Here is a 138,831-nt window from a genome sequence, read left to right as displayed (position 1 = left end):
CTCTTGTCTGATGATCAGTTTGGGTGCAGGGGTGGGAGCTGAGGCTGGGAAGTGAAATGTGGCTGAAATGGGCAAATTCCAGGATATGAGTGCTGGAAAAACGTGTTCCAAGAGATTTTAGAGACAGCAGCTCTTCAAAACTCGATTCAAAACTTGATTCTTGCCATTCTGTGATCTCACCCCGCCTGGTAAAACCTGGCTTTAGCTTTCACTGGTGTTGAGGAGTGTTTGTGAGATAACTTGGCTTATTTGGGCTCTTTAATTCAAAAGGTCAAAGAGTTTCTTTGTGAAGGAGCTTCTGAAGTGTTTTTTCTCAGACAGTCCTGAAACTGGGATCAAAGGTTTTGCCCTGACAGAAACTCTCCCTGTTCTCTATCTAGGCCATAATTGAGGCTTATTTAATCCAAGTCCTTTGCTGCTCTGATTTTAAAACACGCATTAAAATAACATGTGGCTGTCAGAAACTTGCTAATTCCATAAGCCCCAGATATTTGTGCTAATCAAGGGCAGACTAACAAGAGCTCTGAGCACTGGGAGCCATTTCTCCCTGGGAAGGAGGCATCCCCAAAATGGAATTTGCACTGAATTAACACCTGCTGGCCAGGCCACACATCAAGCTGCAAAATCAATCCAGCTCCTAAAACAAAAAACCCTGGGCAATGATGAAGTTTTAGCCACCAAGGAAAAGAAATGTTCATCTTTAGAACTGGCAAATATGGATAAACCTGTAGGGTGTTCCTGGCATGTATTGGGTAGGAACTGCTTTGAGTGGGAGGTGAATTTTCAGCTGTCCAGAATTGAAAGGCTCATTAAAATAAGAGCTTTGAAGAGATGAAGCTTTTGTGTAGCTGAGAGGTGGCTTTTCACCAATAAATGAGTTTTCTGCTGATTTTCCCTCCTTTCTGGGAGCTGCCACTGCAGCCTGAGAGGTTTCTTTGGAATGGAGTGAGGGTCAGAGAGATGGGTCTGGTCTCCAGAACCCTCCTTTGAGGGAAATGGATTTGTGGAGAATTCCCAAAGGCTCACACAGCCTTGTGCATCTCTGTGCAAACTCTGAGATAAAAAATGCTGAATTAGAAATGCCATGGGATGGGACAGACATTGCTGAGAGAGGAATGGAGCTGGAAACACGTTTCAAATTATGACCTTGCAAATAGACAGATATTTTGGAGAAATAGATCTATGAAAGATGCATTGTAGTAGGATCTATGTGGGATATTTTAATAGAAGCACTAGCAGCACTGTGTGGCAAAAGCTGATAGGCCAAGAAATGCTTATAATGGATTGTAATTAGGAAATAATTTGGCTTCTGATTGTGGTGGTGTGAATTGTAACATCTGTACTGCCTCACCCTTCTCTTGAGGCTGAAAATGGAATAAAATCCTTTAAAACACCTCTCAGGAGCCCATCTCTGGGTCAGAAAAAGGGATTTGCCAACACTCTCTATGGAATAGGGTGAGAGAAATCCTGAGGAAGGGCAGGGATTTGTGTCTGCACGGGTGAGAAAAGGGGCAGGAGGTGCTTTATTGCAGCTCCTTCTGCCCCCTTCCGCCAGCAGTGGGTTCCTGTGAACCAGCAGAATGCACTGGGAGTGCTGGAATCTATTTCAATAAATCCAGGAAGGCTCCCAGTCTCCTCAGAGTTTTATCTTGTTGCTCACATGGGGATGAAGGAAGCACAAAGGGAAGTCCTGGTGGGGCACATCCCCCTCCAAGGATTTCTCTCCTGGTGGCTGGCTCCTTGAGAAGGGTTTTTTATGAAGTAGTTAATTAGTCCTTGCTCAGAGAAAGCAGGCAGCACGCTGGCTCGTCAGGAAGGTGATGGCTGAAGAGCTCAGGTAATAAAATAACTGTATTTTCAACCAGAAACACTGATTAAATGGCACTGAGGGTCACAGTCAGATAAGGGCTGTGCTATTGATAGAAAAATTAAACCAGGTGTAAACTGACTGTTCTGACCCCCAGAAATAAGCTGGATTTTGTCTGAAATGGATTAATTTGGAGTGGTATTAGAATGCAGCAGGACAGCAGCAACTCAGAGCTGAAAGGGTTTGCATTTGGCATATTCCTTGTTGGAATTTGCCCCTTTTTTGGTTACTTAAGAACATTGTGCCAGCTGCCGTGGCCTTGGGCTGCTCCAGAGCAGGCAGTGAGGCTCAGAGAGCTCCTTTTCTCAAAACCCAGGAATCTGTGGTGGAGCTGCTCTCCCCTCTCCATCCATCCTCCCCTGTAAGTCCTGAGCTGAGTGTTCCCTGTAAATTCAGCCAGAAATCCTGGGCTGTTCTCTCAGACTCCCCAGGCTATCTGCATTGTTTTCAGAGTTATAAATTGGGAAAATTCCAAAGGCTCGACATAACAATCCATTCCTGGGTGTGTGATAAGCTCCAGCCCTGGCTTTTCAGTTTGGAGCTGGAATACAGATCAGCCAGAGCTTTATATGGAGTTTTAATGAAGTCCTGAGCCTTTGGAGAACTTGAGAGACAAGCTGAATGGAATTTTTGGCTCCCTTTGTGGCTGGAAATATAACAAATATCTAAAGGTCTTTACAGACCAGAATGAAGGTTGAAGAGGGAAGGATGCAGATGCTGGATCATAGGCAAACACCCAGAATCATCTGTCACACACACAAGATTGTGAATATTCCATATTTGGGGCTCACACAGCTGTGGAAGCTCCTTCTGGGGAGGGAAACACACAGAGGACACTTTCAGAAGGCTCAGAACAAGATTTCACAGGAATCCCTTAATTTTATTTTATTTTATTGACCTTTCAAATGCCCCTCAAGACTCAGGTACTTGATCCTAAAAAGCAGATTTTGGTTGGAATCCTCAAAGCAAGAGTAAAGAATAATCTGTTCATATTTCAGGGCAGCAGCTGGGACTGGAGCTGGGATGGATGCTGTGGCATTTATTGACACGTTTTCATTGCCTCGTGAAGGGCAGGATTATAGGTGCAAACCAACTTTTTCCTCCTTCAGGGCAGCTGGCAACGAATGCACAGAGCTCTGGAGGCTTCCTACCTAAAACAGCGGCGGTCTGAGTAAATGCAGAGTGAATTTTGTTCTTCTGTGGGCAGAAATTGAGTGCTGGGCTGCATTTATGGAGTAGCACAACCCCCGTGATGGAGAATGAGAACGCTGGAGAGCTCCGGGGAGGCTCACTGAGTGAGAGCCAGGGGGAATGGGCTTGCCAGGAAGGAGAATTAAGAGTCTGGTATTGTGTGAGTTACAAAATGCTTCTCAGGTGGGAAAACCTCAGCCAGCTGAAGTTATGGGAAAGGGGTGTAAAAAAGGCGTTTAAAGTGATTGTTGGCTTTTATTTCTCCTTTGACTTAGAACAAGGGGAAGCCTCTTTGTTTGTAGGTACTTGGAGGAGGCTTTACTTATCCTTTAGAGAGCTGGGGGTTTGTTCTGCCTGTAAAGATCCTGACCACAGCCAGTTCTCCTGAAGAGAAGCCCAGGCACTTCCCTCCAGTGGGAAATCCAGGCTGTTTCAAGACTTGTAAATTCTGTAGTCAGCTGGGAGGGAGAGTTATTTTATTCTTTATTAACTATTAATCTTTATTTTAAAGTGATTAATCTTTATTTTGCCTGATAAATTCATACTGTGTAGGCACAATTTGGATTTGTACACGTTTATCTGTGTCTGATTTCTTTTGCACTGGTTTGATAATATTGAAGAGTTTGAGCCTTGCCTCAGTTTGGTGATGCAGAATTTGGTGTCTCCACGGGCTCTGATAATCTGCAGGGCTTTTGATCGAGGTGCCTTGACTGATGGGAGGAATATAATTCACAGAAATTCAGTGTTTGACATGAAATACATCAGAAAATGCACCCAGTGTCCTCTTGCTGCAGAAGGAAATCACAGCCTGAATAAACTCATCTGGTTTTTCCCTGAGAAAAAGGAGAAACTTGGAGATTTGAGCTGGCAGTGAAAGCACCTCAAGGGAGGAATGATCCCGTGTAGAATAAGAGGCAGAGAGTGAAGATGGATCCATCAGCTTCTGCTGAAATGGAGGAGTTTGCTGCTTGTTATTTGATGGGGACATAAAAAAATGAACCACACCGAGATTCCCCACGCTGCCATTGAGACCCTGGGAATTTATCACCACTTGTCACCTAAAATGGTGAATTAAGTGCAGAAGGTGAGAGGTGTTTTTTCTCTTTTTCCCCAGCGTTCCCAAGCTTCATTTAAATCAGGAATCTAAGGGTGGCTATTTACAAATGCCAATTTTCCCTGCCTGGTGAGAGAAACAAACTCCTTCAGGGAATGATTTGCATCAGCCCTGACTTAGCTCCAGCCTCTGCTGCACTTTGCAGGAATTGGCTTCCTTGGCTGAAATTAGCCCTGAGTGCTCCCAGAGGTGCCAGGTCCATCACATTCCTGAAGAACACCGAGATCCTGGGCAGGATCCTGCTGGAAAATGAATATTCCTCTGTCCTAAAGCTGTTGGTGCAGCTGTGTCTGAGGGGAAAGCACTGGGTGAGCATAAAGTGGGTTTTCCATGCTGGAAAAATTGCAGCTCTCCCTGTTTATAAAATATATTGATTCTGTTTATAAAATGAATTGATCCTGTTTATAAAATGAATTGATCCTGTTTATAAAATGTATCAGTTGCCCATAATCCCGAGCTGTGCCTTGTCTCAACTGGAAGCTGCTGGAGCAATCCAGGGAATTACTGGAGCTCAGGCAGAGGCAGGAGTCGCCACCTGAGCTGACAAGGGGCTGATCCAGAGCTTTATGTGGATGTGTGGGGGTGACTGAGCACCACGGGCTCCAACCAGGGCCGCTGCATTTGAGTTTTGCGTGTATTTCACCTACAACACACAAATTCTTCATTATCAGAGTGGATTTGCCACTGAGGAGAAGCAATTTTTTTATCCCTGGGAGTGGAATGCTGATGGGGCTGGAAGAAGAAACGGTGAATGTGCCTTGCTGCAACTCTGAGGGTGTTTTGGGCAGGGATTTGTGTTTTCATGTGCTTTAATAGTGCCAAAACACTTGTGGATCTCGGGCTCATCATCTTGGTTTGTTACTTATGGGAGAAAATTAAAGCAGGAAGGTTTCTGGGCTCAATTATCTACTTTTGGCCCTTAAAAAAAAAAAAAACCAAACAAAACAAAAACCCCATTGGAGAAGGAGTCGTTGTTGTAGCAGGAGCTGTCGGTGGTGCTGAAATCAGAGCTCGGGAGCTGAGGGGATTGTGGAGCGTGTTCCCGCAGCTTTATCCGCTGCGGGAGCTGGGACAGCCCGCCAGGAACGCCGCAGGAATTCCTGCCTGGAACATGCTGGGACATCAGGGTGATGGGAAGCCTTGGAGCGGCCACCTGGTGTGGCCGCTGAAATGTTGTTTCCTGATGTTCCTGAAGCCTGAGAGTTTGCAGGGGCTGCTCCCACTGCCCTGACCTCGGTGTAAATTAAATGCTCACAGATTAACAAACCTGGACTGCTGCATCCCGGACATCCCCACTGGCAGCCTGCAGCTTTATTCCCAGGATTTATGGGGGCTGGGAAGCTGGATGGGGACCCAGTGCTGCTGTGGCTGTCCCTGTTGGATCTAGATTTCCACACAGCTGGGAGATGTTCCTGGAGCTTTTATTGCAACATCAGCCTCAGCACAGGGTGAGACAATAAACAGCTCACGTCTTGCCAACAGCAGGCAGAGTTCTCTGTTTGACAAGGCCTTTGAAAAGTTTTCTAGCCAATAGCAAATTGTTAAGAGCGTACAGACATCTGCATAAACCAATCATTAAAGCTACACGTACACCTTATGTCTAACAATGGGTGCTTGTTTTGTTTTTCTTGCTATTCAGAAATTTTAAGACTCTTCTATAAACAAAGCACAGAGCCTCATTATTAAACTTTTGTATTATCTTGCTTGACATATTTTTCTACATGCCAAGGCCTGCCTCTACACACAGAAACACAGTTTTATTATTTCATGTCCTTGTTCCTGTATCTTTCTATCTCTAGGGCTGCATCTACACAGCTCTGAGAGTTTTCTGCTTTTTGTGTTTCCCACAGTCCTGAGCAGGCTCTGATGTCAGGCTGAGGTGGGTGGAGAGGCTAAAAGGAAATATCTCCTCTAGCTGGAATAAAGCAATCACGTTAAAAGTGAACAGGAGTCATCAGCACTGCCTTCCTGCTGCACTTTAATTGCTTTCTACAAACAGCCCATAATTTCCAATGTCTGTTTTCCTACTTGGCTTCTTTGTCTTCCAGCTCCTTTTTTGTCTCTTTTTATGGAGCTATAATGTGCTGTGATAGTTCACATCCCTTCTCCTGACCTCAGCTCATGACAGATAAATTCTTACAAGGATTTGCAGGAGATGAAACCAGACAGAAATTACATTCCTCTGTGTTAACATGGCCCCTCCGTAATTGAAATTAATTTGTGGTTAAGGCTACAAGAGAATTAAAATTTTCTGGAAGTAACATGAAGGGATAGACAGCTTTGGATGAACAGAGCCTGCAATAATTATGTGTGAATGTCACAGAAGGCTTGGAGAACTTTTCTCTGCATGACTTCAGTGATTTTCACATGGCCTCTGCTGGAGGATCTCAACATCAAAAGGGAGGAAAAAAACAGTGAAGATTTCACCATTTTTGAGGGCATGTCCATTTTCTGCTGTGCTGGAGCACTAAAAATTTCTATTTCTATTCTATTTCTTTTCTATTTCTATTCTTGAATGTATTACTTTCAGATCTGAAAGAATTAATTGATGGATAATTACTGGGCTAGGGAGTGAAACACCTGAACACACTGGAATGCCTCCCAGGACATTCCCAAGAACAAACTCTGGCAGTCAGGCTCCTTGTTAGCTCGGTCAAGTGACCACAAGGAGATTCCAGACGTGAACAAAACCCCGCAGATGCTCCACCTTCATTATTATTCACACAAACCTGCGTTTCCTTCTGCTCCTTCAGCATTTCATGGTCCAATAAGCAGGACAGCACATCCTGGAAGGGAGCAGAGCCAGCCCAGCCCTCCATCCTTTCTGCTCGGCTGGAATTCCTATAAATAGACAGAGCAGGGGCTCTGGCTCCCTCGTTAGCATTTGGGGTTTTCATCAGAGCTGCCTGATGTGCTCCTTGGACCTTGAAGGGTTTCTCTCATGCTGCCCGTGAGGTGTGGATGTGCATTAAACTCACGGAATTATCCCAGGGAAAAATCAGCCAAAGGTCTGTGGGTGTCCCTGCCCTGCACAGCAGGGCAATTAGGAGTGAAAAACAAAGTGCCCTAAATCAAAAAATAACCAAAGGAAAAGCATGAAGTTAAATCAGGTGTCATATTTTATTTTGTTTGCCTTCAGCAATGCAACCTTACCCGCCAATCAACCAAAGACCAATGTCTGGGGATCAGTAGTGCTGTAAAATTCCTTTGCTAGATGATAATTTAAGAGAAATATGGGGCTCAATTGAATGTTATGCTTATGGTGTTTTTTTGGTTTTTTTTTTGTTTTTTTTTTTTTTTGTTTTGTTTTGTTTTGTTTTGTTTTTTGTGGGTTTTTTTGGGGGTTTTTTGGGGGTTTTTTTTGGGGGTTTTTTTTTGGTTTTTTGGGTTTTTTTCTTGATTGTTTTTAGTAATTTGCTTGTTTTTAGTAGGACAAATTTGCCAGTTAGACAACCTAAAACAAATGTCTGTGTGGTTTTATTTAATGCATCAGGTTTAGATTCCGTCTGTCTGTCCAATACAGCCCCAGAAATGACACTTCCCCCTGTTTATTAGCATGGCAGTAGAGGCTTGGCCAATTCAGAAGGAATGACAGAACCATTCAAGGTACACTCACAGGATCATCCTCACGGGATCTTTGGTCCCCAGTAGACGCATGGGACTGGTGGATTTCTCATCTTCCCAAGGCATCTTTTGAACCTAAAGGATTGGACATCTTTGGTTCTGTAAACATGATTTTTTCCATGTCACATTTAACTATACAGGAAAAGATCAATCTTTAGTTAAAGCTATTTCTCCCTACCACTCTACATACAAAATCAGATTAATTGGATGTTTTGGGGTACAATGGATGATTCCTCTCCAGCCTCTCAGTTTTAGGGGTGATGGAGAGCCCTGGCAGAGCTCAGGACAGGGGTGGCACAGCTCTGCTGTGCAGCCAAAAGAGCAAAGAACAAAGATGAGCTGAAGCTCCTGTGGTTGATCTGTTCCTGTGGAGGGGGAAGGATTGTTCAGTGCTGGCAGCAGTGCAGAAGCACGAGGATGGATTAACCTGAGCACTGAACCGTGCTGATCTTCATGCAAGGATCATAAAACATGCAGAGGTGAGCTGGCAATGTGGGTGTTTATGGCCAGCTGAGGAAGCCAGGGTGATGTTGTACCCTTGGGTCTGGGGGGAAAAAAACCTGATGGTATTCCTTGGTTTGGAGGCAGTGTCAGGACTGGCCTACTGGGTAAGAATGATTTGGTTTCAAGTTTCTGCTGTTGGACAAAAAATACTTTGGTAAAATAAAATAATGCCTCAGATGAGGGCTGGCTGGAGGTGTCCACTTGTAAGGTTTGTTTTAGGAGCTGAGGGCCTGGTGAAAAGGTAAATCCCTTCTGTTCCCTCCTCAAATGATGCACAACCTCCTCCCACACTGATCTCTGTGCCAATCCATGCTATAAATCACTGTGTTCTAAAGCTATTTACTGGAGATGACAGGTGACCTGTGTGCTCCAAACTTCCTCCTTGGATTGGGAAACACTCAAACCTCCCAGCTTTTAGCCAGGAAAGGATTCATTCAGCTTCAAGTGCCTCTGACAGGCAGACAAGGGCTCAGTGCTTTTATATCAGCTTATGGACAACTTTCTGTGCCATTCAGCTGCTGGAAGGGCTCAGAGCTCTCTAGAATTGCATTTTTCTCGAGCTGATAAAGCAGTAACGCCTTTGAGGGGAATAGCTGCCCACAAACAAGCAGAGAGCAGCAAACCAGGCTGTTGGAGGAGCAGAACTCTGCTGCCTTCCCCCAGGATGAGCCCCTGGCAGGGTGAAAATGCTTTCCTGCCCCTCTGGCCTTGCTGTCCAGCTGCTGCATTTGAGAATGTAAGAGCCTGGACAAGAGATGTGGCACTCCCAATAAAACTCTTGTTTATTGCATAAATGAAATTACAGCAATCTTGGGTCGTGGGTAAGAAGAGCCAGCCTAAAGTTGCCAGTCACAACTGAAAGCATGATTGAGAGACACTTAAGTACAATACATTATATGTTTTTCTCTCCTGAATATGCTCATTTATGACATCCAACCACTAAAAGACACAAATCCTATAGAATCTACATTCGGCCTATTAGAAGGCCTTCATTACCATACTGTGTTACATTTTAAACCCTAAAAATTACTTTCTAGATCCTTTTTTTCTTCTCTGCCAAACTGGCAGGGTCTCCCTGACCCTTGAACCCTTCAGCTTGCAGAAGGATCCCTTCTCTTTGCCAAGGACATTGTTCAATCCACAGGGACCTTCCCTTCAGCCCCACTCAGCCATTGTCTGTCCAGTTGTTCAGCCACTGACTGGCTTGGAATCTTCTACATCAAAACTTTCTTTCATTTCTATTTCACTTACAGGTTTCATATTCTCAGATTCTTTTGCCAAGCAATCATATTTACAAGACTTTCCTGTTTCATCTTCCCCAACACAGAAAAGAGGCAAAACGCTGCTGGTTCTCTCGCCGCACCTTCCTGTCCTCCCTCGGAAGCGAAACAGCTGGGAGGAAGCTCCCTCTGAGCTGTTCCACGGCGTTCCCATGGAAACTCCCAGCTCTGCAAAGGGCACAAGCTGTGGATGCCTGGCAGGAATTATGTTCACATCTTCCTGAGCGCCATTCCCGGGCACCGGCGCATCCCTGCCAGCGGTTGCCTTGGCGATGGCGTTTTCCGCCTTGTGGGCAGCCACGGGCAGGATTGCAGTGCCAGGATGAGATTTCTGCACCCCTTGGGGCATCTGCTGAAATCCTGGGGCCACGGGTTCCCCTCTGAGCTGTTTCCTGCCTGATGGAAGTGCTCAGTGCCTGCAGAATGTGTTGAAAGATTCTCTTTCTGAAGGATGACGCCGTTTAAAGGGTTACTCTATGTCCTCAAAAATGAGACACCTGATGGGACATTTGGTGTGGGTTGATTTCAGTTTCTCTGCTGTCTTAAAAGGGTTAAGCCCTTGTCTGAGTACCTGAAACCTTATTTTGTCATTACATGTCAAAAGTAGTGGCAGATACCCATCTTCCCTTGATATGCAACAAATCTCTTCTCTTTTTATTCAATAAATTGCTTTTAGCCTGTTGGCTTTCCTCTGCTGGAGCTGTCGTGAGTTGTGTGGCTTTATGGCCCCATAACAACAAAAAGCACCAGCAAAGACTTTTGCAGTTCACAGGGAGCCTGATATAAACTCTGCTGTATTTGTAGGCTTTCTATATAAAGTGTAACATCCAGTAAAATAAAAATAAATGGATGCTTGCTGTGAGTGCACTGGAGGGGAGGGGGAGAAGGGAAAAGGACATTTCTTTCCACTGAAACTGCAGCAATAATTTAGGGAGGCAGAGAGCATTGCTCAAGGTTTTTTGAGTTGGCGTCTTCATTTTAATGGCTAAGGGCAGTCTGGTGTTCCTTATTCCATTTTTTTCAGTGTGTTTGAGGGTGATGCCACTTCCTCACTAGAACATCCTCTCGTTCCACACTGAGTTCTCTGGGGAAGGAAAAGTGGGAGAGAGGGAGAAAACAAAATCATGCACAAAATCATAAACCCCAGGTGGTCTTCAGAGCTTTTTGGGCTGTTTTATTTGTGGGCATCTCCAGGTGACAGAGCTCCCGTGGCTGCTCTAAGACAGCACTGAGCATTTTGAGGCAGGAGTGAAAGGAGTGAAAGTTTGTCTTTACAAACTGTGGGTCTGCTGGGAGATAAAACCAGCACTGAGAGATAAAAGAAACAATGGGAAGGATCCCAGTGATCGATGAAAGGAACGAGAGAGATTTGTCTTTACAAACTGTGGGTCTGCTGGTAAATAAAATTGGATACTGAGAGATGAAAGAAACAATGGGAAGAGCCATAAATTCCATGGGAATTCCATTGAGAAAATCAGAGCCTGACTTTGAGTTTACTCTTGGTGCCTTCAGTTTTAGCTGTTGTGTTTTCCAGATATGGAAAATTTTCCAGCTGCAGCTTTGCAGGGCCCAAAAAGTGCAAACAACAGAGAATGGAAGGGAGCAATCTGGGAGGATGGGACTGCATCACCTGGAGCTGTAATTGGACAATTAAATCCAATATAGAAGTGGACCAAAACTCATAAAAGTGTGAAAATTCATGACCCCTGGTCCATCTTGGGTGTAGCCCTGGCCAGGCTCTTGTACTACCCAAGGTGTGTCCTTTAAAAACCTTTTAATAAATCCCTACTTTATTCCTTTAACTCTGCCCAGCCTCTGCTCCAGGCAGCCTCTCAAGTCACCAATCCAACAAGACCCATGTCAATCCAGCCCTTGACTTCCTTGTGCGGCAGCTATTCCTCCTTTTCATGGGTAAATAACCATAGGAGGGGGTGTAAAATCCAGGCCAGGGAAAGGCAGGTTTGTTGGTTTTTTACAGGACTCTCACATGCAGGGAGGACTTTCTCCTTCTGCCTTTTCCTGGCTCTGAGAAAGCTCAGCACTGGCAGGCCCCATTAATTTTTAATTTAGTCCTCTCTGTGCTGCACTGCTATTGTGGTTTATGAGGATATTATGCTGGAACAGAGGCCTGTAAAACAGGATTTTAAAGTTTGGGAAAGGAATGGTTGTCATACATAATATGCACGCTGTAGTAGAAATGAGTGGGTATTTATAGCACAGCTAATATTAATTATTTTTATTGTGATGTCAGCCCTGCAGGTCAACTGAAGAGTAAGTTGCTGTGGAAGCCAGAAATCTCCAGGCATTAAATTATATTAATATGAAATGTTGAAAAGCGGTTAATTTGTGCTGCTGGTTTTGTTTAAAATGTTTTCCTGTATAAAGCCGTATCTCCAGTGTGATAGATTATTGTTAGGAGGGAAATAATTCAGTCCCACTACAGGGGAAGCCCATGTGCTTCATGAAACCCAGAGCTGGGAGTCCAGCTCTGCCTAAAATGAAGAACTACAGCAAAAGAACCCTTTTTGAATGGCAAATTGCTGTTTTTTAATTGCTAACCACATCTCTCTGTCACTTGTTCTTTGTTGAGGTTATTGGCAATATGGAAATCTTCCTGTTGCCTCCAAACTTTCACAGATTCCTCCAAGGGATGTTTGATTCCCCCTGCTTTGTGAAAAGCCCCCTGTGAGATGAAGCTGACAGCAAAACACTCGCTGTGATTCTGTGAAGCTTTGGGAGGAAAGCTTGGGAGGATCAGGGAAAAGCCCTGCAGTGCTTGGGGAGCTGTTTGTACCCATCGTGTGCTGGATCCTGCAGGGTGTGTGAGATGGGCACTTTTGAAGGTGTCTGTTACATTTCAGAGGGAGAAATTGCTTCCCCTAAAATCTCCTCCTGAGCTGATAATTTCCTAAAATCTCAAATTCTGGCATTGCCCTTCAATGGACCCCTCAGCTGTCCTGGATGTTTCAGCAGAGCTGTGCCTCAGCTGACTGTGTGGAAATAGAGACTCGACTGATCTTTAAATAATCAGGAAATGATTCAGCTTGGATCTGCTGAAGAGGAGAGTTCATGGATGAAGGTTTTCAAAATACCTGTGTCCTGTGTGCCTCAAAACTCACAAGGTGGAAATCTCCCAGCTCTGGAGCCAGGGGCTTTTGCAGCCTCCTGAGCAGAACGTGCAAGGTGAGGAGCGGCTGCTGCAGAATCCTGACCTGGTCTGGAGATCCTCAGTTTGGATCAGAGGGAGGACAAGGCCGGGGTTGTTTCCACTGCCTCAGCATGAGAAAACACTCAAATGTGGAAATGAGGAGCACCAGGAACACTTTAGAGCTGGCTTGTTTGTTTGTGGGCACAATGAAGAACCAAGAACTTGAGGCAAGGCTTGGTCTGTGCTGAGCATTGCCTGGAGAGCCTCAGGACCAGCTGATTGCTCTTGAAAAGGCTGCTGCCAGAGAGGGTGACTGATTCGAGAGGCTCATGCAGCCTGAAAATTGCAGCATCTTAAACCCCTGAAGCCTCCCTCCCTGCAAAAACACAGAAAGATAATGAAAACTTGATGAAGCGCAGGAGGAAGTTCCTCGTCAGCACACTGCAGCGGTGGGGAATCGGATTTTCACAGCTCACTAACCCCTTAAGTGTTTAATAAATCCAAGAGATCTGCTCCAAGGATAAGGTGGCCCTGGTATCTGAGCAGACAGACTCTACCTGCTGTCATCTTTCTTAGAGCTGACCCTGCTCAGCAGGACCAATTACCCAGCTAACAAAGTGGAGACAAGTGTCTCCTTCCGTGCCACCCCGTCCCCGGAGCTGCGGCGTTGTGGTTTCCATGGCAATATTGCTTGAGATTCCCCAGAACGGCGGTGGATGAGATAAAGAAACCGGGAATAAGGGATGGAGGCTTTCCTCCTGCTTGTTTGGGATGGATTTTCCTGGTTATCTGTGGCCACTTGCTGCGGTAAATTGGCCCATTGGGAGCGTGGTGGGTGCTGAGGACAGGTTGGTGAATGAATTTCTGTGTTGCTGACTGTGAATATCCACAGGAAAAGGCTCCTCTGTGCAAGGAAACCATTCCCAGGCTTTCCCAAAAATCACTTTCGAAGCTGTCGTGCCTTGTGCAGGTGACACTTGTGTGTGTCAGGTTAAGAATTCCTGTCTCTCACCCTCAGCTGCTCCTTGAGGAATTCCTGCTGGCCGTGGATTGCAGACCTCAATGAGGATTTCAAAGCTGAGACCCTTCCCAGGAGAGGGTGGCTGATGGGACCAGGCCATCCATGTCCCAATCAGCTGCTGGTGGCAGGAGGCCCAGCTGGCACCTCAGAACTGATTTTTGGGATGAGCTGCCTTTCTCTCCACCCAGAAAAAAACCCTCTGTGGAATGTGTGCATTCATGCTCTGTTTTTTGCAGAATTTTCCTGTTTCAAGTTCTGAGCAAGGCTTCAGCTTTTGAAAACTCGGAGACATTCTTCAGTGTTTGAAAAATATTGATCAAAAAGGGCAACTCTAAAGTTTTCCCCTTGTTTTTACAGCCTGGCTGTCTGCACAGAATTATGAAAAGTCTGAACTTATTTTCTGACAGGCTGACTTGCATCTTTGAGCAACCCAACAAAATTTGAGACAAGTGGAACCAGCTTTGATGCAGGAGGTCCAGGACTGGCAGTCAGCCTGATTTATTGATATTAGTGTTTAAGGATCTTAGGGAAATTGTGTCTGACCTCCTTGCCTTGGTTTTCTTAGTCAATATTAAAAGTACTGACTGACCTTGACTCATTTAAATCTGGTTAACATAGGGAAGATGAAAAATTCCATGTCCTGATGTTGCACATAAGCAGATTGTCCCAAACCAAGGTGATTTTCTCTGCACAGAACAGGCATGTTTTGTGCAGTTTTATTCTTTTTTTGAATTGATTGATGACCATCCCTGTTCAGGCCTGGCTTTCCTAGGGCTCAGCTCTTACAGCTGCACTTGTGGGTCAGAGCAATCCAACCTGGCCCAAATAATTGCTGATCAAACTGGCTCAATCCTAAAAACAGGCTCTGGTTCTGTAGAACTGGGCTCCAAGTGGTTTATTTAACAAATTCTGTAAGAAATAAAGCATCTGTGCCCTTTGGGGGTGTGAGATGTTGCCGTGTGAGGGCACGGGCCTGGAATGGCAGCAGCAAGGCATTGATCTGCATACAGAAGGCAAATCCTTTACACAGTGCAGATAATGCACATTGTAAAACAGTTACAATAACATTCACCGCAGCCATGAAAACAATTTTACAGCAGATTAAACACACTTAGAAGAAGGGGAAAGATGAGTGAGAAGGCAATGCTGACACTAAATTAGACTTGAGTCAGCAGCAGCGAGAGAACAGAGGAGAAAATGAGGAAATGTTCAACTGTCCTGCTGTGCTGGGTTTTTTTTCTCCCCCAGGCCAACTCCATTCTGTGCTCACCTATTTTGTTGAATTGGGAAGCTCTGGTGCTCTCTGAGATCGTGGTAATTAGTGGAAAATGCTGGGACTGAGGTGAGTTTTGTCTGGAATAGTGCTCAGAGGGCAAGTCAGTGCACAAAGCGTGGTTTAGTGGGTTTGCTCTTCCTTCTCTGTCACGTTAAAAAACCTGTGAGTGCTTGAGAGCATTGGAGTCGTGTTCCAGCGCCTCACGGAGCCAGTGGTCAGCACTGTGTGGTGCATTTAAGGTGCATTATCGAGGGTGTGTTTTCCCTGCATCCCATCACCTGGGATGTCTGCCAGGTGAATTGTTTGGGTGAGGCACAGAATCTCCGGCAAATGCTGAATTTTGGTCCACACAGGGTCTTGAAAAGATGATCTTTGTGCCATTGTAAACCTATGTTTACAAAAAAACCACAAATCTGGATTTCTGGATGATCCTTTAAGTGCTGTTTTTTGCCTCCAGGCTCTGGATCACACAGACAGAGGGGTCCTACGATGCAGAGGAACCAGGAGGTGCAGGAGCCCTGGCACTGCTGCAGGTTCGGATTAAATTTGGGAGGTCAAACACATTTGCTGCAGCTGCTGGGCTGTGTCTATAGAATTTTCATTAATGAGCCGTTGCTTCTTGACTTTACATGTGTGTGTGATGGTTGATTATGCAGGATTATCTTCTCGCAGGCACCTGCTAAAGAGGGAATAATCTTGTTAGGAGCCAAATCTCATCTGATCGTTAAACACGGCGCGCTTACAACCCACTTGTCAGCTCTGCTTAATTCAGCATGCAGGGCTCTGTCACAACGGCTATTGATTCATGGGGATTGCTTGGCATCTCTGGAGATAATGATCTCGGTGTCTGACAAGCTGCAGAGCAGAGCTGGTCGGAAATGCCACGGGCTGTGGTGTCCCGGCCCCTGCGAGCCTTCCTGAGCTGCTCCTCTGTGAGAAACGAGAGATTTGGGACTCCAGGCAGCTCCGTTCCAAAGTGCTGTTTATTATAAATGCCAATTTTATTCCAATTAATAAAATAGAATTTCATTAATTGAAGAATTACAAGGCAGAAATTAAGGCAAAACCCACAATTGGAAGTACAGTGCCGATGCCCGGGATCGGTGCTGGGTGAGGCAGTCACAGCCCCCAGAGTGCTGTAACCCCCTGTTCACCAATTGATCTATTTTGGGGTCCTTGTTTTATACAGTTTATTTGTCCCACAGCGGAGGATTTCCCCACAGTTCTTTGTTTTCCAGGTGGTTTTTTTTTAAATTCATCTCCTCCGTTTGGAGCACGTTTGCTTCCTGCCTCGCTCATTTCTCATGGCAGATCTCTAGAAAACGTCGTGTACATCCTCCCAAACAGGGAATTTGAAAATATTCTTATGGTGATGCCTTGAGAGGCTGCCTGGAGCAGAGGCTGGGCAGTGTTAAAGAAATAAAGTAGGGATTTATTAAAAGTCTTTAAAAAGGACACACCTTGGGTAGTACAAAAGCCTGGCCAGGGCTACACCCAAGATGGGTCACGAGTTTTCACACTTTTGTGAGTTTTGCCCCATTTCCATTTTGGGGTGAATTTTCCAATTACAGCTCCAGGTGATGCAGTCCCATCCTCCCAGATTGCCCCCCTCAATTCCCTGTTGTTTGCTCTGAAGTGCCTCCCTTGGGGACATGGAAGGATGCATTCCCTGTTGTCCCCACACTCAGGGTACAGCTTGTCACTGCTCCTGTGTGACAAGGCTCCCTGTCTTTACACTGGCACGGGTTTGTTCTGATGGAAGTTCGCAGAAGTTCTTCCTCCTGAAGGATGAGAGCAGGTTAAATGAAAGTCGAGAAGTTGATTCTATCAAGATCATCTGGGATTTTCCATCCTGGCAGATTCATTACTTCCAGAAATGATAACTGATTGTATCTGAAGAGGTGAGGGGGAGAGTGATTTACATCGTGTCCATTACCTGTCAGCAAATAATGCTGTGTGCAGCTGTGAGGAGTGAAAGGAGTGAATCTGACACTGCTGTAGCCTCTCCTGTTTGACTTTTCAATGAGAGCTGCTATTTGTACTATTTTTTTTTCCTTTTTACACATCTGTGCCCCATGGAAATTTCAATTATCACAACTGGAGGGAGAGGTACCTGTGGAATGTGTACAGCGAGTGCTCCTGGATAAGGGAGGCAAGTGGAACAATTTGTTACACATTAAATCTTGCAATCACTGAAAAACCTGGCCTGATGCAATATTCTGATCTGTTAATCACATTTCTACATGGCAAACAGCTTTCTGGAGTGGTGTTTGCTCTCTATCTCAAAGCAAATATGTATTTTTGATTTGAGAATAATTCCAGGTTTAAGTAACTTCTGCTTCCCTGTTAACCAAAGTCATTGCTGTTAATTAGTCATGGGCAGAGATGAAATATTTATTTGAGGGGATGTTTGCTCTAATTTCACTTCTTGCCGTGTCCTTGCGTGGGTGTTTAGGGCTGAGGCTGGAGGAGAGGTGTAGTTCCTGTAATCTGTAATCAAGGCAGAAAAAACGTGGCAGAAAGAGCCACCAAAGCCCCTGGAATTCCCAGTGGAATGTGTTTGCCAGGCTGTCCAGGAACCCCGGAATGGCTCTGGGTTGGTAACAGGAAATTCAGTGCCTCCACTGAGTTGTTCAGCTGGGGAGTGTCCCTGGTGTTACAGCAGAGGCCACTTGACTTCTCTGCAGTTTATTTGATTTTTTAACGTGCTCTCCTAGTCCCTGTCCAGCCTTTTTGATCCTCCAGGGTTTAGGAATTTAATTGGATTGGGATTAGACCGTTAATTTTCACCTGTTAAACATGCACACAGCTCCATGTAGGACATGGTGAAAGCCCTTCCTGGCCTGGGAGGAGCTCCCAGGAGCTCAGATTCCATCCTGAAACCTGCCTGTTATCCTGAAAATGCCATCCTGAAAATTCCATCCTGAAAATTCCACCCTGACCCCTGCCTGTTATCCTGCATATTCCATCCTGAGACCTGCCTGCCATCCTGCAAATTCCATCCTAAAAATTCCATCCTGAAAATTCCATCTTGAGCCCTGCCTGCCCTCCTGAAAATTTCATTCTGAAAATCTAATCCTGAAAATTTCATCCTGAAAATTCCATCCTGAGAATTCCATCCTGAAAATTCCATCCTGAAAATTCCATCTTGAACCCTGCCTGCCCTCCTGAAAATTTCATTCTGAAAATCTGATCCTGAAAATTTCATCCTGAAAATTCCATCCTGAACCCTGCCTTCCATCCTGAAAATTCCATCCTGAAAATTCCATCCTGAAAATTCCATCCTGAAGCCTTCCTGCCATCCTGCAGGACTTCTGGGACCTGCCTTGGAGCTGATAAATCCCATTTATCCATCTGTTCCAGCTCCTGTGTGTGAAACCTGCTCTCTCCCGAGTTAAACTCCTGTGGTGGTGCTGTGAGGCTCATTAAGAAGTAGGGCTTGGAATATGTTCCAAGACTTTTATGGGAACGGCTCTCAGCAGTGTGGAGAGGTCGTATTTTGGTTGATTTCCTTGTGAAATAAAATGCAAAGTAGCTTGTGCTCAGTATTTTGGGGGTGTAAAACTTGTTTACAATGTGTGAAGTTTATATGCAGTTTACTTTTAGGGTTTTTTGGGCTGAATATTAATAGAGTAATAGCTTTAAATTCTAGGTAGTGGAGTAAAAACATTGTTAAATTTTGGGAGAGAGACAATTTTTTGCAGAGGGTTCTATTTTCTGCCAGCCTAAAATACCCAGAATTTGGGGTAGAGACTCTCTCAGTGCAGTTAGCAGAATTTTTCACTTCAATCATAGCAGTCTCCTATAAAATGAACCCCCTGGCAATCCAGAACTTCCACTGGATTTAAGAACCTGGCAGCTGTTTAATTAAATGGGATTGCTGGGAACAACACATGAAAATGTGAAGGGTGACAGATTTGTAAAACCTACAAAGCAGAAATACTGACAGACACGGCAGCAACAGGTAGGACAAAGTCCTGCTGTGAGGTTTTGAGGAGAATTTAGTTCATTTTTTGTGGGGTGGAAGTTTCTTGGCAGGAGGGAACGGGGAATTCTAAACTCAGGGCTCCTCTGCAGTGGCTGGGCTGCTTCCCTGGGAGCAGAGTCGCTGTCTCTGCTGCTGTTTTGCTCCATTTATGACAATTCCCCTGGCAGGAGTGGGGGCTCTGCCCTGGGCTCAGGGATGGAAGCGATTCCTGGGGAGGAGAGGGCTCCATCTGCTCAGGAGAGCTGTGCTGAGCTCACACACCAGGCTCCCTCCCCTTCCCTGCCCGGAATACAAAACTCTCCTCACTCCATGGTTTATTGAGTTTGGAGGGGTGGGGACAGGGAGGAGGGGAGGATAAAAAGGGGATTGTCCTGCTCTGCACGGCAGTGCTCACACCCTCCAGGGGACACCGTGACCTCCTGGGGAAAGCCCTGTTAGCATTTCTAACTTGAGATGCTGAAAATTCAGTCTCTGAAAAACCGGAGAATATCCCCTGGGTTTACAAAGCAGCGTGCTGTAGTGACAAGGAGAAGGTGCTGCCAGGAGCTTGTTCCTCTGGGCTCCTTAAACTGATTTTGATGTTCACTGGCCACACTCACCAGCTTTATCCAAACTGACACACAGAGGGCGTGTTTATAGCCAGACAAATAACAATTATAAAACCCCCCAAACACACCAGTCATTATCCTTTCTGATTTTTTTCGGTGCAAAGGTACCAAGATGCCAAATATCACAAAATTTGGGCTGGAATTTTGGGTTAAGGGGGTACAGAAAAGGCATTTTATGCACGGAGGAAAAACCATCATCCTCTGGCCACAGATGGCTGGAAAACCTCTTTCCCCTCGACATGGCACAGCTTTGTGGCAGTTAGTGAACCTGAGATGTTTGGCAGGGCTGAGGGGGATTTATTTAAGTGCAATTTTATTTTCAGACTCCTTTTGGCTGTTTTGACACTTCCTGGCAGTTTTCCTAAGTGCTTAAACTGCACATTAGAGTGAGGAATGTTTTTAAGCAGCTCCACATTGAAATTGGGCGAGGCTTATTTACTGTTTGACTTCTGCCTCTGACAGCATTCATTTCTCCCAACGATTTCTGCTAAATGAGTTATTTTTCAGTTGGATTGAGCAGGTTCCCACACTTGCATCTCCTCTTTCTATTTGCATTTCCTTTCTTTCCTGGCGGTGCCAATCACAGAGCTCCCTGGGTAAATGAGGATTTCAGGAGCCAAATGTTGCCTGATGCGATTTGTGCAGCAGAAGGGGCAGGAAAGCAAAGGGGGCTGAGGAGGACCTTGAAGCTTTTAGCTCTTGACTGACACAGGCAGCCGGATGAGAACAACGGCTTTATTTCATTTTAATCCTTGTTTTCCAACAAGAATGCGTTGATGAAGCAGAGGAGAGAGACACAAACCCAAATAATGGTATTTCTGCAAAGAGGTTTTGTGTTGCCTGGATTAAGAGCTCTGAAAGGCTTTGGGATCTTTATTTCCCATATCCATTTTCCATGAGAAAAATGGAGTGGACAGAGATGCTCAGGCTTCATCTGAGGGGCAGGATTTAATGGCCGAGGAGAGAGGGAAGTTATTTCAGACTGGTTCTCCTCCAGGACTTTAAAAAACCCCTGATTTGAGCTTGTTTTGCCCTAGATGTTACCTGAGCAGAGGGAGCTGAGTGTGTTTTTATCCTTGATTTAGATTTTTGGTGCTTTTAGAGCTCAGAGTTTAATTCTTTAGCAAGCATTCAAATAGGAGGGTGATTAATACAACACAGATAATCCACAGTGGCCTTTCCCTTTGCCTGCCAGCCTCAGGTATTGCTCTTGTGAGGAAGAGAAGGAAGATACCAGTGCTGAAATTAAGAATTTTCAATTCTTGGGCAATATTTTTGTTCTCTTTCTGCCTTGACTTTGGCTGTTGGACAAAAAAAATCACTTTGGTTCTTTAGGTGTGGTGTCTGTCTCTTGTTCACCTGACGAGTTTGTGCTTCTGCCACAGAACTGCTGCAATTCTGTGTTGATGATCTACATCTGTAGAATTTCTTTGCCTTTGCCAAAAGGAATCTGTCTTTATTTATATTTGTGCCTGTCAATTGAAATACAGATGAAAAACCAGAGGATTTTGGGGCTGTTCCATCATTTGTGCTACAGCTGTGACTCTAAAAGAGCTTCTGCTTCTTTAAGCCTGCTGTGTTTAGCAGAAGAATTTTTCAAGTTTTGACCGAGGAAAATTCTGTTGGTAATTGGAAGTTTGCCTCCAAACAATCAATAACAAATGTCATAAAGCACCAATCTATTCAGGAAATTAATTGGAGATACTTAGGAGAAATTAATAATGAATGTTCAAGCGATCTTTCCTTTTTAACCTTGCAACATTATCAAGACAAAGTAAACATCAGAGGAATTATAGTAAAGCAGACAAACTGTGGGGGAAATTAAGTATGCAAACGAGAGAACTGCATAAATCTCCATGTTATTAATTGGGGGAGAGTTCCTGAAATTATCATCTGGGCTGAATATTAAGTATGATAAATAAAAATGAAATGCAGAGGTGCTCTGTGGGGGGAAATGGGAGGAAACGTTGCAGGCATCCCTCAAAGGACTGCAGCTTTTCCTGCTGGTGGATAATGAACTTGATGGGCTCGATGCTTTAAACGGATCCTGTTTCCTGTGTATGCAAAAAAAGGAATGATCAAAGCCTGGAACAACCACAGCGAGGAACTTTTCATTAGAAACCTCTCTAATTGCACAGCCATTGTGTTTTACCTCCTACAGCCCCGGGCTTTTCTTGAGGAATTTTAGCTCAGAAGAAAGCAGGCAATTCACATTCTGGCTGCCTTCAGAAAATGGCTTCAGGACTAAATGTTCTTCGTGCTGAAATTTCAGGAGTGTTTCAGGTACCTAAAGCACTTCGACAAAATTCTCTGAATAAGAAAACATTTATTCAACCATCTCCCTAATTGAGCTCGTGTGAAGTGCACATTTTAACGAGGATTTCCACTTAGAAATCCCACTAAATAAAGGTCTGGAGAATGTTTTAGCTGATCCTGGTGAAGCAGTTTACAGCTGTTATTTTTACTATTCACAGCTTCACCTCCTCTGAGAGAGTTCAGATGCCTTAAACACAAACTATGTTCTAAAACCTTCATATATGCAACTAATCTCTTCCCTGATGTCATCAGGTACCCTGGAAATATGGGAGAACACGGTTTAGTAGCTGGTAAAACTCCTGAGATTGAGAGTTTAGCTGAATGGCTCCAAAGTGAGTCGTAAAATTGCTGTGAGTTGTTACTGCAGTGAAGTTTTTGGGACCTTCATCAGCACAGCTGAGGAGTTGGCTAAAAAGCCACCAGTGGCAGCTCAGGAGCTGTTTCTGAATCTCCTCTTCGTATATCTCTTCTCTTTCTCCCTCTTTAAGGCATAAAAACGTTTGCTGAAAAGCCCATTTATTTCATTTTGTGCTGAAGCTGCATAATTCATGAGGCAGCACATCCCAATTTATCACTCCCAAACAACGCTCTGCAGATTCTCATTGCGAGTGTCCAATAATGCCCCTCCCGTGCTCAGAATCATTTCCAGCTGGTAAAAGTCTGGAATTGGTCCTACCTTAACTCGTGAGTGCTGTAGTTAGGCGAGGGTTTAGTCTCAGCTCTGAAAATTCAACTGGAGCGATCTGTGCTCATAAATCAGAGTGAGGAGGTGAGTGGAGATTTTCAGGACTACTCTGAACTCGTATTTCCCTTGAAATAAGTTTTCAGTTTGAATATCACCTGATGTCTGTGATGCCTCACCACTGCTATTAAATCTCCACACAATTTGCATTTTGTTTCTCTTTTCCAGTTAAGATTGAGGCATCACTGCCGTTCTTCCCAAGCAGTTACTGAAGAACTGAACCTGCCAAATGTCTGGCTCAGACTGTTTGGGGACATCTTTCTGGCTTTATGCATTTCCCTGGGGGGAAAAAAAAAGCTTTTGTGAGGAGTATTATAATTGATTAAACAGGAAATTAATGTGAGGATTTGCCATTGTAAGTGTGAAGAGATTAAATTTCTGCTGTTTCACATTATTGAAAAATGAGGGTGTTGAGATCTTGAGGGAAGTGACAGCAGGGAGGGTGGGGATGGAGCTGGGAGGGAATTCAGGAGGGATCCTCTGCTCAGCACCCCTCAGATGTGAACCAGTTCCCATCCTTTTCCAGTGATTTCCAACTTCCCTTGGACACAGCCCCTCATTTCCTCCCACTGCAATGAGGAAAAAGGGAAATAACTCAGCGGGTTATTGGCTAAACCTCACCCGTTGTTTTGCACTTCAAAATTGTGTCACAATATTGGTTTGTTTCTGCTTTGATACGAACAGTTCAGAGTGGAAATTCTGTTTATTTCTTCATCTGCTCGGGGAGGCCAAACAGCTTTGGAGTGGCATTAAAGTTCAGGTTAAAAAGGGTCAAGTTTCTAACTGAGCTCCTTGAATGATTCCTCTTGGAGGAAAACCCCAGGAAAGAAGCTGGAATACCTTTTAAAATATCCCAAAAACTTCCCCCCATGGCTTCAGGATGATCTATAAAATGTAGACTCTGTGGAATCTTCATTTTTCTTCCAATTCCAGGCATTAAAAATAAGGAGAAGATGATGCAGCAGGAGCTGAGCTCTGATGGTGCTGGCAACACCTTGGAGTTGACACCTCTTAATTTTCCTTTATGTCCATGGAGCTGGAGCCTTCCTGAGGGGATGGAGGATTGGATATTCCTGCAGAACAAAAGCTTTTGAAGTTGAAATGTAAGAGGTAAAATGTTAATTTTACTATGGATTTATGAATTGAGCATTGGCAGCTCAGGTGCTCTGTCTTCATGTGCCCTAATTTTTGTCCAGTGGCAAGAAAAGCAGTCGAGAGGTTTTTGCTTTGTTTTCTTTTTTCAGCAGTGATCATTTCCTACGGCTCAGAGAACTGGGTAATTAACAGTCTCAGGATTGTGCCTGAACACCTGATACAGCCAGAACTGTACAGCTGCAACTCTTAACAGTTCCTTTGGTTTCCCCCAAGAAAATCTGTTTCCATCGTGGGGAATTATTTCCTTACTTGTTTTTGTAAGGGATGAGATCCCCTGCTACCATTTTTGGGATAATTGGCTTCTCCTGTGACTCCTTTGACACTGAGTGGTTATGGCAAGGCTGAACCTTTCTGTCTCAGCTCCAAAAGTGCTATTTCCTGCATGGTTTATTTGCCTAATATCCTTTTTTTGCTCTTGGATTTAGTAGAGACGTTGAATGTCAGCTGAACCCTTCAGAGTCCAGCTCATTTGAGATCTGGCCTCTGGTTTATGCTGGGTCTGAAGGAAGTTTTTAATGTAAAGTTGACTGGGTTTGGTTTTTTCCCTACTAAAAATTGAAACACCATCCAAAGCAGCACAAAAACGCCTCAGGGAAACACGACAGAGAGATGGGAGACTTGGGGCATTGAAATGGTTGCAGTTCCTTTATTTTTGCTGGATTTGTAGCCTGCTGTTTTGTTTCCATCAGAGACTCACGTCACAGATGAAGCTGCCCTGACAAGTGGCATCGTTTCTGCTCAGTGACTGCAGCTCCAGACCTTCAGGAGGGGCCCAATTCCCCTGGGGAGGGGCTGAGGCAGAGAAGGCAGCCTGGATTCACCCTGAATCCTCACCACGAGTGGATGTTGGATCCGAGAGTGAGGCCCAGATCCCCAAACCCTGAGCACTCATTCACTCCCTCTGAGAGCGATTTGTGCTCGACTCCAGACCCTGCTCCATCCTGGTTTTTCCCTAGAAAAGCCCAGATTTTACACAGATTTGTGTAAAACTGTGTCCCGTGAAAGAAATCCCATGGCATAGCAAAAGAGACTCTTCCTCCTAAGCAAATTAAAGAAAGATCTGAAAAAGTGGCAAATTGACTAAAAATCCCATTTTTTGTCTCCCTGCGCTGTCGGTGGGAAAGAAGGAAGGGCTGGGGTGGAGGGAAAGGTGTTCTAAAGGTTTATTTTAATTATCATTATCCTCTTTTAATTCTGTTAATAATTTTTTTTCTTCATACCTTTTAAAGTTTTGAGCCCGTTTTGCCCTCAAAGTGTTTTTTCTCCAAATCCTTATCTCACCCCATGGGTTTTCTTTCCCTCTCCTCTGCTTAACTATAGCAGAGGAAAATGAATAAATGATTTTTGTGGGTGCACTGGTGTTTGGCCAGTGTCAGCCTGATGCCTTGGGAAGGCTGAGCTGGAATGGACTGGACAGAGCTGGAGAATAAAGCAGGGATTTATTGAAAGGGCTTTAGGGCACACCTTGGGCAGGACAGGGACTGGCCAGGGCTACACCCAAGGTGGACCCAAAATGGTCACAAAATGGACCCAAAGTGGTCACAAAATGGACAAATGGTCACAAGGTCTCACACTTTGATAAGTTTTGGTCCATTTGCACATTGGGGTTTAATTGTCCAGTTCCAGCTCCAGGCTGTGAGGTCCCATCCTTCTTGTTCCTCCCTCCAGCCCCCCTTGTTTGTGCTTTTGGGCTGAAAGTTGTCCTTGGTGTGCAGCAGGAGAAGGATTTGTTTTGTGTCCCTGCTGTGTGCAGAGCTGAGTGACCCTGACTGTGAGCTCAGAGCTGCACCCTGGGCAGCGCAGGGTCTGAAATACATGAAAACTCAAATTTAAGGCATCACCCCATCACAAAGTGCTCAGGACTGGAGCTCTGCAGTGCAGAGATGCAGCCTAGAGCAGATCACTCTCGAGTTCTCCCTTCCTGCTGCACTGGAATGCCCCCATGGAACAGAAAACAAAAATCCTCCCATTTCAGAGCCTTCTCCCCAGCTCTTCTCCCAGTCCCTTCACTGGAGGTGCTGCCCTGTGTAATCCATCCCCGAACTGCCTTGCAGAGGTGAAAGAAGGGAACAAAAATCATTTTAACTGCTCCACCTCCATCCTCTGCTCCCCTGTGACCCAGCAGCGGCACCTCCGTGTGTTTGCAAGGACAGAGGTGACCCGGGGGCTTTATTAATGTCCCTGTGGGCTGGAAAATCAGGCACAAAGTGCTGCCTGTCTAATGAACTCTTTCAAATGAGCTCCAATTAAAGCATTAAGCTCTTCCCCCCTTAGGTTTGGGGGTTTTTTTTCGGTGGTGGTGGTTGTTAAATTGAAGGTTGCCACAAGAGCAGAGCCATTAGCAGGGCTCTGGCGTTGCTCCTGAGAAGGATGAAGGGGAAGGGTGGGGTTGGAGGAGCAGGGAGAGATGTCACAATTTCACACTTCATTGGACTGCTCGGCGTTAGCTGGAAATGGTTCACAATCCTTTAAAAACACCAACATCAACAACAAAAAGCTCGGTCACAGGTAGTTTTTGCTTGATTTTTCACTGGGGGTGAAAAACACACTTAAAAATAAAAATGTGACTCTGAATTGTTGAACCCCACCTAAAAAAGAGCCGTCAAAAAACCAGCGGGGACCAACCCAGCAGGCACAGAACAACCAAATTCCTGCCAGTGCTGGAGTTCCCCTGAGGAGCCTTTGTGCTGCTTTATTGACCTTGCAGGTGCTTTGAGCCTTCACCTGCAGCGGGGAGGGGAGGAGGGCTGTGTGTCCTTGGTCCCCAGCTGAGGTGACATCTCTGGATGAGCCATTTCCCTGGCACGGCTCAGTCCTTGCTGCCCTTGCAGCAAAGCTGTGACAAACACAGAAACCTGTGCCAAAAACCCAGGGATGCTCGTCTGGTGTCACTTGGTTCTTGGTTTACTCCGATTTTTTAGTGCTTTCTGTTGGATTCATTTTCAGAGGGAATGCTGGACGGTGAGGAAGGAAAGAGAAGCTGCCTGGTGTCGTTCAAGTTTTGTTGCAATCAGAATTCCTTGCAGTGTAAAATGGAATGAAAAGCACACAGATTTTTCCAGGTACTGCCTAAACCCTGATGTGTGGTGTGTGTGGGTGGTTTCTCCCTGTGCCTCTGTACAGGTATAAATAAATCCGTAATAAATTTATTTACACCCTCTGTGCGAGTGTAAATAAATCCCCTAAATATCGCCGTGCTCCTGTGTTCACTTCCAAAAATGTGGAATTTTCAGGGGTATTTCACCCTATCTTGGAAAATCAGGCATCTGAGGCAATGCACATTGCCGGCAGGAAATATTGGGAAAATCTGCTTGTGGTCAGAAGTTCAGCAGTGAGAGTGTGAAGTTGTTCTAACGCATGGAAATTGAGCAGGAACCCTTAATTCCAAAAAAACTTCCTTTGTGAACTCTTGGAAAGGCTTGGCAGGGCCAGGAGTTGTTGTAAAACCGGTTTTGTTTCTCTTCCATCCATTTCTTGTGTGAGACTGATTGTTTTACTGGGTGTTTTTGGTCCTGCAGCTGCCTCTACCACGATGTTTATTTGGAAAAAAAAAACAAACCCAACCCAACAACTTACAAATATGCATTTGCATAGAGCAAGTATTTGTGGATAGATACCAGACCCCAGCTTGTTTTTCCTCTGCTGACACAATATCTCAGAAATAATGGCCTGAATAAATGCTATCAAAGCAGAGTGCTTAGCTCAGGCCTTTGCTGTGCAGGAATTGATTATTGTAATGGTTTGTTTTGGGGATTATATTCTGTTCTACCTCCTTTAGTCTCTCTTGGCTGGTTACTGGTCCATTTCTAGTTGGTTTTGGAAGCTGTTTAAATTCCAGCTTTGCTCTGGGTGCTTGTATTTTCTCTGTTTTCTCTTATGTTTCTGTGTTGCTGTACAAAACCTTTCATTCATCAGAAAATGACTTTGCTGGGGTTTTTCCAGCAATGGTGAGAAGAGTCTTCTTCCCAGCAGATATTTATTTACTGTTTCCCTTGGCTTCTGAGGGGTCTGGAAATTCCTGTCTGGAGTCTGATCTGGAGCCATCCTGAGCAAGGATTTATTCTGAAATACGGGTGCTGAAAGCCCAGTGGGAGGGTTTGGACTCCAGGCTGCAACACGGAGAAGTTTAAGGGAGTGGGAGGGAAATTCTGATTGAATAATTCTGAAGAATTATTCCCCCTCCCCAGCCAGGTTGCCTTGATATTTTCCCCTCCTCCTGTCGTGTAAATCAGATTGTTGAGCCCATGGACAAGTTCCTCTGCTCTGGATCTGCGTGAAGGAATATAATTTTAGGGATATTCTCATTCTTTCTCCCTCAGCCTCCAGGATTATCCTTGCAGTGAGCTCAGCACTGAAGTGCAAATGTGCAGGTGTTGAAGTGTTGGCACTCGGAGTTGATCTGGGATTTTTCCTGTGCCTTCCCACCCAAGGAGGGCAAGAATTCATCAATATCTTTAATTCCCCCCTTAAAGAAGGACTCCAAGGTTAAATTTCCCTAAGTTACACTGCTATACAACAACCCCATGTGTTTTATTCTATATCAGCCAAAACGCAGAGCACTCCCCAAATGCAGAATTTAAAATTCCCTTGCTGCTCTTCTTTCCCCAACCACTGTGTTCTTTTCATGATTAATATTGGTTCTCATTGTCTTAAAGCCAGATGGGTTTCCACACCTGCTGTGCCATCCCGAAAATAAAGCACCTTTCTCCTGAACTTGCATTGCTCCCAGTTTGGTGGGAGCTGGAGCCGTAATTTCCCTGTTCTGAGGTTACTTGCAGCTGAAATGGCTTTGGAGCTGGTGGCACACGTCTTGGTGCTCAAACGCAGAGATTGAAGAAGGAAATGAAAGCCCAGAATGGGGGAGAAAATGAAACCCCCTGCTTGGAAAATGATTCTCTTGTACTCCTCATGAATACGACTCGTTCTCTCCGGGTCTTTCCCTGCCAAGATTTCCCAGCCCCAGCTCTCAAACTGGTGCTTTTCTGCCTTTGTCTCTCTGAGCTGACAATTAAGCTGCAGTTCAATTTCCTGAAGGGTCTCCAGCCCTGACCTTGCCATGATTGCAGTGTCAAAAGGGAGGCAGAATATGAAAACGAGCGCTGGGATTGCTGTGGCAGCTCTGGACCAAGGACCAGGACAGCTCTGCAAACTGGCACTGGGAAAGCACTTCCCACTCGTTCCAGCATCTAACATTTCATCCACTTCTGATTTTACAGGTGTCTGTGGTACCGCTAATACAGCTTTTGAGAAAATAACCTGTGTCTGTGAATTACTGCAAAAATCACCTGATTTTCTGTTTATTTCACTTTTTTAGCATCTTTTCCTCCAAGTATCCACTGCTGATGCAGTGCCCTGATGGTGCTGGTGGCAGAGCTGTGGCTCCTGGGTGTGTTTTTCTTGTTCCAGCTGGCAGTGCCCCTCGGGGGCTGCTGGGGCTGTAATCCAAGGATCAAACTGGGGAAACCTGGGGTCAAGGCCGAGCTGGTTTCCACAACAAAAGCCACAGCAGCTGCTGGTGGAGCAAAGCGTTTTGGTCCTGGTCTCATGATATGAAATCTCTGATTAATTATTTGAGAAGGTGTCATAGGCTGCAATGGAAGATGGAACCAGCAGTTTGTGTTCTGTCACCAGCTGTTCAAACCAGCTGGGGCAGGGTTCTTTATCCCTTCCAGGACCCATCCTCCCTCCAGGGGATCTCTGCTGTCCAGGGGCCATCGAGGCTCCCTGCAGGGCTGATCCAATTCCATCACCCATGGGAGATGCTGCACCCAGGGGAGGAGCCCAGCATTCCCACCTGGATAAACCCTGGGATTCAGAGCCCAGCACAGCCTGTGTGCTCTGCATTCCCACCTGGATAAACCCTGGCATTCAGAGCCCAGCACAGCCTGTGTGCTCTGCATTCCCACCTGGATAAACCCTGGCATTCAGAGCCCAGCACAGCCTGTGTGCTCTGCATTCCCACCTGGATAAACCCTGGCATTCAGAGCCCAGCACAGCCTGTGTGCTCTGCATTCCCAGCTGGATAAACCCTGGCATTCAGAGCCCAGCACAGCCTGTGTGCTCTGCATTCCCAGAGGAAGAACAGACCCATCTCACCCCACTGCACCTTCAGAGGAAACTGCCCCTGCTCCAGGATCATTGCTGCAACAGAGCCACATCTGTCACTGCAGGAGGGCTGGGCTGGGCTGCTGCAGCACCCTGAACAACAGCGGGTCAGGCTGTGTGCTGACTCTGTGTTCTCTTTTTGTTTGTTTGCTTTTTTGTACTACTACATTTTTATTTTAATTTTCCTAGTAAAGAGCTGTTATTCCTATTCCCATATCTTTGCCCGAGAGCCCCTGAATTTCAAAACTCTAATAATTCAGGGGGAGGGGGTTGACATTCTCCATTCCAAGGGAGGCTCCTGCCTTCCTTAGCAGACACCTTTTCACCTTCACCTTTTGGTCTTTCCACACCAGGACAGAGGCTTTGAGCAATGGGAGGGCTCTCAGACAGGGATGGTGCCTGATCTGCCTCATGAAGTGTGGACGAATTTTGCTCTCCTAAATGAGGATGGACCCTGAAGCCAAGGGGTGAGGAGGCGAATCTTTGCTGCCCCTACAGAACGACAAAAACTGTATTGCAAAAATCTGCAGCTGCTGTGAAAGAAGCCCCTGTGTGTCACCCAGCCCAGCTGAGCCTTGGTTTTTACCCGCACAATCCAATCCATTCATGTTAAATTTGAGTTTGGATCCCCCGTGGTGCAGGATGGACACATCCACTGCATCCCAGGAGCAGCAGGATCAGCCCCAGACCCAATTTCAGGAGTGCTGGGTGGGAATTTCTGTGGAATGAATCCCTGGGCCTTCTCCCCAAGGCTCAGCTGGTGAGTGCAGATGTCCCCTAAGAGGGCTGCTGTCCCAAATTTCATATGCAAACAATAATTAAAGCAATAAATGCTCTGAATGCAAATTCTGTTTCGAGCTGGCTTTGAAATTCTCTCTTTTCTGCTGCAATGGGGATGGGAGAACAATGGAAGTGAAAACCATCATTTTCACCAAAAATTCTCTGTGAATATTTTTGTGGCTTTAAAAGAAAACAGAGTACAAAAAACAAATACAAAATGCTTTGATTTTGAAGTGGAATTGACATTCATTTTTTTCAGATGTAAACAAAAAAGTACCAAGAGAAAACAAGTTTCAGTCCTTTTTCTCCCTACCAGAAGCTTTTCACTTGGTGACATTTCACCAAGCAATCTTTTTTTTTCCTTCTTTGAATTTCCAGTAAGAGAATCTAACGTGTGATTGGTATTCTTGGAAATTGGTCAAACAGTCTTTCCAGGCAAGTTGGATGATTTGAAGCGAGCTCAGCTATTAGAGAGTGACATTTCTTCCTCTAAGAGCTCCGTGCAGAACTGTAACCCTTGTGAGGCTTCCAGGGCTCAGATTTCCAGAGAAGTTAAGGTCAAGGGAGAAGTGGTGAGGGAGAAGTCTCATCTGTAACTCTGGGGTTATTTTCATGAAAAATATCTTAATGTAGAGGACTTTAAGTGCTCGATCCTGCCGTTCTTGCTCATGATGAAGAACAAGTAAAATTGGATGCCTGGCTCAGAATAGAGTTGCCAAGAGTTAAGGAAAATTTCCATTTTCTCTTCTGGGTAAGAACAGCTCCAAGTAACCCTGAAGTGTAGGAAATAAATTCATTGCTGCCTTTGTCCAGCAGAAATTATGGTCAACAAATTAAAAGGCGGCTGTGTGATCTCCTAGGAGGGAGATGAGATTCCTGTAAAGTCCTTCTCCAGTTAGAAAAAAACCTCCAAAGTCCTTCTCCTGCCAGAAAAAAACTCCTTAAATTTTTCCAGTTGTGGCAGCTCGGTAGGAAAATGAGACAAAGTGATGGTGGCTGCAAGGAGCAAGGATCAGGGGAAAAATGGAAAGACAGGGATGGCAGTGCTGTAAAGAAGAAGGAGCTGAATGAAGATAAATGAAGATAAATGAGGAGCAGAGACAAAGAAAAAACAACAAGTGTGGGGGAAACTTGTAAATTGGAATTGCAGTAGAACAAGGGAACTAATCTTAGCTGGGGGTTAAACTTTGCCCCAGCACTCAGAGGTACAAAATTAAACACAGATCCTTCACTTTATAAAAATCCCCATGTTTAGTTCACCTGGTAAAAGAGGTGAATTGTTCTAAAAGGTGCCTGGTTCTGTTTTTCTAAGGTGAAACACAGTTTAAAATGGAAAGAAAGCAGATTAGTGAGAAGCAGCTCCTTAGTTCGCACTGTCCAGCAAACCTGAAATGATGAACAGTGAAATCAAAAAGCCTTTTTGCAGCAAAACCTTTTGTCTGGAGCAGTCAGGGAGCTGCCAACCATCCCTCGGCGTGAGGAGCTGTCTGTTTTGTTTAGGAGAAAGTGAAAGCACTGCCTGAAAGCCTTGGAGCAGGGGATGTGCAGTGACAGGAGATGCCAAAGGGCTCGTGTGACACAGCTGCTGTGACACTGCTGACAAGGGGACGCCCTGCTTCAGCACGGGCCTCTGCAGCTCAGCAAATTACCCAACAAGGGCAGAAGCTGCTGCAGAATTAATCTCTACCTGTAAAACAATTTCATGCTAGGCTAAACAGGGATTAAAAAAAAAAACACCCAAAACCTCTCTGGGCTGCTTCACCAGCCAAGCCTTGGGTTTGGAAAGGAATGAAACAGTTCCAGGTGAAATCTCCAGGTGTGCCTGCAAATCTGTCCAGGGTTGGGGTGGCCTGACCCAGGTGAAGATCTACAGGACACTTGGCTACTGATTATAATTATATTATTGATTATAATGATTATAATCAATATTTTATATCAATATTTTATAATTAATATTAATTATAATGATGATATTATAATTATTATTATAATTTTATTAAGCAGTATTTTTGGGGGCATCTACAACTTGAGAGCGTGGAGAAGGAAGGATAATGGGAGAGCATCCAGAGGGGGTGAGTGGGAGGATTTATCAGTCCCTTGCAGGTCAGGGTGTAATCCAGAGTCCAGATGCTCAAAACCAAGTTCAGTGATCCTGCAGAATGTTTGAACGTGGGGCTGGGTGGGTTTCTTTGTGATCTGCACTGACCTGAAGGAGCACATGGAGAAACACCTGAAATGCAGCATTTGTGTGGATTAAATGTTCACTGGGAGTGACCATCAGGGGCTATTCCCAGGTTTGCTGGACAGGAATAACCAACAATCCATCCAAATTTACTGGATGGGAATAACCAACAGCCCATCCAAATTTACTGGATGGGAATAACCAATAATCCATCCAGACTTACTGGATGGGAATAACCAATAATCCATCCAGACTTACTGGATGGGAATAACCAACAGTCCATCCAAATTTACTGGATGGGAATAACCAACAGCCCATCCAAATTTACTGGATGGGAATAACCAACAGTCCATCCAAATTTACTGGATGGGAATAACCAACAATCCATCCAAATTTACTGGATGGGAATAACCAACAATCCATCCAAATTTACTGGATGGGAATAACCAACAATCCATTCAAACCTACTGGCTGTGTGGGAATAGCTGTTCCTGAAGGAGTGAATGGGGAAATGTCTGCTGGAATCTCAGGTTCTGTGGTGAAGCAGCAGCTTGAACTGGGTGCTTGCAGGAAATGTTTTGTTCAGGTGGAGCAGGAGGCTCTTAAATTTGGGAATTCTGGGGCTCTGGTCCCTGCTGTGCTTTAATTTCTTTTTGGCCTTAGGCAAGGCACTAAAAGGAGGGTCTGGAAAAGCTTTTACAGCTGCATCCTAAGGCACTTTTGGAAGGTAACTGGGCATCCAGTGGAGCAGAAACCACTCAATTCCAGGTTGTTTTCCTCTGTTTAAGCCAAATCCAGTCAAACCAGTAGGAAACCTGTCTAATTACAGAGGATATTGCAGGTGCCTGAAGGGTTGGGTGTGTACCTCGGTTAGCACAGAGTAGAACCTCCCAAAAAGCTTTTCCTTCATGGATTTGGATTGAATATGCCTCAGTATCCCAGGTGTAAAACACATTTGGTGCCCTGACTCTCGAGCATTTTCCTGTGGGAAGACACAGGGTGACAGGAGAGAGGTTGTAAATAAATGTAACAGCTCTGAGAATCTGCTGAAATGCTGTGCCCTGCCCTCTGATCTTGATTTTTCCTTCTGTTAAAAAACAAAAAATAAAAAAATAAAAAAATAAAAAATAAAAAATAAAAAATAAAAAGAAGTAAGAAATGTTCAGTTAGAAGAACCAGAGTTTAGAAACTGAGATTTTTTTTGACATGTTTCACTTGGCAGAATTTTGCCACTTTTTAAAGTGTCCTCTCTTTAAATTTCTTCCCTTTTTTCAAGCACGTAAAGTGGATCTTTGAGAAAAAAAAAACTTAAATGAACTTTCAGGCAAAGCTTAAATGAACTCTTTAGTGCTGCTTGCTGAGTGACAGTGACTCACCAGCACAGAAAAAAAACCCCATTCTATGGAGCATGGCCTTTGTTCCAGGGAATAGGTGATTTTAACAATAGCTTTAGAGATTTCTCTGCAGCGAGGGAAGAAGTTTCATCTCTTCAGCCCCGGTGCCTGTGCTAAAATTCCCCCTGGAAATAGGGGTGAGTTCCAGAAAACTCAGCTGACAGAAGATATTGCAGGGGAAAAAGGGATCTGAAAGATTCTTGGAAGAATGGAATCAGCACGACAGGGCCAATCTTTAGGTTTTCAAGTGCTTTTTTCATAATTGCTAAAGCTTCCTGACACTCTTGGAGCAGGTAAAAGTGAGATAAAGAGGCTGTTCAAGTGTTTAAGCTTGGAAATGAGAAATAATGATTTTTGGGCACGCTGTGGAGAATAAATCAGGAATGTGGATTTAACACTTTTTTTTCTCCCTGCTCTTACCAATTCTAGTGGATGCAAGGCACCTGTAATTCAAACTGTACTTGTACAACGCTGGCTCTACAAAAATTCCAGGGATAAATAAACATCCAAGCAGCTTTGTTCAGGGCTGCAAAATGAGTCCAAGCCACAAAACCCTGAAATTGGGATCATATGGGCTTATAAAGACAGCGTTTCCTAGGAGGAATTCAGTTTTAATAAATGCCCTTTAGCTGCAGTTAGGCACTGTGAGAATATTTAACATTTTCAGCTTTCAGATGAATTCCTGGTGGGATCCAGCTGGCCTGAAGTTTTTCCTCCTGGATGGACACGCTGGTTTCATCTCTGCTGTCCTGTTGGGACCACTCACTGCTTTCATCTGGATCTGAGGATGCCACTGGAAACATCTCAGAGTCAGGACTTTGGGATGAGGAGAGGGAGCGATCATTAAGTGCCTCTGATGGGTTATTTGAGCTCCCTCAATATAACACTCGCAGCTTTTGATAAATTACCAGCCTGATGTTTTGAAAGCCTTTTTTCCCCTCTTGTCCAGAGCTCCTTTCAATCGTTTCATCTTCTGTTGCTGGCACTCACTTCAGGCTTTTCCTCTTCCTGGACTCCTGCTCTTAAGCTGCCAGCTTGGCCTTGGAGACTTCTGCCACAGACCAATTTCCCTGCTAAAATCTTCTGCAAGGTCTTGGCACGGCTTAAAAGAGTTACTTCTGCTGCTGCTGCCTGACAGAATTGATCCTGCTTTTCAGAGGATGTAGGAGGCTTTAAACTTTTCTGTCCCCTGCAAGAAGAGGTTTTTTTGAAGGGGCATTTGCCACACTCAAAGCAATGTTTAAACCTGTGGTGGTTATGCTGATGCCTTTGTTTTGCTGCCTACTCCTGTGATTTTATTAATTAGGAAATGAGGCAAATAAATAATGTCAGTGGCGGGGGGCACTTTGAAATTAAAGTGTAATTTTGTTGGAGTCAGCAGCTACCTCTGCTTTTCTGCTGTGGCAGCAGTTTGGTTTGCCAATAAAATGCAGAGCAGGGGCTCTCAAAAGCAGATCTGGTGCTGGTTGGAGCCTTTAAACTTGTGATATTTCTGCACTGTGTGCTAATTTATCAGTGTCTGGAAAGGGTTGGGTTATCTGGACTCCAGTTCTGGGGTGTTGTGAGGGTTTTTTGTGTGTTTTAAGGTTGGACTTGCTGCTCTTTGAGGTCTTTTCTAACCTGAAGGATTTTGTGATTAAATCAAAGGTACAGCATCAAAGCTGCACATTCCTATTTATATTTACAGACTTCAGACCCTGAAGATTACAGGCTTGTGGCCAGCCCTCAGCTGGGAGGAGAAACACCCTGGTTTTCACATTTTTACCCTGCTGCTCCTGCTCCATCCCTGCTCCATTCTTGGATATTCCTATGAAGTGGCCACATTTTCCTGGATTATCTTCTCCTGTACCTGTTCCTAGTCCTGTACAGAAGAGAAGAATTTACAGACATAATCCAGTCCGTGTGAAAACAAAAACAAAAACAACAACAATAACAACAAAAACCAACCAACCAAACAAACAAAAAAAACCCGAAAACAAAACCAAAAAAAACCCAACAACAACAACAAAAAAAAGAATGAAAAAAAGGAGGGAAAGGGAGAGGGAAGCGCAGGAGAGGAGGCTCCACCCTCACCCATCACTGCCATTCCTGTCATTTCATCAAAGGGGTGGCTTGAAGTCGAAATGTCCTTCCTGCTGCTGTACAAGAAGTTTGGATTCAAAATCACAGATCTCTCCTTTCATTTTGAAACCTCTGTGAGCTGTTGGTGCTACTGAAATCTCTATCCATACAAATAAATAATGAAATAATTCCCAGTATGTTTTCCAGCTCCTGCTTTTCCCCAAGCTTTGAGCTGTCTCTGTCCTTTCCCCACTTTACGTTTTCACCTCTGCACTCACTGTGGGTGAAATGAGATGTGCAATTTGGGGCATTTGCATATTTTTCATTTAGGAAAGGGATATTTTATCAGGTTTGATGGCTGAGGAAAATTGCCTGTGTGGAAATGGAAACCAATTTCAGGATGAGTGATTGGAGCTCCCTGCGAGGTTCCAGGTCATTCCTGTCCCTCCCGGTGTGTTCACACCCCAAATTCTTGCTCTGAGGAATTCCTGCCCTTGCAGTGCTGCTGATTCCACACCTGGGAGGTGCCACTGGGGTGAACAGAGTGAGTTTTGGGGGGCTCAAATCAAGAAAAATGGTGAAGGACTCCAAATATTTCAGGGCTGACTGTTTCCTTTAGGACTGACCAAAGAATTCAGGAAGAGTCAGAGCTTCCCAGGGCAGCATCAAGAGGAGAGATGAGTGTGTCAGTGCTGGAAGCTGAGCTATTTGTACCCCAGAGGGATGAATATGCTGATTCCTGGTCATCCTCCAGCACCTGCATGGAGAGGAAGACATTCTTATTTATTTTCCTTGCTGGAGCCACTCTCCCATCCCTGTGGATTGATTTATAATTCAATCCGTGTCCATTTGTTTGCTGACAGAAGAGGATGAAATCAGAGCAGCTTTTCTTTGTAGGCAGGAAGAGAGAGCTCAGTGTGAAGTGCAGGGGTTTGGGGATGTTTGGGATGAATTTTGCTGCTGCTGCTGTGTGGAAGCAAATCCCAAAATCCTGGAGTGGGTCCCAGGTCGCTGCTGCCTCACAGGGCAGTGCCTGAGGAGAAGCAATCAGGGCAGATTTTCCTTGGTGCTGACTGCAGTGGAAGTGGGAAGGTTCCAAACGGGTGTGGATGAAGGAGATCAGGACCTGCTTTGGGAGGTTCTGTGCTGGGAATTGGGAATTCTCAGGGCTGCTGATGTCGCTGTGAGCCTCGCTTGAAAAGACACACAGAGCCCAGAATTTGGGAGGGCAGGAGCAGCAGGGAGAATCTCCCCACCTTCTTTATTACTTCTTATTATATACTTTTAGCAAGGATTGGAGAGTGGCATTCCCACCTCTCAACCACATCGGTCAAAGGGACTGTCACACAATCATTCCTCTCCGAGGATAAGAATGTAAAAATAATGACAATGTTTACAAAATATAACTGCTGTTTTCCTGAAACCAGCGTGAGAGGGTGAGAAACCTTCTACTTAATATGAACACTCAGCAAACAAGGAAATCTCATGGTAACAACTATCCCAGATGAGGATGTGGCATCCAGCAAGTCAGGGCCCCTCAGGGCTCCAGTGCCTGGTCAGAGGAAGGACAAGTCAGCATTTCATCCCTCAAATGAGACCACAATGGAACAGCTGACCCTTCCCCACGCTCCAGTTCGTGCCACAGGATTGAATGTGACCTGTAAATTATCTCTGCATGAATCTGAGAGTTCTGCAGAGCAACAGGAGGGGATTTGACCCCCGAGCTATCTCTGCATAAATCTGAGTGTTCTGGAGTTAACTGGGGAACTGGAAACCAAAGTGAATCAAACCCTCCTCTTATCTCTTCTGCCTCCAATTGCATCTTCCACCTTTTCTGAGCTTTCTGAAGTACAAGGGACAAGCAGGTCGAAAATGAGAAGAAAATGAGAAGCACTTGGCCTGGTGCCTGCCTTTACACTGTGTTGATTAGGTTTTAATTGGCAATCCCCGCCTGTAATATAAGATAATGGCAGAGCTTTTTCAGGAATAGTTGTGCAAAAGGAAGAAAAGACTCATCTGAGTTCTGCTGGAGGAGTTTAATTGAAGACTTTTAAAAGGGGAACAGATGGTGCTTCGCTGGGTGGGAAGAGAGGTGTGAGGCCCCTCTGTGGGTCAGAGTTTCTCCTCCTCCTGTCTGGAAATGTCCTCCCTCACCTGCATGAGAGGACTTGGACAATTCAAGGACAATGCACAATTCACATTTTGGTCCAGATTCTGAAGGTCTTTGTTTGGGAAGTGAAGTCAGGCAGCCCAGGAGTGGAATTCCTCCTGTGTGTGGCAGGGCTGCCCTTCCCAGCTTTTTGCTGTCACTGAATTTGTCCTCAGCTCAATTCCAGGAGTCACCAGACGAGGGGGAATGGCTTCAGACTGGAAGGGAGAGGGTTTAGATGGGATATTGGGGAGAAACTCCTCCCTGGGAGCGTGGGGAGAGGCTGGGATGGAATTCCCAGAGCAGCTGTGGCTGCCCCTGGATCCCTGGAAGTGCCCAAGGCCAGGCTGGAGCACTCTGGGATAGTGGGAACTATCCCTGCTCATGGGACTGATTTTTAATTTCCCTTCCAACCCAAACCATTCTGGGATTCAATGAAAATTGGAAGATCTCCTTCCTCCCCAGTGCCCAGCATCATCGAGGAGTTACCTCGGAAAAGGAAAAATGAGTGGGCAGTGAACATTCCAAGGGAAAATCCTGCTTTAATGAGAGTTCATCCCGGCCTTCAGCTTCCAGCAAAACCCTCAAACTGCAGAACAAACTGCTGGCAAACAGGGAATGCTTCACCTGGAATGTTTCACCCGGGTGTTGAAGGAGAAGAAGGAAAAGAAGGAGAAGAAGGAAAAGAAGGAGAAGAAGGAAAAGAAGGAGAAGAAGGAAAAGAAGGAGAAGAAGGAAAAGAAGGAGAAGAAGGAAAAGAAGGAAAAGAAGGAAAAGAAGACATTTGTGACCTTGCAGGGCCCTTTCCTCGGGGTTGATTATGGGCAGCCAGACAGATTCAATAAATGGTGACAAGTGCACTTCCAGTTTTCCTTGTGTTCATCCCAATTTTCCTTGGGGATGCTCCAAGGGTGTTCATTATCTCCCATTTAAAGGAGTTTTCTCACATTTTAGCCCCAGCAGGGCTGCAGGGAGTCCCCCTGGGAGGAACTCTTTGTCCATCTCCTCTTCCTGCAGCTCGGTTTCCATTTCATTTGGGCTGGGGTGGAAAGTGATTACCTGGAAGGGGTTGGGTTACCCCGAGCCTCAACAAAGGCAGCACCAGGAGCTCAAGAAACATTTCCATCACAAGCTCTGAGCTTTTCTTCTTTTAAGGAGCTGCCCACAAGCTCCCATGGCTCAGGCTTTGGGTTGGCTGGTTTTGTTCTGGAGCCTGAGGAGCTTCCTCAGAGGTGAGTGGGTGACTTTTGTACAAGCAAAGTTCATTTTTGTTTTGTTTTGCTGGGTTTTTTCTTGTGTTTTTGGGGTTTTTTTCTGGATTTTTTTTGTGTGTGTGTGTGTGGTTTTTTTGTTTGTTTGATTTTGTTGTTTTTCTTTTGGTTTTGAGGTTTTTTTTGTTTTGGTTTTGTTTTTAATTGTTGCTGATGCTGTTTCCTTCCCAATTCCAGGCAGCATTAAAGATGGTAAGTTTTAGCTCATTTTGCTCAAAAAGTGTGGCTGCACAATTTTTTAGGAATTAATTTAGGAGAAAAAACAGAACAGGTGGGGGATGAATTTACCAAGAAGCTTTAATTTTCAAAATAGAGAAAAAAAATCATAAAAATGTCAGCGTGCTGTGATAACAGCAATCCCAAGGTGCTTATTTGAGTATGAAACAAAGAGGAAAAATTCCTGGAACTTTCCTTTCCACCCTGCACACTCAGGTTTGGCTCCCTGTGAGGAACTTCCTCTGAAATCCTCATGGTGAAACTCACTTTTAAAAACCAGAGTAATTCACTGGGACAGAGGCATGACAGAATCTAAATCTGACAGTAAGAAATGCAAAAAAGGGAGATAATTAAGTGTTTGTTCAAATTTTTAAGTTCAGCCTTCAAGTGTCTTCCTCTTTGTGAAGAATTTATCACTCATAGAATGTGATGTCAGGAGATTTTTTGAGGAGAGATGGATAAATTTGCCTTTACTGTGTGGACTGAAGAGCTGAAATAGAGAAGAAAAAGCAGTCTTTGGTTGAAATTATGAATTTCTGAAATTACAAAATTACATCCCTTTGTCCCTTGGCTCTTTCCATCTCTGCTGTTTGCAGCTCTCCTGAAAATTGAGCTTTTCAGCTTCCTGGCAAACAAAACAAGACTTTCCTAAAGCTGAGAGAGGCTCCCTGCTGCCTTTTCCACAGGTGAATGGTTTAGTTTGACAAAGCATCTGAAATTGGGGTTTCCCCCAGGATTTTGTGCTTTGAAAATTTACTTTAAAATGTTAAGGGAGCAGATTTGAAACTTTTCTTAATTTTAGCTGTCAACACATCAGGCTGAGTGATAACAGGCAGTGATAGCGCATTGTGGTGTAATAATAAGTGGCTGTTTAGCTTGGAGCCTGGAATACTTGTTAATTGTACCTGAAATTTATTTAATTTATTTTTTCTTTCAGGGGTGTCTTCCCTCTCAGCTGACTGCAGCTTGGACTGCCAGAGCCACTGCCTCATCGACTGCAGGCAGGGGCATTATTACACAGCTGGCAACTGCCTGGAGTGCCCTGCGGGGTTCTAGTAAGTCCCCTGAAAAAAAAAGAGTTAAATACTCGTGGCATTTGGCATTCTGAATATTCTGAGGGTTAGAATGCAGGGCTGGAGGTGAGGCACAAAAAAAAACAAAAAAAAAAAACAAAACAAACAAACAAACAAACAAACCCAAAAAAACAACACCCCAAAAAAAACCAAAAAAAACAAACCAAAACAAAACAAAAACCACAAAAAAACCACCCAAAAAAAAAACCACACAAAAACAAAACACCCCACAAAAACAAAAACAACCACAAAAAAACCACCAAAAAAACCCCCCAAAACCCACAAACAAACAAACAAACAAACAACCACAAAAAAAACCCTCATAATGTCTTTTTGTCTTTTTTTTTTCTATGTGAATAATCAGCTGAGCAGGAAAACCATTATATTTGGGTTAAAATCCATGGTTCTGTGGCCATACCCATCTTTTTTATTATTATTATTTGTGAATAAACAGCTGAATGGGAAAACCATATTATTTGGGTTAAAATCCACGGTTCTGTGGTCAAAACCTTTTTTTTTTTTTTTTTGAGCAATGGGCGAAGGAGGATGTTCCTGTATTTACACTACACCCATACTGGTTGATTGGGGATGCAATTCAAAAGGAATTAAAGAATTTAATTTTATAACTTCATTATTTTTGATCCAGCTGCCCTGGTTAAATGCAGGGCTGGAGGTGAGGCACAAAAAAACCTCAAGAAAACAAAAACAAACAAACAAAGAAACAAATAAAATCACCAAAAAACCCCACCACATATTGTCTTTTTTTCTTTTTCTTTTTCTTTTTCTTTTTCTTTTTCTTTTTCTTTTTCTTTTTCTTTTTCTTTTTCTTTTTCTTTTTCTTTTTCTTTTTCTTTTTCTTTTTCTTTTTCTTTTTCTTTTTCTTTTTTCTATATGTATAATAAGCTGAGCAGGAAAACTACTATATTTGGGTTAAAATCCATGGTTCTGTGGCCAAAACCTTTTTTTTTTTTGAGCAGTGGGCAAAGGGGGATGTCCTTGTATTTACACAACTCCCACGTTGGCTGACTGGGGATGGAATTCAAAAGCAATTAAAGAATTTAATTTTATAACTTCTTTAATTTTGATCCAGCTGCCCTGGTTAAATGCAGGGCTGGAGGTGAGGCACAAAAAAACCCTCAAAAAACCAAAACCAAACAAACAAAATCACCAAAATACCCCACCACATATTGTCTTTTTTTTTTTTTTTTTCTATGTGAATAATCAGCTGAGCAGGAAAACTACAATATTCAGGTTAAAATCCACGGTTCTGTGGCCAAAACCATTTTTTTTTTTTGAGCAGTGGGCAAAGGGGGATGTCCTTGTATTTACACAACTCCCACGTTGGCTGACTGGGGATGGAATTCAAAAGGAATTAAAGAATTTAATTTTATAACTTTGTTAATTTTGATCCAGCTGCCCTGGTTAAATGCAGGGCTGGAGGTGAGGCACAAAAAAACCCTCAAAAAAAACAAAAACAAACAAACAAACAAAATCACCAAAATACCCCACCACATATTGTCTTTTTTTTTTTTTTTCTATGTGAATAATCAGCTGAGCAGGAAAACTACAATATTTGGGTTAAAATCCACGGTTCTGTGGCCAAAACTATTCTTTTTTTGAGCAGTGGGCAAAGGGGGATGTCCTTGTATTTACACAACTCCCATGCTGGCTGACTGGGGATGGAATTCAAAAGCAATTAAAGAATTTAATTTTATAACTTTGTTATTTTTGATCCAGCTGCCCTGGAGGCCGAGCAGCTCCAAGGAAATGCCCGCTGGGCACTGCCAATGAACTGACTGCCCAGGGAAACCTCTCAGCCTGCCAGGTGAGCTGAAGGCAGCGAGCAAAGTCAAGTCCTTTTTGCCTCTTCTCCTGTGTGTTTTTAACCACCTGATCTCAGGCTTCTCCTCAGATTTTTGCCGTTTTCCTGCAAAGTTTCCTGTGTTGAAGTTTTTCAGGAAGTCCCCACACTTTTGGGCTCAGAGATTGCAGGTTGTCCCTCCAGGTATCCAGCAAGGGGCTCTGCCTCGGTGCAGAAAAAGGACCTGTGGGAAATCAGGAGTGTACAAAATGGAAAATCCTCCCTGGCAGCGAGCTGGGCATCCCTGGAGCTGCTGCTTTGCATTATTTGTGTGTAAAACTCCTTTTTTTTGTGGCTGTGCTGCTGTGCCTGCAGGGCTGTCCCCACGGCCACCTCAGCCTGGAGAGCGGGGCCGGCCAGCAGAGCCCTGAGATTTATGGGCTGCTGAAAAGTGGCCAAAAGGAAGGGAAAACACCGGCTCCAGAAGGATGTTTACCAACTCAAACAGCCAGTTCTGCTTGAGGGAGAGCCCACGAGGCTCAGTAGGCGATTACAAGGCACTCTGCCAGTTCAAAGGCAACTCCATCAGCTCTGAAGGAGATAAGGCATCTCCTCTCTGGGAAATCAGAGCAGCCCCATCCACAGGCACTGAACACCACCTCAGCAGAGCAGCTAAAAGCAGGCAGGGAGGGAAAGCAGCACCTCCTGTGCTGTAGGAGCCTCTAGACCAACAAGGAGATCCGTGGTGGGCAAAGCCAACCTGTTCCACGGCTCCTGTGTCCAACCCCAACAGCGAACACGGAGCAGTCACACTAACAGGGGGTGCACGGCTCCTTCCACTCTGCTGGCACCTGAACACCTCAGCAAGGTGCTGGTACCTAAAAACCTCAACAAGCCCTTCCTCCAAGGGCTCCCAAAGGCTGGGGAAGCCAGGGCTGGACCAGAGCTCAGAGCTGGGACCTCCCTTTCCAAGATGCTCAGAACCTCCCTAGCACAGAGCGGATGTTTTGATTGTCCTGGTTTAGGGCAAATTTGGGAGAAAATCTCCAAAGGGGACATCTCTGCCCACCCCTGAAAGCAAACCCATGTGGCCCCTCCTCTTCCTCTGACACAATTTTTAGTACCATTTTTGCATCTGGAAATTGCCATTGGAGAATAGAGTTGAAGCAGTGTGAGGCAGAGAAGAAAGAATGTAGTAATGGAGTTTTTCCTGACCCTGGGATCCTGCTTTTGGGCCCAAATTTGACCTTTTTCTGCTGTGAATTTGTGTTTTTCTCCTCAGCCCTGTCCGGCAGGTCAGCAGCCCGACCCCACCCGCACCCTCTGCATCAGCAGCACTCCTGCTTCCCTCCCAGCTGAGGACTCCAGGCCCTGCCAGCCCTGCCCAGCAGGTAAATATCTCACAGGGTTCTTCTGTGCTCAATAAAACACAGAATTTAAGGAGACTGGAGTGGCATTTTGCTCTGGTAACCCTTCTCTGACTGGGTGGAACCTTATGTAAGGGTAAAACTGGAGATTAAAATTAATTCCTGCTGCTCCAAAGAGCTGACAAAGGGCAGAAAGGAAAGTGAGAGAACACCAAGGATCAGAGCTGGTTTGGAGAGTTTATGGGAGAGGTGCAGCTGATGCAGCCCCGGGATGGAAAGCAGAGTGTGCAAATGTTGCTGAGCAACGCGGGAAGCTCTGGGGTTCTCTGCTCACACAGAAAGCAGAGCTCTCACTCTGATTCTTAACTGATCATCTGTAAAATTGATTTACGTACAGTCAGGGCTCCCTCCACTCCAGGCCTTGATTCACTGGCTATCACAAGCACCATTTGTTGTGAGAGCTGTAGGCATTAGGAGCCAAAGAGGGGAACACTGATTTTCTTACCTAATTTCCCTCTCTGCTCGGCACTCTCAAACAAGCCCATGTTTAGGAAATTGCTGTGTGTTGTTGAGGGTGTCACTGAGATGCAGAATGAGGCAGCAGGGGAATAGACTGAGCAGGTTTTGTTGCAAAACAATTGCCTTTTGAAATTCTGACTATTCAGCAAGAGGGCAGGAGAAACCTTCCAGTGCTGAAAGGCCATGGGCCACAGTTTCCCTATAAAAAGAGAGTTTTCTGCAGGATTAAAATCCTGGCGTGTCCCAGGCAATGTGCATAAGCCCAGTGAGGATTTGGTAGTGCAGGATGAGTTTATTCTTCGTGCTTGTGTTTTGTGAATGATCCCCCCACGTAAATCCTGTCCCACCCTTCCATACAGTCCCTGGCAAGGGAATTTTGGGTCTAAATGGAGCAGCAACATCACCAAACATTCCCTGCACACACCCTCAGCTTCAATCCCCATTCCCCAGCCCACCTGAACCCAGGGGGAAAGGCCTGATGGAGAGTGGGGTGTAGCTGTCAGCCTGTGCAGGGATCAGCAGTTGGGCTGTAGCTGTCAGCTCATGAAGGGATCAGCAGTTGGGGTGTAGCTGTCAGCCTGTACAGGGATCAGCAGTTGGGGTGTAGCTGTCAGCCTGTACAGGGATCAGCAGTTGGGGTGTAGCTGTCAGCCCGTACAGGGATCAGTAGTTGGTGTGTAGCTGTCAGCCTGTACAGGGATCAGCAGTTGGGCTGTAGCTGTCAGCCTGTACAGGGATCAGCAGTTGGGGTGTAGCTGTCAGCCTGTACAGGGATCAGCGGTGTAGCTGTCAGCTCATACAGGGATCAGCAGTTGGGGTGTAGCTGTCAGCCTGTACAGGGATCGGCAGTTGGGGTGTAGCTGTCAGCCTGTACAGGGATCGGCAGTTGGGGTGTAGCTGTCAGCTCATACAGGGATCAGCAGTTGGGGTGTAGCTGTCAGCCTGTACAGGGATCGGCAGTTGGGGTGTAGCTGTCAGCCTGTACAGGGATCGGCAGTTGGGGTGTAGCTGTCAGCTCATACAGGGATCAGCAGTTGGGGTGTAGCTGTCAGCCTGTACAGGGATCAGCAGTTGACAATCTGAGGTCCTTCCATGCTTTTCCCTCTCCTCCAAGCCCGGGGTTGCCACAGGAGATGATTCCATCAGCAGCTCCAGGTGCCTCCTGCAGAGTCACCAAGCTCAGTAACTCGATTCTGACGGCTGTAATTAGAACCTCTCCTATTAAATAATGAATTCCTGTGCTCTGGGTACCTCAGCTGCTGCCCAGAAAAAGGGTGAATGGAAAAGCTGAAGAGATCAGGATTTCAGTAGTTCAGTTATGAGACATGGGGGAGGGAGTAGAAACAAGATTTCTGTTATTTCCAGTACAAACATGGACTATCCCATGCTGGAATTCAGTGTTCTTAAATCCAAGCCCCCCCAGACCAATCCCAAAGCCCTGATGTGATAAGGAGTTGGAATTCCATCACCAGCCTGAGATTCCCTTGTTCTTTTCTGTGCTTTGACTGATTTTAATTACACATAATCTGTGTATTTACTGCATGAGAGAAGTGCACAGCGATGGATTTCAGCATGGCAGTGGCTCAGTTAATCCTGCATGCTTTTTCTTTCTGCTCTTCAAGCATCCATCTGGAGTTTAGGAAACCATTTGCTGATCAGGTTCTGCAAAACCTTAATTGGGAAGAGCAATTAATTCCAGGTGGATGTCAACTGCCAGCAGGATTTTAGGTGAAAGATCATGTATTGAACCGGGGAGAGGAATGTGGTGCTTGGGAAAATATTAGGAACACCTCAGCTGATCTTTAATCTCCATAATCTTGGAGACAGCAGAAGAATTGGAGTAGAAAGAGAGAAAAATTAACTCTAACCATGCTAACAAAACTAATTTAGCCAGAAATTTCACTGATTATTTTGAATTTAAAAACATCATTTTGTGTTAAAGGTTTGAATTTCCTCTGCCAGCTCAGCTTTACACAAGCAAGAAATTTTTAGGCAGGTAGAGCCTGAGCTGCCCAGAATCTGGGAATTTTTTTTTAATTCTCTCCAGGTCACTTCTGTCCTGATGGCCTCGAGGTCCCTCCATGCCCAGCTGGAAGCTTCAAGCCCAGGGAGGGAATTCCCAGAGCCAGCAGCAGCTCCTCGTTCTTACCAGGTCTGTGTCCTAAAATTTTAATTTGCTGAGGTCGGCCAGCAGATCAGTTTGTGATGAAAAACTCGGAAACTTTCTGGTTTAAAACTTATTCAACTGCAGCCTTGCACTGGAGGCACTTTTTTAACACTCTGGGTGAACTTTTCCAGCACAGCCTCATCTCTCAGACTCCTCCCCAAGCTCTCTCCTGAGTGGGAGCAGAGGAACACAATGGAAGCATCCTCCTTTCCTTTGGGGTTCTTTATTCTTTATTTGAATCACTCACAACAGTCCTCAGCCCATTCTTGCATCCAGAGGAAATGAGGTTACAGATCAGGGACAATTTTATATTCTACCAGCCAAAAAAGCCCTGGAATTTCTGCCTTCAGAAGCTGCTGAGGCCCTGCCCTTAAATTTAAAAATGCCAGGCAGATGAAGGAGTCTGTGATGTTTGCAATGTTCCGAGTGCTGCAAGGCAGCAGCACAAGGCTTCCCCAGATTTCCAGCTGTGATGCTTCCTTCTAAATATTTTTGTTTTGCTTTGGATTTCTAAGCCAGTAGAACTTTGTTTTGTACACACAGCACTGAGTCACCCTAATGACTGGGAAACGTGGGGAAAGCGAGGAGATTTGAGTTTAGTTGTGGTGAAATTAAGTTTAAAAGGCAGAATAATAAAGGCTTGTTAGTCTTTTCTGGAATCAAATCTTTGCTTAGGCATGGGAAGGGAGCTCTGACTTTATAATCACAGGTGGTTACAGCTCTCTCTGCCCGGGTTTGAGCATTTCAGAGCATCTCAGTGTCTCTCATAAAGGTATAAAAATCCCTCTCTGTCCTTAAAAATGCTGTACAAATAGAAAAATACTGGGAGGTTCAACGAATTAGCCCAATCCACCAAAGTAAACCTTGGCCCAAGCCCAGAATATCCTACCCAGGGTCACAAATCCCAGGCAGGAGCACAAACCTGGAGCTCAGGTGCTCGGTCTCCCTTTGCATCTCTTGGGTTTTTCCCCTCATGTGCTAAGAAATTAATTATCTCCCTCCAATCAATCCATATCTTTTTCTATCTGATAATTTCTTTTCCAGCAAATGACTCAGCTGCTAAACTGTCTTGACTGTTGAACGATTTTTCTTTGCTCAAAAGGCAAGTCCAGGGAGCTGCTGCCTTCCAGCCACCCCTGGAATTAAAACCAGGGTGTTTATTTATTTATTTATTATTTATTTAAAAAAATAAAACCATTTCCCTGGTGCAGCGATGAGCAAACCTCACATCTCATCAAGGCAGCCAAATTCAACAGACAGGGCCGGTGGCATCTGAAAACAAAATCAGTGTAGGAGCTGCTCAGTAAATTGGAGTTGAAAAACTCTTTGGGTTTAATAATGTAAGCTGTTGTGCTGTGCCTGTGCTGCTTTCTGTAATGATGTTGTCATCTCTCCTAAGGAGCACTTGGCAAAGGCAGGAAAACTCCTGATGCCACAGGATACAGGGACAAACTCTGAGAGGCCACAGGATGTCCCCAACACCCTGCCCTGATGGCCTTGCTGTGCTCACCCCCTGCACTGTTTGTGCCAAGTGTGACAAACTTGTTTTCCAGTGAAATTTGATATTTCACATCACATTTATTGCCCAGCAACAGGTCCAGCCTGGTGCTGCAGACAGATGAAAGCTCAGGTCAGAGATAACACGCTTAGATTGGCCAGAGGAGCTGAGGCTGCCCTGGGAGTGTCCAAGGTCAGGCTGGAGCAGCCCGGGGTGGTGGAAATGTCCCTGCCCATGGCAGGGGTGGGATGGGATGAGCTTTAGGGTCCTTTCCAGCCCAAGCCATGTTGGGATTCCCTGCTGGAAATCTGCTCCCTCACTGATCTCAGATGAAGTGTCCAGGCAGCCACGCTGTTCAATCTGTTCTGAGCTCCACCATCTCCAGAAAGTCAGGCAAGAACTGGGAATTTTCTGCCCCTGTACCCATGTGGCCTGGATTCAGGCTGTGTAAAATCCACCCAGCTGGATTTGCTGGGGGTGCAGATCCACCTCAGGAAGCTTTGTCAGCTTGAGGCTGAGTTTGGAGTGGGTCCCACAGCTCCAGGAGTGCGCAGCCCCCTCAGGTTTGTTGGTTCAGCTCTGCTCAGTGCTGGGGAATTTTATACTCCGGAGAAATTCAGATTTCATCCTGCTGAGGTTTCCCCACCTTGCACTCCTCGGGGCTGTCAGGTGTAAGTGTAAGGAGGAAATACTGAGATTTCTCTGAGGGGTGACAGTGAGCAAGTGGGTGGAAGGCAGAGGGGGAGACAACCCCAGAACTCACTTGGCACCCTGAGGAATCCCAGCCTGGCCCTGTGCCTTCAGTCTGTGGAGGGAGAAGCCTGGATTTTAATGAATCCTGATATTCTGGGGGGTGTAAGGCTCTGTTGCAGCCTGCAGAGGCACACACACACCAGGGCATGACTGAATCTTTACAAACTCAGGTTTGGAGCAGTGTCCAGCCTGGCAGCTCTCCATCCTCAGGCAGCATTTTCTCTTCCCCTGGAATTGCTCTGTTTGCTTTGGGAGGGCCTGGCTCAGGAGGAGAGCAGCCACTCCTGGGCTGAATTTGTGTTTCATTTATTTGGGAAGGTTTTGTAATGAAATTCACTTTCTAAACACGCCAACAGTTGTTGGCTCGTTGTTTTATCACGTTTTGATCTTGCTTTAGGTTGCAACAGGAGCATCTTTTGTTTAACGGGCGGGATTTCAGGGATGATCACAGCTCAGGCTGTGCACTGAGCAGCTTTGCACTGAGTTTATCTCCAGCCTGCAAAACCCTTCATCTCCCTGAATTCGAGCATGGAAAGAGCCTGGTTTTCCTGGAAACCCCAGGCTCTCCCAGCTGAGCCCCAGGCACAGTGATTGTTGTCTGTACCTGCATCAGAGGCTGCGCTCAGGGTTTGTTTGTGTTTTAAAACCTCCCTGCTCATCAGAGCGGCTCAGAGCACAGAGCAGAAGGGTTTAAGTGCTTCCAGGACTGAATTCAGCTAATCCAACACCACCACCTCCTGGCTTTGCAGAACTGTATTCCTGTGATTCCATCACATTTCCTTGCTGCACGTGGAAGCAGAAGTGAAATATTTTGTAGGATGCTCTGCTGGTCATAATCCCTTCCTGACCTTAAATATCTCTCCCTTTAGGAGCTGGCTGGTGTTTGAAGTGCCCTGCTGGGTATTTCTGCCCTGCTGGAGCCACTTTCCCAGTGCCCTGCCAGCCAGGGACACACAACCCTCTGCCAGGACAGGACGAGGCTGCAGACTGCAGAGCCTGCCCAGCAGGCAGGGCTTGCACCCAGGCTGGCCTGGCCCAGCCTGACACAGAGTGCTCAGCAGGGTAAGCCTGGATTATTTTCTGCCCGCTTCACGTCTGTGCAGCCATTTCACCTCCACAGATTTTGCTTTGAGCAGTTTTTTCTGCTTTTTCCTGCTCGCCTTTCCCTCAGCTCACACAGCACGGAGGTGCTGCTGTCTCCTTCCACCAGGAATATTTTTGGAGCCCTCAGAGCTGCTTTCCCTTTGGTGGTGGCCTCCAAAACCTCCTTCAGGCCCTCCTGGTGGATCTGCTCCCAAAGGGAATCACTCTGTGCTCCTGTTTTCCTCCTGTTTCCCTCCTCTTGGGCAGTTTTGTGCTGCTGCTGCCTCCCAGGGTTGTTCTTTGCTGCCAGCAGAGGAGTTCTCAACCCCCCCCAGGCCAACCCAGCCCCCAGGAACCCACAGCAGCCTCAGCCCTCAGAAACCTGGGGAGATTCCTCCCCGTTTCCAGCTGATGGGATGGAGTGAAGAGAGTCAGAGCCACCTGCAAGAGCAGCTGAGAGTGCCCCTGAGAGTGGAACAGTTGGCACAGATTTCAGAAGGGCACCACGAAATCACCCCTCGGGTGCAGGTGGCTTCAAGCCCTGTGCCAAGGTTTCATTGTGGTAAATCAGTGTGGCACAGACTGTCCTGGTGGAAGGTTCCACAAAACAGGTAAAAACAGCCAAGAATGAAGCCAGGCCACACATCCCATGGCTGAATAACCCACTCTTGCTTTAAAATGCCTCACACAACCGCTCCATTTGCAGTTTCATTTTAACTATGTGTTATTTCATTTAACTGTGCATTAAATTTCATTTACCTGTGCATTGTCGGTGCTCAGCCGTGTCACTGGCAGCCACATCAGCTTTTCCCCAGCTGCCTCACCCCCATATTTCTGTGGGACACAGATTTTTCCTCCCCCTGGCACCCCCAGCCCTGTCCCGGGTGCTGTGCTGTGTTCCCAGGTACGTGTGCCCCGCGGGCTCGGCCAGCCCCCGTGCCCCCGGCAATGCCTGTCCTCCTGGAACTGTTGGACACCGCCTGGACCTCTTTGACAAGTCCCAGTGTGAGCCCTGCCCTGCAGGGTTTGTCTGTGCCAGAGGTACGTGGCTTTAGCACAAAAACGAGCTGAATTCTTTGGTCACTGCTGTCACAGAGTGCACCAGGTCAGTGAGGCACCACAGCGATGGGAAATGGGAAAAAAGTCTCCCTTTAGTACCCTCTGTGCCTGCTGGGTGAGGTAATTTTTCTCTGAATTCTCTCTTTGTGCCATCCCTCGCTGCTGTTTTAACTTCCTGACCTCGAGGCAGGCAGTTTTTACATCTTTCCAAGCCTTTTTGCTTTTTTGTGGCCTCTTCGCCTTCATCTCCACACCAGCTTTGGGCAGGGGCACCACGTAGGACACTGGAGATGGTGAAAAATTGCCAATTGTTATATATTGCTATATTACATATATAATTGCTAATAATAATTAGTAAGCAGCACTGGGGTAGAGCAGAGGCAGTAATTATTGTTATCCCATTCGAAACACAAAAGAGAAAATACAAAAAGTGAGGGGGAGATTTAACTCAGGGCTGCTCAAAAAGAGCTGAAACCTCGGGAAATTGGGTGCTGTGACGCCAACACGCCGCCCTTTGTGCTCTTAAATTTCCCTCGGTGTTTCCACAGGAACTGGGGGGCAGCAGAAGCCTCCCAGCCCGTGCCCAGTTGGTCACTACTGCCCACCTGGCACCAGGTACCCGGCCCAGCTCAGGTGTGCCCCGGGCACCTGGAGCAACAGGAGCGGCCTGGCCTCGGCCCAGGAGTGCTCTCCGTGCCCTGCGGGCTGGTTCTGTGTGGCAGGAGCCCGTGTCCCCACGGGGAGATGCAGCTCAGGGCACTATTGCCCTCAAGGTAGGCGGTTTCTCATGGGAGTCAAGGAGATTTAACTATTTTTGGGGAGATTTAATTAATTTTTCCCTTTGTGAACTCAAAGCCACACCCTGGCTTTATCGGTGTATTTTCAGCACCATGGATAGCAGACTGTCCCTTCTGTGTAGTCACTGTTTTATCTTCTTTGACCAGAGCGTGTTTGTCCCATTAGTTTGGTTTTTTTTCCCCCTCCACTTAATTTGCAAAGAATTAAAATGCCCAATCAAGCACCTGGTACAAGCAACCATTTTAAATTAGAATCTTCCTGCAAAGATTCTGCAGGAGATTAGCCAAGTTAGTATAAGTTACCCAAGATTCCATTATCTTCATGCAGGAAAAGCCAGTTATTTATTCCCATCATTTATTTTACACAGTTTTCACAGACCTCCCATTGGCTGATAGTTTTCTTACTGCTCCATTTATTGGTCAGAAGGTGATTTGTGCGTATGTGTATGTGTGCTAAGATTCAAGTTGTTTACATTTTTCTTTTATGTTTATTTTTAATTGCTGCTAAATGCCGATTTTCTTGTTGTTATCAGAGCTGTGTGCAGTGATTTTTTTTTAACATGAATTTTTTTTTAACATGAATTTACATGAAATGTAAATTTAGAATTTACAACTGTAAACCTTGTAAACAATTAACAGCCAACCAAAAAAACCTCAACAACAACAAAAAACAAAACAAAAACCCAAACAAACAAACAAAAAAAAACACAACAAAAAACCCAACAAACAAACAAACAAACAAAAACCAAACCAAAAAACCTTCTTGCTTTTGGTGTGTGAAGCTGTGTTGAGGTTTGGGGTGGTTCTCTGCTCTCTTTCCCTTGCAAAGGCAGCTGGAGCAGCACGCAGTTCCCCTGCCCTGCAGGAACCTACAGCACCAGGCTGGGCAGGGGCCGGCTGGAGGATTGCTCTGCCTGCCCTGCCGGAGCCTTCTGCCCCCCTGGCACCTCCAAACCAGAGCTGTGCCCAGTGTAAGTGCAGGACAGCGCCGTGGGGCTGTGCAGGTACAGGGGAAGGGTTTGTTCGTGGCGTTTTGTGGCTGTTCTGGTGTGGATTGTTGTTTTGTCAGAGGCGCTTTTCATCTCATGTGGTACAGGTGGGCTGGGTAAGTTTTGTCAGCACTGGGTGGGTTTTGCTGCAGGAACAGAATATTTCCTCTAATCAGAGCAGCAGGAATTCAGGATGGAGTGCACTGGTGATGCCTTAGGACTTCAGCTTTTCCATTTTTCATCTGTTTGTAATCCTGCCATTCTTTGGTGTAGAACTCTAAACTCCAGATAGAATGTTAGCTGATGTTCTCCCATTTTGGGCAGACACAACAATTCCTCTCCAGGCCTGGCAGTCAAGGACACCTCACTGCCTCAGGCCTGAGAGATGGAAACAAAAGTGAGTTGGGGCAGCAAACTTGGGGTCAATGACTTCATTACCTGGAGCTGTCATTGGAAGATGAAGCCCCAATCTGCAAATGGCCCAAACTGATCAAAGTGTGCAAACCCGTGACCATTGTCCATTTTGGGTGGGCTTTGTCTGCCCTAAATGTACCTGAAGGCCCTTCCATAAACAGAACTGCTTTTTATTCTCTTAATTTTGTCTGCCCTCTGGTTTTAGGTAAGCCCAAAAAGGCATCACTGTATTTTTTCCTGGCTGCTGTGTGGGAGTGTCTCTGTTGTGTTTTCTCCTCAGGGGATCCTTTCGCTCGGCCCCTGGGGCGGAGGTGGCTGCAGACTGCACCCCCTGTCCTGGGGGACACCACTGCCCCGAGCTGGGCACCGTCACCCCTCGAGCCTGTGGGGCTGGCAACTTCTCAGTACGTAGCCATCCTTTCATCCTTCCTCCCTTCAGCACAAGCCTGGATTTGGCACCAGGGGAGCTCCCCGGGAAGGCTGAGGCTGTGCCCCGAGGGGGGCACTGGGATGAGCCCAACACATCCATGGGAATTTGGGGTGGCTCTGTGCAGAGCTTCAAACATCACTGACCACCTGTGCTGGCTCTCCAAGGGGTTAAACTGCTATTCCAGAGATTGGCAATGCTCCTGCAGCAGGATTGGGGCTGCTCCAGACACGGAAAGCACCCCCAGGGGTGCAGTCCTGCTCCTGCTGCTGTTCCACCCCAGAGGCCATCCCAGCTCACCCCTCCTGAGTCTGCTGGGTGCAAACCTCAGGTTTTCGTGGCACGTTTGGTCCTGGCAGGGAGCAGAGAGCGCTGTTTCCTTCCTGCTCAAAAGGAGGTGTTGGATGGCACTGGGATTAAACTCTCAGGGGGAATTTAATTCCCCTGGGGAGGGAAAGCAGCAGGGTGGAGTCACCAAGGGGGACAGTGATGGCACAACTATTCCCACAAACAGGTGCTAAGGTTCGGTTCATATTTATCTGCCCCAAACCTCTGATTAGTTTTTGTACTGATAATTGCCACTGCTGGTGACAAACTCCTGTTGAAGAACCCTGGCACCTCTGTCCTGACCAAACATCCCTGCAAAAATTTGGGAGCTACCACTGGAACCCTCCACTGAGACTGGAGAGGAGATAAATTCCAAATGGAGATTTACACCTGGCAAATAGACCCAGGTTATTCCTCGTTTGCCCTTGGAGCTGGGTGTAACAGGGAAACATGAGGGAATATTTCTGTATCTCCCCGCTCCTGCTGGCAGAGGGTGTTGGATTCCCTGCTGTGAGTTTGTGTGGATAACCCACAGGTGTGACAGGGAGATTTGTGGAGCACAGGTTTCCTTTTGCAGGGTGCAGACTCTGAGGTGCTGAATTGGTGGAAATGGGAGGGGTTTTGTTGCCAGTGGCACTGCTTGAGCAGGACAGGGAATGTTTTATACAACGGGCTGCTCTCACAGCCCTGCTTTGGGGCTCACCATGGCTGCAGAGGATTGTCCAGCAGTGACACAGGATCCTTTCCCCTTCCAGGAGCCAGGCTCAGCCTCCTGCTGGCCCTGCAGAGTCGGGCACTTCTGTGCCAGTGACAACACCAGCCTGGAGGCGATGCTGCTGGCCATGGTGTGCCCGGCAGGGCTGCTGTGCCCGCGGGGACAGGCAGAGGTCCCAGATGCCACTGCCAACGCCTGCCCACGGGGACACTTCTGTCCCCAGGGGGATGCTGTGAGTGACTCTGCTCTGGGGACTCACCGTTCTCTCTGGCTGGGATCACTGCTATGGAAAAATCTCTCCTAATAATATTTTGTTCCTGATTTCTTCACTCTCTGACTGGGATCATTACAGTGGAAAACCTCTTGTAAAAGTATTTTTTTGCTGATTTCTTCACTTTCTGACTGGGATCATTGCTATGAAAAACCTCTCCTAATAATTTTGTTTCTGATTTCTCCATTCTCTGACTGGGATCATTACTATGAAAAACCTCTCCTAATAATATTTTGTTCCTGATTTCTTCACTCTCTCACTGGGATCATTGCTATGGAAAAACCTTTCCTAACAGTATTTTTTTTTTACTGATTTCTGCACTCTTTGTGTGTTCACAGATCTTGACAGTATTTGCCCCACATAGAACTTTTAATAATATAATGACACATCCTATTATCATAATAATATCATAATAATATCAGGATAACACTTCCTGAGAAGCTGTACACAATCATTCTGAGTTGTTCTCACAGCTTTAACTGCTGTGCCTTGCCCTTGTGGGCTGCAGGACTCGTTTTAGGGTGTCAGAGACCCCTTTTTCTATTTCATTTCCAGGCTCAGCCTTGCCCCAACGGCACCTATGGTGAGCAGAGGGGGCTGAGCAGTGCTGCTGGGTGCTCACCCTGCCCTGCAGGGAAGTTCTGCTACGCTGATGGGACGGAGCCTCCAGGAATTCCTCACCCTGTAAGTACAGCCCAGCTTCTCCCCGATTTTTACCCCAAAATTCTTACCCCAGGCTGCATCTGTTAATGGAGACAACTTTGTTCTTTGTGCATTTTTTTCTGATTTATTTTGCCTTCTGCCTGTCAGTGCAGGCTGGGAAAGAGAGTTCAAAGGTGAGGAATTGCTGCTGCTCCTCATCTAATGAGTTTTGGGATTTTTCACTGCAACTGTTTTGTCTCAGGGAGGAATGAGTTCATCAAATATTAATAGCTGTTAAAAAAAAAAGAATAAAAAAATGCAGATGAACTCTCTTCCACATGGATGAATCCATGTTTTTATTGAAGAGTAAGGTGATAACTCTGTCCCAGTTACAGCTTTTCTCCAAGTATGGAAGAGCATCTCCCCCAAAACTCTACAGGCAAAACTTGTCTCAATGCCAAGATTTTACCCTAAAACCATCTTGCCTACCATAATTATCCCACATGGTCAGAATTTTACTGCTAAGAGTGTAAATTCCCTTTCTTCCCTTCTTTGCTCACAGTGGAGAAACACCAGGTCATTGGAATTGCAGGTGAAGCTGAACAGATTTCTCTCCTCTGGGCAGCAACCAGCCGAGCCTGAGCTGTGCTTTGTTCCCAGACAGGGGATTGCCCAGCTGGTTACCTGTGCCCTCCAGGCACTGGATTCCCCTTCTCCTTCCCCTGCATGCCAGGCAGCTTCTGGGATAACTCCAGCACCGAGGGAGGAGGGGTTTGCAAGCCAAGCCCAGCCGGGCACTTCTGTGACTCCCCTGCCCTGACACAGCCCAAGCCCTGCCCAGCAGTGAGTGGTTTTCCTTGCTTTCATGGAAGAAGCTGCTCTGTGGGATTTATTTAACAGAAAAGCCTTAAATGTATCAATCTGGCTTTGTTTTGTAGGGTTTTTACTGTCCTGAAGGCTGCTCCAAGCCTGAGCCCTGCCCGGAGGGGACATTTGGGGACAGGCAGGGGCTGTCGGGACCCTCGGGGTGCAGCCCCTGTGCTCGGGGTTCCTACTGTGCTGCCCCAGGACAGACTGGCCCCAGTGGGCCCTGTGAGGCTGGATTTTACTGCCAGGGCAGGGCTGTGACTCCAGTAAGTGCCACTGAGCAGTTTTGCTCCTCCTCTTCTCGCTGTGCTCTACTGTGTTGTTTTATTTTCCCCGCTCTGGTGCCTGCTTTAACCCAATGATTTGGGCAGTCGCAATTTTGTGCTGCTCACGCTCACGTTGATGGCACGAGGACCCTCAAAGGGAGTGTGGCCATGTCATACCATTCCCCTCTTAACACTGACACCTTCTTAACTAAAATGTCACCAGGTAAAAAATCCAGTGGGTGTGAATCAGTGTGAAATTTCATCCCTATTTATTCTCTTTGAATTTCCTCAAGTCGGTGTTCTCTGTTCTCTGCACAAGGGCATGTCTCTATTTTTTTTTTCTTTATTGACTACGTCAGTTTAATGCCTTAAATATTTTAGTCTCATTTTCTCCCTTTTTTAAATGATCCTTTTGCTCATTTTCAGTGGCCCACGGATGGTGTGACAGGAGCTGTGTGTCCTGCTGGGTCCTACTGCCCACCTGGCTCTGCCTTGCCCACCCCCTGCCCTCCAGGGACTTTCAGCAACACCAGTGGGCTCAGGAACCTCCAGGAGTGCCTGGACTGCCCACCTGGGTGAGTGTCCAGAGCTGGGAGCAAACAGGAGCCAGGTCCTTGAAATTCCAGGGACTTTTTTTTGTATAAGGAAAAGGAAAAGGAAAAAAGGAGGAAGGTTTGGGAAGGGAAGGTTTGGGAAGGGAAGGTTTGGGAAAGTTTGGGAAGGGGTGGGAAGGGGTGGGAAGGGGTGGAAAGGAAAGGAAAGGAAAGGAAAGGAAAGGAAAGGAAAGGAAAGGAAAGGAAAGGAAAGGAAAGGAAAGGAAAGGAAAGGAAAGGAAAGGAAAGGAAAGGAAAGGAAAGGAAAGGAAAGGAAAGGAAAGGAAAGGAAAGGAAAGGAAAGGAAAGGAAAGGAAAGGAAAGGAAAGGAAAGGAAAGGAAAGGAAAGGAAAGGAAAGGAAAGGAAAGGAAAGGAAAGGAAAGGAAAGGAAAGGAAAGGAAAGGAAAGGAAAGGAAAGGAAAGGAAAGGAAAGGAAAGGAAAGGAAGCATTATTGCTTCCCAAGTTTTTTGTGTTTGTTGTTTTTTTTTTCCCCAACTTAGCTTGTATTGTGATGGGACAAACAACCAAGCCCCCTCAGGACCTTGTGAGCCTGGTTACTTCTGCACAGGAGGGGCCAGAAGTGCTCTGCAGCACGTGGTGATGGAGGGACATTATTCCCTAGCAGGAGCTTTCAAACCAGAGCCGTGTCCCCTCGGCACCTTCCAGCCTGTGAGTTCCTCGGGTTCCCACCTGGGGGGTCAGCAGAGCCCTTGGAAACTGTAAAAATGCATGAGTAGAAATTCCTAAGGTGTTTGGAATTGGTCAGCATGGAAAAGAAGGGGGTTTGGGGGATTTCTGCTGATTTGGGTAATCACCACCTGTTTTGCTTTTACCCTGCAACAGAGGAAGAACCCAAAGCCTTTGGGTGAACACATCAGATCCATCAGTCCAGGGCTGTTGCCTGCAGCTCATTTGGCAGCTTTTGTTGCATTTTCTTGCACAGTACCAGTTTGGAAGGGCTGCTGAGTCTTTGGCCTGGCAGGGGTGAATTAACCCATTCATTTCCCTCATTTCTGTTTTTGATCAGGGCTGTGCCTGCCCCTGCTTTAGGGGTGCAGGTTCCCCAAATTTGCTGCTTTTGGACTGCAGGTCATTCCCTTCAGTGTTTATTTTGCAACAGGGACTCCCTGGGGGTTGGTAGAACACACAAAGTTTATTTATTCTCCTGGTAAGCAGCAATACCCCTCCCCTGCCAGGCTCTGTGTTCTCTTTCAGGGCCGTGCTCAGTCTGTTTGTAGGGACTGCCCTGAGGGGACTTTCTGCAGTGAGCCAGGCCTGGCTGTCCCCCAGGATTGTCCCAAAGGCCATTTCTGCCTGCCTGGCAGCTCCTTGCCTCTCCCGTGTCCGGCGGTAAGAGTCAGATCCGGGTTGGTTTTCCAGGCAGTGATTTTCCAGGTTTCCCCTCCCTCGGCAGGGGCATGCAGTGTCTGTCTCTGTGCAGGGGAGTTACTCGGACGTGGAGAGGGCAGGTTCCTGCAAGCCCTGCCCTGCAGGGATGTTCTGCAGCAGGGCTGGGCTGCCTGAGCCAGAGGGGCACTGCCAGCCTGGGCATTACTGCACTCAAGGCTCCAGCACCTCCTCACCCGTGAGTGATGAACATTTCACATTGCTCAGCACCTTCTAGCTCCCCTAAAGCTTTCATAAACCGTAATAAATTTAATTTTAATTCCATGCATGCAGGTGGGGCTTCTGTTTGGAGATCTTTGCCCACAAGGACATTACTGCCCAGCTGGCACCGGGCACCCCAGGGAGATGCCGTGTCCTGCTGGCACCTGGAATGGCCAGAGAGGAGCCCAGGACGTCACCTGGTGCCTGCCCTGTGCCCCTGGGTTTTTCTGCAACATGTCTGGCCAGGATGCTCCTGGGGGCCTTTGTGCACAAGGTGAGACAAAGGCAGAACTTGTGCAGCTTCGTAGGAATCGGTTTTGACTCAGGGGAAGAACTCCAGTGTTTTGTGTTTTTTAAGGCTATTACTGCACGGGGAGGACAAAGACCGCAAAGCCAGAGGATGGAGTCACTGGAGATCTCTGTCCTCGAGGACATTTCTGCCCTGCAGGCTCAGCAGCACCTTCCCCATGCCCCAGTGGGGAGTACAGCAATGCCACAGGTCAGGAGCTGCAGAAATGCAGCAGGTCAGGAACTGCAGAAATGGAACAGGTCAGGAGCTGCAGAAATGCAGCAGGTCAGGAACTGCAGAAATGCGACAGGTCAGGAGCTGCAGAAATGCAGCAGGTCAGGAACTGCAGAAATGGAACAGGTCAGGAACTACAGAAATGCAGCAGGTCAGGGACTGCAGAAATGCGACAGGTCAGGGACTGCAGAAATGCAACAGGTCAGGAACTACAGAAATGCAACAGGTCAGGAACTACAGAAATGCGACAGGTCAGGGACTGCAGAAATGTGACAGGTCAGGGACTGCAGAAATGTGACAGGTCAGGAACTACAGAAATGCAACAGGTCAGGAGCTGCAGAAATGCAGCAGGTCAGGAACTACAGAAATGCGACAGGTCAGGGACTGCAGAAATGTGACAGGTCAGGGACTGCAGAAATGTGACAGGTCAGGAACTACAGAAATGCAACAGGTCAGGAGCTGCAGAAATGCAGCAGGTCAGGAACTACAGAAATGCAACAGGTCAGGAGCTGCAGAAATGCAGCAGGTCAGGAACTGCAGAAATGCAGCAGGTCAGGGACTGCAGAAATGCGACAGGTCAGGAGCTGCAGAAATGCGACAGGTCAGGAGCTGCAGAAATGCGACAGGTCAGGAGCTGCAGAAATGCAGCAGGTCAGGAGCTGCAGAAATGCGACAGGTCAGGGGGTGCAGCTTTGCAACAGGTCAGGAATACAGAAATGCAACAGGTCAGGGACTGCAGAAATGCAGCAGGTCAGGAACTACAGAAATGCAGCAGGTCAGGGACTGCAGAAATGCGACAGGTCAGGAACTACAGAAATGCAGCAGGTCAGGAACTACAGAAATGCAGCAGGTCAGGGACTGCAGAAATGCGACAGGTCAGGGACTGCAGAAATGCAGCAGGTCAGGAACTGCAGAAATGCGACTGGTCAGGAGCTGCAGAAATGCGACAGGTCAGGAACTGCAGCTTTGCAACAGGAGCTGCAGCAGTGGAACAGATCAGGAGCTGCAGCAGTGCCACGGGTCAGGAACTGCATAAATTCAGCAGCTCAGAAGCTGCAGCTTTGCAGCTCCGATGTGACTCAGGGGAGAGGGAAACACTGCTCACAGATTTTGTCTGTATCCAAAAAAGTCCTGAAAGCTGCTGGGAATATTCAACATTTCGGGGAGTGGGGCAGAGAAAGGGCTCGAGCAGGGATGCTTTGTTCTTTTTTCCCATGGTGTCACATGAGGAATGTACTTGCCCCCGCAGCAGCTCATGTTTTTAGCTTTGTGGCAGTGACACTCGGTGCAGTTTCCAGCTTTCCCTCTGTTCCGCCTGCCACCTAATGGGGACAGGTGGAGGTGACTCGGGCTGGTAGAGTGGAGTTTGCTGAACCAAATGCTCCTAGAAAAAAATTCATATTTGAGGCCAGTTGCTGCAGGAGAGCTTAAAAACCAACTTTATTTTGATTTCTGCTTCTTGAAGTGCACAGCCAGGCAGAGGGAAGTTGTGCACAGGATATTTTCCTTCCATTTCATTCCGTGCTTCCTTTTAATCCCTATTTTCCCCTCGCAGGCCAAGACAAATGCCTTCCTTGTCCTGCTGGGTTTCACTGTTCAAAGGGGCTGCGGCGCCGCTGCCCTCCTGGCTTCTACTGCCCTCAGAAAACCGGGATCAGTTTTTATCCTTGTCCTCCTGGGACTTACAACCCCTCCTATGGCCTGAGCCGTGCTGAGAGGTGCCAGCAGTGCCCTGCAGGTGAGGGATGCTCTCCTGGGACCTGAGAGGGTGATTAACTCTCTGTAGTTCTCTCTTCCTGATCCTCTGATGAGTTTTGGCCTCCAGGAAACGCAAACATTAAAAAACCCACAGTGAGAAGAGGATCCTGGTCCCACTGGTGGTGTCCCCACAGGTTGCTGGAGGCTCTGCAGAAGGGTTTGGTTCACTCTCAGGGTTTTCCAGCAGAGCACGAGCTGAGTTAGGATGGGTTCTGTCCCAGCTGTGTTGATGCTGAGGGATTTCATCTCTCCAAGTCTCCCCTTTGCCTTCCAGTGCGTGCAGCACAGCAGCTCTCCTGGTTTTTCCTCACACTTTACTGGTGCTTTTTCCCCTCTCTGTTCTTCCAGGAATGTTCTGTGGAGAATGGGGATTGTCCTCTCCCAGTGGTCCCTGCTGGCCTGGATTCTTCTGCACATCAGGTACAGGATTTAGGAATCAGAGGGCAGAAAGTGTGAAAAGGTGGGGAGCTGTGGCCCTTACAGTCCTTGCTGTGATTTACTCCATTCCACCATGGATTTCTGGTTTTATTGTCATAAGCTGCAATCAGCTCCTCTCTTACCACCAATGGAAATGGTTCTTTAGCCACAGGGAGCAAAATTGACTGTGAGAAACAACCCCAATAATTCAGGATACTTTTGCTTTCTCTTCCTCATGCAGGAGCAAGTGTCCCAAACCCCAGTGGAGCCACAAACACGAGCAGTGGTGGCCCCTGCCCGCCTGGACACTTCTGCCCAGCTGGCACCAGCATCCCCCAGCGATGCCCTGTGGGCACTTACTCAGACAGGTGAAGCTCTGTGGATCTGCTGACGTTATTTTTTATTTTCTTTCCATTTTTGTTTATCCATCAGTCCTCTAAGCAATGAAGTGCAGCTCAGTGAGGCTCACTAGACACATCCTTGCACTGATCAGAAAAGTTTTGTGGTTGCTTTCACTGTGCCGAGGGCTGAAGCCTCAGTGAGCTCTGTGCTGAGTTTTCCACTTGCCAGCTGAAACCCTGCTTCTGTCCCTCCCAGGCTGCACAATGAGAAGGATTCCAGCTGCACACAGTGCCCACCTGGCCAGTTCTGTGGCTCACCTGGCCTCACAGCCCCCTCAGGACCCTGCTCACCTGGGTACTTCTGCCAGCCTGGGGCTTCCTCACCGACACCGCCCGGTGAGCAGCGCTGGGTGAATCGGGCTTTTGGTTTTAAAAATGCCAACTTTTCCCCCAGTATTCCTGTCCCTGCCTCCTGTCAGTCATCCAGATCCCTGTGTGAATTTTCTTTGAGGGGTTTGTGCAGTACAAACCAGTTTTATCAAAGGAAATGCCTGCACTGAGCACTGGGGCAGTCACGGGTGTCTGCCTGCAACGGGCACAGCCATTGTCGTTTAATTGTCTCAGAAATAATAATTTCCAGGGGAGATTTCCAACCCGCTGTGTTGCAGTGCATTTCCCACTGCAAATGATTCTATACAAGGAAAAGAGTTTTGGTTTGCCTCTGAACTGAAAAGGAAAATAGACTGGAATCTTCTGTGCTATTCACACCGTGACAGGCTCAGTGCCAGGACAGGAGCACTTGTTGGACCTTTAGCTGCTCCTCAGAAATGCAGTTGGTTTCTATTGGGCAGTGAGCCAAAAGCTCTCCTAAAACATTCAGTCCTTAAGAAGGAGCACAGAGGTGCTCAAGTGCTTTTTGGGGTGCCTTAGCAGGTGCAACAGCGCTTCCTTGCACTGTGCTCGGCTTTTGCCTTTTGTTTTTGTATCGTTTGTTCTTTTATCATTTATTAAACCTTTTGATTTTCAAAGCACACCTGATCAACCATCTCACAATTATTCCAAGCCATTCTGAGAAGCGTTGGACACTTTCAGAACTCGACACCCCTTTGTGAGGCTCATTACACGCTGGCCTCATGCAGGATTGCACCCCTGTGTCTCCTGTCTGTGTCCCAGGTGTGTGGGAGAATGGAGGTCCTTGTCCTGTGAGCCACTTCTGCCCAGAAGGGAGCAGCTCTGCCCTGCCCTGCCGTGCAGGGACTTACAACAACCTCTCCAGACAAGCTGCCTGCTTCCCCTGTGCTGCAGGCTACTTCTGCCCAGAAAACACCACCAGCTACAGCACCAACCCCTGCCCAGCTGGATTTTACTGCCCCAAAGGTGAGATGGGCCCAGGGAACGCAGCAACCCTTCAACCAGGCTGAAACATCCTCCTTAAAGACAAGACATTATCTTTGTGAACAAAATGTTTAAGTGTCAGCCTGGTTCTTCACAGAAAAATACCCCCTTTTTTTTTTTTAATGTCTGAGTGTCTTTTTTTTGTTAAAGTGTGTTTTTTGACATGTTTAAGTTTCAGCCTGGTTGTTCACTGAAAAAACAAATAAACAAACAAAAAACGCACCACAATATTTTAAGCTGTAGCTGTGGCTGTCACTTAACAGCTTTACTAATTAAACAACACCCAAACACAATTTTGGCCACGAAGGGCTGTGTGGGTCAGCAGTGGGATAAACGGGCAAAGAGGACATGAAGCAACGCAGCAGGACTCAGAGCCAGGATCATGCTCCTGTTCCATGAAAGATTCCCTCTCTCCTTGTCCCACAGGCACCAGGTTTGCCACCGAGTTTCCCTGTCCCAGGGGCTACTACAACCCTGACCCGCTGAGCCAGAGCTTGGACAGCTGCCTGCCCTGCCCGCCCGGGCACTACTGCGGGCAGGAGGGGCTGACAACGGCCTCGGGCAGGTGTGACCCAGGTGAGTGTGGGGGATTGTTCTCGTTTCTTCTCTGCCAGGGTCGGGATTGATACGCTGGAGTCGCGTTCGTGTTCGGGCATAGTGTTTATTATTTCATACCTGTGTTACAGTCTCACAAGTTGTGAGCTCTAAGTAGCAAGGTAGAGAAGTGAGGTGCGGGCAGGAGGGGCTGACAGCCTCGGGCAGGTGTGACCCAGGTGAGTGTGGGGGATTGTCCTCGATTCTTCCCTGCCAGGGTCGGGATTGATACGCGGGAGTCACATTCACATTCGTAGCGTTTATTATTTCTTATCTATGTTACAGTCTCACAAGTTGTGAGCTCTCAGTAGCGAGGTAGAGAAGTGAGGTGCAGGCAGGAGGGGCTGACAGCCTCAGGCAGGTGTGACCCCGGTGAGTGTGGGGGATTGTTCTGGATTCTTCTCTGCCAAGGTCGGGATTCGTACGCCGGAGTCGCGTTCGTGTTCGTAGCGTTTATTATTTCTTACCAATGTTACAGTTTTATGAGTTGTGAGCTCTAAGTAGCGAGGTGGAGAAGTGAGGTGCAGGCAGGAGGGGCTGACAGCGGCCTCAGGCAGGGGTGACCCAGGTGAGTGTGGGGGATTGTCCTCGATTCTTCCCTGCCAGGGTCGGGATTCATACGCGGGAGTCACATTCACGTTCGTAGCGTTTATTATTTCTTACCAATGTTACAGTCTTACGAGTTGTGAGCTCTAAGTAGCGAGGTGGAGAAGTGAGGTAAAATGGAGAGCCTCTCTGTTGCCGTGAGGTTTTTCCCTGGTTTGCCGAGCGTTCATATTAAAGGAGAAATGTGCAGTTTCTCGCGCTCGTGAATATAAACACAGGACCATGTTTTGTAAACACTGCCCTTGGTATGAATTCCTTCCCAAGGAGAAGGGGAGGTTGAATGACAGCCTCCTTGGCCAATGTGGTGGGCAGGTGGGAATGCCATCCTCCAATCCACAGGCCTCATAGGAAATGTATAAATTGGGTTTTTGTAAATAAACTTGATCTTCCTGCCCTGCATGCCCGATGAACCCAGATCTGTCCCCGAGTCTCATTTCTGGTTAGGCCCCGCGGTGATACCTCTCTATCTCTAGGAGGTCTTTTCCATCCAATTATGAAATGCCACCTAAATTATTTTCATTTTAAACCCAATAACTAACTACTTGAAGTCCACAATGCGGACTCTATCAACCAGCTACAGAAAACCACCCAAACCCATGAAGATGAAGGAAGATGAAGGTGAAGAAGGACCCAGACAATGCCCAAAATCCTCCATCTTACCCCATACATTATTATATATTAAAATCCTGAATTCATGTTTTTCACCCTGTGAGATCACACACTTCTCTTCAAATTACACACCCACAAACCCCAGCTATCACTCAATTTTGGAGGCCCGTTCCAAGGCCTCAAGTTAAGTGTAGTGCTTGCTTGAGGATCAGAGCCTTTTAGCACAGAAAGGCTGAAATTTTCAGCATCCAGAATTCCAACAAGTGTGGGGCTGCTGGGGAAGGTATTGGGGCCAGGGTGTTTGGGAGGATGATGCTTTCACCCTGGAGCCTTCACCACAGCCCTTCCACTCAGTTTGCTGGATTCTCTGTAGGCACCCAGCAGGATTGAACACGCCTCAGGTGGGCCCCAGGATGTGCCTGGTAGACAGGGGCAGGCAATAATAATAATAATAATAATAATAATAATAATAATAATAATAGTAGTAGTAGTAATAATAATAATATAGGACTCAGTTTTCTCATGCAGGAAAGCAAATTATTTATTCACAAAGCTCATATTTGTGGGAAATATCAGAAGGCACTGTGTTACACCTAATTGTGCAGCAATGCAGTGAAACTCAGTTCATTGGTCAGTAAGGGCTGTTGTATATGTCTATCAAATTTCCTCTCTCTAGATATGTTTATGTATTTTCTTCACTGATTCTCATGGGACAGATTCACTGTTTATGCAGGTGCAAACTTATTTTTCTCTCTAATAATAGGTTGTTGTGTTCATTCTTATAATTTTTCTTTATGGGAACTTACAAACTCCTTCTAGCTTAGCTAGAGTAGCAGGGCCTAAAGCGTATTTTATGGGCCTTCGTTTTATAATATCTCTACCTGTCTGGAACATGCCCACACCACACCCAAAGCCATCCCAGCTGGTTTATTTGTGATGTTTTTTGGGGCTCTGTCACTGCCAGAGCCTCTCAGTCCCATTTGCTGTTCCCAGGCTGGTTTTGCATCTCAGCAGCCTGGACCTCGCAGCCGTTTGACCTGGACAACTACACCAGTGCCAACTGCCTGTGCCCAGCCACTGCCACCGGGGGCAAGTGCACAGCTGGCTTTTACTGTCCCCAGGGAAGCCCAGAGCCTCTTCCTTGTCCCCCAGGGCTCTTCTGCAATGCCTCAGGTTGGTGTCTGTGAGGAAAGGGGAGTTTGGAGGGGATATTCCTGCTATTTCCATGGGGGTGTAGCAGTGCCTGCCAGCTGCCCACGGTGTCTCCCAGAGGGAGGCTGTGAGCAGTTGTTTTCCCTGCTTTTCTTCCTTTGTCTCAGTGCTCTGAGTGCCACCGTCCTCTCTGTCTTGCAGGGCTGCCTGTCCCCAGCGGGGAATGTGCTGCTGGCTTCTACTGTGCAGGGGGGGCTGCTGGCCCCAAACCCACGGATGGTGTCACTGGGAACGTCTGCCCCGTGGGCTCTTACTGCAGTGGGTACCCAGAACAGAAGAGTTCATGGCACAGAACGCCTGAAACCCTCAGAGGGTGTGGCAGCCAGCTGGCTGGGGTCTGACCGTGGTGCCAAAGCCCCAGATCCTTCCCCTAATTCCTCCCCTTCCTTTCAAAGTGGGAGGTGACATCGTTGTCTCAATAGCTGCACTTTATTTGGCTTCACCTGTGGGTGAAACGAAGCCAAGAATTTCTGTCCCACTCTGTCTTGGTTTGGAAAGACAGGTGTCTGCCAGGGAAAGTCAGAGCTTCCCTTGGAATGGAGCATGTAAACCCCCTCCTTCTGAGTTATTATAATTTTGAATTTTAAGGAGCTCTCAGGTGAAGATATAGGAATAGGAATAACAGTTCTTTACTAGGAAAATTAAAATAAAAATGTAGTAGTACAAAAAAAGCAAACAAAAAAGAAACCACTGCCAGAGTCAGCACACAGCCTGACCCGCTGTTGGTCAGGGTGCTGGCAGCAGCCCAGCCCAGCCCTCCTGCAGTGACAGATGTGGCTCTGTTGCAGCAATGATCCTGGAGCAGGGGCAGTTTCCTCTGAAGGTGCAGTGGGGTGAGATGGGTCTGTTCTTCCTCTGGGAATGCAGAGCACACAGGCTGTGCTGGGCTCTGAATCCCAGGGTTTATCCAGGTGGGAATGCAGTGCACACAGGCTGTGCTGGGCTCTGAATGCCAGGGTTTATCCAGGTGGGAATGCAGAGCACACAGGCTGTGCTGGGCTCTGAATCCCAGGGTTTATCCAGGTGGGAATGCCGGGCTCCTCCCCTGGGTGCAGCATCTCCCATGGATGATGGAATTGGATCAGCCCTGCAGGGAGCCTCGATGGCCCCTGGACAGCAGAGATCCCCTGGAGGGAGGATGGGTCCTGGAAGGGATAAAGAACCCTGCCACAGCTGGTTTTATCAGCTGGTGACAGAACACAAACTGCTGGTTCCATCTTCCATTGCAGCCCAAAACACACTCCCACAGAGCGCTGTTGAATCCACGAGTGGAGAAGAAGACTCCACTCCTGCTGTTTTATGTTCATCCAAATGAACATTTCATGAGCCATCTCACTCCTTCATTCATTTTTCATTTCTCTCTCACTTCTCCTCCTGCAGCTGCAGCATCAGCAGCGCCCCAGCTCTGCCCAGCGGGCTCCTTCTCCAGCCTGCCAGGGAGGAGAGCCCTTTCTGAGTGCCAGCCCTGCCCCTCTGGCTTCTACTGTGAGGCACCCGGCCTCAGTGCCCCCACCGGGGAGTGCAGGGAAGGTGAGTGGGGAATAAAGTGTCCTGCAGGCTGTCACAGTCCCTGGAGATGTGCTCAAGGGGCTGTGGGTGACAAATCCAAAATAAATGTCTTTCTGTGAGTCACTGAAGTAGAAAAGCCGTTTCTCTGCTGGGAGATCTGAGAGGAGCCAGAGGTGCTGCACATCCAGGAAACAGGAGTTGTGATTCACAGGATCTAAATGTTGTTCTGTGCTTCCCTCAGACAAGACAGGGCAGCTTGTTGTTGTCTTTTGAGCCTTCCCATGAGCAGAGATCTGCTGCCCACCTGGTTTCTTCTCTCTGCTGGAGGAGAACATTTTCTGTCTCTCTCTGCAAAGCCCATTAGAGGTTAAAGCAGCTCAGAGGTTAAAGCAGAAGTAGCAATATCTGTGTATTTCGAGCAATTTGAACATCGACAGGGAAAAACTCTGATGTTCAGAGGGAAAACTTGAAGAGCTTCAGTGACTGAAGGGAACCAGAAAGATCAGTGCTGGACCATTAAGTTTTTTCCTGTGTCAGCTGTAGGTGGTTTTTGGGGACCACTGGGTGCTAAATTTCCTGTTAAGAGTGCAGTGTGTTTGTGCAGCAGCAGAGAGTCACACCAAGAGTTATTTAAGGCCTGCAGCAGGTTTATTCTGTGAGTGGCCAGTGAGATATTTGTGTGTCTGGACAAGCTCCTTGTCCCTAATGAGCAGCTTCTCTGGGTTTAATTGTTTAGCCTGGAGAAAAGGAGACTCAGAGGTGACCTCATCACTCTCTACAACTTCAGGAAAGGTGGCTGTGTCAGGTGTGGGTTGGTCTCTTCCTCCAGGCAGCACCGACAGAAAGAGAGGACAGAGACTTCAGCTGCACCAAGGGAAATATAGGCTGGATATCAGGAAAAAGTTTTTCACTGAAAGAGTGATAAAGTACCGGAATGATCTGCTGGGGAGGTGGTGGAGTCACCATCCCTGGGTGTGTTTAAGGAAAGGCTGGATGTGGCACTGGTGCCGTGGTTTAGTTGAGGTGTTGGAGCTGGGTTGGACTCGATGATCCTGGAGGTCTCTTCCAACCTGGTGATTCTGTGAATTCTGTGAATTCTGTGAATCCTGTGGATTCAGCTCTTCCCTCCATCCCTGCAGGGTTTTACTGTGACAGCCAGCAAGGGCCACTCATCGATGTCACCCTCTACCCCTGCCCACGAGGCTTTTACTGCCCAGTGGGGACCAGCAGCAGCTCTCAGCACAGCTGCCCTGCAGGGACCTTCGGAGCGAGGCAGAAACTGAAATCTCTCCAGGAATGTCAACGATGCCCAGCAGGAAAATACTGTGAATTCCCTGGCCTGGCTGCCCCAACAGGTACATTGCTGCTCTCCTGAGCATCCTCCTCCCTGCTGACATCATCAGCAGGTAATTAATTACTCCAGGCCTTGGATTTGAGCTCCAGGGTTCTCACCTCAGCTGAGATAAAATGTCCCATTTTATTTGTCTAGAACTTTTTGAGAAAGAAAAAAATAAAAACCACTCATTTTTTCTAAGCAAGGAGTGAGAGAAGGACTGCAGAAACCAGAATTCTGTGTGTGACACTTCTTTTAAAAAAATTGAGTGTGAAGTTTTTCAGTGTCTGGCATTTTATTTAGAATTACTTTGTGTTTTTAGCCTGGTTCCCAAAGAACTAACCCTTCCATGTAGTTGATGTGCATGTGATTAAGTTCAGCAGAGAAACAGAAGGCAAAATACCCAGCAGTGAAATTTCTCCTTTTTTTTCAAGATTTTTTTTTGCACATCTGATGATTTTTCATTGATCCTTTTCCTGAAAGGCCCTATTTCAACAAAACACTTTGATAGCATTCTTAATATTTCAGTCTCTGCTTGAGGATGTGCTGAACATGATTCTGAAGGGAAATGTGTGCTGGGATATTGATTGGAATGTGGGATATTTGTTGGAATGTGGGATATTTGTTGGAATGTGGGATATTTGTTGGAAATGTGGGATATTTGTTGGAATGTGGGATATTTGTTGGAATGTGGGATATTTGTTGGAAATGTGGGATATTTGTTGGAATGTGGGATATTTATTGGAATATGGGATATTTGTTGGAATATGGGATATTTGTTGGAAATGTGGGATATTTGTTGGAATATGGGATATTTGTTGGAAATGTGGGATATTTATTGGAATGTGGGATATTTATTGGAAATGTGGGATATTTATTGGAATGTGGGATATTTATTGGAATGTGGGATATTTTTTAGAATGTGGGATATTTTTTGGAAATATGGGATATTTGTTGGAATGTGGGATATTTATTGGAATATGGGATATTTATTGGAAATATGGGATATTTATTGGAATGTGGGATATTTATTGGAATGTGGGATATTTTTTAGAATGTGGGATATTTTTTGGAAATATGGGATATTTGTTGGAATGTGGGATATTTATTGGAATATGGGATATTTGTTGGAAATATGGGATATTTGTTGGAATATGGGATATTTGTTGGAAATGTGGGATATTTGTTGGAATATGGGATATTTGTTGGAAATGTGGGATATTTGTTGGAATATGGGATATTTGTTGGAAATATGGGATATTTGTTGGAATATGGGATATTTGTTGGAAATGTGGGATATTTGTTGGAATATGGGATATTTGTTGGAAATGTGGGGTAATTATTGGAATGTGGAGGCAGTGCCCAGGCATTGAAGAGCTCCTCTGTCTCTGTCACTGTGTCATCTGCCACCAGTCCTGCCCTCCTGGCAGTCCAGCAGCTCCTCTGACCATTCCATCAGGGATTCCAGATGGCTGTACCTGAAATCTGTATTTACTTGGTTTTCATTTTCCCCTTATTCTGTTTTTCCAGGAGATTGTGCTGAGGGGTTTTGGTGCAGAGGCGGTGCTCGAGTGAGGAACCCCCAGGATGGAGAGTCAGGCCTGCCTTGTCCTGCTGGGCACTACTGTCCTGAAGGTGGGAGCAGCTCTGCAGCAGCTCATTTTCCCTCATTCCTGGAAATCCTGGGAGCTCTCACCCTGCTGTGATCTCTCCAGGTGCCCCAGTGCCACTGCAGTGCCCTCCTGGCACCTGGTCTGGCCGGGAGGGCAGGAGGAGGCTGCAGGAATGCCAGCCCTGTCCTGGGGGACATTTCTGTGACAGCTCCGGGCAGAGGGCACCGTCGGGGCAGTGCAGCCCTGGGTGAGCAGCACGGCCACCCCGTCCCCATGCCCTGCTGGGGCAGGGGCAGGGCAGAGCACCCCCGGGGTGTTCTCCAAGGGGTTTTTTTCCAGCTGTTTGGGATCCAGAAGTGTGTCCTGGCTGCAGGTTCTACTGTGCCGGCGGTGCCCGCAGCCCCACGCCCGCCGACGGCCTCTCAGGAGCTCCGTGCCCCGCGGGTCACTTCTGTCCCCGGGGCTCCAGGGGCCCGGTGCCGTGTCCCCCGGGCTCCCACGCCCACTCCCACGGAGAGCAGTGCCAGCCCTGCCCAGGGGGTCAGTTCTGCGTGTCCGGAGAGGCGCCACGGCCGTGTCCCCAGGGTGAGCTGCAGTCACCAGGCTCAAGCCTGGTTTGCCTTGAGCTCTCCCGACTCTGCTGATTGGGATCTGCTCTGTCTTTTCCAGGGCATTTCTGTCCCCAGGGCACAGCTCTTCCCGTGGCTTGTCCAGCAGGATCCTATAACCCTTCGCTGAGCCAAACCAGCTGCCTGCCCTGTCCTGAAGGGTGAGACACAGGGACTGCTGGAAATAATTGTTTATCCAGACATCCCAGAGCAGTGTGTGTGGGAAAATCAGTTCTTTTACCACTGGGAAGCCCTTGAGGAAGTGCTGTGAGGCAGCACTGATGATTTTTCATCGATCCTTGTCCTGACAGGCCCTATTTCAGCAAAGCACTTTGATAGAATTCTTAATATTTCAGTCTTCAATTAAGGATGTGTTGAATGAGCTGCTTCACATCACCACACAGCGATTGTGGGACCAGGAAAAGCCCCAGCCCCACGTCCAGCCCCACTGGAAGGGAATTTAGGCTGTTCAGAGCACAGAAACCACTGGCACCATCAACTCATTCCATGTCTGGAGTTAAAGCTGGTTCCCTTGGCAACAGCCTGGCACCGGCCTGCTGAAGGGGAAGAGGATCCTGAAAATCACCTGATGCCGAGCCTGGCTTTTCCTTGGGGGATTTGTCTCCAATTACTGCCTGGATTTGAACTTGATTAACTTTTACAAGTTGATGAATCGCAGCTTGGATGTGTTGTGATTCAAGTTAAGGAAATTACGTCTCTGCGGCTTTTGCAATTATGCCATCAATTTGGCATTTGAGGAATCAACTCAGACTGCAGTGACATGCACAGTTGGGTCCCTTTCCTGGTCAATCCAGCACATGAGCCAAAATTCTTATTTTTAAAATATATATAAATATAATAATAATTATAATTATAATATGAATAATAATAAATATTATATATATAGATATTATATTATATTCTATGTATATAAATAATATATAATAAATATATTTTTATATAAATATAATATATTATAATATATTATAATATGTACTATATAATATATAAATAGATAAATAATAATAAATATAATATATATAATTTTATATATCTATAAATAAATAAATAACTATTTTATTTTTGTTTTTGTTTTTGTTTTTGTTTTTGTTTTTGTTTTTGTTTTTGTTTTTGTTTTTGTTTTTGTTTTTGTTTTTGTTTTTGTTTTTGTTTTTGTTTTTGTTTTTGTTTTTGTTTTTGTTTGTCCAGGTTCTTCTGCCCCATGAATTCCTCTTCCATTTCAGAGAATCAGTGTCCTCCTGGCCACTACTGCCCTGCAGGCACTGCCTCTGCAGCTCAGTTCCCGTGTCCTAAAGGGACGTACAACCCCCAGGCTGGCAGCAGCCTCAGCTCCCACTGCAGCCCCTGTGAGCCAGGTGAGCCCCTCTCAGCGTGGTGACAGCGGCTGCTGAGTGGCCTTGATGTCCAGAGGGTGTTTTTTTCTCCCTGAAATGTCTTGTCTGGTGCAAAGGAGGTTGGGGGAAACACCGAGGGGAGGGCATGGGAGCTGCTTTTTGGGAGAGTTTTGTTTCTCCTTGATTTCCCAATCCCATCCCATTTCCCTCCATTCCATCCCCATTTTCTCCTATTCCATCCTCAATTTTCCCAGTTTTTCACCCTTTGCAGACCTTTTTTATCCCATTCTTCCCAATCCTATCCCACTTCCTCCCCATTCCAGCCTCACTTTCCCAAATTCCCCCACAATCTGACCCATTTTCCCACATTTTCCCTCATTTCAACCCCTTTCTCTCCATTTTCCCAATCCCATCCCTTTACTCCCATTCCAGCCCTGTTTTTCTCCACATTTTCCAAGTTTTTCACCTCTCCCATCCTCTTTTTATCCCATTTTTCCCAATTCCATCCCACTTTGCCCCATTCCAGCCCCTCTTCCCCAAATTTCCCCTCATTCTGACCCATTTTCCCCCTCCCAGCCCTTTTCTCTCCCATTTTTCCCAACCCAGCCCCGTTTTCCCCCACCCCAACTCCATTTTCCCCTTCCAGCCCTGTTTTTTGTGCCTGTGCTGACGGCATTTGCTCTCTCAGGGCACTTCTGTGCACGCCCTGGGCAGTCCCAGGTGACAGGACCCTGCCTGGCCGGGTTTTACTGCACTGGAGGAGCTGCCAGCCCGACCCCCAGGGATGTCCCAGAGGGGAACGAGTGTCCCCAAGGGTCCTACTGCCCTCTGGGCTCTGCCTCCCCACTGCCCTGCCCTCCTGGCCACTACAGCAGCTCAGCTGGGAACACTGGGATCCAGGACTGCCTCCTGTGTGATGCAGGTAAAGCACTGCAAAATTAATGAGATTTCAGCCATTTGCAGCGCTCCTGGGGCTCCGGAGCAGGAAATCCTGGGCAGATGCTTTCCTGGAGAGAGGAGTTAGGTGGAGCTTTCCTGAGTAGAGGTGTTGGGCAGAGGATGGAGACTAAATCTGCCATTTTTCCACCTCGGAGGATATTGACGATTGAGACAGAGATGGGAAGACTGATTCATGATCAGAATTCGTTTTTACTGTGATTTCCAAATGCTTATACACTATTTTAGGAAGGCTAGTAATTTTTTACTACAATGATTCGGTTAAACACCACACAGCCAAAACTCATACATTTTACAACACCTCTTGCTTGAAGAAGTTGATTCAATCTTTTCCTGTCCACCAGTCTTGATCCAATCTTCTTCAAAGCTCTGTTTGTTCTTCAAGGCATCTTGGTTATCAAACTGGCTGTGCTGATTAAATCCACAGTCCCCTGTCCTGTGCACCCCGATATCTCTCACAAGAGGATGCTCACAATGAGGTGTAGAGGGAGAGGTTCCCTTTGCACCCTTTCTCTGGATGTTCCACATCCAGAGGTGACACAAGTGCTGTTTGTTCTCTGCAGCTCTTCTCAGGAGAGCAGCTGCAGCTGAATCAAACAGGATTAATTTCCCCGTCCCAAATCTGCTGTTGTCCTTCTGGAGCTGCCAACATCGTTCTCTTAATTTAATTTCAGGTTATTTCTGCAATGGGACTGGACTTGTGTCTCCTACTGGGTTGTGTGAGGCTGGGTTCTACTGCACTGGAGGAAGTCTTTCCCCCAGACCTCCCAGGGTAAGATGAGGTGTGGTGGAAATCGTGTAAAATATATAAAATAGCTTGGAACTGAGGGCCACAAGGTCACCTGAGTTCTCCTGCCCTGGATTAAACTCTCCCTTTCAACATTACCTCCTTCTGGTTGATTGATGGTGAAAGGGGAACAGAGATAACAAAATACATCTGGTTTTCCTTGAGCTTTACATTTAAAACTAAGCAAAATAGCTCTGCCTTTGCATGTTGATGCTGCAAAGCAGCGTGGAATGCCACATCACATTAAAATTCCAGAGGTTAATAGTTCATGAGTCTGATTAGAGCGCTGCATCTGCCAGCCCTCCTCTGAGGCAAAATTCAGCAGGAATTTTTAAAGATGATGACAAGACTCAGCCCTGGCTTTGTGCAGCCTTCAGCAGCGAGGGGTGAGAGCAGGATTCACCGTGAATGTCACCTTTGGAACCTGACTCGGATCTGTTTGCACACGAGGGAGTTTTTGGGCTCTAACTGTGGTGTTTTCCTCCCAAGCCAAGCGCCAGCGGAGGTCCCTGCCCCCCTGGGCATTTCTGTGAGGAGGGGAGCAGCAGAGCCCAGCCGTGCCCTGCAGGGACCTACAGCCCGTCCTGGAGTGGGACACAGTGCCTGGAGTGCCCAGAAGGCTTCTACTGCACCTCTGCCTCCACCAACCTCACAGACTGTCCTCAAGGTGGGTCTGGCTGCTGCCACCTTGCTGCCCCTCAGCTGCATTTGGCACCCCTGATGGGCTGTACCTGTCACAGCAGTGACAGATTGCAGGGTGGGCCCACACTCATGGCTTGGGATCAATCCTTCTGATCCCTCAGGATTTTAGCTTTTCTATTTTTCACACATTTTTAATCCTGAAATTCTTTAGTGTGTAACTCCAAACCTACACCTCTGGGTTGGCCAAGTTCATGAGGCAGACACATCTCCCTCAGGACATCCCGTTGGTCAGGGTCCATCATCACCTTGTGCCTCCTTTACCGAGGTTTGGCATTCTTGGTAGTCACTTTCTCAGGCTTTTCTTTTTTCTTGTTCTTAGCCCTGTTTTTCTCAGTGACCTTGATGAATTTTTGAGGGCTCTAATAACACTGCAGGTGGTTTGGTAAGATTGCTCACAAACAGTTTGGCTGGTGCATCAGGGTTATGTTACACAGATGCATTGCTGCACTCCTGTGTGTGTCTGACACGGCTCTGGCCTCGCAGGGAAACAAATATTCCTGGCAGGGAGCTCCTGGCCTGGCCGTGAGCCAGAGCTGCTCCTGCTCAGAGGTTCTCACCATCTGCCTGCACAAGATGTGCTGCTCCCCCCAGCACCGGGATCTCTGTGGTCTCTCTGACAGTGACAAATTCACCCATCACCTTCCTGGGGACAAAGAGGCTTTTCCTTTCTCTGAGCAGCTGAAGCAACAGGGAAGGAGTTACTTGTCTGAGCTAATGTGAGTTTTAGCAGAGCTGGCACCACAACTGAGAGCCTCAGAATCCCAGCTGAGCTTTTTAATGGGAAGCCTTTGTTTTCCCCAGGCATTTAATTCAGGACTGCCTCACCTGTGTGGTGAAATGCTCTTTTGCTGAGCTGAACTTCAGAGAGTTGCTACTTCCTGATGCTTGGGAGAGGTGTCTGAGGAGGGAGATCGTAATTTTGGGTTTCCCTTGTCTCTGATCTGGGCAAAAGCAGTTCTGAAGGACCGTGTTCTGTTATCATCACCTGCCAGACCCCACTGCTGTCCACGGGGGTCCTCCTGCCCCATGGGATCTGCTTTCCCCATGCCCTGTGTCTGTCTGGGGAGGGAGGCTGGTTCTGTTGATGGAGGATGTCATGACCTGTCCCAATCCCTCCTGAGCAAGGTTCTTCCCTTCTATCCCAGGTCCTGGAGCACAAACTCCTGAGCTGTGCCCTGCTGGGCACTTCTGCCTGCCAGGGACCACCTTCAGCACGGAGCATCCGTGTCCCAAGGGCACCTTTGGCCCCAGGGCTGGTGCCACCAGTGAGGCTGACTGCGAGCCCTGCCCAGCAGGTGAGGAGGGGCTGGGCACGGGAAATGTGTGAACGATTTCTCTTTCCACATGTCTGACCCCTGCACTGCCATTCGTGGTTCTCTGTTCCTTTCAGGGATGTACTGCTCAGCCCCAGGGCTATCCCAGCCATCTGGATTTTGTTACCCAGGTTATCACTGTGCCAAGGGAGCCGTCAGCCCAGCCCCCTTCAAGCACAGGGTGAGTGCCAGGCAGCAGCAGCAGCACAGTGACCTGGGGACCTGGGGACCAGGACTGGCCTGTCACAATCTCCTGGCTGCTGCTGGGACGTTTTCCAAGCATTTCTGCTCCCTCAGCTGCAGGTGATGCCTTGAGAGACTGCCTGGAACAGAGGCTGGGCAGTGTTAAAGGAATAAAGTAGGGATTTATTAAAAGGTTTTTAAAGGACACACCTTGGGCAGTACAAGAGCCTGGCCAAGGCTACACCCAAGATGGACCAGGGGGCATGAATTTTCACATTTTTATAAGTTTTGGTCCATTTCCTTATTGGAGTTAATTGTCCAATTACACTTCAGGTGATGCAGTCCCACCCTCCCAGTTTGCTCCCCTCAATTCTCTGTTGTTTGCACTTTTTGGGCCCAAAGCTGCAGCGGTGCCCTTGGCTCTGGGGCTGGGAAAGGATTGTTCTGTGTGACTGAGCTGTGAGGAGACCTTGCTAACACTTTATAGGAAGTTCAGAGTTATGCACCAGTGCAGTGCAGAATCTGGGAAACAGGAAAGCTAAAACTGCAGGCATCACAGGGATACGCTGCTCCTGATGTCTGAGGGAATACCTGGCTGCCCGTGGGTAAATTCTGGCCAGGCTTTCCTTTCTGCATTGCACTGGAGCGTGGGGTCTGACACCTCCAAAATGTGTCACCAGGGACAGGATAACCACCCCTCAGGAGCCAGGACACTTTTTATGCCAACGGTCTTTATTTAGTTTAGAGGCAGCAAATTTGCAGGACTCAGCCCCTGTGCCTGCCCAGAACCTCTCCCTGTGCACCCTGCTCCAATTCCCCTCCTGGTAACGCTTCCCCCTGTGTTTTCCTCCCGCAGGTGGAATCCTCCAGCCCTGCCCTGCCTGGCAATGACATCTGCCCCGTGGGCCACTTCTGCCCCCGTGGCAGCGGGCAGCCCGTGCCGTGCCCCCCTGGCTCCCTGTCCAGCGCCCTGGGGCTGGGGGCAGAGCAGCAGTGCCAGCCCTGCCCGCCTGGCAGGGTCTGCAGGGGCCCAGGGCTGGCTGAGCTGGCCCAGACCTCGCTGTGTGACCCAGGGTGAGTGGCACTGTCACTGCGTGCTGGAGAAACCCAGCTCTACAGAGACGGGGCAGTTCAGAGGTGTTTGAAAAGATTTTATTCCATTTTCAATCTTGTAGAACTGTGGGACACAAGAGATGTAAAACTCAACACCATTCTAGAAGCCAAACTCTTTCTTGTTTAAAATACCTTTTCAGCCCATTAGCTTTTGCCACACAATGCTGCTAATACTTCCAACACTAATCACCTTTTATTTTACCCCACCTATTATTTTACCCCAAAATAATATTTTTATTTATTGGTCTTGCCACAATGCATCTTTCACAGTTCTAATTCTCAAAAATATCTGGTCTGTTTGCAAGGCCAACGTTTGAAACTTGTTTCCAGCTCAATTTCTCAACACTGTCTTCTCTCTCCCATGTCCTTTCCAAGTCAGCACACCTTATCTCAGAGTTTGAATACAGATGCACAGGACTGTGTGAGCTTTCAGTCAGGCTTTGAGAATCCTCCACAAATCCATTTCTCACAGCTGGTCGGTCACCAAACTCAGCCTTGCCGTGCGTTGTAATCAAGGGACGTCCAAATTTCCAGATCCTGGGCTTGTTCTCAGCCCTTCGGTTGGGATGTGGCATCTCCTTGTAGGGACATTCCTGCCCCTTCCCATTTGCCTGACATTCTTATAAATAGTTTTTCTCTGTTTTCAGTGAAAAAAAAATCATTATTATAAATAAGTTGCTGCTGCAAATCCCTTGTTTAGCCCCATAATTCAGACGTGCTGGGAATTTAACTTTTTTTTTCCCTCCTGAGTCCCGTTCTCCCACAAGGTGGTGCAAGAAGCAGGGACAAGGCACCACTGCCAGCTCAGTGCCCTGAGCAGTGTCTGTCCATCTCACGAGCCTCAGGGCAAGAGGCTACAGAAATTTGATTTATTTTATAAGTGTAAGAGAGTCTTAGAAGTGATTTCAGTCCAGTGTAATGAGATTTCTGAGAGCAGCTGGCTCTTGAATGGAGCGGAGAAAATTACAATGAAATTTGTTTAGAAGTTGAAACTAAGCTGGGAATACAATGAGGACTGCATTGAGAAGGACTGAAAAGAATTATTCTTGGGAATATAAGAGATTTGACCTGTCCTAGTTGAATTTTAAGACTTCCCAAAATTTCCTTTAACCCTGAAAGTTATTACAGCCTAGCTGTGACAGTAACGATCAAGATTTTCTGAGGTGGATGGTAAAATGTAAATTATAAATTATAAATGACCCTTGACTTCCAAAATCTGTGTCCCTCAACAGGGAGAATTTGATGCTTTTCAGCACCTTTATCACACAGCATCCCTCACTCCTCAGAACCTGCTGCTCAGTCGGAATTGCTCTTGTTTCCAAGCAAAAAAGAGCTGCTTTTCTGGTTTTCATTCAGTGCTGTTCCTTTCACACTCAGTCGTTTGCCTTCAGAAGTGGGAATTTTTTCTCCTCCAGAAACTCCATCTCTTGAATTCTTGTCTGTGATGGGATCACAGCTCTCTTTTCCTTGTTGTTCAGCTCTTAGAACCATCATGGATTCTGAATTTCTTCATCTTTGCTCATTGTAAGGGGCTGGGAAGGAAAAGAACACTGGGGATAAAAAGAAGCTCAGCAAAGGCACCAGGGACTGAACACCTGGGCCCTGTGTTTTGAAGTAAAAATATTTTCACTTTCAAAGGATTTTTTTTTCCCCCCCACAATGAGAACACTTTCCAGGCAGTCTGGTTGTAAAAAAGCCTTTTCCCAGGGTTTTCAGGGCACGAAATGGGGGGAAGCTGCTGCCACAGCTGAACCAAGCTCATTGTCCAGGGCTGGCTCTGTGTGTGCCTCCCCCAGTGCTGGAGCCCTGGGCACTGGGAATTTCAGATTTTCTGTGCTGGCAGGCACTGACCCCCAGGCAAACACTGCATTGACCTGAGGCCATGGAAAAGATTCCCAAAATTGAGTGACAGCGCTGGGATTGTGGGTGTGGAGTTTGGATAGAAGTGTGTGATATCACAGGGTGCAAAACTTAGAGTTTAAGGGTTTAGAATATAGAAATATATATAAAGCAAAATGGAGGATTTAGGGCAGAGGCTAAGTCCTTTTTCACCTTCTCCTTCATGGGTCTGGTGGTGTTTTGTAATTGGATAGAAAAGTCACATTGTGGGCCATGGGTGGTTGGTTATTGGGTTAAAAGTAAAAATAATTTAGGTGTCAAATTGGACAATTTGCCCTTGAAAGGCCTTATAGAGAGATAGATATGGCTCCATTTTTGGTTTGTTAGCTAGCAGTGCTGTAGCACTCACAGTTTGTGAGATTGTATATAGATAAGAATTGATAAACATCTGAGTCCAAACACAAAACTGCATCTCTTGAGCATTTAATCCATACTCTGGCAAAAAAAGAAGATAAAAGCAACACCCCACGCTCCCCTGTGAGGAATCCCTGCTGCAGGTGGATTCTCTCTCTCTCCCCAGCTATGTTTGCCTGGAAGGAAACTCCTCTCCCTGCCCTTCGGATGGGATCCACGGGTACAGATGTCCCAGCGGCTCCTACTGCCCGGCGGGCTCGGGGCTGGAGCTGCCCTGTGAGCCCGGCACCTTCAGCCCCGTGCCCGGGGCCAGCGCCTGCCTGCCCTGCCTGCCTGGCACGTCCTGCGGCAGCGCTGGCACCGTGCAGCCCCTCACCTGCCCCAGAGGTGAGCTCAGGTGTGGCAGGGGCTGGGGGATCCCTCTGTCCACTCAGGGAATGGGGGATTTGCTGCTGCTCGGAGCAGGCCGGCGTTTCCCTTCTCACCTGGCTGTGAGCAGTCTCATTTCCTCACAATAGCCCCCTTTTCTTCTTCACAGCTTATATTTGCATGGTTTTCTAAAGATGCCTTTTCTAAAGGCATTGTGTTTAATTCTAATTAGTAACTTACTGCAACTCAGTCCATTGATTAGTAGTTGCTAGCGGATGTGTCTGTCAAAAACTTTCCTCTCTAACTGTGTTTAGAGTCTTATCTCTTAAACAGAAGAGGTTTCACATGGGCAGAAGTCTTTCTTGACACAGTTGCAGATTCTTTCCTTATGGGAAATTATCAGGCCAACTGTGAGCTGTGCTTAGCCAAAAGAGCAGGCCAGAGCCGTGGTTTCACAAGAGTGACCAGGCTCTCATTTTCACACACAGAATTACAGAATCACAGAATCACAGAGTCACAGAGTCACAGAGTCACAGAATCACAGAATCACAGAATCCCAGAGTCACAGAGTCACAGAGTCACAGAATCACAGAATCCCAGAGTCACAGAGTCACAGAGTCACACACACAGAATCACAGAATCACAGAATCACAGAATCACCAGGTTGGGAAGAGACCTCCAGGATCATCAAGTCCAACCCAGCCCCAACACCTCAACTAAACCACGGCACCAGTGCCACATCCAGGCTTTCCTTAAACACATCCAGGGATGGTGACTCCACCACCTCCCTGGACAGACCATTCCAGCACTTTATCACTCTCTCTGTGAAAAACTTTTTCCTAATATCCAACCTATGTTTCCCTTGGCACGGCTTAAGACTGTTGCCCTCTTTTCTAAGGCTTCATGCAATATCTCCTGTCCCTCTCCATCACAGGGTACTTCTGTCCGGGCCGCACTGCTGTCCCTGTGCCCTGTCCCGAGGGCACGCTGAGCCCCTTGGAGGGGGCAGTGGCACCCACGGCCTGCAGGCAGTGCCCCGTGGGCAGGTACTGCAGGGGAGAGGCCAACTGGGAGCCTGATGGTGAGTTTGGGTGCCAACAGAGCTGCCCCAGCACGGGGGTGGAGATGAGGGCTGGAGGACATGGGGAAATGGGAGACAGCTCCATGAACGGGGTAAAGGCTATTGCAGGACACCCTGAGGCTGGGCTTGGCAGCCTCCTCTTTTTCTCTGTTTCATTCTTCTCACTGAGCATTTATTTTGGTTTTATTATTATTTTATTTGTTTTTATTAATATTTATTATTATTTAATTTTAAAATTTATTGTGATATTATTCATTATAATATTATATTTTAACGTTTTGTTGTTTTGTTATTATTTTATATTGTTTATTATTCATTATTTCTTATTAATTCCTATAAATTCTTAATAATTCTTAATAATTTTTATTATTTATTATTTTACTTTGGTTTCATTTTTTTATTATTTGAGTTTCTCGTTATTTTTTATTTAACAGCTATTTCTGTTACTGCATTGCCTTTCCTTCTCTCCCTTAGGTTTTTTTTTTTTTCTGCTTTCTCTTCCTTTAACATTTTATCTCTGCTCTTTCTGCCCTCCAAAATCCTTCCCCTCCCATTTACGCACAGGGTAATTGTCCCTGGGCCAAAACCCCAGGCTGGATGCCTGGAAAGAAGAGAGGCAGAGCTCTTCCCCCGGGTAGGGAAGCAGGTAGAGAGGAGATAAGGTGAGCAAACACCAGGTGAGGTCAGTGCCCGTCAGGAAAGGGAGGGAGGCCGAGGGTTAATATAATAATAATGGGGAGAAGGAGAGGCACAGCAAAGGTGACCAGCCCAGGTTATCAGCAGAGATAATGCAGGACCAGGATGGGCTCTGGCGGCTCCCCGGGGCTCTGTGCTGTTTGGGAGGGTCCAGGAGGGGCTGTGGGTGCTGCCTGCCTCCCTCTGTGCCACCCAGGGCTCTGCTCGCCCGGCTACTTCTGCCAAGGAGGAGCCACCAATGCCACCCCTCGGGGGACAGCAGGGTCCCCTCTTAGCGGGCTCTGTCCCCTGGGACACTACTGCCCAGAGGGGACGCCCTTCCCGGTGCCTTGCCCGGCTGGGACCCTCAACAACGCCACTGGTGAGTGTCACCTCCCCAGGGGTTTGTCCTGCCGTGACCTCAGCGGTGACCAGCTGTCCCTGAGGTCAGTGGCCACGTGTTTCCAGCGGTGGTGGCCACGTGTCAGCACCTCAGACAAGGTGCTGGCAGTGCCCTGGGTGCTGTCCCACCCGCCGGGTGTTTGTGTCCCCTCAGGAGGTGGCTCCCAGGACAGCTGTGTGCCCTGCTCCCCCGGCGCGTTCTGCGCCAGCGCGGGGCTCAGCGCTCCCACAGGACCCTGCTCCCGGGGGTTTTACTGCCCGGCAAACTTCAGCTCCATCAGCCCCACGGCGTTCCTGTGCCCCAAGGTACTGCTGAGGGCTGGCACGGGGAGTTCTCAGCCCTGGCGTGTGCCACGGTGGCCAAGGGTCACCCACAGCTGACTGTGACATTGCTCACATGCACAGGGAGGTTTGGGTGGGTCTGGGGTTTGTACAGCCCATGGCTTTGGCAGATATTCACTGCTGTTAGATATATATTATTAGTAGATAATATATATTAGTAGTAGATATTTAGATTAGAGATTGACAAGTCTCTATTGCCCCATCGTCTGTGACATTTTAAGAAACATAATCTGATAAAAGTATTTGCATGTTTACAATTGGAAAGAAATAAATTAACCACTTGCATTTCTCTGGGGTATGTCACAAGGTAGAGGCCTTGTCAAGCCTCTAAAGGGGGGGAAATGATGCCTTAGGAATTCAGCTTTTCTGTGTTTCACATATTTGTGATCCTACAATTCTTGAGTCTATAACTCCAAACTCCACACACAGTGTGAGCTGCTGCTGCCTCCCCATTTTGGGCAGACACAACAATTCCTCTCCAGGCCTGGCAGTCAAGGACACCTCACTGCCTCAGGCCTGAGAGATGGGAACAAAAGTGAGTTGGGGCAGCAAACTTGGGGTCAATGACTTCATTACCTGGAGCTGTCATTGGAAGATGAAGCCCCAATCTGCAAATGGCCCAAACTGATCAAAGTGTGCAAACCCGTGACCATTGTCCATTTTGGGTGGGCTTCATCTGCCCTAAATGTACCTGAAGGCCCTTCCATTAACAGAACTGCTTTTTATTCTCCTAATTTTGTTTGACCTTTATTTTTAGGTAACCCTAAAGAAGGCATCACTCTGCTCCATGAAATGCTCTCCCTTCTCTGTCCTGGCCAGGGTCACTTCTGTGGGTCAGGGTCAGCGCTCCCGAGGCCGTGCCCGGCCGGGCAGTACCAGCCAGCCCCGGGCTCTGCCTCCTGCATCCCGTGCCAGAGAGGATTCTACTGCCAGGAGCTGGTGGCAGGGGACCCCCGGCGCTGCCCACCTCACTCCTACTGCCCCTCAGGTACTCTGGCAAGGGCTCAGGTGTCTGTGCCTGCCTGCCACCCCAGAGCTGTGCAATCCTGAGTGTCCCCCCCAGGCCAGGTGATGAGGAGGTGGCAATGAGCCAGCGTGGCACAGTGGCCACCTGAGAGTCACTGGGCACAGCTGGAGAGCCTCGTCACACCACGACTCTCAGGGAGGGTTATTTTTGTCTCTGTGCTCTCCCTTTTAGGGACACGAGATCCTCTCACCTGTCCTGAAGGCACCTTCACTCCTGACAATGTGACTGGCCTCTGGAATGAGAAGGAATGCCTGCCTTGCCTCCCTGGCCACTACTGCAGGTCACCCTGGCATTTTTTCCCTTCCTCTGGAGCAGTCTGACATCCTTGCTTCATTCTTCCTGTCCCCTCTCCTGCCCTTCTCTCACTCAAAGAAAAGAAATACAAGCTTAGCCACAGAGCTGGGTACAGAGGCATCGGATCTGTGAATTCTGGGAGGCAAAAGCAGCCTGGCGTCATTGCTGTGGTACAAAGAAGCACCTGAAAGAGGCGTGGGTGGCATTTATGAAATCATGGGGGTAATGCAGAAAGTCCAGCCTGCTGGAAAGTCACCCACAATTCCATAAGTGGAAAAACGTGTCTGTTTTCTCTCTCACATCAGAAGTTATTTTTCCCTGCAAAACCTCGCGGAGTTCCTGGTGTCAATACTCTGTTTCTGCACCAAACCGCCAGCAGCAGCTCAGAGTACACAAATCCTGTTCTCCTCTCCTCTCCAGGCACGGGAAGCTGGAAGGGAAATGTGCTGCTGGATATTTCTGCCTGGCTGGGAGCTCTCAGGCTGCTCCCCAAGGTCTCCCCTTCTCCTGGCGCTTCCTGGCCGGGTGCCGCTGGGGCCAGGTGTGTGCAGGGCTGTGTCCTGCAGGTAGGTGAGGACCTCAGAAAAATCCACAGTCCAGGGCATTGCCCTGCTGCTGCCCAAGTGGAGTATATAACATATTGCACAATATATTGCATTGTATCTAATTAAAATTATCATTGCTCATCAGTTTCCTCGGTTTTGCATCTTTTTGGACCAAAGTGTGCCAGACCAAAAAGGCCACCTGGAATTTAATATAACATATTGCACAATATATTGCATTGTATCTAATTAAAATTATCATTGCTCATCAGTTTCCTCGGTTTTGCATCTTTTTGGACCAAAGTGTGCCAGACCAAAAAGGCCACCAGGAGTTTAATATAACATATTGCACAATATATTGCATTGTATCTAATTAAAAATATCATTGCTCATCAGTTTCCTCGGTTTTGCATCTTTTTGGACCAAAGTGTGCCAGACCAAAAAGGCCACCAGGAATTTAAGGTGCTGAGCTGCCAGTCCAGAGGAGTTTGAAGGCTCCTGGCTTGGAACAGCTGTAAAAGTTCATTCCACAGCAACAGCAGATCTGGCTCAGTCATTTTTGCCACTGGGGGATTTGCACGTTTTACTTTTATCTCTTTTCCCCCCATTTTTGTAGGTTACTACTGCCTGGAGGGGTCTGAGGTGCCCACACCGTGTCCTGCCAACACCCTCAGGGCTCTTCCAGGGGCTGGGAGGAGGGAGGATTGCCTGCCCTGCCCACCAGGCCGCTGGTGCAAAGCAGGTTTGGGTGGCAATCACTGAGGGGAGGGCATGGGAGCTGCTTTTTGGGAGAGTTTGGTGTGTCCCTGATATTCCAGCCCTATTTTCCTCCATTCCAGCCCCTTTCTCCCTCATTTTTCCCAGTGTTTCACCCATCCCAGCCCCTTTTTACCCCATTTTTCCCAATCCCATCCCATTTTCCCCCATTCCAGCCCTATTTTCCCCAAATTTCCCCCATTCCAGCCTCATTTTCCCAAATTCTCCCCCATTCTGACCCTTTTCCCCATATTTTCCTCCTCCCAGACCCTTTTCTCCTATTTTTCCCAATCCCAGCTTCATTTCCCACCACTCCAGCCCCATTTCCCCCCATTCCAGCCCTGTTTCCCCCACATTTCTCCCATCGCATCCCATCCCATCGCATCCCATCGCATCCCATCGCATCCCATCGCATCCCATCGCATCCCATCGCATCCCACCCCATCCCATCGCATCCCATCCCATCCCATCCCATCCCATCCCATCCCATCCCATCCCATCCCATCCCATCCCATCCCATCCCATCCCATCCCATCCCATCCCATCCCATCCCATCCCATCCCATCCCATCCCATCCCATCCCATCCCATCCCATCCCATTTTTCCCAATCCTGCTCCATTTTCCCCCCATTCCAGCTCCATTTCCCCCCATTTCCCCCACATCCCCCCTAACCCCACCCCCTTTTTCTCCCATTTTACCCAATCCCATCCTTTTTTCCACCATTCCCACCCCATTTTCCCCCCATCCCAGAGGATGCCTTGGGTGTCAGATGTGGAACTAGGGCTCAATCCTGGCAGCGATGGGTTCTGCAGAGAAAAGAGGCAGTGTCCTGTTCCTCCAGTGACATCCCTGGGTGACACCTGGCAGAGGAGGGGCTGGGGTGGCACAGGGGGACACAAAGTGGCATTGGGGACACCCCCTAAATCCTCTTTGTCTGTTTTTTAGGGGACTCTGAGGCCCATCCGTGCCCTCTGGGTCACTACTGCTTCGGGAGCAATGGCAGTGGCCATGGCAGTGTCCTGGCCCCTCAGCAGTGCCCTCCCCGCACCTTCCGTGGGCATCCGGGGGCCCGGAGCCCGGCAGAGTGCCAGCCCTGCCCGCCGGGGTTCCGCTGTCCCCTGCCAGGTGAGGGCCACGGGGTGTCACTGTCGCCTGTCAGGTGAGTGCCACAGGGGTGTCACTGTCTGCTGTCAGGTGAGGGCCCTCGGGGTGTCACTGTCCCCTTACAGGTGAGTGTCACAGGGGTGTCACTGTCCCTTCTCAGGTGAGTGTCACAGGGTGTCACTGTCCCCTGCCAGGTGAGTGTCACAGGGTGTCACTGTCCCCTGCCAGGTGAGTGCCCTCAGGGTGTCACTGTCCCCTTACAGGTGAGTGCCACAGGGGTGTCACTGTCCCCTGTTAGGTGAGTGCCCTCAGGGTGTCACTGTCCCCTGCCAGGTGAGTGTCTCAGTGGTGTCACTGTCCCCTGCCAGGTGAGTGCCTCAGAGGTGTCACTGTCCCCTGCCAGGTGAGTGCCCTCAGGGTGTCACTGTCCCCTGCCAGGTGAGTGTCATCAGGGTGTCACTGTCCCCTGCCAGGTGAGTGCCTCAGAGGTGTCACTGTCCCCTGCCAGGTGAGTGACTCAGGGTGTCACTGTCCCTTCTCAGGTGAGTGTCACAGGGGTATCACTGTCCCCTGCCAGGTGAGTGCCCTCAGGGTGTCACTGTCCCCTGTCACGTGAGTGCCTCAGGGTCTCACTGTCCCCTGCCAGGTGAGTGACTCAGGGTGTCACTGTCCCCTGTCAGGTGAGTGCCACAGGGGTGTCACTGTCCCCTGCCAGGTGAGTGTCTCAGTGGTGTCACTGTCCTCTGTCAGGTGAGTGCCACAGGGTTGTCACTGTCCCCTGCCAGGTGAGTGCCACAGGGGTGTCACTGTCCCTTCTCAGGTGAGTGCCACAGGGTGTCACTGTCCCCTGTCAGGTGAGTGCCACAGGGTGTCACTGTCCCCTGCCAGGTGAGTGTCACAGGGTGTCACTGTCCCCTGCCAGGTGAGTGCCACAGGGTGTCACTGTCCCTTCTCAGGTGAGTGTCAAAGGGTGTCACTGTCTCCTGCCAGGTGAGTGCCACAGTGTGTCACTGTCCCCTGTCAGGTGAATGTCAAAGGGTGTCACTGTCCCCTGCCAGGTGAGTGCCACAGGGTCTCACTGTCCCCTGCCAGGTGAGTGCCTCAGGGTGTCACTGTCCCCTGCCAGGTGAGTGTCATCGGGGTGTCACTGTCTCTTCTCAGGTGAGTGCCACAGGGGTGTCACTGTCCCCTGCCAGGTGAGTGCCACAGGGTGTCACTGTCCCCTGCCAGGTGAGTGCCTCAGGGTCTCACTGTCCCCTGCCAGGTGAGTGCCACAGGGTGTCACTGTCCCCTGCCAGGTGAGTGTCAAAGGGTGTCACTGTCCCCTGCCAGGTGAGTGCAGGGCAAAGCCAGCCCTTTTCCTGCCTCTCAGTGACAAAATTCCCTCTTTTTCCCAACTCTAGTTAACAAAATTCCCTCCCTTTAACCTGTCTGGGTGACAAAATTCCTTCCCTTTCCTCCCCTAGGTGACAAAATTCCTTCCCTCTCATGCCTCTGGATGACAAAACTCCCTCCCCTTAACCTCTCTGGATGACAAAATTCCCTCCCTTTCCCATTTCCCTTCCTGTCTCCCTTTCTCACCTTTCTGTGATAAAATTCCTTCGTTTTCCCACCTCTGGGTGGCAAAATTCCCTCCCTTTTCCTCCTCTGGGTGACAAAATTCCCCACTATGAGATAAGGAGAGAGGATTCCTGCTCACAGCCACCTCGGAGCCGTTCCCCAAAATCCCCCCGGCCACCCACCCTCCCTTCCCTCCTCACTGCCTTCTCTTCCCCACAGGCCTGAGCAGCTTTGAGGATTATCCCTGCCCCCCTGGGTACTGGTGCCCTGGCAATGGGGACACGTTCCTCTGTCCAGCTGGCACTTCCAGGATCCAGCCTGGTGCCAAATCCTTGGAAGAGTGTGAGCCCTGCTCTCCTGGATATCACTGCCCGGATCCAGCCCCGACAGGGCTCCCCAACACCCAGGGGATACCCTGCAAGCCTGGCTATGAGTGTCCAGCAGGTGACACCACCTTTGTTCTCCTCATTTCCAGCCATTTCTGGGCCTGGATCAGGGATTTAGCAGTGACTCTTACCCCGTCCTCCCAGGCCACGATCCCTCTCAGCCTTCCCTGTTTTTGTTTAGCTGAGGTTGCCAAGGAAGTGGTCTGGGCTGGGAAAAGGAGGAGATGTTTCCGTGCAGGGCTGGGCATTGAGGTGTCAGCGTGCCATGCTAAATAATAAACTGGTTCCCAGTTCTGTGCTCTGCTGGGAGCTGTGGGAAAAACAGTTTATGGAAAAGCCTCCTTGCTCTCTTAAGGGATTTGATTTCCCTAAAGGAAAGGAGAGCTGAGCAGCTCTGCTGATTCCTGCTCTATCATTGCTTTGGAAGGGGTGGAGTTCCACCAAGATCACTTCAGCCAGGATTTGGGGGGATTGTGTTAAATCTAGGGGTGCTTCTGAGCACCAAAATTGGGCACTGAGGGCATGACAAAGTCAGATAAACCCCAACACAAATTCTCCTGTTCTGGGAATGTCACATCAGCGCTGTTTCTCCCCAGGCTCAGTAAATCCCAAGCCCTGCAGGCCTGGCTCCTACTGTGGTGCAGTGACAGGAGAGCCTCCCCTGTGTCCTGCTGGCTACCACTGTCCCGAGGGCTCCTGGACTTACACCAGCCCCGAGCAGCTGTGAGTGCCTGGGGCTGGGTACAGCCAGCCTCCAGCTCCTAAAAACACCCAGTACTGGGAATTGTAGGATCCAACCCAAACCACGGCCTCTGTGCAGGGTGCAGGAGCAAAGGAGCCTTCGTGGCTGCAGTCACGGATTTGGTGACTGAACAGGGAGGGGGATTCACAGTTTTTGCTATTTTGTGTTTTCTGCTTAGCTTGGAATGAGATGAGAACCTCTTTTACTTTTGCCCTGTTTTTTTGCTGATCGCTGAATGCAGGACTCATTTTCAGAGGTTTCCTTCCCTTTTCCTGCCCCTGTTTTCCCTCCCAGGTGTGTGTTCCCCTACTACTGCCCCGCGGGCAGTGCCCGCCCGGTGCCCTGTGAAGGGGGGCACATGGCCCTGAGCCTGCCCGGCCTGAGGGGCTCAGCCGAGAGGTTCTGCAGGCTCTGTGCTGCAGGCACCTTCCGCAGTGACCCCCTGATCTCAGCGCCCTGCCAGCCCTGCCCGGCCGGCTTCACCTGCCCGCCAGGTAAATTCAGCTGCCACGGGGGAGCAGGGCAAGAAAAAGCAGCTTAAATTGGGAGCAGAGTGTTTTGAGCTCTGTGTGGGCAAAGCTCTGGATCCTCTGCGGTTACACAACCCTGGTGTGGGCTGTCACGTGGGTTTGCCACTGGGTTGAGCTGGTGGAAGAGCTGGGGGAAAGAAAAAGACCGAGATTTATATTTAAATATGAATTAGAGTGAAAAACGCTGCTCTGCACACGTGTGTACTTATATAGACTCGTGTCTATATATAGAGAGACGTGTGTAGATGGATCACTGGGACAAGGCAGGGCTCTCTGCCTCTCCCTCAGCACTCGCTGGGGTCCCTGATGCCACCCCTTTCTGCAGGCAGTGACAGCTACCAGCAGCAGCCTTGTCCCCACGGCCACTACTGCCCTGCCCTGTCCCCTGCCCCGCTGCCCTGTCCCCCGGGCACCCACAGGAGCAGCCACTCTGCCAAGCACCCAGGGGACTGCCAGGCCTGTCCTGCTGGCACCTTCAACCACCTCCCTGGCCAGGCTGCCTGCTTCCCCTGTGGCAGCTCTTCCTCCTCTCAGCCGGGTGAGTTTTTGTGTGTCTGGGGAGTTTTCCCCTCTGTCGAGGCCTTTCCTGATGTTCCCTGGGATCCTCCTGGAGCTGGGGGTGCTGCCCATGCCCAGCTGCTCTTCCCCTGTCCCACCCGGGAGGAGGATTCCCATTCCAAAGCTTTTTCCCCCCAAGGGGATTTGATCTCCTTAAAGGAAAGGAGAGCTGAGCAGCTCTATTAATTCCTGCTCTATCATTGCTTTGGAAGCGGTGGAGTTCCACCAGTATCTCTTTAGCCAGGATTTGGGGGGATTGTGTTAAATCTGGGGATGCTTTTGAGCCAAAATTGGGCACTGAGGGCATGACAAAGCAGGATAAGTCTGGAAACTGGGAAAGTAAAGAGTGCTTATTCCTCACTTGGTGTATGTGCAAATGCCCCAGCATTTGAAATCAGGTGGATTTGAGGCTGTTGAGGCATGAGAGAGGGGCTTGGCTGGGTCCTTACCCATCCAGGGCCATAAGCTGCAATTTAATGGAGGGTTTGTCAAACCCCTGCTGCCAACGAGCAGCTGGGCCTTTCTGCATCTCTGGCTCAGTGGATGCTCTGAGGCTGTGTCGGTGCAGGCTGGCCCCAGCTGGCTGTCCTGGGGCTCAGCTCTGCCCTGGGAGATGGGCACAGACCCCAGCAGTGTCACTGAAATGAGCAGTGGGAGCTGATAAAGAGTTTTGAGAGCAGCAGCTGCTCCTTTCCACGCTCGTTCCAGGCTGCATTCCCCACCCTAAACCCAACCTCTTCTCCCAGGTGCCACCAGCTGTACCTGCCACGGGCTGAACAGGGCTTTCCAGCAGTCTGATGGCTCCTGCATCTGCCAGGCAGGTTATGTTTATTACGATGAGAGAGGCAAGAAAGACCCTGACAGCAACAGCGATCAGGACTGCCGACCTCAGGTAAAATTGGGCACCCAACCAAAATTGTTGTGTGATGTGCAGGAGATGGGGAGAGTTCAGGCCTTAAGCTCGGCCAAACAAATATTTTAGGTGTTTTATTGGCCTTTTCTTGTAGGAGGTTTTCTTTACCAGGATTTTGTGAGGTTAAATTAAAATTCATAAGGGATGGAAGTAAAGGATCCTTCCATGCCAGGATGTGGGAGCAGCAGAGTGTCTCACATGCATGACAGATGCAGGAGTTTAAACCTCCTTTAATATAAAGTTTTTCTTCAGAACTGCCATGGGCACGGAGACACTGAAACAAATTCTTGTTTTATCTTGCATTTTTTTCCTCTTTTTGAATGAATTTCTGCAGTGCAAAACCTTCTCCTGGCACTGGTTCCACCAAAATCTAAAGTGTTGAAATTATACCCTGGTTCTTTCAAATATTTTTTTACAGCTGAAGAAAATTAGAACCTCCCGAGAGGTTGGGAGGGGAAATTGTTCCTTGTTGGATTGATGCCTGGAGAGGCTCCCTAGAACAGAGGCTGGGCAGTGTGAAAGGAATAAAGTAGGGATTTATTAAAAGGCTTTTAAAGGATACACCTTGGGCAGTACAAGAGCCTGGTCAGGGCTACACCCAAGATGGACCAGGGGTCATGAATTTTCACACTTTTATAAGTTTTGATCCATTTCCATATTGGGGTTAAGTGTTACACATCAGTTTATGCAGTCCCATCCTCCCAGTTTGCTCCCCTGCTGTTTGCACTTTTTGGGCCCAAAGCTGCAGCGGTGCCCTTGGCTCTGGGGCTGGGAAAGGATTGTTCTGTGTGACTGAGCTGTGAGGAGACATTGCTAACACTTTATATGAAGTTCAGTGATTTCCCCCATTCCAGCCCTATTTTCCCCACGTTTTCCCCCATCCCCATCCCCATCCCATCGCATCCCATCCCATCCCATCCCATCCCATCCCATCCCATCGCATCCCATCCCATCCCATCCCATCCCATCCCATCCCATCCCATCCCATCCCATCCCATCCCATCCCATCCCATCCCATCCCATCCCATCCCATCCCATCCCATCCCATCCCATCCCATCCCATCCCATCCCATCCCATCCCATCCCATCCCATCCCATCCCATCCCATCCCATCCCATCCCATCCCATCCCATCCCATCCCATCCCATCCCCTTTTTCTCCACGAATGCAATACAGAATCTGGAAAACACGAAAGTTAAATCTAAAGACATCAGGATTGCCTTTACGCCGCGTGTCGTAAGCGCAGCAGTCACAAAGAGAGTTACAAAGCGTGGCAGTGAGGAGGAGGAGGGGATCTTTAGGAGTGCTGCAGCTCTGCTGGGGCTCTGGATGCTGTCTGGGTGTGTTTCCTGCAGGTGGAGGAGCTGTGTGCCCCCGGCGAGGTCCGGCTTGCGTCCACGCGCCGCTGCGCCGCCCCCGAGCGCCACGACTGCGCTCCCGCCTGCGGGCCGGCCGGAGGGGAGCTGCACGCACAGCTGGGCATGTGAGAGCTGCTGGGGCCTGGGATGGAACAGGGGCTGGGCAGAGAGAAGGGAGTAAAGTGGACGTTCGTTGGAAGGGCTTCAATCGGCACCTTGGGCAGGACAGGAGCCTGGCCAGGGCTACACCCAAAACGGTCACAAATGGACCCAAAATGGACCCAAAATGGTCACATAAATGGACAAAAAATGGACCCAAAATGGTCACATAAATGGACAAAAAATGGACCCAAAATGGTCACATAAATGGACCCAAAATGGTCACATAAATGGACAAAAAATGGACCCAAAATGGTCACAAAATGGACCCAAAATGGTCACAAGATGATCATAAAATGGACACAAAATGGTCGCAAAATGGTCATAAAATGGTCACTTTTTTCCTCTTTGTGAATGAGATTCTGAGTTGGAAAATCTCCCCCTGGCACGGGTTGTACAGAAATCTGGTGTGTCCAAATCATACTCTGATTCTTTCAACCATTTTCCTGGAGCTGAGCTCTGGGGAAGGACCAGGGCTTTGTCCCAGGACTGAAGGTTCTCTCTGCCAGACTCAACCCAGCACTCTTGGTGGGGTGTCACATTTTGGCCCTGGAGAGCAGGCAGGTGCTGATGAGATGGACAGGGAGTTTGCTCCATCCTTTTTTCCACGGATACAGAATAAGATCACCCCCCAGTGGGCTGTGGGAGACTGGGGCTCTGTTGTAGCTGTTTGCTGAGGGATCAGGACTGACCAAGGACTTGTCCCTTTTCCAGATGTCACTGCAGGCAGTACATCTCTGCTGAGGAGCTCTGTGACCAGCTGTGCCTGCTGAGAGCCCCACGGGTCTCCCTGGGCTTTGGCACCCACAGGGAGCTGCTGCTGAGGACGAACGAGGGACAAGTGAGGGTAGGTGTGGAGGGAGGGATTGCTGTCCAATCTGCAGGTCTGGGAGAGCCCAGAAACCACAGCAGGTTGGAGGGGCTCCTCCAGGTGGGGTTAAGGGTTGCTGCATTACAGAAAAACAATTCCTGAATTATAGGGGGAAAACTCCTTTTACAGCTTCACTGGGTGTTGACCACAAACCAGGGTGGATTGAATCAGTGGTCAGAGCTCCCTCTGCTTCCCACAGGAGGTGTCAAACGTCCTGGGCCCAGACGAGCATGTGCAGAGCAGCCAGAGGGTGCATTTGGTTCTGTTCAGCCCCCAGGGCGTGCTGGGTCTCGTTGTCTCCAGCACAGAAGTCCTGGATGTGTTCCTCATGGGTAAGGCTTGAGAGGGAACACAAATTCCAGCCACACCAAGCCATCCATTTCCTCCTGTGCTGGCACAGCCACTGGACAGCAAATTGGCCCAGAGGGAATTCATTATTAGATGCTCCAAATGATTTAGAAAGCAGGGAAATAACTTGCTCTGTCTGGGGGTAAGCAGTGGGGAATTCCCTGACTGCAAGGGTTACTCCCTGGGAATGGGTCAGATAGAGACTGCAGGATTTGGGATTTCCAAGGAACTAGAAGGAAATTCCATTTGGATATAAAATCTGCTGGCAGGTTTTGGAGCTGGATTTGGCTTTGTGAGCTGTAATTGCCCCCAGATACAAAATAAATAATTCTTCCTTGCCCAGGGTTGGGTGCTGTCCCGTGCTGCTCACTTTGCAGGGTTCATCCTGGTTCTTCTCTTGCCTGTGGCAGGAGATTTTTCCTCAGACCAGCAGCTGCAGAAAGGGCACAGAGTCCAGAGGAATTCCCCCAAAGACAGCCAGGCCTTGCCCCTCATCCCTAACCCGGTGGTGTGTCTGGAAGCAGGGGACACAATCCTTTTCCGGCTCAGCATCAATTCCCAGGGTGAGTGTGGCTGGGGCTGAGCACATTTGTGTGCCCAGACCCGTCCAGAGCAGTGGCTCCACACTGGAAATGCTGCGTGGATCCATCCCTTCACCTCCTGCATCCCAGAACTGCAGTCTGGGCTCTGCCAGGGCCTTACCTGCAGGTTTTCACTTTTGGACTGGATTTCTGTAGAGTGAGATAAAACCAGTCCTGTGTTAGACAGCACAGATCTTGGTGGGGCAGTAATTAAACTCAATTAAGCCACTCTTTGCCAGCCCAGTGCCAGCTTTCCCAGCTGGGGGGCTCAGGGGGGCTGACCCTGTGCTGCCCCGTCCCCAGAGCGGGCCTCCAGCCATTACCCCGTTTACCAGAAGCAGCATCTCTTCAACAACCACCCAGGCTGGGATTTCGGGCCCTTCCGGAGGCTGCACCACCTGATCCAGGAGACTCAGCTCAACATCTCCTGGTAATGCTGCTGTGGGCAACCGTGCTGTGGGCTGTTCTGGCTTCTTTTTCTCTGCCAAGGTCGGGATTATTTCACAGGAGTCACAGTTCGTGTTCGGACTCTGTTTCTTATTTCTTACCTATTTACAGACTCATGAGCCATGAGCTCTAACTAGAAAATTAGAGAAGTGAGGTAAAATGGAGTGCCTCTAAGTCTTTCCAAGATTATTTAAGGGATAATCCCCCAATAACGAGATGGAACCTATCTTATTTATATTTTTGACCCAATAATGACCACCCAAGGCCCACAGTTCAGACTTTTTTCACCCAATTACAGAAAACCACCCAAACCCATGAAGAAGAAGGACGCAGACAATGCCCAAAGTCCTCCATCTTGACTCACATGTATTACTATACACTAAAATATTCAATCTAAGTTTTTCACCCTGTGAGATCACACAATACTATTCAAATTACACACCCATAATCCCAGTGCTATCACTCAATCTCGGGAGCTTGTTCCAAGGCCTCAGGTCAGATGTGGTGCTTGCTTGAGGGTCAGCACCTTTTAGCACAGGAAGCCTGGAATTCTCAGCCTCCAGGGTTCCAGCAGTGGGCAGGACCTGAGTTTTTGGCAGAATCAGCAGGTCTGTGATGGTGGAAACACCAAATGTTGCTGTGTTCAAGCCCCTGTGTTTAACCACCCTCACAGACGGAGGCTGAAGGAAGCCTGGATCAGCTGGTACCTTCCTCACTCCTCTCTTCCAGGTTTGCCCACGTTTTCCTGGAGCCTGGGACATTTGTTTTCAGGGACAGCTCTGTCCAGGAACACTTCCTGATAGTGACAGTGAACAAAGCCAACGTGAGCTGCGACCCTGGGGCCGTGTCCTTCCAGCCCTCCTCCCTGTTCCAGCTGGCCAGGCATGGCATTCTGAAGCAGCAGGAGCTGAACTTGGCTCCCAACTGGGCGGCTATCACAGGTACAGCCAGATCTCTGAGATACCCACCTCTACTCTTACCCATGACCTTTCTTTAGGTGTGTGTCCTCCTCAAGTGTGTTTAAACAAGCGTTTTCTTTGGAAATGCCACCAAAGCACTGCTTTGTCAGCTTTAATCCCTTGTTCCTGTGGAGGTTCCCAAAGCCCACTGCCAAAAACCTGCCTCACAGGAGCTGAGGTGGTGAGAGAGGGAAGGAGCAGTCGTGCTTCTCCCCACGCCCTGTTTGAAGAGTCCAGGTAACCCAGGGCTTTGTTTTCCTTGGCTGGAAAGCAGAAAATGACAGTGTATTTCCATGATAAACCCCGCTGAAATGAAATCCATCATTTCAAAGCTGACTAAGAGCTAAACACAAGGTCAGGTAAGGTCTCTGCTCCAAGCCAGGTGTGGGTGTGAGTGCTGTGCTCACACCAGCCCTTCAGTGGGAGGCCAGGAAGCAACAGAAATGAAAGGGTGGCGTGCAAACATAAAATAGAAATATTTTATATATTATCTATAAAAAATATAAACTGGATCCTTCAGTCCTGAGAACACTTTGCTCCTCATCCACCTGTCCCTGCTTCTGGGAGAAGCAGAAGTGAAGGGAGTAGGGAAGGTGCTGAATGGTTTTTTGTGTTTCTCACTTCTCACCCTCCCTCCTGGCTTCCCCAGCGATTCTCTTTGTCCTGGGACTCCTCGTGGTGCTGCTGACCACCCTGGCCATCGTGTTCCAACCTGCTGGCCCCAAAATCAGCCCCCTGGAGAGCTGGAAGCCACGCTGGAGGAGCCTGGGGGAGCCACACATCCCACCAGAGTACATCCTGCTTAAGGACAGGTAAAGAGCAGCCTGTCCTACAAAAAATCTACCCAGGAAATCCATCCTCTGCTTGAGCTGGGCTGGGGTCTGATCCTGCTGAGAAGAATGAGGTGCTCCTCACCCTCTTTGCCATTCTCTCCAGCCTCAAGTTCTATCAGATGCTTGGTCCTCGTGGATCTGGAGAAGATGCTGGCTCTGGGGAGAAAGGAGCAGTGCCCAGTGCAGGTGAAGTGCTGGGCCAGCCCCAGATGTTCTCCCATTGTTTTTTTTGTTTTATTTTTGTTTTTGTTTGTTTGTTTGTTTTTGTGGTTTTTTTGGAGTTTTTTTGTGGGGTTTTTTGGTGGTTTTCTTTTTTAGGGTTTTTTTTGTTTTTGTTTTTTTGTTTGTTTGTTTGTTGGTTTTGTTGGTTTTTTTGGTTTGTTTTTTTTTCCCACTTCTTCCCCATTTTCTTCTCTCAAGTGCAATATTTTGACACCTGCTCACCCAGAATTTCCTGCTCTCCCAGGAGGCCACACAGGCACTTTGTAACAGGCACACACTTCCACCCTGGGTTTATTCCAGGGAATTTAACCCCCTGTCACTGGGATGGGTTGGAGGTTTTTCCCTGAGGAGTTAAGAGAGTGAATTCCCAGCCTTGACAGGCCCTTTGAAACAGCAGCGAGTTCAGGTGACGGGTGACAAAATAAAGATTTACGAGTGTTTTCCTTGGCTTCGTCTGCCGGTTATTCTGTTCCCTGAAGGCGCCTGATTCCCGGGCATCATTTGCTTTCTGGGAATGAGCTGGGCTCGGGAATTTCGGGCTGCTCACAGGGAGCGGCAGAGCCCGAGCCCAGCAGATGGCAGCAGGCGGTGATGCTGGGAGCAGCTCTGCCAGCATCCCGGATTTCTGGAGCATTTAGGAGCTGATAGTAACGCCCTGTCATCCTCCCCCTCGCTGGGGAACGAGACCTTCTCTCACATCTCCTGCCTCATCCGTTCTCCTTCCTCACTGAACACAAAATCCCCGTGGACAGGCAGCGTCTTGTGTGAGGAAATCAACTCGAATAACCTCCAGTGTTTGAGTGTGAGCCTTCCCCTGGTGTTTCAGGAATCAGCTTTACACCCAGGCTCCTGGAGGATTTCAGTGTCCGCACCCTCTATGACAAGCTGGAGGATCAGAATTTGCACTTGGCCTCTCAGCTGGCCAAGCACAGGATGGACGTGCTGGTGTTCCACAACAGCGTCAGCCAGAGGATCCAGAGCCTCATGGTCAGTGGGGAGAGGCATTTCAACCATGAAAATTTCAAGATAAATGTCTGCCCTGATGAGAAAGTTTATCAGAGGACAGTTATTACTCCTTTCAGTAGCTTATTTTAGCATGAAAATAAAATGTTATATGGTTTTATATGAGGGCCTGAAGGTGGGTTCTGGGGTTTGCAAAATACAACACTGCTGCTTTCTGTGAACAGGACACGGTGCAAGCTCTGGACTGGGATGCCCTGAAAACCAAATCCAGGCCAGGGCAGAAAGCTGCAGAGCAGAGCTGGGCAGCAGCGGGTGCTGAGCAGGGGGATGGACACGGGAACAACAGCTCCCAGCCAGGTGAGGGGAGCAGGGGCAGGGACAGGGGCAGCACTGGAGAGGCTAAAAAAAGCCCTGACTCATCCCCACGAGAGAGCCCAGAAAATTGTTCTGTAAGAGCTGACAGCCCTGTCTGCACCTGAGCTCGGTGAGAGGAGAGGTCTGGCAGCTCAGGGAGAGGTGGGCACAGAGTTATTTGGGAATGTTGTACGAAATGGGGTACCCTGAGGAATTCCCAAATAAAAGCTCCTGCTCTCGGTGCTGCTCTGGATTTGAGCACAGTTTTCCAAGGGGTTCTGGGGAATCCCACTGAAATTTCGTGTTGTGTTCATCAGGTGCCCCGTGGCAAGAGGTGACAGAGCTGATGAGAGCTCTGGAGGAGCTGCTTGGGAGCGCTCCTGGTGGGAGCAGAGCTGCAGATCCACAGATGGAGCTCCAGGTCCAGGCACAGGCTGCAGTGGGACCTGTACCCTCCCTGCACAGCCTGGATGGTGAAAATGAATCAGAAGGGCAGGTGAGCTGCAGGGGTCAGGTTCTGGCCCTCTCTCACTTTTCTGGGAGTTTTTCTGTTTTCTGAGCCCTTTTTGTCCCACAGGATCCTGAGCTGCCTCAGCTCTGGGAGCTGTTCAGCAGGGAGGAGGCTTTTTCCAGCCTGCCTGGGCATGAGGAGCATGGTAAGGGCAGGGCCACAGCTCTGAGGTGCTTTCAGAGCAGCTGATCCTGTGCCGAGGGTAAAGAGGGGGATCTATGTTTAATAACACAGCAAATGCAAAATTATTTTTCCCCATTTATTCTATTTTTTACTTTCACATATATATTTTTTTTTTCCTGAGGTTCCAGCTCAGGGCAGCCACTTTTGCCTCCTCTATCCCCCTGTAGAGAGAAGTCGAGGACTTTCCATCCCTTTACACCCTTCTCTGTAGGAGAGGAGTCAAGGAATTTCCATCCCTACAGACCCTTCACACTTTTATATTAAGTGACCACCTGTAGGAAGAGTTTGGATGTCGTTGTAATAATTAAATGCTAATTTAAGGAGGCCAGGAAGATTCTCCACCATCATTCTGTGATCCTCACAGCATTCCCTCTGCCCAGGAAAATATTTCCTCCTTGCAGCCATGAAGAGCCTCTTCCTTTAGGTTTAAAATGCCCCTGTTTGTTCCAGGTTTGGATCTCCCGTTGGTTTATCTGACTGAGCTGGAGGTAGAGGCTCTGGTGGCAGCTTCCCCCCTTGCCAAGACCCTGTGTGAGCTCAAGGAAGCTTTGGTGAATCTGCAGCAACTCTCAGCCCTTGGTAATTCAGGTAATTCAGCTGTTTTTCTTTGTGTGTGCTGGTTTAGAGCAGTAAATAAACCAGGAGTTAAAATAAGCAGGATTTCTTCTCAACTGAACATTTTCCTCCAGCAGCTGCTGAATTTTTTAGGCGGTGATGCTGCGAGTTTGAATTAATAACGGTGTGGGTTTGGTGTGATTGTGGGAGGGTCTCTGCATCATTTTGAAATTCAGAGGTAGCGACTTTGCCAAGGCCTGGACCTGCCTGGGCGCTGCAGCCCCTGGGCAGAGCTGCAGGTCCTGCCCTGGGTTAATCCTGTTGGCTCTTGGTGTCCTCGGAATTCCCACTCTGCTTTTATTCTGAATTTCTCTATCAGCCAGCAAACATCAAAGCAGCCGGGGGGGCTCAGCCCTCTTCTGACTGCTGGGTTCCTGGGATGAGGAGGAGCTGCATTCTCACAGCACTGGAGGGACAGAAGCAGGAGCATCTCGGGTTCTGCACAGTGAAACAGCCCCCACCTCGTCCCCTGGAGGAGCTGAGCTCATCCTGGGCTATGGATGGAGTTGGGTTGGGGGCGTCTGGGGCAGAGCAGCTTTACCTGAAGTATCAGAATGGACTCAGATTTAATTAAGGATGTGTTTGGTCAAATATGTGATGAGGAATCCATATTGTTTTTGCTTAACCTTGAAATATTTTCGAATTTGCTGTGGATTATCAATAATTTGTAGGCTGGAAAAGGAGGCTGAAGTCTTTGGTGTTGCTAATTTTGTGTTTTCTGTTGTGAAGTCAATAAAGCAATTAACAGAAGGCTACAGGTGGCATGAGAACCTGAATTTACCAATGTGCTCTGTGCAGCCTTTCTCATCTCTGATGTGAGGGATATTTGTGAGTTTTTCCAGCATTTTAGAGCCATCCTTTGAGCCTTGCCCAGCACCCCTACGTGTCCTGTGCATGTCTTAAATCCACTCAGCAAGTTCTGCTGGCAGAGACCTGAAAAATCTCTACAAATGTGATTTCTCTGAGCAAAGATACACTGAAACTGTTCCTGCAGAGAAGGTTTTCAGCAGTTATGTTCATAGCAGTCCTCCACGGAGGGAAGAATCTCTGATACCCCAGGAAAACCAACAGGTGACAAAGTTATCTCTGTGACTTGTGGCTCCAGATCCTATTTGTAAAAGGCAGGGTGGAAGGCAGCTGTAAATAAAATATGTCAAATTTTTATTGCAGCAATACTTCAATGAGTAAGTTGGTTTGTTTTGAACCGAACCAAAGATATGCATGTGGAATTTTGCTCCAAGTTTTTCCCCTCCCCGTTCTTGTTTTCTTAACTTCAGATGTAAGTAAAAAAACCCAGAATTTCAAAATATTTGTGGGCCTATTTTCCCCCCTCCTCTTCTTGTTTTCTTAACTTCAGTTGTGAGAAAAAAAATTAGAATTTCAAAATATTTGTGGGTCTTTTATTTTTTTCCCACAAACCCAAAGGGTATCAATGCAAAGACCAGACTTCCACAGAGTTCCTCTTAACAGCTCCTTGGAGAAAGCTCTAATAAAAAGAGGAGCGGTGCAGCCCCTGGGTTTATTGCACTTGTGAAGTATTTGTGCTGACAGCTCATTTCCCAGGGTCTGGGGAGCCTCCTGAAAGCCCAGCCTGGAGCAGCAGTGAAGTTCCCTCACCTCAGGAGAGTTCCTGGGACTGCTGATAACAGAGATGGAGTGCAGGGTCAATTAATTTGGCATTTGGAGAAGGGTCACGGGTTTTCCCTGGGTTTTTTTGAGTTGTGCCTCTCTTGACAGAGGATGAAAAGGCGTTTTTCAACATCCACTGCCAAGTTCAGCCTCTCCTGGAGAGCACCAGGGGAAAGGAGGTAGCACATGCCCGTGAGTGTTCTGTGTTCCTCCCACACGTAAAAAGAGCCAACCACCACGGGGCAGCAAGAATAAAACTCCAGGATCCACTTCCAAAGAAACTGGGGAACACTGGGAAAACTGGAAAAAAAAATGGGAAAAAAATTGGGAAAAACCCCCCTGGGAACCACTGATAACGCCAGATGGAAGGGGTTGCTTGGGGCTGAGCTTGGAGTTTTGCCGTGTGGTGACGCCCTGAATTTATTGTGCTGCTGGCAGAACCCTGAGCCAGCCAAAGCCCCGTTTCTGGGGTGATGGTCCCACTGACCCAGTGCAGCAGGACAGAGTCTGGAGGCAGGAATGTCCCCGGTAAATTCCCAGTGGTGCTCACGGTGAGTCACACCTTGGCACAAGGACGGGCTCATCTTTAACACGGCAGTTCTATTTCTGGCGTCGCTGAAGTGCTCAATTAACAGGTTCACAGTGCTTTTATCTTTTACTCCAGCAGCTTCTCTAATTCGCTTTATAACCCCTGAGATAGCTCTTATCTTCAGGGGATGGACCCTGGCCCAGCACTCACAGAGCTCCTGATTCATCAGTGCTGCTGATTTGCTGTGCTGGGCCCTTGAGTATCTACCGTGATTAGAAATGTGTGTAAAACTGTGTGTAAAAATGCACAACCTGTAGATAAACCTTTCTTCCTCCAGGCTTCTCCTGGCAAAATAAAACAGGCTATAAAACCTGATTATCAAGGGCAGAGATTTTCTCTCTACACCACCCAGGGGTTCATTGATCTCAGAAACACTCACAAGCAATTTTAAAGTTGCAGCACTTGGTTTTATGTGGCTCTTTGGATGCTGGAAATGTTTTGAATTGAACAAAAACGCATCCAAAATGTATTTTTTTCACCATGGTACCCAAAGAAGCAAAAAGACATTGGGGTTTCCCAGTAAGCTTCACATGATGGTGGTCACGGAGTGAGAATTCCCTGTGCTTATGTGAAAATTCCACAAAAATCTTGGAAGGTTTTAGCTGTTCATGTTCTGGGAAAGTGGTGTCCAGGTGCCCAAGTCTGCGAATGTGGTTTTTACAAGGAAAAGAATTTAAACAGGACAAAATCTTGTCTTGCAATAAATCAGGCTTCCACTCCAGTCACTAGAAGGACAGGAAGAAACACAAACTAAGGAACAAGTAATTTGGATTTCCTTGTGACCTTGCACAGAGTGGAAGCACTAGACCCCGAAAATGTGAGGCCTGGAAATTCCACTTTTATCCACCACAAACAACAGGACTCAACTCGCAATCTCCCCCTCAACCAACTGTCAGCCAGGGCAAGTTCTGGCAAACCAAAACCCAAAACCACCTCCAGATCTGCACTGCTCCCTGGGAGGCCTCTGCTGCAGCCCTCACTCCTCCTCTTCCAGAGCCACAGAGCTCCCCAGCCTCCCTAACCTAAACCTAACTCAAACCTAACCAAACAAAGCTAACGTAAACACAAACATAACCCTAACCTAACCCTAACCTAACCCAGCCCTATCCCTAAACCCAATCCTAACTGTAACCGAATCCTAACTATAACCCAAATCCTGACCCTAACTCAACCCTAACCAGTAGTTAGGGTTAGTCAGCAGTAACTAAGAACGAGGAAGATTTTGTAGGGTTATAAATCCTTTGCTTACCTTGGCAAACTGCAGCTAACCCAAACCCAAACCTAACCCAAACCTAACCCTAACCCTACCCCTAAATCCAATCCTAATTATAACCCAAATCCTAACCCTAACTCAACCCTATCCCTAACCCAAACCCACCAAAACCTAACCCTAACCCAAACCAAACCCTAACCCAAACCCAGCAAAACCTAACCCTAACCCAAACCAAACCCTAACCCAACAAAACCTAACCTTAACCCAAACCTAACCCTAACCCAAACTAAACCCTAACCCAAACCCAGCAAAACCAAACCCTAACCTAAACCAAACCCTAACCCAACAAAACCTAACCTTAACCCAAACCTAACCCTAACCCAAACCCAGCAAAACCAAACCCTAACCCAAACCAAACCCTAACCCAAACCCAGCAAAACCTAACCCTAACCCCAACAAAACCTAACCCTAGCCCAGACATAACCATAACCCAAACTAAACCCTAACCCAAACCCAACAAAACCAAACCCTAACCCAAACTAAACCCTAACCCTAACCCAACAAAACCTAACCCTAGCCCAAACCTAACCATAACCCAAACCTAACCCTAACCCTCCCTTCACCTTCCCAGCCTTTCCTCCCATCCTTCCCAACCCACGCCTGCGGCAGCCAGACGGGCAGAAAAGCTGCCAATAAATCCATTTCTTGGCAAGGCAAACACAGATAAGGAGCAGAAGGTTCTCCTTGTGCCCAGGCTCTTCCTGAATTCCCCTGGAGAGCCCAAAGTGTTGGGCCTGACCTTGGCCAGCGGCGCCAGGGAGGTGCGAGCTGATAACGGGGCTGTGGTCAACAAGGAAATCAGAGTGTGGTGTGTGGGTCAAAGGCCTCTGGGCGCTCAGGACAGGCCCTTTTGGGTAACTGGAATTGTTTTCCCAAAGGCTGGAGCAGCAAACTCTCCTGGATCCAGGTGTGAGGTGAAGGACAGGAAGGGCCACAGCCCTCGATAAGCTGGGCTGACAGAGAGGAATGTGCTCAGCAAAGGTGTCCGGGCAGGGATCATGGGGAAAAGGGGCAGGAGTGGGAAATCGGAGCTAAAAAAAGGCATGGCTCTATTTATGGTTAGGTTTGGGTTAGGGTTAGATTTGGGTTAGGGCTAGGTTTAGGCTGGGTTAGGTTTGGCTTAGCATTAGGGTTGGGGTTATTCCTAGTTTTAGGTTTAGGGTTGTGCATATGTTAGGTTTAGGATTAGAGTTAGGTTTGGGGTTAGGGTTAGGGTTAGGATTAGGGTTAGGGTTATGGTTATGCCTAGGGTTCAGACTAAGGTTAAATTTAAGGTTAGCATTAGGTTCCGGGTTTGGTTTAGGGTTTGGTTTTGTTTGGATTTATATTTGGGTTTATGTTTAGGGTTTGGGTTAGGATTTATGTTATTCCTAGGTTTAGGTTTGCAGTTATATTCCCCTGTAGGCATCACAGGCAGAAGTGACAGAAGTTGGAATTTGTGTGTCAAAATTCACGGGACTCTCTTATTAACTGCTACTGGGAAGTTCACTTTTCTCCCATGAGGTCGGGACCTTTGTGGGTTTTTTGGTCTTTTCAGATCAGCCAGTGTCAACTTTTTTCCCAATAAATAGTCCTTGACCTTTTTCCGGGGCAAATAATTTTACATTTAAGATGTAAATGTTTTTGGATCCAGATCAAGTCCATCAGCAAACGTCTCCCATCAATGATTTACCACCCTTAGGAGTTTTCCTGCAGTGTATTTACCTGCAGTGTTTTGTAGGTCAGCAGTAACTAAGAACAAGGAAGATTTTGTAGGGTTATAAATCCTTTGCTTACCTTGGCAAACTGCAGCCTCAAACCCTTTCATCAGGCTCAGAAATAAAGTATTTGAGCAGGGAACCACCTCCCTTGGGTTTTATTCTTTTGTGGCCCCTTTTTTTTTTGTTTCCTGACACATTCACCTTCTGCACTGGGAGGAAATTTGAGGCTGGGTTGAGGAGAACCCACACTCAAGGAGAAATTCACCTTGTGGAGGGGTTTAATCTCAGCAGGACCCAGGAGCTCCTTCCCCTCTGAGTTATTGTTCAACCTCCCAGGGTGGTGCTGGGGGAAGGAAAGAAAATTGTCACGAAAGCCCAGTTGCAGCTGAGACTGGGAGATTGGTCTTGGGAGCGTTCTGTGTGCTCAGGAGGGAATGAACTTTCCCCCAAAGCAGCTCAGACCTGACAGAAACACGGGGTAATTCCAACCTAACCTGGACGAGCTGGTTTGGACCCTTGGGAATTTAAGGCAAAATTCCTTTCAGCCACGATGAAGAGACTGGTCTGGCCAGGGCTGTGCTGCTCCCGGCTTGGGGAGGATTTAAAGCACAAAGAACTCCCCAACTTTCCCAGAACGAGTGAGCTGGACACCTGAAATGCAATAATAATTTAACATTATTGCACTTCTGACTTCATCCCTGCACCTGGGCAGAGGGAAGCTGCTCCAAGCTGCTGCTCTCTCTGATTCTGCTGCTAAAGCTGTCAATGTTTGTGCTATGGGAGCATCTGGAGCTGGTGAAAATTGGTGACGCCTTTTTGGGTTTACCTAAAAACACAGGGCAGGCAAAATTAGGAGAATAAAAATCAGTTCTGTTTATGGAAGGGCCTTCAGGTACATTTAGGGCAGACAAAGCCCCCCAGGGCTGCACCCAAAATGGACAATGGTCACGGGTTTGCACACTTTGATCAGTTTGGGCCATTTGCACATTGGGGCTTCATCTTCCAATGACAGCTCCAGGTAATGAAGTCATTGACCCCAAGTTTGCTGCCCCAACTCACTTTTGTTTGCATCTCTCAGGCCTGAGGCAGTGAGGTGTCCTTGACTGCCAGGCCTGGAGAGGAATTGCTGTGTCTGCCCAAAATGGGGAGGCAGCAGCAGCTCACACTGTGTGTGGAGTTTGGAGTTCTTCACTAAAGAATGGCAGGATCAAAAATAGATGAAAAATAGAAAAGCTGAAATCCTAAAGCATCACCCTCACTGCAGGAGCTGCCTGGGAGGAGGGAAGCTGCTCCTGGTAGCTGCTCCCTCTGGTTCTGCTGCTAAAGCTGCCCGTGTTTGTGCTCTGGAAGCATCTGGAGCTGGTGGAAAATGGGAGCTGAGGTTGTTTGGACTGTTGGCACAGGTTCCCACCCGGGTTTGAGGTGACTGGAGCCAGGTGACAGCGTGACATCACCGTGGCTGCAAAGCTGGCAGGGGTTCAGGGCTGGAGAGCACACGGAGCTCCTCAGATGAAAGTGGATCTCAGTCATCAGCGTCCCTGCCAGCACACCCTGTGAGCTCTGTCTTTGTGTGACACCACTGGAACTCCCAGAACTCATAAAAAAAGCTGTTTCAGCCTCTCAGGTCACAGACACCTCCTTTATGTACCAGGCAGACACAGATCCATTTTCCTGCTGTAAAATCCCTGTCTGGACTTCCCTTATCAGCTGTTACAATCCCATAGGAAATGACATTTAAAGTGTCCTTTGCCCTTCAGCCACTCATTACTGATGACTTTATTTGTGGGGGGAAAATAGGACACTGCTCGGGGGAAAAGATGGTTTTACTGGATAGACTTGGGTTGCTAAGGACAGTGAAAATAGTGGAAACAATCAAATTAGATCCAAGGGAAGCTCCTAAAAGGCTTAAATTTAGGAACTGACAGTTTTAGACTGGAGTAATGTGAAAGGATGTCACTGCACTGATTTTTTTTGTGCTGGGAGTTTTTTGGTTAAAGCAGAAGCCAGCTCAGGACCAGCTGCAGGCTCTGCTGGGAGGGCTCTCAGCTCTAGCTCTGCCCCTTCCCTGCCTCTCTGGCAGCATTTTTCCCCCAGAGAAGTGAGGAAAGCCTCCAGATTCTGGAGGCTCTTGGGCTTTCTGCTTTGGGGGAATTCCCTGCTGTGGATCTCAGTTGCTCCCTTAAAATATTCTGGTTTTTATTTGTGCAGAACTTCTGCTGAGGTGTTCCACAACCATGTGGTCCCACCGCTCTGTGATACCTTGGGAAGGCTGAGCTGGAACAGACTGGACAGAGCTGGAGAATAAAGCAGGGATTTATTGAAAGGGCTTTAGGGCACACCTTGGGCAGGACAAGAGCCTGGCCAGGGCTGCACCCAAGGTGAACCCAAAATGGTCACAAAACAGACACAAAATTAACAAAAAATGGACCCAAAATGGGCACAAAATGGACCCAAAATGGGCACAAAATGGACCCAAAAGGAACCCAAAATGGATGACCGGTCACAAGGTCACACTTTGATAAGATTTGGTCCATTTGCACTTTGGGGTTTAATTGTCCAATTCCAGCTCCAGGCTGTGAGGTCCCATCCTTCTTGTTCCTCCCTCCAGCCACCCTTGTTTGTGCTTTGGGCTGAAAGTTCTCCTTGGTGTGCAGCAGGAGAAGGATTTGTTTTGTGTCCCTGCTGTGTGCAGAGCTGAGTGACCCTGACTGTGAGCTCAGAGCTGCACCCTGGGCAGCACAGAGCCTGAAATACATGAAAATAAAACTTAAAACATCACCTGGAATCCTCCCTCTGTCCCTCTTTCTCCCCATCCCTACAGCTGCCAGGACTCTGCTAAATGCATTTTATGTTTATTTAGGATTCACACTTCAGGACTGGTGCTGTTGAAGGGCTCACCCTGATTTACAAACCTCTCAGAAAATCATTGAGGTTTTGAATTTACACCTGGATAAGTTTCACTGCTCCATCACAAATCCTGCTCTGGGGGAGAGGAGCAGCCTCACAGGGCTTCAGGCCTGGCCAGGGTAGGAATTTCTGCTTTAGAAGCAAGGCTTGCACAGAACAATGTGGTTTTTCCTGTCACTTCTCAGCTGCACAGCCCCAAACGTTGTCTTTTTATTTTCCAGTTTTACGAGAGTGGTGGCTGGAGAAGCATGGAGAATATGCAGGGTTGGAATGGCTGAAGAAACCAGAGCTTGGAAAAAATAAATAATGCAACCACTTCCAATAATTTTATTGTCAAGATAAGGAGATTAGGAGGGTTTTTTTGCCTGTTGGCAGCAGGTGACTGATAAAATGCCTTTTATTTAAACCCCCTGAGCTGGAATGAGGTTGGCTTATTGATCTAACATAGAGGTTCCACCATAATATATAAAAGGGCAGTTTTAGGGTTTTTGGGGGTGAGATTTGTAGGGTGAGCAATAAACTGAGCTGTGTGTGGAGCTGAGGGCTCTGCTGTTTCTGTCAGAGCTGTTAAAATCTGTTTTTCTTGCTGCTGTAAAAGGCCCAGCTCAGCTGGACAGAGCCCAGGTGTGGTGCCAGCACCTGGGTTTGGTGTCTTGGGCACCAAAAGGGACACAGATTTCCCAGCTGCCCGGGCCACTTCCTTTGGCAGAGAAATCTGTTGCCATTTTTACATATTTTTTATCTTTTCTGCCTGTTTTGCACCTCACCACACATCCCTTGTGCTGAAGAATATTCATTCCATTCCCCTTGGCAACAGGAAAATCTTCTCCTTCAGGGCTGGTGGGTCTTGCTGGTGCAAGAATTCTGATTTTGGCCCTGCAGGGAGAACAGAATCAGAGGCTGAGATTGCTCATTGCAATTGCAATTGCCTTTGGTGCTCTTTGGGAATGGCTCTGGTGTCCTGCCCCCTCCTCCTGGGAAGATTTTTGTATCTTTTATAAAATTTCCAGTTAATCTGGATGGTTTAGGGGGATAAATATTGAAATATTTCTGTTCCAAAGGACGTTTATTTAGGGAAACAAGGCACAGGAGGCTGTTAGGGTGAGGGGGTGGCAGACACAGGCACATCCTGGCTGGGATGGGCAGGACAGGCCACCCAAACTGGGCACAGCCTCTTAAACCTTCAGCAGTTCTGCTCCTAAACTCCCTCTCACACATACCTGGTTATTTTTCAAGGTCCTTCTGTTTTTTTCAGAAAAAAATCAATTATTTTTCTTGTTCATTTTAGATTTTTGCTTGGAGTTTTCATGAAACAGAGGAAATCAGTCCTCCAAATCTTTGCAAAAAAAAGAAAAAAGTCATCACCTGCTGCAATTCATTTTCCACTTAAAGGGATGTTAGTTAAAAACCACAGGGGTGTTTTAGAGTGGGCTGTTAAATAAAAGACACAGTTCCAGGCTGGTTTTTTGTATGGGTTTTTTAGAAAAAAATCATGTTTGTCCTTAAGTGCAACATATTGTAGCATATTGCAGTTCTGGCCATTCTCCTTGAAATTCCTGGGAAAACATCCCAAGGGTTTTTAGCAGCACCAAACCAGCTGCAGTTGATTCCAGCTGAGCTCTCTTCCCTAAATAGCATTTTAGAAATGTGAGCACTGAAATGAGGATTGGAGATAGCATCTCTCAGGTTACAGCAGGTAACTGTGCTGCTCTGGGGATTGGGGTTAATCCAGGGAACCTGCTGGGGGTAAATATCTGCAATTTCTGCCTCCATTTGGGTTTCATTCATGAAAGTATTTTGCACCTTTGGACTGAAATTCATTTTCAAACCGAAAGAAGAGTTTTATGTTGTGGAGTTGAAGGCAGCCCAGTCGTGGTCTGAGCAAGGAATTGAGTGTTATTACAAATGTAACCTTGCTGCTGCCTGGAATTTGATGGGTTGGGTGATTATGGGGTGTGCAGAGCTGCCAGAAAATTCCTGCTCCTGGGGAGGTCCTTCCTGCCGGTGGGTCTGGACCAGTTCTTCACTCATTGCAAAATAATGTTTTGGGAAAAGTTCATGAACTGACCTAGTTTGGGCAGGTGAAATAGGGCATGGCAGAGGAGGAGGGGTTTTCCCTCGGAGAAAGGCTCTGGAATGAGGAGAAATTAATGCAGCCAGTTTGAGGGGAGCTGGCAGAGGATGGGGCTGGGACAGCTCAGTGGGGTCTCTGTAAAGCAGGGTGCAATGCTAAAGAAATTCCTGACAAGCTGTGAAGGCCCAAGAGTGGCAAAATAATCTCATTTTTTCCATGGAATAATCCCATTTTTTCCATTTCTCTCTCTCCTCACAGTTTGCCCCTGTGCTGGTGTGACTTTGCTGCACCTCCCACCCTCAGAGCAGGGGCTGTCCTCAGGAGTGGCCATCCCAGTGAGCTCCTGAATTGCAGGAATAAATCCAGGCTGGGAGCTGGGTGTGACTTTTCAGCATCCCTGTGACCTGTTCTATTTCCAGCAGTGGGAACAGCTGTGTGCAAATGTCTGCAAGAGAATGTGAATTTCTGTGTTTTCCTTCCTCTCCTGGCACAGGTAAACATGGCTCAGGAGTGCCCTGGTGTCTGCCAAACAGATTTCTTGCACTGGAGGTGCTGCACCAGAAAAAAAATAGGAGTTTTCAATGAATAATTTGGCTGCAGTTTTTTATTTGAAAAGGTGAAATCCTCCCTACAAGTTCATGGCACTGGAGACGCTCCCACTTTATAGAGCACAAACCCTCACTGTGTCCCTGAGCCCCCACTGAAGCCTCAACAGAACAAATTCCCTCAGTTCTTCATCTCTTGAGTCACATCTGTGGTTCACGGTGCAATCCAGGGCATTCCCAGTTTTTGGTCATTCTTGTGTCCCCCAGGAGGGCTCAAGGCTGATTTCCAGGGAAGGTGCCCTGCAGACACCAGGGAAATTCTCCACACTGAGATTCCACACGTGGCTCTGCTACTGCTGCTGCCAAAATCAGTTTGGGGTTTGATCACGGGGAAATCCAGCCCTGCCACGCTCGGGAATTCAGCCCTCACACAGCTCTGATAGAGGGCAGGAATTATTTTGTTGGAGCTTGACTCACTCCAGGATAAACAGCCCAACAACTCTGACTCATCCAAAACCTGTGTTAGGAAGGAGAACCTAAAATTCCACTAACTCCAGAATGAAGTCTTGCCATGGATTGATTTTTGAGGGTCAAGACACAGAGCAGCCAGCACAATTCACCACCCTACACAGAATTTTACAGCTGCACTGCACAAAGTTTTGGCCTCCAATTCTCCCTTTGCCCTAAGCCAGCTCTCCCTTTTCTCCTGGCTCGCTCCTCACCAGCCTGCAGGAATTGTCAGGGACACCCAGGTGAAAGGGAAAAGTGTTGCGTTTTTTTTTTTTGGAGGGGGAGAGGGTTGAGAGCTGGTTCAGACTGGAGGAAACCGTGCCAGGAAAATGTTGTTCAGCAGAAGGAGGTGAAGGGAAGCTGTGAAGCTCAGGGCAATCAGCGGGGACATCAGACCTGCCCAGTCTGGCTGGGGCTGGAGCAAGAAAGGGTCTTGTGTTCAGCAGAGATTGCTCAGTTTATGAGCTAGGAGTTAACTCTTGGTTTGCTTGGAGTGCAATTGTAACAGGAAAAAAAACCCCACCCTGCTTGAAAGGTTCAAAATCTGCTGCACTCCATTGCAAATCTTAATAAAAATTATTGCTTTTACCTGGCTGAGAGCAATGTCTGCTCCTGCTGAGGCTGCAGAAGTGATTTGAGGGATTTACAAGTGAGAGATGAGTGGAGGAATTGCATTTTCTGTTTATTACTCAGCACAGGAGTATTTCTCATGATTCATTTGTTCATACGTGTTTTCCCACCCTTCAGATGATGACAATAATAGCAATAACAATAAAAACGTATCTAGTAGTAAAAAAAATCCATCTAAGGATGAATGTTCTGTGTGAGGCTGAATGAAAAAGCCAAACATAAACCTGACCTGGAAAACAAATTCTCTTCCTTCCCAGCTATCATATAAGGAGCTTGCCAGCTCAGTTATTCAGATTTTGGATTATAATGTGTTTATTCTGCCCAGATTTGGAATTTAACTAAACCTCTCTAAGATTGCTGATCTGGGAGCCACCAGGACGTGCAGATGCCGTGGTGAGCATCTTTAACCTGCTCACAAATGAGAGGCAAAGCAGATTAAAGGGAATAAACGATGCAGCATTAAGTGTGAGAATTGATTTGTGATGCTGCTACTTAAAAACTTCTTCTGAGACTGGGGGAAAAGTGCTTTTGTACCTTCCCCTGTTACCTGGATTTGAGTTTGCAGCTGGATTTTATCATTTTCTTTGCACTTCTCCTTGTGATTAACCTGAACATTGCAGTGCTCCCTGAGTTTACAGGGTTAAAATCGGGTTCGGTTCCAAATTCTCTTGCATCATCCCACAACCTCCTGCCCTAATCAGGTGTCAACACTGGGCAGGGAGGTCCTGCTGCTGCTCCCTGTTCCTGCTGTCGTGCAATGACCTGTCCTGTCCTGGGCAGTAATTCCCAGCCCTGCTGGTTCCAACAACCCCACGGGCAAGTGCAAGGTTCATTCTTCCCATGCCTCTGGCCTGGTTTGCTTTGGTAACTCTGGGAAGTTCCTCTCTGTCCATTCTCCTTTGGTAACTCTGGGAAGTTCCTTTCTGTCCATTCTCCTTTTGTAACTCTGGGAAGTTCCTCTCTGTCCATTCTCCTTTTGTAACTCCGGGAAGTTCCTTTCTGTCCATTCTCCTTTGGTAACTCCGGGAAGTTCCCTTTTGTCCATTTTCTTTCTGTAACTCTGGAAAGTCTCTGAGATTTCGAGACAGCCAATCTGTCTTTAGGCGTTCACGGGCTCTGCCCTTGTTGAAAATGATGTCAATATTCTGATTTCTTTGCAAACCTCTGATCTGAGCTCTCTGCTCAGGCGTGGATAGGGTAGAACAGATGGCAAAGAACATTTTGTCATCTCGGGGAGATATTGGTGTGACTGAGTCACAGGCAGCCGAGCTCTGGAGCTCTCAGGGAGCATTCAGAGCTCTCGGGGTGAACACAGATCTCTCTCAGCCTTTGAAGAGAGCGGTGACAAAGAGACATTTGAAACACAAAGGAGCATCTGTTGTCAATCCTCGTTAAAAACAAAACTGACCCCACAGGTTCAAACCATTCCAGAAGCTCTGCTGGGTCTGAGGTGTTAGCTCCAGATAATTGGCTGCCTTTTATTGCTGTTTTTTAATATTTTCTTCTGTTACTGATCTTCTAAGTGGCTTTTCCCCCCTAGGATATGGGAATTCTAGATATGGGAAATGTGAGGCTGCAGTTCCTCCCCACAGAGTGACATGGAGACCCTCAGCTGGCAGTCCCCAGTTGCCATCACAGGAGACAGAATCTTTTTGATCTCCTCTCAGGAATATATGCTGGTGTTTGAATGGATGGATCACATCCCGCTTTTAACTTTTCCTCTCAAAATTTCCTCTTTTTACCCCCTATCTTCTGCTGCTGAGCTTTATCCAGCTTGCACTGCTTTGTTTCTTCCTGTTTCTTTTTTTGACTCTTCCTCAAATGCAGAGCAGCCAAAGTTCTCTCTGATGCTGCATTTCCCAGGCACTGAATGGTTTGTGGTGTTTGAAAGGATATTCCTGGAAATACAGCAGTGAAGCCAGATTATTTCCAGTGTTACAGCTGCCACGCTGTCCCTTGGCCTCGAAATCCTGGGAAATCCCTTTCCTATGGCTCTGTGGTTTTGTCCTGCTGTGTTGGGAGATCCTGAAGATAGAACCTCCTGAATATATTGTTGTGGTTTTTTTAGTTTTGGCAGTGAAATCTGTTGGCTGTGGCTGCAGCCAGCAGTGCTGAGGTTTCATCCAGGTGACAACGGGAGAGCCAGGAAGAAAACCGGGAGGCAAACCCGTCCTGACCTTCCGCGGGAATGTGTTTATGAGGTGATAACTGCCAGGAGACAGAGCACAACAGGAGAAAGTCCTTTCTTTTCTTAAGAATTCTTGGTAGGTTTGGACTTCAGCCAGCAGAAAAAAACGGATTTTTACTCTAGAGATGATTTTGCAGAGCAGCCACTGTTCTTCTAATCTTGGATATTACACGCAGCCTCTCCAGGAGTATTGCACAAAACCTCTCCAGGCGTCTTTCCCACGAGTTGTTTCAAGATAAAATGTTTTGTTTTTGGAATAAACCAAAAGCAGTGCATTGTCTGCTGGCCCTGCACAGCAAATTCTCCCCTCACACCGAATTTCACAGAATCACAGAATCTCAGAATCACAGAATCACCAGGTTGGAAGAGACCTCCAGGATCATCGAGTCCAACCCAGCCCCAACACCTCAACTAAACCATGGCACCAGTGCCACATCCAGGCTTTATTTAAACACATCCAGGGATGGTGACTCCACCACCTCCCCAGCAGATCATTCCAGCACTTTATCATTCTTTCAGTGAAAAACTTTTTCCTAATATCCAACCGGTATTTCCTCTTTTCCTCTCCTCCCGCCTCTGCTGGAACAGGACTTTTGGCCAAGGCACAGGAGCTGTGTGAGCAGGCAGCTCCTCTCCTATCTCTCCTACCATTTAAACAGGAGATAAAACAAATCAGTGCTGGCTGCTGGCGGGTGCCGAGGTGTGAAGTGAGTCAGGCTGGCACCTCAGCCGCGCTGCTGGGGCACAGATAAGAGAGGGATTTGTGGGATTTTTATCTGGGGTTTGTGTACAGGCACGCCCCGTTGTGTACAGGCTCCTTTGCTGCTGCTCTTCCTCCTTCCTTGGCAGCTCCTCTTCTTCTCCTCTCTCCGGGAAAAGCGCTGATAGCCAGGGTGGTTGGAACTCTGAGTAATTAATGCAATTAATTACTCCAACACTGAGGTGTTGGAGCCCTGGGCACTGGGAATTTCAGGGTTTCTGTGCTGACAGGCACTGACCCCCAAGAGAAAACCACATTTGACCTGAGGCCGTGGAGAAGGCTCCAAAATTGAGTGACAGCACTGGGATTGTGGGTGTGGAGTTTGGATAGAAGTGTGTGATATCACAGGGTACAAAACTCAGAGTTTAAGGTTTTAATATACAATAATATATATAAAGCAATATGGAAGATTTAGGGTGTTGGCTAAGTTCTTCTTTTTCACCTTCTTCTTCATGTATTTGGGTGGGATTTTGTAATTGCATGAAAAAATCCGCATTGCAGACCCTGCGTGTTTGGTTATTGGGTTAAAAGTAAAAAAAATACAGGTGTCATCTCTTTGTTGGATATTTTATGCTTAAAAGACCTTGGAAAGAGTTAAAGACAGAGCCATTTTCTACCTTGTTAACTAGAATTTACAACTTGTGAGACTGTATTATACATAACAATCAATAAACAAAATCCAAACATGAAAACTGTGTCCCTCAGCATTTAATCCTAGCTCTAACAGAAGAATAGAAGATGAAAAACCCACACTGAGGTGAGGGGTTTTAGGGAAAGAAGGTCACAAAATGCAAATTGTCCCCTAAAAGGGAAGGGCTTGGATTTTTGGGAACAGCATTAGATTGGGCAACATTCCTCTCTTTCCCCTCCCTTGGCTCTTCCCGTGGTTTCTCTCTCCTGGATTTCTCTTTGCTGCAACAGAAGTTCTCCTTCTGACCCATTTCTTTTGTAAACTTGTCCAAACTTGTATTTAAAAGTGAAATATCCACACAAAATATTTAATTTTTTTGCTTTAAAATTTTGTCTAAATCGTTTTCTAAACAAGAAGTTGGACCCCCTGGTTCTTGCTGAATTTACCGTATTATCCTGGTTTTGAAAAGAACTTTACCTGTGCCTAACTAATCCTAGAGTTAATGACTCTAATATCTATTTTTCCCTTCAGATTGTCACTTATGGGAAATGAGAACTGAGTTTGGGATCTCAAAGTGTTCAAATCTGCTGGTTGTGGCTTGGTTTTCAAGACACCTTTATCAGAATGGGTCAAATGTTTGGTCTGTTAATGGAGGTAAAAAAAGCAGGGGTGCACTTCTTTCCTCTGTGACCCCGTTCCACTCAGTTTCTCTCAGTATTTATGAAAAAAATAAGACAGGTATCAGTTTTCTGGAAAAAATCCTGTTTTATTATCAAATTATTCCTATACAGCACAATTACCCACGGCAAGGTAAAACAGATCTAGGTATGCACTCACTTGGAATTCAGTTCTACCAGCACAAAAATCAGCAAACAACACCTTCAGTGCAAATTAATGCTTTGGATTGTGTGGAACGTCTGTCTTTGGATTGTTTTCCTCTCCGAGTGCTCTCCAACTCCATCTTTGAATGAGGGAAAATCGTAGTAGTTACAAAAATAGGTAGTATTTAAATTTCTAGGCTTTACAGTACAGTGGGAGGTAATTTCTCAGCCTCTAAAGTCCTGGTTTCTTCATTGAGTTCATGAAATCTCTTCACCCCAGCACGGGGTGGATCCATGCTTGATATTGCACAGACAGGACTTGAAAGCAGCAGAGGCTGGGCCAGGTGGGGAGGGAGCTCTCCTGTGCTCAGCCTGTTCAGTAATACATGTTCTTGTCCCACCAACCTGCAGGAAAAAGGAGGGGATAATAATTAAAAAGGAAAAAAATTGGTTATTTTTGCTCAAAAAGGTAAAGTGGAGAAAAATGGTTCCTTTTTCAGCAGCCACCTGCGAGTGGCAGCTGAGGTGGGGGTGGGAGTGAAAGGGTAGGAAAAGACACATGGAATTCAAATATGACATTAAAATTTAATTAGAACAAGGGGCGCACTCACTTCCTGGGTATCTCCTGATGAGCAGCTTTCGGATTTCATCGTAGACCCAAATCAGGATGGCAAAAGGTACAGCCACAAACCAGTACTGGAACCTGGGAGTGGGGGCAAAAGGTCTCATTCAGAAAGGTCTGAAAACAACTCAGCTGCAGTTCTGGGGTGTCTGTGCCATTTTAATGTCATTAAAACAAATCTGGCCCCTTGGGCCTCTTCTCTTTCTCTTTATTAATCTCTCAAATTGATGATGTGCTTGTAAAGCCTCCCAATCTTAAATCGTTACTGAATTAATTTATCCCAGGTCCTGTTCAGGAGGAAATTTTGCCTGGTGTGATCACAGCAATAAATCACCTGACTGCTCTATTTAAAATAAAATTTAAATGCTGTCTGTGCTCAACAAAGCATTGGAGATGCTGAAAGAAATATTTAAATGTCGGTTTTGCACAAGTGGGTTTTTGTATCCTCAGTAGGAAATCTAGTAGAGTAATGTAGAAATTATGGCAACAATGGCCCTTTTGGCCAAGAAATAATGATGAATATAATGATTTTAAAAAGCATTTATCCTGCAGTGGTGTTGCACGGGCTCCTGCTCCTGTTTGGTGTCCATGAGGAGGGCAGGGGAGCTCGGTGGCACCAGGACTCACCTGAGCGGGGTGAAGTTCAGGGCTGTAACATGCCCAAGGCCGTAGGTGAGAATCAAAGCAATCCCTATCTGGGAAAATATCCCCACCCAGATGACTTTGTTCCTGCAGGAAGAGCAGAGAGGAAGAGTTAAAGAGAGAGTTAACCCTGGAATTAAACCCCTCTGTGAACCTTCTGCATTCCCCGCAGCCCCAGGTGAGCTGTGCACGCACAGGGGTGGCCTGGGCACCTCTGTCCTGTATCCCACGTGCTCCTGCCTTTCCTGGCAGCGTTCCCAGCCCAAATCCAGCTGTGGGAGACACCCAAGGCTCCTGGAGGCTGGTGTTGCACTGGGAATGTGCTCGGGGTGACTCAGGTGTTAATGCAAGGAGGAAGCACACATAGGTGTAGGCCCTGCACCCGCAGATAAAGGATGGCAAACAAATTGCTCTGCTATCAGAAACCCCGGGAGTGAATGCCAGCTCTGCTGCTGGCCTCTGTCCCAGCTGATATTTGGAATTCTGCTGGGGCTGGAGGGGGCAGGGTGGTTTGCAGAGGGTGGCCAGCACTGGCTGGGGGAGTTTGACCAGCTGGTATCTCCCTTCTCACAGCCTCGCTATCTCAGAGAAGTCCAGACTTGCTATCTCTTGATAAGGAGTTCAGAAAGTAATCTGGAAGAGAAACTCCCTTTCTTTTTTTTTTTTTTTTTCTAGTAAATATTTTAATGAATGGAGAGTTTGTTTTAAGCTGGTGTATTTTCAGAATTACCAGCACAATGTCTTTAAAGAAAATCCCTATCCTGAGGTAGAGAAGGGGCTGAGGGGAGGTGCAATAAAATATTTGCCTGAGATTTGTGATTGTTTAAGGCCAGGCTTAATCTTTGTGCAAAGGCTGAAAGCGAGAGGGCCAAAACACTGAGCTGAATAGAGCAGGAGGCTAACTTGAACTGCAGGTTTAGATTAGATAGGGAAAAATTCTTCCCTGTGAGGGAAAATCTTCCCAAGGGAGGCCCTGGCACAGGGTGCCCAGAGAGGCTGTGGCTGCCCCTGGATCCCTGGCAGTGCCCAAGGCCAGGCTGGAGCAGCCTGGGATGGTGGAAGGTGTCCCTGGAAGGTGGAATGGGATGAGCTTTGATGTCCCTTCCATCCCAAACCGTTCTGGGACTGTGAATCTGCCAAACCCACCTGAAGAGGCCCTGGCGGAAGATGGAATTCCTCCGGGTTTTCCTGATGATCAGATCAGCCACCTGCTGGATGGTGATGCTGACAAAGAAGGCCGTGTAGCCCGTCCACTGCAGGTACGTGCGCTGGTATTTGGTCTGCAGAGCCAAGGAAAAGCCAGGAGGTTCAAATCAGCCCCTCCCATCTCCCACGGGCCACTGCAGGCCGCGTGGGAGCTTTATTTCAGTTCCCAAGGTGTAAATGCAGAGTTACTCCAGATTTAGGCACAGAAGGATCAGATTTAGGCTCGGATTTATTCCGTGGCTGAGTCACGAGGCTGCAGCACGAGCTGGGGCTGAGGGGTGTTTGTACGGATCCATCAAAGCCTCCCGTGCCTCGTGATGCTGCAGGATGAGGAGGATGAGGAGGGCGAGGGGGAGGCTGCAAAGGACTTGGCAGAGGAGCTGATCATCAGCAGGGCTGGGAGAGGATGGCGAGGGTGGGCTTGGAGGGGTTTAAACATCGACACCACAGAGGAAGGTGACTCTGCAGAGGCTGTGAGTGAGAAGGTGACAAACTGTCGAGGAATGAATGAAAGAGCTGCGTGGCAGGAAGCCCTAAAGAGTCTCTCCTGAGGGAACATTGGCTGAAAACTAATTCTGTTTGCATTTAAACCTCATTTGTGTCCCCTGTCCTTTTATTTTTTGATCGAGCAGGTGGGCGAGGGACAGGGCAGGAGGTTTTCAGGGTTGCTTTACCCATTGCTGGCCGTAGGAATCCTCGAAGTCGTTGATGGCGTTGCTCTCCCAGTCCACTCTCACTCCCAGCAGCGTGGAGGGCAGGAAGCCCTGCTCAGCATAGACGGTGAAATAGGTGACAAAGGCCCCCACAGACTGCATGATTCCTGCAGAAACAAAGGGCAGGGGTGAGCAAAAAACCAAATTCAGGAGCACTGCGGGAGGTGATGGATGTGTGAAACATGCTAAAGGTACTTTGAGAGTTCTTGGTGCTGTGAATTTCTTGTACTCTGTACATAAAACCTCATTTTATTGCTGAATAATGAGCAACAGGAGGGGGCTGATGAGTTTGCAGAGGAAGGGGATGAGTGCTCTTTTTAAAATTTTAATATTTTTTTTAACCTAACCCCAACCCTAACCCTAAATTTTTTAAAATTTTAAAATTAGGAGCAATTTCAGCTTCTAATTTTTTTTTTTTTTTTAATGAATCAGCTTGAGTCTGCCTTGCTTTGCTGGCACAAGAGGGTGTTTGGGAGGCCAACCCACCAATCTGCAGGTAGGAGTAGACAGCCAGCTGCTCGTTCACCAGCCGGTCTCTCCTCTTGTTCCGGGGTCTCCTGTTCATGATGTCACTCTCAGCCTTCTCATAAGCCAATGCCACCGAGGGGATCTGCAAGAAAAACAAACCCTCAGGGGCTGGGGGACAGCATTTGCCTGATTCTCGGAGGTTTTGCAGCAATTTGCAGTTCCCAAGGGGTTCTTGAACCCTCCCAGGGGTTCTTCCTGCCTTGAATGCTGGAGGAAAGGAGAGGAGGGTCTGTGGGGATTCCTATTAATGTTTGGGTTAATTCCTATTAAAAGGTTTGGGGGAAATCTGAAACTCACACAGATCTGGTGAGCAATGCAAAAGGCTAGAGGAGATTAACAATAATTCAACATTAATTTAAAATTCAAGGGCCTTTCATGTCCCTTGGGCTAGGCTGGATGGAATGTCAGGTGTAGCTGCAGAAATCCCTCTGGCTTCTTGATTAAAACACACTGATAATTAATTGTTCAATGCTGATTTTAGCCTGGATCAGATCAGTCTTTGCTTCCTGCTCCCCTCCTGCAGGTTGTTGTTGTTTTCTACTCTTCCTTCTCTCCACCTGGCTGTTTTTATTTCCTTTTTTCGCTGCCTTTCTCAGCTTTATCGGTGGGATAAAGCCACCAAATCCCCTGTCCTGGCTGTGCCTTGGCCCCCAGCCCCTGTCCCTTGGCAGGACATTCCAGCAGGAAATGATTTTGCAGCTCCCAACTCACAATGTCCGTGCCCAGGTCGATGAAGAGGATGGTGATGGTGCCAATGGGCATTGGGATGCTGGCAATGATGTAGATGAGGAAGGGGCAGAGCTCAGCAATGTTCTTGGTCAGGGTGTAGGCAATGGTTTTCTTCAGGTTGTCAAAGATCAGGCGGCCTGGGGGAAGGGAAAATGCTTCTGTCAAAGGGAATTTTTATCCAGGTTTTCCAGGAAAAAAAAAGTTCAAATTTAACCAAATGAAGTGAAAACATTCACTGCTTATTTATACTTTTCCTCATGCATTTTGTAATTTGGTTTTGCTGGGGGTTTTTTAGGCTCTCCTCCCTTAAAGCCTTCTGAAAACTCAAGTGGAATAGAAGTCCCATTCCCCAAAATGCTGCGGTTGTAATGGAAACCACAAACTCTTCACAGTGAAGGAAGAGTGGGATGAGTGTTCCTGTCATAGGTGGAGCACAGTGAAAGCGACGTGTGAGAAGATCATAGAGGGAAAAGGTGGAAAAAATAATTTGTATCTTTGTGAGGCTTTGAACTGCACTGGAACAAGCCAGGATGTGCTTTTATCTGAAGCCTGATCAAACAGAGACAGCAAATCTTTATTGTGTGTAAGAGAGGGAGGTGATTTCCTTATTCTCTGATTGTCATGTGTAGAAATAGAATTAATTCCCAGCTTTCCCAAACATCAAATCCACAAATCCAGAAAGAGAAGAGAGGAGGGAAGGACCAGGAGGCCCTGCCAGCAGCTCTCAGCTTCTAAAAGAGAGAAACAACATCATCTTTACCTTCCTCCACTCCTGTGACAATGGAAGCAAAGTTATCATCCAGCAGGACCATGTCAGCTGCATTTTTGGCTGCGTCAGAGCCAGCAATCCCCATAGCAATCCCAATATCTGCTTTTTTTAGGGCAGGGGAGTCATTGACTCCATCTCCAGTCACGGCAACCACTGCTCCCTGGAACACACAAAAGCATCCAGATGTGGGCTTGGCAGGAGAGGGTGAATCCTGCCACCATCAGTCTTTACATTTCCAGCAGAAAAATGCTGATTGGAAGTTCTGAATCCTCTCTGCAGCCACGTCAAACACAGCCAGGGATCAGGAGGGTGGTGGGCAGGGTTGGGAGAGAAACCCCAGAGATTTGTGTGGTTCCCTTTAGAGCAGAGACTTGGGAAATTCAGGGGTGTGATTCACTGTGCCCTGAAGAGTGGACATCTCAATGAGATGCATTTCAAATGCAATTAATCTGATAGTTGGAGACAAAGAGGATTTAAGGTTTGGATGTCTGCTCTCTGAACGTGGTTCATCCCTGTCTGAGCAGAGCCAGGCTCACCTCTGACCTCTGGGGGAGGTTTGATTAACACAAAATGTCCTGTCTTTCCTTAATGAAGGGCTACAGAAACAGCCAGGCTTCATCTGAATCATAAATTATGTAACTGTTGAGTTACAGCCCATCCTCATTCTATCCTAACAGCTTCTGGCCATCCTCAGCCTGTGCTAGAATTTCTCTACTAATCCAAAAGATGGAAAACTCTGATTATCCAGCTCATCTTCCGTGTTATCTTCCTGAACCATCTCCTGCAGCTCCGGGCTCTGCTCTGGCTGATGCAGAAGTTTCTGGCTCGGTTCAAGGCAGGGTGTTCAGAGTGGGGACAAAGCCTGGCAAACTGATTAATAAAATGCTGAATTTCCTGTCCCTGGGGGGATTGAGCACAGTGTCACTACCTATAAATAATGCCGTGCACAGAAGGGCTTATAAGCTCTGAGTACTAAACATAGCTGGAGACTGGCTGGGGGAGGGTGTTCCTTTTCATCCCTAAAGAGCCAAATCTGCCAGGAGAGTGGGAGTCTGAGCAGTGCAGAACACGTTTATCCACCGTGTGCCTAACACAGACCATTCAAGAAATAAAAAACCCCACATCAAACTGAAAATTTTTATCTCTTTTTTCTTTTTTTTTTACTCTCTGGAGAGCCCTCCAGGCTTAAATCCAACAAGCTGATAATGCTGATTGGGAAGTTTAGTGCTGGCACGACTACAAAAATAAAATAATATCTTGTGCCACATCTTCCTCTCTACAAAGTCCAGGCACAGCACTAGTGTGGCTTTAATTCACAAAATCTACTTGGAAAATGTCATTTTTGAGTAGAGAGTCTTTTGATGGCAATTTTCATCTTTTACACAGCTCTGTAAATGTGTTTTTTTTTTTCCTCCTGTGTTGGCTGCACTCCAGACTGCTTTGCATAATATTGCCCATGGATGGGACAAACTCTCTTTAAATCCTGCTGCCTGATTTACAGCCCTGGGAAGTAACACAGATAAGGCTCGGTGGTACATAAATCATTCTGTGGGGTTCATACCTCAGAATAATAAATAATCTAGGCTGGAAAAGGGCTGTGAGTTCACCCATTCACCCAGCACTGCCACTCACCAATTCCACTCCCAAACATTCCTGCGGGCAGGAGGGCACGGCCTGAGCGGCCACAAGAGATAAGAGCAGAGGATGTGGCAGCACCGTTGCTTTTATCTGGGTTTAAAGAATTCCCCAGGGAATTCTCCCTCCCAACCAGGGCACAGGAGGCTTTTTGTGCTTCTCAGAGTGCCAGGGACAATCCCCGCCCTGGCTACAGCTCCAAACCCAGGGAAAGCTCATTTTGTCACCAGGAGCTGTGTCTGCAGCGGGAATTGGAGCGGCTTGGACCGAGTCCAGGCGGCGCTTGTGGCAATCTGTTAGATAATGTTCTGGCACGGGGAGAGGAGTATAAACAGAGCTTAGGGAGCACTGGGAATTGGCTTCCAGCCTCTCAGCCTGGTGTGTGTGTGTGACCTTTGCCACCTCACCTGCCTCTGGCAGCCCTCCACGATGATCAGCTTCTGCTGGGGCGACGTGCGCGCGAAGACGATCTCGGAGTGCTCGCACAGGATCTCGTCCAGCTGCTCCGAGCTCATGTCCTTCAGCTCCATCCCGTTCACCACGGCTGCCGTGGCCTCCCTACAAGAGCCACGGGCAAGTTTCGGATGAAAAGGGGTAAAAATGGTGCACTCGTGGGATGGGCGTGCAGCTGGACAGGGGGCAGGCAGCAAATTGAAAATAATTTGTAATAAATTATAATAAATGATAATGATTGATAATAATGGATAATAAATGATAATAATTGATAATAATTGCAGGGGCATTTGTTGTTAATCAGCAGGAGTTGAATGAAAGGCACTGCAGAAACCCAGAGTGGGTCACTGTCACCTGGATGAAGAGGGGTCTCACTGAAGCTTCAAAAAATGAATTTTAAAGAGGCCTCTCACTGGGAGGGACAGGGGAAGGCATCACTTCTGCAAAGAGCTTTTATCCTTCCCTTGTGATGTTATTTTTTCCACATTTAAGGGGTGAAGGAGGGATTTGGGCTGATGGTCCAAACTGGGTCGTGTGGTGCTGAATTTTGCTTTGTCTGTGTGTGTTTTGTCAAACAGGCAGTGACAGCAGATTCCACATGATCTGCAAAGAATAATTTGCTGGATTTTCTTCACGGGCAGCAAAGATGAAAACCACTGAGTGGACACATTCAGGGTGGAGATGACTCAAGAGTGGGAACGTGTCATAAAAAAAAATCAGAAAGCAGCGGGGATGGAGAATAAAAAGCACCATGGAGGGAGCAGGGAAAGGAATCCCGGGGTGCTGCCCAGGCTCTGCTGGCTCTCACCTCCTGTTGACCTGCTCCACGGGGATGTTGAGGCGCTTGGCAATGTCCTCCACGGTCTCACTGGTGGCTGAAATGATGCCCACGCTCTTGGCGATGGCCTTGGCCGTGATGGGGTGGTCACCAGTGACCATAATGACCTGAGCAAGGGACAAGGGAGTGACCAATGGCTCAAGGTGGGGTGAGAGAAGGGGAAATGTCCATTGCTGAGGAGCAGGAAGAGCTTGGGGATCAGAGCAGGGCTCACACAGCAAAGGGAGATCAGGGGCAGTAATTGCCCAGCTCTGCAGCCACATCTGGGCTCTGCCTCTCCTTGCTGAGGCTGCTTTATCAGGGCTCTGAAGGAAGAGCTCATCACAGGCAGCCGGATTAGAATAATGCAGAATAAAAGAGCCTTTATATAAGGGTCTATATTAGGTAAGTTCAGTGGGGAGGGTTTGTCAGGGTATTGCATCTTAAAATGGATCCTTGTGACTGAGGTGTCCTGACAGATAAGGCACAGCCTTTTCTTGCTTTTCTTGAAGAAAAGTTGCCAGATCTGTCTTCAGGCAATGGAAAATTTCATCAGGGTTGGGGTTTGGGATTCATCTCGTCTGAGATCTGTAATTCCAAATACGATTTTCCTAGATTTAGATAGATTTCACTTCTGCTTAGGGCTTATTTGTGGTCCCCAGGGAGTGAAATTAGGGGAATTACTGCTTCAGGTTCCACTTGAATAATTTTGAGATTAGTGATTCCTTTGGATAAATGTTCAAAACAGTGTCCTGATGCCTTCTCTAGAATTGTTTCTATCACCTTACTCTGTTTACAAGCAAGTCATTCCAGCTGATGTGGGTTCTGTATTCTAGAAATGGATCTGATGAGAGAGTAGCTGAGCTTTTGCAAAGTTGGATTTCCAGGTCTGAGGGTTTTGTGCAGTCCCTATAGTCTGATTCCCACTTAAATGAAAACATTTTGCCCCTGGGGGCTTTCTAAATTGAAATTACAGGATGGTCTTAACTAAGATTGAGATTTTTGGTAGTTGTTGCTAGAAAGATAATTAGTGACAACGCGGTGGAAGATCTTAGATTTTAAATACTTTAAATAGTACCCGAAATAATCATAAAGAGCCTTTCTCTGGTGGACCCACTGTGGTTTTCAGTGTGGAATCCTCACCTTGATGCCGGCACTGCGGCACTTGGAGACAGCGTCAGGCACCGTGGAACGAGGTGGGTCGATCATGGACAGGAGCCCCACAAAGCACAGGTTGGAGGTGGGGAAGTTCATGGAATCCGTGTTGAACTGGAATGTCTCTGGAAACTCGTTCTCAGGCAGGTACAAGTGGCAGAAACCTGCAAAGGTATTTGGTTTGGTGTGACGGGCAGGAAAAAGAGGAGAGCTTGATAAAACATCAGTGTTTGCCCTCGCCCATGGAACTCCAGCATTTAACCATTTTTCCAGGTATGCTGGATGTGCCAAGACTTTAAACCAAACTTCACAGGTTTTACAGCTGGATTTTAGCCCATCCTCCTTTTCCCAGGCAGTCCCTGCAGCTGCACTCACCCAGCACTCTCTCCCCCATGCCCCCCAGCTCCATGTAGGCTGTCTGGAATGCCTCTGCCTTCTCGCTGTCCAGGGGCTCTTCCTTGCCGTTGATCATGATGGTGCTGCACCTCTCCAGAATCCTCTCCGGGGCTCCCTTCATCACCAGCAGGAAGCGTTTGTCGTGGGGGTCGTCGGTCTCGTGGATGGAGAGCTGTGCCACAAACAGAAATGGGTTGGAAGAGCTCCAGTTTTCCTTGTTTGCTTCTACTTTTCCATGGGATTCATGTTCTTTTCCATGAAGAAATCATAATTTCCCTCAAATGGAATGAACTGTAGCTATTATAATTTGAATTTCCTCTGTTGTTGAATTACCCCATTACGGCTTCCAGGTCACCCAGGCCCAGTGATAGAAACAACCTGGCACAATTTCCAAAAAAAAAAAACATGAAACACACCTGGAATTTGTTGGTAGAGTTGAAAGGGATTTCAGCCACTTTCCTGTTCTGTGCTCTAATGCTCATCACATCCCCCAGAATGACCTCAGAGAATTTCAGCAGAGCTGTTTCAGAGGCATCTCCAACCACAACCCTCTGTGGGCACAAAGGAAGAAAACATTTCACTTTTGTATTTCCACAATTCCATGACATGCTGCACACTTCAGCAACAAGGGATCTACTTTTTTTAAGTCCAAGTTATCCTGGCAAATATTAAAATAGAATTTGGGGATGCCTTCTTTGCTCTTGGAGTTAGAACAGAGCCACAGCAAGCAGAGACAAAGAGCATTTGCTGCTGTAAAGCAGATTTGGGGTCACACTCAGGTCACTACAGGTGAGCTGAGGCACAAACACAAATTAATTTGAGGATGGCATTGATGAGTAAACAGTAGATTTGTCCAGATAGTCCAGTCAGTAGGATTTACTACCTTCAAGCAGTCATGTGGAAAGACATTAATTAAGGCACGTTTACCTTTGCTATAATAAATTAACGGTGCAGTAATTACTATTCCTGCTACTTGTGTTGCCTTTTTCCTGCAGGCACAGTTGGGTTTGGACAATGCTGTCAGGCACAGGGATTCTTGTCCTGTGCAAGGCCAGACGCTGGGATTGTGGATCTCTTCCAGTTCAGGATAATCAGCATTGCTATGCTCTTGGCTGTGCAGGTTTTTTATCCTGTGTTAAATTTTGTGTGAGTGCAGTAAAACCCCTGTCAGCAGGAACTTAGAATACTGGCACGGTAAAATGGAGGTTGTTAAAGCCTAACAGAGAAAATTGCTTTTTCAGAGCAAGGGGAATAAACTGATGTGGAGTCAGCAGTACCTTCATGATGGGGAGATTTTCCTGTCCCGGCCGGAATTCCGCCCGGTTGCAGAGAGTGACAATTTTTGACAACGCTGTCCATGAGGGGGAACTTTGATCAAAGGGCTGGGCTGAGAGAAGCAAAACACACATTGCATCCTTTAGCACATTGCATGAGACAAGTAAGAGCTTAAGAGTGAAAAAACAGAACTGACCTATTTGCAGAAAAATATTATTTTGACAGGTTCTTTCATGGAAAAAAAATGATATAAATTTTCCCCCTAGCAGTGCTGACAAAGGGGTTTGGATGATCTTTGCTTAATTTCCTACTAAATGCACACTTGGCAAAAGGTTCTGGTGTAGAACTTCCTCCAGATTTACTTCCTATGACTGGAATTCAATATTATTTTTTTTTTCACACGGCTAAGGAGAGATTTCCATGTGTAGAAGGAAGACATGTCTGATTTAGCCACCAAAAGTGAACACCCTAGGACTGAGCCAAGTATCTGCCCCTTCCCACACCCCCCCTTATCCCATTTACTTGTTTGGTCTTCGCTGGTGTCGGCTGAGTAGATCTGGTTGTCAAACCAGAGGTGGGCGACAGTCATCCTGTTCTGGGTGAGGGTGCCTGTCTTGTCGGAGCAGATGATGGAGGTGGAGCCCAAGGTTTCCACGGCCTCCAGGTTCTTCACCAGGCAGTTCTTCTTGGCCATGCGCTTGGCCGTGAGGGACAGGCTCACCTGGCAGGAGGGAAGGGGCCCAGCTGTCACCAAGGTGTGGTCACACCAAGGTGTGGTCACACAGAGGTGTAACGAGATTACGTTCTCCTGGTAGGTCTTTTGTGGGGTTTGTTGTTTGTTTGTTTGGGGTTTTTAGGAAAATATTTTAATTTTTTTTCATTTTTGTTGGCTGCAGGGCCATTTTTTTCTCCCTTTATTTTAAATTTCTTTTCATTTTTGTTGGCTGCAGTGCATTTTTTTCTCTTTTTTAATTTAGAATCTGAAGTCTGGCTGTAACTAGCACAGGTAGATTTGCAGCTGAGAGGAACCTGCTGCCTGCTGATAGAAATAAGGATTTCTTATCAGTCAAGAGGCTGTTTGAGATGGAGGAACCTACAACAGGCGGGGAGCTGCTGGTCACCAGCTCCATGAATCCTTCAATGATTCCCTTCAGTGTTTGCTGCTGGGCTGCTTTGGAGCTTAGCAGGTGTGCTGCTCCTCAGGCAGGGATTTTAGAGCTGGGAATGTGGTAACAAGTGGAGTTTCCATGTGACTTTCAGGGTGCAATGTCCCCACTTCCAAGTGGGAACGAGTGGTGTGGAAATGAGTCACGTCATTGTACTCGACAGCACTTGAACTTAAACCCAAACTGGGTTTGAGATGAATGACTCAGTTACACCAGAATTCACCAAATGGAAGGTTTATCCTTGGAATAAGAACCCCCAGCCCTCCTCAAACCCAACTCAGCCCAGAGTGGCAAGCAGAGAATCCCAGCACGGACTCACCGTCACCGTGGCCAGCAGCCCCTCGGGCACGTTCGCCACGATGATGCCGATGAGGAAGATGATGGAGTCCAGGATCTTGTAGCGCATGGAAACGGAGATGATGAAGAAGAGGACCCCGATGGAGACGGCCACTCCTGCCACCAGGTACACGAAGTGCTCGATCTCGATGGCGATGGGCGTCTGCTCGTTGCCCACGCCCGAGGCGAGCGAGGCGATGCGGCCGATGATGGTGCGGTCCCCGGTGTTGATGACAATGCCGGTGGCAGTGCCTGCAGGGGCAAAAGCTGTCACCTCCAGGGCACACAGACACTCAGATATTTTTTTTTTTATTATTATTATTTGCTGTTCTTCTGCTAGAGCTGGGATTAAATGCTCAAGAGATGGATTTCTTGTTTGGACTCAGATGTTTATTAATTCTTATCTATAGCACAGTCTTGTGAGCTGTGACCTCTAGCTAACAAAGGGGAGAATGGCTCTGTCACTATCTCTCTACAAGATCTTTTAAGCACAAACTGTCCAATTAAGAAATGACACCTAAATTATTTTTACTTTTAACCCAATAACCAACCACCCATGGCCCACAATGCAGATTTTTCTACCCAATTACAAAATACTACCCAGACCCATGAAGAAGGTGAAAAAGCAGGACTGGCCTCTGCCCTAAAACCTCCATCTTGCTTTATATCTATTACTCTATTCTAAAACCTTAAACTCTAAGTTTTCCACCCTGTGACATCACACACTTCTATTCGAACTACAGACCCACAATCCCAGTGCTATCCAATTTTGGAAGCCTTCTCCACGGCCTCAAATGCAGTGTTTTCTTGGGGTCAGTGCCTGTCAGCACAGAAACCCTGAAATTCTCAGTGCCCAGGGTGCTAACACTCAAAGGCAGCTGCAACCTGACATTCCAACAGGTATTGGTGGAAAAACTGCAAGGAAACCATTGTCAGTTCGAATCCAAATCAATTTGTTGATTGTTGCAGCCATAGCCACACAGCGTGTTGGAACAAATGCTAAGTTTGTTAGCAAAGGTCACACTTTGGTGGCACAAAGGTGACAAAGGTCACCCCCAAGGTCACACTTTAATCTGCTCAGATCAAAATTCATGTGAGCAATTGAACATCTCTGAAATTCCTCAGAGCAGAATGGCTCAAATGAGTTAGTAGGACCAGCAGCACCTGTGCAGGTGCCTTTTTGGGGGCCCTTCTCTCTGTACTGATAAATAATAAAAATTAGAAATTCTCAGTGCCCCTGAAGTTGCTGAATAATCATTGGACTAACTAGAAAAAAGCTAAAAGGATGTAAAGGTGTGCACACAGGATGATAAATGTGGCTGACGACAGCGGAGAAACAGATAAAGAAGATAAAATGGGGTTTCCATGGCCAGTTTCAGGATCAGCTCACCTTCCACACAGGTGGTGGAGTAGAAGGCAATGTTCTTGGTCTCCAGGGGGTTCTCGTGGGTGAAGTCACAGGAGCGGGACTGTGGCTCCGACTCCCCTGTGAGTGAAGAATTGTCCACCTTTAATGAAACGGAGACACATCCAGATTAAAGTCAGCAGTGCACAGTGGTGTCCAGCCTGCGAGGTGAGGTGGCAGCTTATTCCATAATCAGTGACATCAACTTCCCTCAGTGCCTCTTCTCTGAGCTGCTGCTGTCCCTGACAGAACCCATTTCTGTGGGAATTCGGTTCAGCCAATGCTGTGTGTCTGTCTGGGGGATTTTCAGCCACAGTTTTGAGGATCTGCCTCCAGCAGAAATTCTCATTCTACTATTGATGCATCTGCCCTGTCCTGGCAAGGACCAGAACCAGAACACGGCATGGACTTCTTGGATGTTCAGGGAGGGAGGTGTCAGTCCTAGAGGAGCTCAGCATCACATTCAGGCTTCTGCTCTCTGACGTCATTAATTATGTCCAATCAAAGCTCTAATAACCCATATTGGCTGTGTAGAAATTCTTTCTCTGCAATAAACAGCTCCAAACTCCATTTCCCCTCTTTCCTTTGCTCTTCCAAGCCCTGCTCACCTTGCAGCCCTGAGTGAAGATGAGGCGAATGTCTGCAGGGATCCTGTCCCCACCCTTGATCTCCACGATGTCCCCAACCACCAGCTGGTCTGCTGGCAGCTCCTTCTTCTCGGCATCCCTGAGGACAAGAGCTTGCTGGAAGACAGAAATGGGACAAAAATTAGCTTTGTTCCACCCTCTAAACTGAGATCCTCCTCTCTGTTCTGGGAAAGCTCCAGAGCAGGGTGATGCAGAGGAAATGGGAGCGTATTTGGCATCCAGCTGGGCTGCTCAGGCTGGAATTTGGGGGATTTGAGAAGTGGCCTTGGAGATGGGGAAATGCCTTCCAGGAATGTGCTCACATGACCTCAGGTCTGTGGGTAAAAGCAGCGGGCTGCACAATGTGAAACCCAGCACATTTCACCCTTTTACAGGTTTTAACTGGGCACTGAGATCTCCAACCCAGTGCTAGATGGAAACCAAGGATGTGCATCCTACAATTCACAGATCCATCAAAGCAACCACCGTGTGCTTTTCAGTAAACGCTCTGTGATTCAGGACCTTTATCTGGGTCATTTGCCAAGAGATAAATTCAAGTTGGGCTTGCTGGGCTTCCCTCGTGCATTACTGGGATGAATTTTTGCCTCGGTTGAAAGGCAGGGGTGGTTCTCACCTGTGGGATCATCTTGCTGAAGCTGGCCATGATGTTTGTGCTTTTGGCTTCTTGATAATAAGCAAAGATGCCAGTGAGGATGACCACCAGAGCCAGGACCACTCCGAGGTAGAGCTGATCAATAAAAGATAAAATCTGGTTAATTTAGGGTAAGTTTTCACCAGTTCTTCTGTTAGAATAAATCAGTTCTGTGTTGTTTTAAAATGAGATGTTGGGTGTTGGCCAGGTTAAAAGACAGGTTAAGAAAAGAGCTTTCAGGTGTTGGCCTGCAAATGATCCATTAAAGCTTTTATTTGTATGTATAAAAAAAGATTTTTAATAACGATTTTCCCGTCTAAAATCCTTCTCTAAACTGACACAATCCTGAACAAATTAGAGTGTAACAAACAAACTTTAAAAAAAAAATTAAAAAGCAAAAAGTAGAGTATAAATCAAAGGGGAATTAGTCTGAGTCTCTTTAGCCTCTGACTAAAGTCAGAGTCTAAAGTCTTTAGACATTTTTACTGCTTCTCAAGAATTGTGACTATGCCCAGTGCTTATAAAACCTTTGCACAGGCACTCTTTGAGCGCATGGTGTGCGAAGTGTTCGAGCTTTTATCAGAAGCGCTCGGCAGCAGGAGAGTCCTGAGAACAAGAGGCCTCCTTGTAGTTACTGAGTAACTGTGCAGGGCTTCCATCACCTGGAGGGACAGAAGGCTGGCGGGGTGGAAGGACAGAAGGCTGGAGGGACAGAAGGCTGGAGGGGTGGAAGGACAGAAGGCTGGAGGGACAGAAGGCTGGCGGGGTGGAAGCTGGCGGGACACAGGGCTGGCGGGGTGGAAGGCTGGTGGAGCAGAAGGCTGGCGGGATTGAAGGCTGGCAGGATGGAAGGTTGGCGGGGTGGAAGGCTGATGGAGTGGAAGGCTGGAGGGACAGAAGGCTGGTGGGACACAAGGCTGGTGGGACACAAGGCTAGCGGGGTGGAAGGCTGGTTGAGTGGAAGGCTGGTGGGACAGAAAGCTGATGGGACACAAAGCAGGTGGGACACAAGGCTGGTAGGATGGAAGGCTGGCAGGACAGAAGACTGGCAGGGTGGGAGGCTGGTGGGACACAGCACTGGTGGGACACAAGGCTGGTGGGACAGAAGGCTGGTGGGACACAGGGCTGGCAGGATGGAAGGCTGGAGGGATGGAAGGCTGGCGGGGTGGAAGACTGGTGGGACGGAAGGGTGGCGGGACACAAGGCTGTTGGGACACAGGGCTGGTGGGATGGAAGGCTGGAGGGACAGAAGGCTGACGAGATGGAAGGCTGGCAGGGTGGCAGGGCAGAAGGCTGGCAGGGTGGAAGGCTGGCGAGATGGAAGGCTGATGGGACACAAGGCTGATGGGACACAAGGCTGATGGGACACAAGGCTGGCGGGACACAAGGCTGGTGAGACACAAGGCTGGTGGGACACAGGGCTGGTGGGACACAGGGCTGGTGGGACACAGGGCTGGTGAGACACAAGGCTGATGGGACACAAGGCTGGCGGGACACAAGGCTGGTGAGACACAAGGCTGGTGGGACACAGGGCTGGTGGGACACAGGGCTGGTGGGACACAGGGCTGGTGGGACACAGGGCTGGTGGGACACAAGGCTGATGGGACACAAGGCTGGCGGGACACAAGGCTGGTGAGACACAAGGCTGGTGGGACACAGGGCTGGTGGGACACAGGGCTGGTGGGACACAGGGCTGGTGGGACACAAGGCTGGTGGGACACAAGTCTGGCAGAGTGGTTGCTCATCCACTCACGTTGTCGAAGGCTGAGTCCACGCCCTGCGCCAGCTGGATGCCGAAGGAGATCCAGGAGAAGGCAGCCCCGATCCACAGGAGGATGGAGAAGCCCCCGATCATCTGCTTGAGGAACTTCACGATTTCGGGGGTGGCTTTGGGAGGAGTGAGAGCGTTGGGGCCATCCCGAGCCAAAATCTCTGCTGCTCGTGCGCTTGAGAGACCCTGCAGAAGGAGGGGACACATTTCCAATGAAATCGCAGAAAACCAGAATTTTTTACCCCAGCTCAGAACAAAATTCACATGCTGCCATTTCTTTAAAGGTTGTTTGTGTCACAAATGAGCTGCAGCTCTGATTTCCAAACCTCCTGATGATGCCTAAAGTTTCAGCTTTCATATTTTCAGGCTCTGTGCTGCCCAGGGTGCAGCTCTGAGCTCACACTCAGGCTCACTCAGCTCTGCACAGAGCAGGGACACAAAACAAATCCTTCTCCTGCTGCACACCAAGGACAACTTTCAGCCCAAAAGCACAAACAAGGGTGGCTGGAGGGAGGAACAAGAAGGATGAGAACTCACAACCTGAAGCTGTAATTGGACAGTTAAACCCAATATGCAAATGGACAAAAAACCCATAAAAATATAAGATCTCATGACCAGTTAGCCATTTTGTGACCATTTTGGGTCCACCCTAGGTGTAGCTCTGGTCAGACTCTGTCCTGCCCAAGGTGTGCCTTAAAGCCCTTTCAATAAATCTCTGCTTTATTCTCCAGCTCTGCCCAGTCTCTGTTTCAGCTCAGGCTTCCCGAGGCATCACTGATTTCAGAGAGGCTGCTATTAATTATCTGCTCTGGAGAAACTGCTATTTCTTTACTGGAGCACTGAATTGGGGGCCACATCCATCAGGAGTTTCCATTCTGTTGGTTATCAATCAAATATACCTGGACTAAGTGTTTGGAAAGTCAGGAGAAAACTGACATTTTTTTGCTGCTCTTTCTGCATTTCCACAAGGTGTTTGTAGCTCAGGGGGCTCTTGAAATTCTTGTCTGTGCTCTGGCCACGCTCAGTGCTTTGATATTCAAATGTCAGATGTCAAAGGGACTCAGGTGTAGTTTCTCTAATCTAGATTTTCCTTCAAAACCAGTTCAATCCGTGCAGTCTTTGGCTATAAATAGTTACAGTGAAAAGTGAATTGTGGTGAAATCAAAAGATCAGATAACAGCTTTAGAAAAAATGAGGTCCTGGTGCAAAACCCTGAGGTCCCATTTTTGATTTCAAGGCAGCAGCTCAGCCTTCTTCAGACCCAAGAGAAACTCCACTTTAAATCCAGGCCAGTGCTCGGTGGCTTGCTGGTTTAGGCTTTACTGGGAGCATCAATGCAGGCACCCACACACATCTAATCACCAAATTCCTGCTCCTGGGGAGCTCTGGGGAGGCCAGAGGCTCCTGATGGAGGCAGTTCCTGAAGAAGCCCTGTGGACTTACTTTGTCAATGCTGGTGCCATATTTCTTCTCCAGCTCCAAGGTGTTGAGCCTGTGGTCATCCTGCATTCCAAGAGAGACAGAAATTACAGTGAGCAGAGCATCAGACTGCTGGAATTTTTATTCCCCAACTGCCTGGATCTGGGAACGTGGATGAAGTTGCTTGTATGACACCCCACTTTCATTAATTAGACAAATCTGCATATTGAGAAGCAAAATATCTTCCACTGCAACATGATTTCTTTTTTCCTTTTGATTTGCAGAGTGCTTTTGTAAATAGCTCCCTCCTCCAGCAAATCTGTCACAAGAACAGGGTGGTGTGTTCCTGTCTCTGCTGCCTGCCACGAGGGGCTGTGCTGCTTTTGGATAAATCATCTCTCCCTGCATGCTGCAGGGCTCCCAGTGTGTGTGACAACAACCTCTGCCCTTGATTGCAGGGCAGGGAATGTGAATTATCCTCCTCACTCTGGTGGAAAGAGGCAACAGGTTCTGAGTTTAAAAGGGTGTGGGAGAGGGAAATCTCAAAGCTCTTCTCCTTGGCCTGCAGTGACACCTCTGTGGTATCGTTGGCCTAATTATATCTTGTGCTGAACTGGGATTTAGAAGCCAAGAATTTGAGAGATCTCCCAATTGTTTTCTCAGAGTGATTCATGGGTACTTGGGTGAGTCAATTCTCCTGTCTGTGCTTTGGTTTCTCTTTAGAAACACGGGAGTGGAGTTACATCCCCCGGTGGCAAAGACAGTAAGTACTGAGAAATATTTACCTGCTGCTGGGCAGATCTTGGAAACGTGGGGGGTGAATGGATGAGAGAATCACGGAATCAATATCTTATTTTGGTGTTCTTTGAGCTTTGAAATGCCATCCAGCCCGTAAATAGCCTCTCCTCTGAGCTGCTCTCACAGCAATCTCAAAAAGAGGTCAGCATAATTACCCTCATGTTTCAGATTGGGAAACTGGAATGCGAGGAGAGGAAGCAACATTTCCAAGAGCAGCCAGCAGGTCAGTGGAGAGCCAGGAGGAAAACACAGATTTCTTGAAGGCCAGAGCAGGTTTGGGTAAAACCCCCTGTGTTTAAAGCTGAGAAATGCTCTCAGCTCTGGAATCTCTGGAGCACAAAGCCGTGGTTCTGCCTCTCCCTCTGATTCCTGGCTGGCTGTGCAAGTTGTCAGGAAATACTGATGGCACTGATTCCATCTGGGAAATGGATCCTTTTGGGGCAGATAATGTTCTGTACCACTGGTGGCTTAATTATACCAGAATCATCCTCTCATTTGGGGTATTAATCTTGCACAGCGTTTTTCTGGCACACTCCAGGAGTGTGAGGAAGCAAATCCTTCCTTGTGCCAGGATTTTCCTTGCAGGACATTCCCTGGATTTCACAGAATGTGTAATGGAAGCTCAGCAACACTCACCAGGTCCAGTTCTTTCTTAAGCTCTTCTGCCTTCTTTTTCTTCTTGTTGCCTTTTAGGTCTTTGTGCTTCTCCTCTTCATCTTCGATCTCTGTTTTATGCAGCTCTTTTGTCCCGTAGATCTCAACCGAGTAAACATCAGACCTTTTCTGTAAAAGACCACAAAAAAGTCAAAATTTTGCTGATCTACTATTTTAGACAACCTAAAAATTTCAACTGTCCTTTTCTCCTGGCTACTTAAAGTGTTTTTTCCTGTGTTATCCAGAGATCCATCCAGTTTGTGTTACTGTGATTGTGGTCAGGACTTCATCAGGTGCAAATGACAGGGATTCCTTTAGGGATGTGCAACACTTCCAGCAGTTTATGATCTAAAACAAGGTTGGGAAAATGCTGCCCAAGACCTCAGCAGTGAGAATTATTAATTTATTTATCAGCTCCAAGTCTTAAGAGATCAGTGGAAAAGCAAAATATTCATTAAAGGAAAGGGGAGGGGAAAATCACCCATTGAGAACTTGCTGGTTCCTGGAGCTTTTCAGATCCATAACTTCAAGATTTAAATTTTAATTACAATTAACTCTTACAAATATGTATTTGCACTGGATCAAAGCGAGGAATAGAGGCAAACACCAGACTGAAAGCCAAGGAGGAGCTGCTCTGTTTCTGCTCACACAGAGCTCAGAGCTGGCAGGGATTTAGCTGAAAATTCACTTATTTTTGCCAGTGGAACACTGGGCAGAGGGAGCTGTTGACCCAGGGAGGCTGCTGCACCTCAGGGAATGTTTTGCTTTCGGTGATAACTGGGGAGTTGTGCTGTTTCCAAACCCTGGCTTAACTCTGTGGTGTGCAGGGCAGACTTCCCTCCCAGCTGCATAATCATAATGCTGCAGCTCCCAGTTATCCTGGAAATTATCCCAATTATCCCAGGCCTTGGGAGAGCCTTTGGGTGACCCCATTCCAGAGGTTTCCTGATGGATCCAACCCCAGAAGTTCAGGAGAGCCCCCCTGGAGGTTCCCTGGTGGGACAAAGCACAAAGGGGCTCTGCCAGTGCTTGGATTCCTGTGAGGTCTCACAGCAATGAAGGAAGATCCCTCCAAAACATAAAGAAAGCTCAAATAATGGAAACAACAAGAAAAACCAATAATAATTGGGGTATCTTATTATTTAACACTGATGTGAGCTCAAAACTAACATCTTTAGCTGTCCTGTAACTAAAGGAGTATTTAAATCTTGACGTTGCCTCTTGATAAAGGGGAAAGAAAGGAGCTGCTGAGCAGTTTGAGGACTTTAAAGACTCAAATCTTATTTCTAAATACTTGGTTTTGTTTGGTGATGCACATCCCAGAGACAGGGCATGCCTGTTCTAAGTTCTGATTTTTTCTGCCATGCTGAAGATTCATGATCTGTTTTATCTGTTGGGATTTTTTATCTTCACTTTCCTCCTCCTCCTCCTCTCTTTAACTCTCCCACCCAAAAAATCTGTTCAGCTTTTCAAATCCCTATGGAGCACAGAAACCAGGAGAGAAAGGCAACATCTCCCTGCTGGGAGAACTTAGCAGATGGAAGAGAAAAATAAAGAAAATTGGTGAAGTTAGTAAAATCTATTGCTCACTTGTAAGCATGACTTGTGCTAACCTTTAACCTTCAGAGTTTCATAAAATCTCAGATTTTAGCTCAGATTTTTGGCTCAGCCAGTCCAAGAATTCTCCCCAATCCAAACTGTTCATGCCCAAGAGTGTCTGATATTAATTCAAATTTTCACTTAGCCTGTCCTTACAGTATAGATTCACAAAATAAAACTCAAGAAGAAACACAAGGGGCATTTCCAGGGGCATTGCACCCACCTTGACCATCTTGGTGAGTTTATTCCTTTCCTGATGCAGGGAAGCAGCCAAGCCAAAGCCTCTGGATCAAAAGCCAAAACCTCTGGATGGAAAGCCCAAGCCCAGCTGGGGACTGTGGTGGCTCAGAGCAGTCCTGGAGTGCAGAAGCTCCCGAGGTGGTGGGTCCCTCTCCTGTGGCCAGCAGGTGTTAGCTGGAATGCTGCTCCCACCTCGGCATCCTTCAGGCAGGACGAGCTCCCTGTCCCAAGCCTGTGGAGAAAGAGCTCTGCTCGCTGCTGCTTTATAAATCAGCATCTTGTGCTGCCACTCCACCCCTCCCCTTCCAGGTCCAGCCCATCTTCTGTTTCACCTGGAGTAGGTGGAAAAATACCACAGTAATGGGCATGTGGGTTTCAGGTCAGATAGGTTCTAATTATTCCTTTGTAGTGTTTGCTCACCAGTAGGGAACAGGTGTATTATTCATCTTGCTGGAAGCAAGGAGTTTCCTCCAGAGACTTTCCAGCTCCGGGCTCCCCTCGGGATCCTGGGCTAAAGGAGGGCTCTGCACGTTTTGTCTCACCTGCCCAGGTGATGTTCTCTGTGCCTGAGGTCCCTCAAAGCCAAATCCCTGCCTCGTTTGGGTGCTGGCAGGGGTATAGTGCAGTGGTGCTCTTTGAAGTTCAGAGCTTGGACTTCACTCCTAATCCTTGTGTTTCGTGTGTTTTCCACCTCCACGCTGAGCTGGGAGAAGGGAACTTCCTGGTGCTTCCCAGCACTTACCTGAACAGCTCTTGGTGTGTCTGGCACCAATTCCCAGCTTGCAGGTGGGAGTGAAAATGAGATTTGTGACACTTTTGGTACCTGCCTGGTCTCATCACTTAGGAGTAAAGCTGCTTCTCCACCTCTGAG

The 138,831-nt window shown here is 47.6% G+C and overlaps 4 protein-coding genes and 2 long non-coding RNA genes across 12 annotated transcripts; 4 read left to right on the top strand and 2 right to left on the bottom strand.

The window, feature by feature from the left end:
- Positions 1-53,818: 53,818 nt before the first annotated feature.
- On the top strand, positions 53,819-56,802 carry LOC134561226 (uncharacterized). The gene is made up of 4 exons (XR_010082874.1): positions 53,819-53,916; positions 55,022-55,213; positions 55,808-55,936; positions 56,555-56,802. It is a non-coding gene; the product is annotated as an uncharacterized LOC134561226 (long non-coding RNA).
- Positions 56,803-59,464: 2,662 nt separating this feature from the next.
- LOC134561047 (delta-like protein 1) lies at positions 59,465-71,913 on the top strand. Its single transcript, XM_063417636.1, has 16 exons — positions 59,465-59,504; positions 59,589-59,729; positions 61,309-61,491; positions 61,860-61,931; positions 62,170-62,296; positions 63,443-63,471; positions 63,575-63,646; positions 64,091-64,240; positions 66,467-66,646; positions 66,827-66,943; positions 68,066-68,215; positions 69,334-69,549; positions 71,058-71,162; positions 71,243-71,387; positions 71,514-71,725; positions 71,810-71,913. The coding sequence occupies exons 1-16, from the start codon at positions 59,465-59,467 to the stop codon at positions 71,911-71,913; spliced, it is 2,043 nt and encodes a 680-aa protein (XP_063273706.1).
- A 2,629-nt stretch (positions 71,914-74,542) lies between these two features.
- On the top strand, positions 74,543-84,585 carry LOC134561221 (skin secretory protein xP2-like). 3 transcript variants are annotated; one of them, XR_010082867.1, is made up of 6 exons: positions 74,543-75,514; positions 76,695-76,844; positions 76,940-77,043; positions 77,902-78,119; positions 80,578-82,918; positions 83,093-84,585. XR_010082867.1 is itself a non-coding variant. In XM_063418038.1 (6 exons), exons 1-6 carry the CDS (start codon positions 75,185-75,187, stop codon positions 81,769-81,771), a joined length of 1,080 nt encoding a protein of 359 aa, XP_063274108.1. In that variant the 5' UTR covers positions 74,543-75,184; the 3' UTR covers positions 81,772-84,585. The 3 variants fall into 3 exon arrangements, 2 of the variants coding, with proteins under 2 accessions (XP_063274108.1, XP_063274106.1); XM_063418038.1 differs by having other exon boundaries at positions 80,578-80,798; positions 81,715-84,585; XM_063418036.1 differs by having other exon boundaries at positions 80,578-84,585.
- A 283-nt stretch (positions 84,586-84,868) lies between these two features.
- On the bottom strand, positions 84,869-89,142 carry LOC134561224 (uncharacterized). Of its 4 annotated transcripts, none has more exons than XR_010082870.1 (3): positions 89,082-89,142; positions 86,630-86,760; positions 84,869-85,031 (listed from the first exon to the last, which is right to left on the bottom strand). It is a non-coding gene; the product is annotated as an uncharacterized LOC134561224 (long non-coding RNA). The 4 variants fall into 4 exon arrangements; XR_010082869.1 differs by having other exon boundaries at positions 86,630-86,775; positions 89,082-89,124; XR_010082872.1 differs by having other exon boundaries at positions 86,630-86,706; positions 89,082-89,124.
- On the top strand, positions 85,040-101,216 carry LOC134561220 (uncharacterized). 2 transcript variants are annotated; one of them, XM_063418035.1, is made up of 21 exons: positions 85,040-85,885; positions 86,846-87,025; positions 88,784-89,008; positions 89,547-89,673; positions 89,987-90,186; positions 90,548-90,760; positions 91,527-91,672; positions 93,049-93,176; positions 93,925-94,057; positions 94,281-94,413; positions 94,840-94,992; positions 95,314-95,440; positions 96,187-96,398; positions 97,066-97,228; positions 97,353-97,435; positions 98,298-98,458; positions 98,659-98,791; positions 99,106-99,284; positions 99,366-99,444; positions 99,933-100,070; positions 100,417-101,216. In XM_063418035.1, the coding sequence occupies exons 5-21, from the start codon at positions 90,051-90,053 to the stop codon at positions 100,458-100,460; spliced, it is 2,361 nt and encodes a 786-aa protein (XP_063274105.1). In that variant the 5' UTR covers positions 85,040-85,885; positions 86,846-87,025; positions 88,784-89,008; positions 89,547-89,673; positions 89,987-90,050; the 3' UTR covers positions 100,461-101,216. The 2 variants fall into 2 exon arrangements, with proteins under 2 accessions (XP_063274105.1, XP_063274104.1); XM_063418034.1 differs by lacking the exons at positions 85,040-85,885; positions 86,846-87,025 and having other exon boundaries at positions 88,185-89,008.
- A 15,076-nt stretch (positions 101,217-116,292) lies between these two features.
- ATP12A (ATPase H+/K+ transporting non-gastric alpha2 subunit) lies at positions 116,293-138,238 on the bottom strand. The gene is made up of 23 exons (XM_063418019.1): positions 137,944-138,238; positions 136,104-136,250; positions 134,694-134,753; positions 133,233-133,436; positions 131,462-131,575; positions 130,810-130,944; positions 130,187-130,304; positions 128,780-129,048; positions 127,817-128,015; positions 127,297-127,406; positions 126,436-126,570; positions 125,999-126,191; positions 125,612-125,787; positions 124,460-124,596; positions 123,606-123,756; positions 121,555-121,723; positions 120,777-120,931; positions 120,024-120,147; positions 119,499-119,644; positions 118,765-118,898; positions 117,604-117,705; positions 116,966-117,057; positions 116,293-116,759 (listed from the first exon to the last, which is right to left on the bottom strand). Exons 1-23 carry the CDS (start codon positions 137,950-137,952, stop codon positions 116,731-116,733), a joined length of 3,108 nt encoding a protein of 1,035 aa, XP_063274089.1. The 5' UTR covers positions 137,953-138,238; the 3' UTR covers positions 116,293-116,730.
- Between the last annotated feature and the right edge of the window lie 593 nt (positions 138,239-138,831).

Source organism: Prinia subflava, chromosome 22 (assembly GCF_021018805.1).
Source record: "Prinia subflava isolate CZ2003 ecotype Zambia chromosome 22, Cam_Psub_1.2, whole genome shotgun sequence".
Lineage (NCBI taxonomy): Eukaryota > Metazoa > Chordata > Aves > Passeriformes > Cisticolidae > Prinia > Prinia subflava.
Note: the sequence above shows the minus strand (reverse complement) of the source record. Positions and strands in the feature narration are given on the sequence as shown.

Excerpts from the sequence above, each read along its gene's own strand:
- LOC134561047 (XM_063417636.1), top strand. The coding sequence starts at position 59,465 with ATGTCTGGCCAGGATGCTCCTGGGGGCCTTTGTGCACAAG. Across the intron at positions 61,492-61,859 it reads GTGCCAGCAGTGCCCTGCAG|GAATGTTCTGTGGAGAATGG; the intron begins GTGAGGGATGCT and ends CTGTTCTTCCAG. Across the intron at positions 64,241-66,466 it reads CTCGGGCAGGTGTGACCCAG|GCTGGTTTTGCATCTCAGCA; the intron begins GTGAGTGTGGGG and ends TGCTGTTCCCAG.
- LOC134561221 (XM_063418036.1), top strand. The coding sequence starts at position 75,185 with ATGATGACAAGACTCAGCCCTGGCTTTGTGCAGCCTTCAGCAGCGAGG. Across the intron at positions 75,515-76,694 it reads CCTCACAGACTGTCCTCAAG|GTCCTGGAGCACAAACTCCT; the intron begins GTGGGTCTGGCT and ends CTTCTATCCCAG. Across the intron at positions 78,120-80,577 it reads ACCTCGCTGTGTGACCCAGG|CTATGTTTGCCTGGAAGGAA; the intron begins GTGAGTGGCACT and ends CTCTCTCCCCAG.
- LOC134561220 (XM_063418035.1), top strand. The coding sequence starts at position 90,051 with ATGGCCCTGAGCCTGCCCGGCCTGAGGGGCTCAGCCGAGAGGTTCTGC. Across the intron at positions 90,187-90,547 it reads CGGCTTCACCTGCCCGCCAG|GCAGTGACAGCTACCAGCAG; the intron begins GTAAATTCAGCT and ends CCCTTTCTGCAG. Across the intron at positions 90,761-91,526 it reads CTCTTCCTCCTCTCAGCCGG|GTGCCACCAGCTGTACCTGC; the intron begins GTGAGTTTTTGT and ends CTCTTCTCCCAG.
- ATP12A (XM_063418019.1), bottom strand. Across the intron at positions 134,754-136,103 it reads TTAAGAAAGAACTGGACCTG|GATGACCACAGGCTCAACAC; the intron begins GTGAGTGTTGCT and ends CTTGGAATGCAG. Across the intron at positions 116,760-116,965 it reads CATCAGGAGATACCCAGGAA|GTTGGTGGGACAAGAACATG; the intron begins GTGAGTGCGCCC and ends TTTTTCCTGCAG.